The following is a 144,179-nucleotide window of genomic DNA, read 5'->3' on the forward strand; positions in this document are numbered from 1 at the left end:
CCTCGGCATAGTGTATATTTCAGCACAAGATTTTGTTTACCTGCATGTACACCCTAGGCATAGTTTACATTTCAGCACATGGTTGTGTTTACCTGCATGTATACCCTAGGCATAGTGTACATTTCAGTACATGGTTGTGTTTAGCTGCATGTATACCCTAGCATAGTGTACATTTCAGCACAAGATTGTGTTTACCTGCATGTACACCCTAGGCATAGTGTACATTTCAGTACATGGTTGTGTTTAGCTGCATGTATACCCTAGGCATAGTGTACATTTCAGCACATGGTTGTGTTTACCTGCATGTATACCCTAGGCATAGTGTACATTTCAGCACATGGTTGTGTTTAGCTGCATGTATACCCTAGGCATAGTGTACATTTCAGCACAAGATTGTGTTTACCTGCATGCATACCCTGGGCATAGTGTACATTTCAGCACATGGTTGTGTTTACCTGCATGTATACCCTAGGCATAGTTTACATTTCAGCATATAGTTGTGTATACCTGCATGTATACCCTAGGCATAGTGTACATTTCAGCACATGGTTGTGTTTACCTGCATGTATACCATAGGCATAATTTACATTTAAGCACATGTTTGTGTTTACCTGCATGTATACCCTAGGCATAGTGTACATTTCAGCACATTGTTGTATATACCTGCATGTACACCCTCGGCATAGTGTATATTTCAGCACAAGATTTTGTTTACCTGCATGTACACCCTAGGCATAGTGTACATTTCAGTACATGGTTGTGTTTACCTCCATGTATACCCTAGGCATAGTGTACATTTCAACACATGTTTGTGTTTAGCTGCATGTATATCCTAGGCATAGTGTACATTTCAGCACAAGATTGTGTTTACCTGCATGCATACCCTGGGCATAGTGTACATTTCAGCACATGGTTGTGTTTACCTGCATGTATACCCTAGGCATAGTGTACATTTCAGCACATCGTTGAGTTTACCTGCATGTATACCCTAGGCATAGTGAACATTTCAGCACATTGTTGTGTATACCTGCATGTACACCCTCGGCATAGTGTATATTTCAGCACAAGATTTTGTTTACCTGCATGTACACCCTAGGCATAGTTTACATTTCAGCACATTGTTGTATATACCTGCATGTACACCCTCGGCATAGTGTATATTTCAGCACAAGATTTTGTTTACCTGCATGTACACCCTAGGCATAGTGTACATTTCAGTACATGGTTGTGTTTACCTCCATGTATACCCTAGGCATAGTGTACATTTCAACACATGTTTGTGTTTAGCTGCATGTATATCCTAGGCATAGTGTACATTTCAGCACAAGATTGTGTTTACCTGCATGCATACCCTGGGCATAGTGTACATTTCAGCACATGGTTGTGTTTACCTGCATGTATACCCTAGGCATAGTGTACATTTCAGCACATCGTTGAGTTTACCTGCATGTATACCCTAGGCATAGTGAACATTTCAGCACATTGTTGTGTATACCTGCATGTACACCCTCGGCATAGTGTATATTTCAGCACAAGATTTTGTTTACCTGCATGTACACCCTAGGCATAGTTTACATTTCAGCACATGGTTGTGTTTACCTGCATGTATACCCTAGGCATAGTGTACATTTCAGTACATGGTTGTGTTTAGCTGCATGTATACCCTAGCATAGTGTATATTTCAGCACAAGATTGTGTTTACCTGCATGTACACCCTAGGCAAAGTGTACATTTCAGTACATGGTTGTGATTAGCTGCATGTATACCCTAGGCATAGTGTACATTTCAGCACAAGATTTTGTTTAGCTGCATGTATACCCTAGGCATAGTGTACATTTCAGCACATGGTTGTGTTTAGCTGCATGTATACCCTAGGCATAGTGTACATTTCAGTACAAGATTTTGTTTAACTGCATGTATACCCTAGGCATAGTGTACATTTCAGCACAAGATTTTGTTTACCTGCATGTATACCCTAGGCATAGTGTACATTTCAGCACGTGGTTGTGTTTACCTGCATGTATACCCTAGGCATAGTGTACATTTCAGCACATGGTTGTGTTTACCTGCATGCATACCCTAGGCATATTGTACATTTCAGTACATGGTTGTGTTTACCTGCATGTATACCCTAGGCATAGTTTACATTTCAGCACATGGTTGTGTTTACCTGCATGTATACCCTAGGCATAGATTACATTTCAGCACATGGTTGTGTTTACCTGCATGTACACCCTAGGCATAGTGTACATTTCAGCACATGCTTGTGTTTACCTGTATGTATACCCTAGGCATAGTGTACATTTCAGCACATGGTTGTGTTTACCTGCATGTACACCCTCGGCATAGTGTATATTTCAGCACATGGTTGTATTTACCTGCATGTGCACCCTAGGCATAGTTTACATTTCAGCACATGGTTGTGTTTACCTGCATGTATACCCTTGGCATAGTGTACATTTCAGTACATGGTTGTGTTTACCTGAATGTATACCCTAGGCATAGTTTACATTTCAGTACATGGTTGGGTTTACCTGTATGTATACCCTAGGCATAGTATACATTTCAGCACATGGTTGTGTTTACCTGCATGCATACCCTAGGAATAGTGTACATTTCAGTACATGGTTGTGTTTAGTTGCATGTATACCCTAGGCATAGTGTACATTTCAGCACATCGTTGAGTTTACCTTCACGTATACCTTAGGCATAGTGTACATTTCAGCACAAGATTTTGTTTACCTGCATGTATACCCTAGGCATAGTGTACATTTCAGCACATGGTTGTGTTTACCTGCATGTATACCCTAGGTATAGTGTACATTTCAGTACATGGTTGTGTTTACCTGCATGTATACCCTAGGCATAGTGTACATTTCAGCACATGGTTGTGTTTACCTGCATGTATACCCTAGGCATAGTGTACATTTCAGTACATGGTTGTGTTTAGCTGCATGTATACCCTAGGCAGAGTGTACATTTCAGCACAAGATTTTGTTTACCTGCTTGTATACCCTAGGCATAGTGTACATTTCAGCACATGGTTGTGTTTACCTGCATGTATACCATAGGCATAATTTACATTTAAGCACATGTTTGTGTTTACCTGCATGTATACCCTAGGCATAGTGTACATTTCAGCACATTGTTGTGTATACCTGCACGTACACCCTCGGCATAGTGTATATTTCAGCACAAGATTTTGTTTACCTGCATGTACACCCTAGGCATAGTTTACATTTCAGCACATGGTTGTGTTTACCTGCATGTATACCCTAGGCATAGTGTACATTTCAGTACATGGTTGTGTTTAGCTGCATGTATACCCTAGCATAGTGTACATTTCAGCACAAGATTGTGTTTACCTGCATGTACACCCTAGGCATAGTGTACATTTCAGTACATGGTTGTGTTTAGCTGCATGTATACACTAGGCATAGTGTACATTTCAGCACAAGATTGTGTTTAGCTGCATGTATACCCTAGGCATAGTGTACATTTCAGCACATGGTTGTGTTTAGCTGCATGTATACCCTAGGCATAGTGTACATTTCAGTACAAGATTTTGTTTACCTGCATGTATGTATACCCTATGCATAGTGTACATTTCAGCACGTGGTTGTGTTTACCTGCATGTATACCCTAGGCATAGTGTACATTTCAGCACATGGTTGTGTTTACCTGCATGCATACCCTAGGCATATTGTACATTTCAGTACATGGTTGTGTTTACCTGCATGTATACCCTAGGCATAGTTAACGTTTCAGCACATGGTTGTGTTTACCTGCATGTACACCCTAGGCATAGTGTACATTTCAGTACATGGTTGTGTTTACCTGCATGCATACCCTAGGCATATTGTACATTTCAGTACATGGTTGTGTTTACCTGCATGTATACCCTAGGCATAGATTACATTTCAGCACATGGTTGTGTTTACCTGCATGTACACCCTAGGCATAGTGTACATTTCAGCACATGGTTGTGTTTACCTGCATGTACAACCTAGGCATAGTGTACATTTCAGCACATGGTTGTGTTTACCTGCATGTACACCCTAGGCATAGTGTACATTTCAGCACAAAATTGTATTTACCTGCATGTACACCCTAAGCATAGTGTACATTTCAGCACGTGGTTGTGTTTACCTGCATGTATACCCTAGGTATAGTGTACATTTCAGCACATGGTTGTGTTTACCTGCATGCATACCCTAGGCATATTGTACATTTCAGTACATGGTTGTGTTTACCTCCATGCATACCCTAGGCACAGTGTACATTTCAGCACATGGTTGTGTTTACCTTCATGTATACCCTACGCATAGTGTACATTTCAGTACATGGTTGAGTTTACCAACATGTATACCCTAGGCATAGTGTACATTTCAGCACATGGTTGTGTTTACCTGCGTGTATACTCTAGGCATAGTGTACATTTCAGCACATGGTTGTGTTTACCTGCATGTATACCCTAGGCATAGTGTACATTTCAGCACATGGTTGTGTTTAGCTGCATGTATACCCTAGGCATAGTGTACATTTCAGCACAAGATTGTGTTTACCTGCATGCATACCCTGGGCATAGTGTACATTTCAGCACATGGTTGTGTTTACCTGCATGTATACCCTAGGCATAGTTTACATTTCAGCATATAGTTGTGTATACCTGCATGTATACCCTAGGCATAGTGTACATTTCAGCACATGGTTGTGTTTACCTGCATGTATACTATAGGCATAATTTACATTTAAGCACATGTTTGTGTTTACCTGCATGTATACCCTAGGCATAGTGTACATTTCAGCACATTGTTGTATATACCTGCATGTACACCCTCGGCATAGTGTATATTTCAGCACAAGATTTTGTTTACCTGCATGTACACCCTAGGCATAGTGTACATTTCAGTACATGGTTGTGTTTACCTCCATGTATACCCTAGGCATAGTGTACATTTCAACACATGTTTGTGTTTAGCTGCATGTATACCCTAGGCATAGTGTACATTTCAGCACAAGATTGTGTTTACCTGCATGCATACCCTGGGCATAGTGTACATTTCAGCACATGGTTGTGTTTACCTGCATGTATACCCTAGGCATAGTGTACATTTCAGCACATCGTTGAGTTTACCTGCATGTATACCCTAGGCATAGTGAACATTTCAGCACATTGTTGTGTATACCTGCATGTACACCCTCGGCATAGTGTATATTTCAGCACAAGATTTTGTTTACCTGCATGTACACCCTAGGCATAGTTTACATTTCAGCACATGGTTGTGTTTACCTGCATGTATACCCTAGGCATAGTGTACATTTCAGTACATGGTTGTGTTTAGCTGCATGTATACCCTAGCATAGTGTATATTTCAGCACAAGATTGTGTTTACCTGCATGTACACCCTAGGCATAGTGTACATTTCAGTACATGGTTGTGTTTAGCTGCATGTATACCCTAGGCATAGTGTACATTTCAGCACAAGATTTTGTTTAGCTGCATGTATACCCTAGGCATAGTGTACATTTCAGCACATGGTTGTGTTTAGCTGCATGTATACCCTAGGCATAGTGTACATTTCAGTACAAGATTTTGTTTAACTGCATGTATACCCTAGGCATAGTGTACATTTCAGCACAAGATTTTGTTTACCTGCATGTATAACCTTGGCATAGTGTACATTTCAGCACGTGGTTGTGTTTACCTGCATGTATACCCTAGGCATAGTGTACATTTCAGCACATGGTTGTGTTTACCTGCATGCATACCCTAGGCATATTGTACATTTCAGTACATGGTTGTGTTTACCTGTATGTATACCCTAGGCATAGTTTACATTTCAGCACATGGTTGTGTTTACCTGCATGTACACCCTAGGCATAGTGTACATTTCAGTACATGGTTGTGTTTACCTGCATGCATACCCTAGGCATATTGTACATTTCAGTACATGGTTGTGTTTACCTGCATGTATACCCTAGGCATAGATTACATTTCAGCACATGGTTGTGTTTACCTGCATGTACACCCTAGGCATAGTGTACATTTCAGCACATGGTTGTGTTTACCTGCATGTACACCCTAGGCATAGTGTACATTTCAGCACATGGTTGTGTTTACCTGCATGTACACCCTAGGCATAGTGTACATTTCAGCACAAAATTGTATTTACCTGCATGTACACCCTAAGCATAGTGTACATTTCAGCACGTGGTTGTGTTTACCTGCATGTATACCCTAGGCATAGTGTACATTTCAGTACATGGTTGTGTTTACCTGCATGTATACCCTAGGCATAGTGTACATTTCAGTACATGGTTGTGTTTAGCTGCATGTATACCCTATGCATAATGTACATTTCAGCACAAGATTGTGTTTACCTGCATGTACACCCTATGCATTGTGTACATTTCAGCACATGGTTGTGTTTACCTGCATGTACACCCTAGGTATAGTGTACATTTCAGTACATGGTTGTGTTTACCTGCATGTATACCCTAGGCATAGTGTACATTTCAGCATATGGTTGTGTTTAGCTGCATGTATGCCCTAGGCATAGTGTACATTTCAGTACATGGTTGTGTTTAGTTGCATGTATACCCTAGGCAGAGTGTACATTTCAGCACAAGATTTTGTTTACCTGCATGTATACCCTAGGCATAGTGTACATTTCAGCACATGGTTGTGTTTACCTGCATGTATACCATAGGCATAATTTACATTTAAGCACATGTTTGTGTTTACCTGCATGTATACCCTAGGCATAGTGTACATTTCAGCACATTGTTGTGTATACCTGCATGTACACCCTCGGCATAGTGTATATTTCAGCACAAGATTTTATTTACCTGCATGTACACCCTAGGCATAGTTTACATTTCAGCACATGGTTGTGTTTACGTGCATGTATACCCTAGGCATAGTGTACATTTCAGTACATGGTTGTGTTTAGCTGCATGTATACCCTAGCATAGTGTACATTTCAGCACAAGATTGTGTTTACCTGCATGTACACCCTAGGCATAGTGTACATTTCAGTACATGGTTGTGTTTACCTGCATGTATACCCTAGGCATAGATTACATTTCAGCACATGGTTGTGTTTACCTGCATGTACACCCTAGGCATAGTGTACATTTCAGCACATGGTTGTGTTTACCTGCATGTACACCCTAGGCATAGTGTACATTTCAGCACATGGTTGTGTTTACCTGCATGTACACCCTAGGTATAGTGTACATTTCAGTACATGGTTGTGTTTACCTGCATGTATACCATAGGCATAGTGTACATTTCAGCACATGGTTGTGTTTAGCTGCATGTATACCCTAGGCATAGTGTACATTTCAGTACATGGTTGTGTTTAGCTGCATGTATACCCTAGGCAGATTGTACATTTCAGCACAAGATTTTGTTTACCTGCATGTATACCCTAAGCATAGTGTACATTTCAGCACATGGTTGTGTTTACCTGCATGTATACCATAGGCATAATTTACATTTAAGCACATGTTTGTGTTTACCTGCATGTATACCCTAGGCATAGTGTACATTTCAGCACATTGTTGTGTATACCTGCATGTACACCCTCGGCATAGTGTATATTTCAGCACAAGATTTTGTTTACCTGCATGTACACCCTAGGCATAGTTTACATTTCAGCACATGGTTGTGTTTACCTGCATGTATACCCTAGGCATAGTGTACATTTCAGTACATGGTTGTGCTTAGCTGCATGTATACCCTAGCATAGTGTACATTTCAGCACAAAATTGTGTTTACCTGCATGTACACCCTAGGCATAGTGTACATTTCAGTACATGGTTGTGTTTAGCTGCATGTATACCCTAGGCATAGTGTACATTTCAGCACAAGATTTTGTTTAGCTGCATGTATACCCTAGGCATAGTGTACATTTCAGCACATGGTTGTGTTTAGCTGCATGTACACCCTAGGCATAGTGTACATTTCAGTACAAGATTTTGTTTAACTGCATGTACACCCTAGGCATAGTGTACATTTCAGCACAAGATTTTGTTTACCTGCATGTATACCCTAGGCATAGTGTACATTTCAGCACGTGGTTGTGTTTACCTGCATGTATACCCTAGGCATAGTGTACATTTCAGCACATGGTTGTGTTTACCTGCATGCATACCCTAGGCATATTGTACATTTGAGTACATGGTTGTGTTTACCTGCATGTATACCCTAGGCATAGTTTACATTTCAGCACATGGTTGTGTTTACCTGCATGTACACCCTAGGCATAGTGTACATTTCAGTACATGGTTGTGTTTACCTGCATGCATACCCTAGGCATATTGTACATTTCAGTACATGGTTGTGTTTACCTGCATGTATACCCTAGGCATAGATTACATTTCAGCACATGGTTGTGTTTACCTGCATGTACACCCTAGGCATAGTGTACATTTCAGCACATGGTTGTGTTTACCTGCATGTACACCCTAGGCATAGTGTACATTTCAGCACATGGTTGTGTTTACCTGCATGTACACCCTAGGCATAGTGTACATTTCAGCACAAAATTGTATTTACCTGCATGTACACCCTAAGCATAGTGTACATTTCAGCACGTGGTTGTGTTTACCTGCATGTATACCCTAGGCATAGTGTACATTTCAGCACATGGTTGTGTTTACCTGCATGCATACCCTAGGCATATTGTACATTTCAGTACATGGTTGTGTTTACCTCCATGCATACCCTAGGCACAGTGTACATTTCAGCACATGGTTGTGTTTACCTTCATGTATACCCTAGGCATAGTGTACATTTCAGTACATGGTTGTGTTTACCTCCATGTATACCCTAGGCATAGTGTACATTTCAGCACATGATTGTGTTTACCTGCGTGTATACTCTAGGCATAGTGTACATTTCAGCACATGGTTGTGTTTACCTGCATGTATACCCTAGGCATAGTGTACATTTCAGCACAAGATTTTGTTTACCTGCATGTATACCCTAGGCATAGTGTACATTTCAGCACATGGTTGTGTTTACCTGCATGTATACCCTAGGCATAGTGTACATATCAGTACATGGTTGTGTTTAGCTGCATGTATACCCTATGCATAATGTACATTTCAGCACAAGATTGTGTTTACCTGCATGTACACCCTATGCATTGTGTACCATTCAGCACATGGTTGTGTTTACCTGCATGTACACCCTAGGTATAGTGTACATTTCAGTACATGGTTGTGTTTACCTGCATGTATACCCTAGGCATAGTGTACATTTCAGCACATGGTTGTGTTTAGCTGCATGTATACCCTAGGCATAGTGTACATTTCAGTACATGGTTGTGTTTAGTTGCATGTATACCCTAGGCAGAGTGTACATTTCAGCACAAGATTTTCTTTACCTGCATGTATACCCTAGGCATAGTGTACATTTCAGCACATGGTTGTGTTTACCTGCATGTATACCATAGGCGTAATTTACATTTAAGCACATGTTTGTGTTTACCTGCATGTATACCCTAGGCATAGGGTACATTTCAGCACATTGTTGTGTATACCTGCATGTACACCCTCGGCATAGTGTATATTTCAGCACAAGATTTTGTTTACCTGCATGTACACCCTCGGCATAGTTTACATTTCAGCACATGGTTGTGTTTACCTGCATGTATACCCTAGGCATAGTGTACATTTCAGTACATGGTTGTGTTTAGCTGCATGTATACCCTAGCATAGTGTACATTTCAGCACAAGATTGTGTTTACCTGCATGTACACCCTAGGCATAGTGTACATTTCAGTACATGGTTGTGTTTAGCTGCATGTATACCCTAGGCATAGTGTACATTTCAGCACAAGATTTTGTTTAGCTGCATGTATACCCTAGGCATAGTGTACATTTCAGCACATGGTTGTGTTTAGCTGCATGTATACCCTAGGCATAGTGTACATTTCAGTACAAGATTTTGTTTAACTGCATGTATACCCTAGGCATAGTGTACATTTCAGCACAAGATTTTGTTTACCTGCATGTATACCCTAGGCATAGTGTACATTTCAGCACGTGGTTGTGTTTACCTGCATGTATACCCTAGGCATAGTGTACATTTCAGCACATGGTTGTGTTTACCTGCATGCATACCCTAGGCATATTGTACATTTCAGTACATGGTTGTGTTTACCTGCATGTATACCCTAGGCATAGTTTACATTTCAGCACATGGTTGTGTTTACCTGCATGTACACCCTAGGCATAGTGTACATTTCAGTACATGGTTGTGTTTACCTGCATGCATACCCTAGGCATATTGTACATTTCAGTACATGGTTGTGTTTACCTGCATGTATACCCTAGGCATAGATTACATTTCAGCACATGGTTGTGTTTACCTGCATGTACACCCTAGGCATAGTGTACATTTCAGCACATGGTTGTGTTTACCTGCATGTACACCCTAGGCATAGTGTACATTTCAGCACATGGTTGTGTTTACCTGCATGTACACCCTAGGCATAGTGTACATTTCAGCACAAAATTGTATTTACCTGCATGTACACCCTAAGCATAGTGTACATTTCAGCACGTGGTTGTGTTTACCTGCATGTATACCCTAGGCATAGATTACATTTCAGCACATGGTTGTGTTTACCTGCATGTACACCCTAGGCATAGTGTACATTTCAGCACATGGTTGTGTTTACCTGCATGTACACCCTAGGCATAGTGTACATTTCAGCACATGGTTGTGTTTACCTGCATGTGCACCCTAGGCATAGTGTACATTTCAGCACAAAATTGTATTTACCTGCATGTACACCCTAAGCATAGTGTACATTTCAGCACGTGGTTGTGTTTACCTGCATGTATACCCTAGGCATAGTGTACATTTCAGCACATGGTTGTGTTTACCTGCATGCATACCCTAGGCATATTGTACATTTCAGTACATGGTTGTGTTTACCTCCATGCATACCCTAGGCACAGTGTACATTTCAGCACATGGTTGTGTTTACCTTCATGTATAATCCTAGGCATAGTGTACATTACAGTACATGGTTGTGTTTACCTCCATGTATACCATAGGCATAGTGTACATTTCAGCACATGGTTGTGTTTACCTGCGTGTATACTCTAGGCATAGTGTACATTTCAGCACATGGTTGTGTTTACCTGCATGTATACCCTAGGCATAGTGTACATTTCAGCACAAGATTTTGTTTACCTGCATGTATACCCTAGGCATAGTGTACATTTCAGCACATGGTTGTGTTTACCTGCATGTGTACCCTAGGCATAGTGTACATTTCAGTACATGGTTGTGTTTAGCTGCATGTATACCCTATGCATAATGTACATTTCAGCACAAGATTGTGTTTACCTGCATGTACACCCTATGCATTGTGTACATTTCAGCACATGGTTGTGTTTACCTGCATGTACACCCTAGGTATAGTGTACATTTCAGTACATGGTTGTGCTTACCAGCATGTATACCCTAGGCATAGTGTACATTTCAGCACATGGTTGTGTTTAGCTGCATGTATACCCTAGGCATAGTGTACATTTCAGTACATGGTTGTGTTTAGTTGCATGTATACCCTAGGCAGAGTGTGCATTTCAGCACAAGATTTTGTTTACCTGCATGTATACCCTAGGCATAGTGTACATTTCAGCACATGGTTGTGTTTACCTGCATGTATACCATAGGCGTAATTTACATTTAAGCACATGTTTGTGTTTACCTGCATGTATACCCTAGGCATAGTGTACATCTCAGCACATTGTTGTGTATACCTGCATGTACACCCTCGGCATAGTGTATATTTCAGCACAAGATTTTGTTTACCTGCATGTACACCCTAGGCATAGTTTACATTTCAGCACATGGTTGTGTTTACCTGCATGTATACCCTAGGCATAGTGTACATTTCAGTACATGGTTGTGTTTAGCTGCATGTATACCCTAGCATAGTGTACATTTCAGCACAAGATTGTGTTTACCTGCATGTACACCCTAGGCATAGTGAACATTTCAGTACATGGTTGTGTTTAGCTGCATGTATACCCTAGGCATAGTGTACATTTCAGCACAATATTTTGTTTAGCTGCATGTATACCCTAGGCATAGTGTACATTTCAGCACATGGTTGTGTTTAGCTGCATGTATACCCTAGGCATAGTGTACATTTCAGTACAAGATTTTGTTTAACTGCATGTATACCCTAGGCATAGTGTACATTTCAGCACAAGATTTTGTTTACCTGCATGTATACCCTAGGCATAGTGTACATTTCAGCACGTGGTTGTGTTTACCTGCATGTATACCCTAGGCATAGTGTACATTTCAGCACATGGTTGTGTTTACCTGCATGCATACCCTAGGCATATTGTACATTTCAGTACATGGTTGTGTTTACCTGCATGTATACCCTAGGCATAGTTTACATTTCAGCACATGGTTGTGTTTACCTGCATGTACACCCTAGGCATAGTGTACATTTCAGTACATGGTTGTGTTTACCTGCATGCATACCCTAGGCATATTGTACATTTCAGTACATGGTTGTGTTTACCTGCATGTATACCCTAGGCATAGATTACATTTCAGCACATGGTTGTGTTTACCTGCATGTACACCCTAGGCATAGTGTACATTTCAGCACATGGTTGTGTTTACCTGCATGTACACCCTAGGCATAGTGTACATTTCAGCACATGGTTGTGTTTACCTGCATGTACACCCTAGGCATAGTGTACATTTCAGCACAAAATTGTATTTACCTGCATGTACACCCTAAGCATAGTGTACATTTCAGCACGTGGTTGTGTTTACCTGCATGTATACCATAGGCATAATTTACATTTAAGCACATGTTTGTGTTTACCTGCATGTATACCCTAGGCATAGTGTACATTTCAGCACATTGTTGTGTATACCTGCATGTACACCCTCGGCATAGTGTATATTTCAGCACACGATTTTGTTTACCTGCATGTACACCCTAGGCATAGTTTACATTTCAGCACATGGTTGTGTTTACCTGCATGTATACCCTAGGCATAGTGTACATTTCAGTACATGGTTGTGTTTAGCTGCATGTATACCCTAGCATAGTGTACATTTCAGCACAAGATTGTGTTTACCTGCATGTACACCCTAGGCATAGTGTACATTTCAGTACATGGTTGTGTTTAGCTGCATGTATACCCTAGGCATAGTGTACATTTCAGCAAAAGATTTTGTTTAGCTGCATGTATACCCTAGGCATAGTGTACATTTCAGCACATGGTTGTGTTTAGCTGCATGTATACCCTAGGCATAGTGTACATTTCAGTACAAGATTTTGTTTAACTGCATGTATACCCTAGGCATAGTGTACATTTCAGCACAAGATTTTGTTTACCTGCATGTATACCCTAGGCATAGTGTACATTTCAGCACGTGGTTGTGTTTACCTGCATGTATACCCTAAGCATAGTGTACATTTCAGCACATGGTTGTGTTTACCTGCATGCATACCCTAGGCATATTGTACATTTCAGTACATGGTTGTGTTTACCTGCATGTATACCCTAGGCATAGTTTACATTTCAGCACATGGTTGTGTTTACCTGCATGTATACCCTAGGCATAGTGTACATTTCAGTACATGGTTGTTTTTAGCTGCATGTATACCCTAGCATAGTGTATATTTCAGCACAAGATTGTGTTTACCTGCATGTACACCCTAGGCATAGTGTACATTTCAGTACATGGTTGTGTTTAGCTGCATGTATACCCTAGGCATAGTTTACATTTCAGCACATGGTTGTGTTTACCTGCATGTATACCCTAGGCATAGTGTACATTTCAGCACATGGTTGTGTTTACCTGCATGCATACCCTAGGCATATTGTACATTTCAGTACATGGTTGTGTTTACCTGCATGTATACCCTAGGCATAGTTTACATTTCAGCACATGGTTGTGTTTACCTGCATGTACACCCTAGGCATAGTGTACATTTCAGTACATGGTTGTGTTTACCTGCATGCATACCCTAGGCATATTGTACATTTCAGTACATGGTTGTGTTTACCTGCATGTATACCCTAGGCATAGATTACATTTCAGCACATGGTTGTGTTTACCTGCATGTACACCCTAGGCATAGTGTACATTTCAGCACATGGTTGTGTTTACCTGCATGTACACCCTAGGCATAGTGTACATTTCAGCACATGGTTGTGTTTACCTGCATGTACACCCTAGGCATAGTGTACATTTCAGCACAAAATTGTATTTACCTGCATGTACACCCTAAGCATAGTGTACATTTCAGCACGTGGTTGTGTTTACCTGCATGTATACCCTAGGCATAGTGTACATTTCAGCACATGGTTGTGTTTACCTGCATGTATACCATAGGCATAATTTACATTTAAGCACATGTTTGTGTTTACCTGCATGTATACCCTAGGCATAGTGTACATTTCAGCACATTGTTGTGTATACCTGCATGTACACCCTCGGCATAGTGTATATTTCAGCACAAGATTTTGTTTACCTGCATGTACACCCTAGGCATAGTTTACATTTCAGCACATGGTTGTGTTTACCTGCATGTATACCCTAGGCATAGTGTACATTTCAGTACATGGTTGTGTTTAGCTGCATGTATACCCTAGCATAGTGTACATTTCAGCACAAGATTGTGTTTACCTGCATGTACACCCTAGGCATAGTGTACATTTCAGTACATGGTTGTGTTTAGCTGCATGTATACCCTAGGCATAGTGTACATTTCAGCAAAAGATTTTGTTTAGCTGCATGTATACCCTAGGCATAGTGTACATTTCAGCACATGGTTGTGTTTAGCTGCATGTATACCCTAGGCATAGTGTACATTTCAGTACAAGATTTTGTTTAACTGCATGTATACCCTAGGCATAGTGTACATTTCAGCACAAGATTTTGTTTACCTGCATGTATACCCTAGGCATAGTGTACATTTCAGCACGTGGTTGTGTTTACCTGCATGTATACCCTAAGCATAGTGTACATTTCAGCACATGGTTGTGTTTACCTGCATGCATACCCTAGGCATATTGTACATTTCAGTACATGGTTGTGTTTACCTGCATGTATACCCTAGGCATAGTTTACATTTCAGCACATGGTTGTGTTTACCTGCATGTATACCCTAGGCATAGTGTACATTTCAGTACATGGTTGTTTTTAGCTGCATGTATACCCTAGCATAGTGTATATTTCAGCACAAGATTGTGTTTACCTGCATGTACACCCTAGGCATAGTGTACATTTCAGTACATGGTTGTGTTTAGCTGCATGTATACCCTAGGCATAGTGTACATTTCAGCACAAGATTTTGTTTAGCTGCATGTATACCCTAGGCATAGTGTACATTTCAGCACATGGTTGTGTTTAGCTGCATGTATACCCTAGGCATAGTGTACATTTCAGTACAAGATTTTGTTTAACTGCATGTATACCCTAGGCATAGTGTACATTTCAGCACAAGATTTTGTTTACCTGCATGTATACCCTAGGCATAGTGTACATTTCAGCACTTGGTTGTGTTTACCTGCATGTATACCCTAGGCATAGTGTACATTTCAGCACATGGATGTGTTTACCTGCATGCATACCCTAGGCATATTGTACATTTCAGTACATGGTTGTGTTTACCTGCATGTATACCCTAGGCATAGTTTACATTTCAGCACATGGTTGTGTTTACCTGCATGTACACCCTAGGCATAGTGTACATTTCAGTACATGGTTGTGTTTACCTGCATGCATACCCTAGGCATATTGTACATTTCAGTACATGGTTGTGTTTACCTGCATGTATACCCTAGGCATAGATTACATTTCAGCACATGGTTGTGTTTACCTGCATGTACACCCTAGGCATAGTGTACATTTCAGCACATGGTTGTGTTTACCTGCATGTACACCCTAGGCATAGTGTACATTTCAGCACATGGTTGTGTTTACCTGCATGTACACCCTAGGCATAGTGTACATTTCAGCACAAAATTGTATTTACCTGCATGTACACCCTAAGCATAGTGTACATTTCAGCACGTGGTTGTGTTTACCTGCATGTATACCCTAGGCATAGTGTACATTTCAGCACATGGTTGTGTTTACCTGCATGCATACCCTAGGCATATTGTACATTTCAGTACATGGTTGTGTTTACCTCCATGCATACCCTAGGCACAGTGTACATTTCAGCACATGGTTGTGTTTACCTTCATGTATACCCTAGGCATAGTGTACATTTCAGTACATGGTTGTGTTTACCTCCATGTATACCCTAGGCATAGTGTACATTTCAGCACATGGTTGTGTTTACCTGCGTGTATACTCTAGGCATAGTGTACATTTCAGCACATGGTTGTGTTTACCTGCATGTATACCCTAGGCATATTGTACATTTCAGTACATGGTTGTGTTTACCTGCATGTATACCCTAGGCATAGATTACATTTCAGCACATGGTTGTGTTTACCTGCATGTACACCCTAGGCATAGTTTACATTTCAGCACATGGTTGTGTTTACCTGCATGTATACCCTAGGCATAGTGTACATTTCAGTACATGGTTGTTTTTAGCTGCATGTATACCCTAGCATAGTGTATATTTCAGCACAAGATTGTGTTTACCTGCATGTACACCCTAGGCATAGTGTACATTTCAGTACATGGTTGTGTTTAGCTGCATGTATACCCTAGGCATAGTGTACATTTCAGCACAAGATTTTGTTTAGCTGCATGTATACCCTAGGCATAGTGTACATTTCAGCACATGGTTGTGTTTAGCTGCATGTATACCCTAGGCATAGTGTACATTTCAGTACAAGATTTTGTTTAACTGCATGTATACCCTAGGCATAGTGTACATTTCAGCACAAGATTTTGTTTACCTGCATGTATACCCTAGGCATAGTGTACATTTCAGCACTTGGTTGTGTTTACCTGCATGCATACCCTAGGCATAGTGTACATTTCAGCACATGGATGTGTTTACCTGCATGCATACCCTAGGCATATTGTACATTTCAGTACATGGTTGTGTTTACCTGCATGTATACCCTAGGCATAGTTTACATTTCAGCACATGGTTGTGTTTACCTGCATGTACACCCTAGGCATAGTGTACATTTCAGTACATGGTTGTGTTTACCTGCATGCATACCCTAGGCATATTGTACATTTCAGTACATGGTTGTGTTTACCTGCATGTATACCCTAGGCATAGATTACATTTCAGCACATGGTTGTGTTTACCTGCATGTACACCCTAGGCATAGTGTACATTTCAGCACATGGTTGTGTTTACCTGCATGTACACCCTAGGCATAGTGTACATTTCAGCACATGGTTGTGTTTACCTGCATGTACACCCTAGGCATAGTGTACATTTCAGCACAAAATTGTATTTACCTGCATGTACACCCTAAGCATAGTGTACATTTCAGCACGTGGTTGTGTTTACCTGCATGTATACCCTAGGCATAGTGTACATTTCAGCACATGGTTGTGTTTACCTGCATGCATACCCTAGGCATATTGTACATTTCAGTACATGGTTGTGTTTACCTCCATGCATACCCTAGGCACAGTGTACATTTCAGCACATGGTTGTGTTTACCTTCATGTATACCCTAGGCATAGTGTACATTTCAGCACATGGTTGTGTTTACCTGCATGTACACCCTAGGCATAGTGTACATTTCAGCACATGGTTGTGTTTACCTGCATGTACACCCTAGGCATAGTGTACCTTTCAGCACAAAATTGTATTTACCTGCATGTACACCCTAGGCATAGTGTACATTTCAGCACATGGTTGTGTTTACCTGCATGTACACCCTAGGCATAGTGTACATTTCAGCACATGGTTGTGTTTACCTGCATGTACACCCTAGGCATAGTGTACATTTCAGCACAAAATTGTATTTACCTGCATGTACACCCTAAGCATAGTGTACATTTCAGCACGTGGTTGTGTTTACCTGCATGTATACCCTAGGCATAGTGTACATTTCAGCACATGGTTGTGTTTACCTGCATGCATACCCTAGGCATATTGTACATTTCAGTACATGGTTGTGTTTACCTCCATGCATACCCTAGGCACAGTGTACATTTCAGCACATGGTTGTGTTTACCTTCATGTATACCCTAGGCATAGTGTACATTTCAGTACATGGTTGTGTTTACCTCCATGTATACCCTAGGCATAGTGTACATTTCAGCACATGGTTGTGTTTACCTGCGTGTATACTCTAGGCATAGTGTACATTTCAGCACATGGTTGTGTTTACCTGCATGTATACCCTAGGCATATTGTACATTTCAGTACATGGTTGTGTTTACCTGCATGTATACCCTAGGCATAGATTACATTTCAGCACATGGTTGTGTTTACCTGCATGTACACCCTAGGCATAGTTTACATTTCAGCACATGGTTGTGTTTACCTGCATGTATACCCTAGGCATAGTGTACATTTCAGTACATGGTTGTTTTTAGCTGCATGTATACCCTAGCATAGTGTATATTTCAGCACAAGATTGTGTTTACCTGCATGTACACCCTAGGCATAGTGTACATTTCAGTACATGGTTGTGTTTAGCTGCATGTATACCCTAGGCATAGTGTACATTTCAGCACAAGATTTTGTTTAGCTGCATGTATACCCTAGGCATAGTGTACATTTCAGCACATGGTTGTGTTTAGCTGCATGTATACCCTAGGCATAGTGTACATTTCAGTACAAGATTTTGTTTAACTGCATGTATACCCTAGGCATAGTGTACATTTCAGCACAAGATTTTGTTTACCTGCATGTATACCCTAGGCATAGTGTACATTTCAGCACTTGGTTGTGTTTACCTGCATGCATACCCTAGGCATAGTGTACATTTCAGCACATGGATGTGTTTACCTGCATGCATACCCTAGGCATATTGTACATTTCAGTACATGGTTGTGTTTACCTGCATGTATACCCTAGGCATAGTTTACATTTCAGCACATGGTTGTGTTTACCTGCATGTACACCCTAGGCATAGTGTACATTTCAGTACATGGTTGTGTTTACCTGCATGCATACCCTAGGCATATTGTACATTTCAGTACATGGTTGTGTTTACCTGCATGTATACCCTAGGCATAGATTACATTTCAGCACATGGTTGTGTTTACCTGCATGTACACCCTAGGCATAGTGTACATTTCAGCACATGGTTGTGTTTACCTGCATGTACACCCTAGGCATAGTGTACATTTCAGCACATGGTTGTGTTTACCTGCATGTACACCCTAGGCATAGTGTACATTTCAGCACAAAATTGTATTTACCTGCATGTACACCCTAAGCATAGTGTACATTTCAGCACGTGGTTGTGTTTACCTGCATGTATACCCTAGGCATAGTGTACATTTCAGCACATGGTTGTGTTTACCTGCATGCATACCCTAGGCATATTGTACATTTCAGTACATGGTTGTGTTTACCTCCATGCATACCCTAGGCACAGTGTACATTTCAGCACATGGTTGTGTTTACCTTCATGTATACCCTAGGCATAGTGTACATTTCAGCACATGGTTGTGTTTACCTGCATGTACACCCTAGGCATAGTGTACATTTCAGCACATGGTTGTGTTTACCTGCATGTACACCCTAGGCATAGTGTACCTTTCAGCACAAAATTGTATTTACCTGCATGTACACCCTAAGCATAGTGTACATTTCAGCACGTGGTTGTGTTTACCTGCATGTATACCCTAGGCATAGTGTACATTTCAGCACATGGTTGTGTTTACCTGCATGCATACCCTAGGCATATTGTACATTTCAGTACATGGTTGTGTTTACCTCCATGCATACCCTAGGCACAGTGTACATTTCAGCACATGGTTGTGTTTACCTTCATGTATACCCTAGGCATAGTGTACATTTCAGTACATGGTTGTGTTTACCTCCATGTATACCCTAGGCATAGTGTACATTTCAGCACATGGTTGTGTTTACCTGCATGTATACCCTAGGCATAGTGTACATTTCAGCACAAGATTTTGTTTACCTGCATGTATACCCTAGGCATAGTGTACATTTCAGCACATGGTTGTGTTTACCTGCATGTATACCCTAGGCATAGTGTACATTTCAGTACATGGTTGTGTTTAGCTGCATGTATACCCTATGCATAATGTACATTTCAGCACAAGATTGTGTTTACCTGCATGTACACCCTATGCATTGTGTACATTTCAGCACATGGTTGTGTTTACCTGCATGTACACCCTAGGTATAGTGTACATTTCAGTACATGGTTGTGTTTACCTGCATGTATACCCTAGGCATAGTGTACATTTCAGCATATGGTTGTGTTTAGCTGCATGTATGCCCTAGGCTTAGTGTACATTTCAGTACATGGTTGTGTTTAGTTGCATGTATACCCTAGGCAGAGTGTACATTTCAGCACAAGATTTTGTTTACCTGCATGTATACCCTAGGCATAGTGTACATTTCAGCACATGGTTGTGTTTACCTGCATGTATACCATAGGCATAATTTACATTTAAGCACATGTTTGTGTTTACCTGCATGCATACCCTAGGCATAGTGTACATTTCAGCACATTGTTTTGTATACCTGCATGTACACCCTCGGCATAGTGTATATTTCAGCACAAGATTTTGTTTACCTGCATGTACACCCTAGGCATAGTTTACATTTCAGCACATGGTTGTGTTTACCTGCATGTATACCCTAGGCATAGTGTACATTTCAGTACATGGTTGTGTTTAGCTGCATGTATACCCTAGCATAGTGTACATTTCAGCACAAGATTGTGTTTACCTGCATGTACACCCTAGGCATAGTGTACATTTCAGTACATGGTTGTGTTTACCTGCATGTATACCCTAGGCATAGATTACATTTCAGCACATGGTTGTGTTTACCTGCATGTACACCCTAGGCATAGTGTACATTTCAGCACATGGTTGTGTTTACCTGCATGTACACCCTAGGCATAGTGTACATTTCAGCACATGGTTGTGTTTACCTGCATGTACACCCTAGGTATAGCGTACATTTCAGTACATGGTTGTGTTTACCTGCATGTATACCCTAGGCATAGTGTACATTTCAGCACATGGTTGTGTTTAGCTGCATGTATACCCTAGGCATAGTGTACATTTCAGTACATGGTTGTGTTTAGCTGCATGTATACCCTAGGCAGAGTGTACATTTCAGCACAAGATTTTGTTTACCTGCATGTATACCCTAAGCATAGTGTACATTTCAGCACATGGTTGTGTTTACCTGCATGTATACCATAGGCATAATTTACATTTAAGCACATGTTTGTGTTTACCTGCATGTATACCCTAGGCATAGTGTACATTTCAGCACATTGTTGTGTATACCTGCATGTACACCCTCGGCATAGTGTATATTTCAGCACAAGATTTTGTTTACCTGCATGTACACCCTAGGCATAGTTTACATTTCAGCACATGGTTGTGTTTACCTGCATGTATACCCTAGGCATAGTGTACATTTCAGTACATGGTTGTGTTTAGCTGCATGTATACCCTAGCATAGTGTACATTTCAGCACAAAATTGTGTTTACCTGCATGTACACCCTAGGCATAGTGTACATTTCAGTACATGGTTGTGTTTAGCTGCATGTATACCCTAGGCATAGTGTACATTTCAGCACAAGATTTTGTTTAGCTGCATGTATACCCTAGGCATAGTGTACATTTCAGCACATGGTTGTGTTTAGCTGCATGTACACCCTAGGCATAGTGTACATTTCAGTACAAGATTTTGTTTAACTGCATGTATACCCTAGGCATAGTGTACATTTCAGCACAAGATTTTGTTTACCTGCATGTATACCCTAGGCATAGTGTACATTTCAGCACGTGGTTGTGTTTACCTGCATGTATACCCTAGGCATAGTGTACATTTCAGCACATGGTTGTGTTTACCTGCATGTACACCCTAGGCATAGTGTACATTTCAGCACATGGTTGTGTTTACCTGCATGTACACTCTAGGCATAGTGTACATTTCAGCACATGGTTGTGTTTACCTGCATGTACACCCTAGGCATAGTGTACATTTCAGCACAAAATTGTATTTACCTGCATGTACACCCTAAGCATAGTGTACATTTCAGCACGTGGTTGTGTTTACCTGCATGTATACCGTAGGCATAGTGTACATTTCAGCACATGGTTGTGTTTACCTGCATGCATACCCTAGGCATATTGTACATTTCAGTACATGGTTGTGTTTACCTCCATGCATACCCTAGGCACAGTGTACATTTCAGCACATGGTTGTGTTTACCTTCATGTATACCCTAGGCATAGTGTACATTTCAGTACATGGTTGTGTTTACCTCCATGTATACCCTAGGCATAGTGTACATTTCAGCACATGGTTGTGTTTACCTGCGTGTATACTCTAGGCATAGTGTACATTTCAGCACATGGTTGTGTTTACCTGCATGTATACCCTAGGCATAGTGTACATTTCAGCACAAGATTTTGTTTACCTGCATGTATACCCTAGGCATAGTGTACATTTCAGCACATGGTTGTGTTTACCTGCATGTATACCCTAGGCATAGTGTACATTTCAGTACATGGTTGTGTTTAGCTGCATGTATACCCTATGCATAATGTACATTTCAGCACAAGATTGTGTTTACCTGCATGTACACCCTATGCATTGTGTACATTTCAGCACATGGTTGTGTTTACCTGCATGTACACCCTAGGTATAGTGTACATTTCAGCACATGGTTGTGTTTAGCTGCATGTATACCCTAGGCATAGTGTACATTTCAGCACATGGTTGTGTTTAGCTGCATGTATACCCTAGGCATAGTGTACATTTCAGTACATGGTTGTGTTTAGTTGCATGTATACCCTAGGCAGAGTGTACATTTCAGCACAAGATTTTGTTTACCTGCATGTAGACCCTAGGCATAGTGTACATTTCAGCACATGGTTGTGTTTACCTGCATGTATACCATAGGCATAATTTACATTTAAGCACATGTTTGTGTTTACCTGCATGTATACCCTAGGCATAGTGTACATTTCAGCACATTGTTGTGTATACCTGCATGTACACCCTCGGCATAGTGTATATTTCAGCACAAGATTTTGTTTACCTGCATGTACACCCTAGGCATAGTTTACATTTCAGCACATGGTTGTGTTTACCTGCATGTATACCCTAGGCATAGTGTACATTTCAGTACATGGTTGTGTTTAGCTGCATGTATACCCTAGCATAGTGTACATTTCAGCACAAGTTTGTGTTTACCTGCATGTACACCCTAGGCATAGTGTACATTTCAGTACATGGTTGTGTTTAGCTGCATGTATACCCTAGGCATAGTGTACATTTCAGCACAAGATTTTGTTTACCTGCATGTATACCCTAGGCATAGTGTACATTTCAGCACTTGGTTGTGTTTACCTGCATGTATACCCTAGGCATAGTGTACATTTCAGCACATGGATGTGTTTACCTGCATGCATACCCTAGGCATATTGTACATTTCAGTACATGGTTGTGTTTACCTGCATGTATACCCTAGGCATAGTTTACATTTCAGCACATGGTTGTGTTTACCTGCATGTACACCCTAGGCATAGTGTACATTTCAGTACATGGTTGTGTTTACCTGCATGCATACCCTAGGCATATTGTACATTTCAGTACATGGTTGTGTTTACCTGCATGTATACCCTAGGCATAGATTACATTTCAGCACATGGTTGTGTTTACCTGCATGTACACCCTAGGCATAGTGTACATTTCAGCACATGGTTGTGTTTACCTGCATGTACACCCTAGGCATAGTGTACATTTCAGCACATGGTTGTGTTTACCTGCATGTACACCCTAGGCATAGTGTACATTTCAGCACAAAATTGTATTTACCTGCATGTACACCCTAAGCATAGTGTACATTTCAGCACGTGGTTGTGTTTACCTGCATGTATACCCTAGGCATAGTGTACATTTCAGCACATGGTTGTGTTTACCTGCATGCATACCCTAGGCATATTGTACATTTCAGTACATGGTTGTGTTTACCTCCATGCATACCCTAGGCACAGTGTACATTTCAGCACATGGTTGTGTTTACCTTCATGTATACCCTAGGCATAGTGTACATTTCAGTACATGGTTGTGTTTACCTCCATGTATACCCTAGGCATAGTGTACATTTCAGCACATGGTTGTGTTTACCTGCATGTATACCCTAGGCATATTGTACATTTCAGTACATGGTTGTGTTTACCTGCATGTATACCCTAGGCATAGATTACATTTCAGCACATGGTTGTGTTTACCTGCATGTACACCCTAGGCATAGTTTACATTTCAGCACATGGTTGTGTTTACCTGCATGTATACCCTAGGCATAGTGTACATTTCAGTACATGGTTGTTTTTAGCTGCATGTATACCCTAGCATAGTGTATATTTCAGCACAAGATTGTGTTTACCTGCATGTACACCCTAGGCATAGTGTACATTTCAGTACATGGTTGTGTTTAGCTGCATGTATACCCTAGGCATAGTGTACATTTCAGCACAAGATTTTGTTTAGCTGCATGTATACCCTAGGCATAGTGTACATTTCAGCACATGGTTGTGTTTAGCTGCATGTATACCCTAGGCATAGTGTACATTTCAGTACAAGATTTTGTTTAACTGCATGTATACCCTAGGCATAGTGTACATTTCAGCACAAGATTTTGTTTACCTGCATGTATACCCTAGGCATAGTGTACATTTCAGCACTTGGTTGTGTTTACCTGCATGTATACCCTAGGCATAGTGTACATTTCAGCACATGGATGTGTTTACCTGCATGCATACCCTAGGCATATTGTACATTTCAGTACATGGTTGTGTTTACCTGCATGTATACCCTAGGCATAGTTTACATTTCAGCACATGGTTGTGTTTACCTGCATGTACACCCTAGGCATAGTGTACATTTCAGTACATGGTTGTGTTTACCTGCATGCATACCCTAGGCATATTGTACATTTCAGTACATGGTTGTGTTTACCTGCATGTACACCCTAGGCATAGTGTACATTTCAGCACATGGTTGTGTTTACCTGCATGTACACCCTAGGCATAGTGTACATTTCAGCACATGGTTGTGTTTACCTGCATGTACACCCTAGGCATAGTGTACATTTCAGCACAAAATTGTATTTACCTGCATGTACACCCTAAGCATAGTGTACATTTCAGCACGTGGTTGTGTTTACCTGCATGTATACCATAGGCATAATTTACATTTAAGCACATGTTTGTGTTTACCTGCATGTATACCCTAGGCATAGTGTACATTTCAGCACATTGTTGTGTATACCTGCATGTACACCCTCGGCATAGTGTATATTTCAGCACAAGATTTTGTTTACCTGCATGTACACCCTAGGCATAGTTTACATTTCAGCACATGGTTGTGTTTACCTGCATGTATACCCTAGGCATAGTGTACATTTCAGTACATGGTTGTGTTTAGCTGCATGTATACCCTAGCATAGTGTACATTTCAGCACAAGATTGTGTTTACCTGCATGTACACCCTAGGCATAGTGTACATTTCAGTACATGGTTGTGTTTAGCTGCATGTATACCCTAGGCATAGTGTACATTTCAGCACAAGATTTTGTTTACCTGCATGTATACCCTAGGCATAGTGTACATTTCAGCACTTGGTTGTGTTTACCTGCATGTATACCCTAGGCATAGTGTACATTTCAGCACATGGATGTGTTTACCTGCATGCATACCCTAGGCATATTGTACATTTCAGTACATGGTTGTGTTTACCTGCATGTATACCCTAGGCATAGTTTACATTTCAGCACATGGTTGTGTTTACCTGCATGTACACCCTAGGCATAGTGTACATTTCAGTACATGGTTGTGTTTACCTGCATGCATACCCTAGGCATATTGTACATTTCAGTACATGGTTGTGTTTACCTGCATGTATACCCTAGGCATAGATTACATTTCAGCACATGGTTGTGTTTACCTGCATGTACACCCTAGGCATAGTGTACATTTCAGCACATGGTTGTGTTTACCTGCATGTACACCCTAGGCATAGTGTACATTTCAGCACATGGTTGTGTTTACCTGCATGTACACCCTAGGCATAGTGTACATTTCAGCACAAAATTGTATTTACCTGCATGTACACCCTAAGCATAGTGTACATTTCAGCACGTGGTTGTGTTTACCTGCATGTATACCCTAGGCATAGTGTACATTTCAGCACATGGTTGTGTTTACCTGCATGCATACCCTAGGCATATTGTACATTTCAGTACATGGTTGTGTTTACCTCCATGCATACCCTAGGCACAGTGTACATTTCAGCACATGGTTGTGTTTACCTTCATGTATACCCTAGGCATAGTGTACATTTCAGTACATGGTTGTGTTTACCTCCATGTATACCCTAGGCATAGTGTACATTTCAGCACATGGTTGTGTTTACCTGCATGTATACCCTAGGCATATTGTACATTTCAGTACATGGTTGTGTTTACCTGCATGTATACCCTAGGCATAGATTACATTTCAGCACATGGTTGTGTTTACCTGCATGTACACCCTAGGCATAGTTTACATTTCAGCACATGGTTGTGTTTACCTGCATGTATACCCTAGGCATAGTGTACATTTCAGTACATGGTTGTTTTTAGCTGCATGTATACCCTAGCATAGTGTATATTTCAGCAAAAGATTGTGTTTACCTGCATGTACACCCTAGGCATAGTATACATTTCAGTACATGGTTGTGTTTAGCTGCATGTATACCCTAGGCATAGTGTACATTTCAGCACAAGATTTTGTTTAGCTGCATGTATACCCTAGGCATAGTGTACATTTCAGCACATGGTTGTGTTTAGCTGCATGTATACCCTAGGCATAGTGTACATTTCAGTACAAGATTTTGTTTAACTGCATGTATACCCTAGGCATAGTGTACATTTCAGCACAAGATTTTGTTTACCTGCATGTATACCCTAGGCATAGTGTACATTTCAGCACTTGGTTGTGTTTACCTGCATGTATACCCTAGGCATAGTGTACATTTCAGCACATGGATGTGTTTACCTGCATGCATACCCTAGGCATATTGTACATTTCAGTACATGGTTGTGTTTACCTGCATGTATACCCTAGGCATAGTTTACATTTCAGCACATGGTTGTGTTTACCTGCATGTACACCCTAGGCATAGTGTACATTTCAGTACATGGTTGTGTTTACCTGCATGCATACCCTAGGCATATTGTACATTTCAGTACATGGTTGTGTTTACCTGCATGTACACCCTAGGCATAGTGTACATTTCAGCACATGGTTGTGTTTACCTGCATGTACACCCTAGGCATAGTGTACATTTCAGCACATGGTTGTGTTTACCTGCATGTACACCCTAGGCATAGTGTACATTTCAGCACAAAATTGTATTTACCTGCATGTACACCCTAAGCATAGTGTACATTTCAGCACGTGGTTGTGTTTACCTGCATGTATACCCTAGGCATAGTGTACATTTCAGCACATGGTTGTGTTTACCTGCATGCATACCCTAGGCATATTGTACATTTCAGTACATGGTTGTGTTTACCTCCATGCATACCCTAGGCACAGTGTACATTTCAGCACATGGTTGTGTTTACCTTCATGTATACCCTAGGCATAGTGTACATTTCAGTACATGGTTGTGTTTACCTCCATGTATACCCTAGGCATAGTGTACATTTCAGCACATGGTTGTGTTTACCTGCGTGTATACTCTAGGCATAGTGTACATTTCAGCACATGGTTGTGTTTACCTGCATGTATACCCTAGGCATAGTGTACATTTCAGCACAAGATTTTGTTTACCTGCATGTATACCCTAGGCATAGTGTACATTTCAGCACATGGTTGTGTTTACCTGCATGTATACCCTAGGCATAGTGTACATTTCAGTACATGGTTGTGTTTAGCTGCATGTATACCCTATGCATAATGTACATTTCAGCACAAGATTGTGTTTACCTGCATGTACACCCTATGCATTGTGTACATTTCAGCACATGGTTGTGTTTACCTGCATGTACACCCTAGGTATAGTGTACATTTCAGTACATGGTTGTGTTTACCTGCATGTATACCCTAGGCATAGTGTACATTTCAGCATATGGTTGTGTTTAGCTGCATGTATGCCCTAGGCATAGTGTACATTTCAGTACATGGTTGTGTTTAGTTGCATGTATACCCTAGGCAGAGTGTACATTTCAGCACAAGATTTTGTTTACCTGCATGTATACCCTAGGCATAGTGTACATTTCAGCACATGGTTGTGTTTACCTGCATGTATACCATAGGCATAATTTACATTTAAGCACATGTTTGTGTTTACCTGCATGCATACCCTAGGCATAGTGTACATTTCAGCACATTGTTTTGTATACCTGCATGTACACCCTCGGCATAGTGTATATTTCAGCACAAGATTTTGTTTACCTGCATGTACACCCTAGGCATAGTTTACATTTCAGCACATGGTTGTGTTTACCTGCATGTATACCCTAGGCATAGTGTACATTTCAGTACATGGTTGTGTTTAGCTGCATGTATACCCTAGCATAGTGTACATTTCAGCACAAGATTGTGTTTACCTGCATGTACACCCTAGGCATAGTGTACATTTCAGTACATGGTTGTGTTTACCTGCATGTATACCCTAGGCATAGATTACATTTCAGCACATGGTTGTGTTTACCTGCATGTACACCCTAGGCATAGTGTACATTTCAGCACATGGTTGTGTTTACCTGCATGTACACCCTAGGCATAGTGTACATTTCAGCACATGGTTGTGTTTACCTGCATGTACACCCTAGGTATAGTGTACATTTCAGTACATGGTTGTGTTTACCTGCATGTATACCCTAGGCATAGTGTACATTTCAGCACATGGTTGTGTTTAGCTGCATGTATACCCTAGGCATAGTGTACATTTCAGTACATGGTTGTGTTTAGCTGCATGTATACCCTAGGCAGAGTGTACATTTCAGCACAAGATTTTGTTTACCTGCATGTATACCCTAAGCATAGTGTACATTTCAGCACATGGTTGTGTTTACCTGCATGTATACCATAGGCATAATTTACATTTAAGCACATGTTTGTGTTTACCTGCATGTATACCCTAGGCATAGTGTACATTTCAGCACATTGTTGTGTATACCTGCATGTACACCCTCGGCATAGTGTATATTTCAGCACAAGATTTTGTTTACCTGCATGTACACCCTAGGCATAGTTTACATTTCAGCACATGGTTGTGTTTACCTGCATGTATACCCTAGGCATAGTGTACATTTCAGTACATGGTTGTGCTTAGCTGCATGTATACCCTAGCATAGTGTACATTTCAGCACAAAATTGTGTTTACCTGCATGTACACCCAAGGCATAGTGTACATTTCAGGACATGGTTGTGTTTAGCTGCATGTATACCCTAGGCATAGTGTACATTTCAGCACAAGATTTTGTTTAGCTGCATGTATACCCTAGGCATAGTGTACATTTCAGCACATGGTTGTGTTTAGCTGCATGTACACCCTAGGCATAGTGTACATTTCAGTACAAGATTTTGTTTAACTGCATGTATACCCTAGGCATAGTGTACATTTCAGCACAAGATTTTGTTTACCGGCATGTATACCCTAGGCATAGTGTACATTTCAGCACGTGGTTGTGTTTACCTGCATGTATACCCTAGGCATAGTGTACATTTCAGCACATGGTTGTGTTTACCTGCATGTACACCCTAGGCATAGTGTACATTTCAGCACATGGTTGTGTTTACCTGCATGTACACTCTAGGCATAGTGTACATTTCAGCACATGGTTGTGTTTACCTGCATGTACACCCTAGGCATAGTGTACATTTCAGCACAAAATTGTATTTACCTGCATGTACACCCTAAGCATAGTGTACATTTCAGCACGTGGTTGTGTTTACCTGCATGTATACCCTAGGCATAGTGTACATTTCAGCACATGGTTGTGTTTACCTGCATGCATACCCTAGGCATATTGTACATTTCAGTACATGGTTGTGTTTACCTCCATGCATACCCTAGGCACAGTGTACATTTCAGCACATGGTTGTGTTTACCTTCATGTATACCCTAGGCATAGTGTACATTTCAGTACATGGTTGTGTTTACCTCCATGTATACCCTAGGCATAGTGTACATTTCAGCACATGGTTGTGTTTACCTGCGTGTATACTCTAGGCATAGTGTACATTTCAGCACATGGTTGTGTTTACCTGCATGTATACCCTAGGCATAGTGTACATTTCAGCACAAGATTTTGTTTACCTGCATGTATACCCTAGGCATAGTGTACATTTCAGCACATGGTTGTGTTTACCTGCATGTATACCCTAGGCATAGTGTACATTTCAGTACATGGTTGTGTTTAGCTGCATGTATACCCTATGCATAATGTACATTTCAGCACAAGATTGTGTTTACCTGCATGTACACCCTATGCATTGTGTACATTTCAGCACATGGTTGTGTTTACCTGCATGTACACCCTAGGTATAGTGTACATTTCAGTACATGGTTGTGTTTACCTGCATGTATACCCTAGGCATAGTGTACATTTCAGCACATGGTTGTGTTTAGCTGCATGTATACCCTAGGCATAGTGTACATTTCAGTACATGGTTGTGTTTAGTTGCATGTATACCCTAGGCAGAGTGTACATTTCAGCACAAGATTTTGTTTACCTGCATGTATACCCTAGGCATAGTGTACATTTCAGCACATGGTTGTGTTTACCTGCATGTATACCATAGGCATAATTTACATTTAAGCACATGTTTGTGTTTACCTGCATGTATACCCTAGGCATAGTGTACATTTCAGCACATTGTTGTGTATACCTGCATGTACACCCTCGGCATAGTGTATATTTCAGCACAAGATTTTGTTTACCTGCATGTACACCCTAGGCATAGTGTACATTTCAGCACATGGTTGTGTTTACCTGCATGTATACCCTAGCATAGTGTACATTTCAGCACAAAATTGTGTTTACCTGCATGTACACCCAAGGCATAGTGTACATTTCAGGACATGGTTGTGTTTAGCTGCATGTATACCCTAGGCATAGTGTACATTTCAGCACAAGATTTTGTTTAGCTGCATGTATACCCTAGGCATAGTGTACATTTCAGCACATGGTTGTGTTTAGCTGCATGTACACCCTAGGCATAGTGTACATTTCAGTACAAGATTTTGTTTAACTGCATGTATACCCTAGGCATAGTGTACATTTCAGCACAAGATTTTGTTTACCTGCATGTATACCCTAGGCATAGTGTACATTTCAGCACGTGGTTGTGTTTACCTGCATGTATACCCTAGGCATAGTGTACATTTCAGCACATGGTTGTGTTTACCTGCATGTACACCCTAGGCATAGTGTACATTTCAGCACATGGTTGTGTTTACCTGCATGTACACTCTAGGCATAGTGTACATTTCAGCACATGGTTGTGTTTACCTGCATGTACACCCTAGGCATAGTGTACATTTCAGCACAAAATTGTATTTACCTGCATGTACACCCTAAGCATAGTGTACATTTCAGCACGTGGTTGTGTTTACCTGCATGTATACCCTAGGCATAGTGTACATTTCAGCACATGGTTGTGTTTACCTGCATGCATACCCTAGGCATATTGTACATTTCAGTACATGGTTGTGTTTACCTCCATGCATACCCTAGGCACAGTGTACATTTCAGCACATGGTTGTGTTTACCTTCATGTATACCCTAGGCATAGTGTACATTTCAGTACATGGTTGTGTTTACCTCCATGTATACCCTAGGCATAGTGTACATTTCAGCACATGGTTGTGTTTACCTGCGTGTATACTCTAGGCATAGTGTACATTTCAGCACATGGTTGTGTTTACCTGCATGTATACCCTAGGCATAGTGTACATTTCAGCACAAGATTTTGTTTACCTGCATGTATACCCTAGGCATAGTGTACATTTCAGCACATGGTTGTGTTTACCTGCATGTATACCCTAGGCATAGTGTACATTTCAGCACATGGTTGTGTTTAGCTGCATGTATACCCTAGGCATAGTGTACATTTCAGTACATGGTTGTGTTTAGTTGCATGTATACCCTAGGCAGAGTGTACATTTCAGCACAAGATTTTGTTTACCTGCATGTATACCCTAGGCATAGTGTACATTTCAGCACATGGTTGTGTTTACCTGCATGTATACCATAGGCATAATTTACATTTAAGCACATGTTTGTGTTTACCTGCATGTATACCCTAGGCATAGTGTACATTTCAGCACATTGTTGTGTATACCTGCATGTACACCCTCGGCATAGTGTATATTTCAGCACAAGATTTTGTTTACCTGCATGTACACCCTAGGCATAGTTTACATTTCAGCACATGGTTGTGTTTACCTGCATGTATACCCTAGGCATAGTGTACATGTCAGTACATGGTTGTGTTTAGCTGCATGTATACCCTAGCATAGTGTACATTTCAGCACAAGATTGTGTTTACCTGCATGTACACCCTAGGCATAGTGTACATTTCAGTACATGGTTGTGTTTAGCTGCATGTATACCCTAGGCATAGTGTACATTTCAGCACATGGTTGTGTTTACCTGCATGCATACCCTAGGCATATTGTACATTTCAGTACATGGTTGTGTTTACCTCCATGCATACACTAGGCACAGTGTACATTTCAGCACTTGGTTGTGTTTACCTTCATGTATACCCTAGGCATAGTGTACATTTCAGTACATGGTTGTGTTTACCTCCATGTATACCCTAGGCATAGTGTACATTTCAGCACATGGTTGTGTTTACCTGCGTGTATACTCTAGGCATAGTGTACATTTCAGCACATGGTTGTGTTTACCTGCATGTATACCCTAGGCATAGTGTACATTTCAGCACAAGATTTTGTTTACCTGCATGTATACCCTAGGCATAGTGTACATTTCAGCACATGGTTGTGTTTACCTGCATGTATACCCTAGGCACAGTGTACATTTCAGTACATGGTTGTGTTTAGCTGCATGTATACCCTATGCATAATGTACATTTCAGCACAAGATTGTGTTTACCTGCATGTACTCCCTATGCATTGTGTACATTTCAGCACATGGTTGTGTTTACCTGCATGTACACCCTAGGTATAGTGTACATTTCAGTACATGGTTGTGTTTACCTGCATGTATACCCTAGGCATAGTGTACATTTCAGCATATGGTTGTGTTTAGCTGCATGTATGCCCTAGGCATAGTGTACATTTCAGTACATGGTTGTGTTTAGTTGCATGTATACCCTAGGCAGAGTGTACATTTCAGCACAAGATTTTGTTTACCTGCATGTATACCCTAGGCATAGTGTACATTTCAGCACATGGTTGTGTTTACCTGCATGTATACCATAGGCATAATTTACATTTAAGCACATGTTTGTGTTTACCTGCATGTATACCCTAGGCATAGTGTACATTTCAGCACATTGTTGTGTATACCTGCATGTACACCCTCGGCATAGTGTATATTTCAGCACAAGATTTTGTTTACCTGCATGTACACCCTAGGCATAGTTTACATTTCAGCACATGGTTGTGTTTACCTGCATGTATACCCTAGGCATAGTGTACATTTCAGTACATGGTTGTGTTTAGCTGCATGTATACCCTAGCATAGTGTACATTTCAGCACAAGATTGTGTTTACCTGCATGTACACCCTAGGCATAGTGTACATTTCAGTACATGGTTGTGTTTACCTGCATGTATACCCTAGGCATAGATTACATTTCAGCACATGGTTGTGTTTACCTGCATGTACACCCTAGGCATAGTGTACATTTCAGCACATGGTTGTGTTTACCTGCATGTACACCCTAGGCATAGTGTACATTTCAGCACATGGTTGTGTTTACCTGCATGTACACCCTAGGTATAGTGTACATTTCAGTACATGGTTGTGTTTACCTGCATGTATACCCTAGGCATAGTGTACATTTCAGCACATGGTTGTGTTTAGCTGCATGTATACCCTAGGCATAGTGTACATTTCAGTACATGGTTGTGTTTAGCTGCATGTATACCCTAGGCAGAGTGTACATTTCAGCACAAGATTTTGTTTACCTGCATGTATACCCTAAGCATAGTGTACATTTCAGCACATGGTTGTGTTTACCTGCATGTATACCATAGGCATAATTTACATTTAAGCACATGTTTGTGTTTACCTGCATGTATACCCTAGGCATAGTGTACATTTCAGCACATTGTTGTGTATACCTGCATGTACACCCTCGGCATAGTGTATATTTCAGCACAAGATTTTGTTTACCTGCATGTACACCCTAGGCATAGTTTACATTTCAGCACATGGTTGTGTTTACCTGCATGTATACCCTAGGCATAGTGTACATTTCAGTACATGGTTGTGTTTAGCTGCATGTATACCCTAGCATAGTGTACATTTCAGCACAAAATTGTGTTTACCTGCATGTACACCCTAGGCATAGTGTACATTTCAGTACATGGTTGTGTTTAGCTGCATGTATACCCTAGGCATAGTGTACATTTCAGCACAAGATTTTGTTTAGCTGCATGTATACCCTTGGCATAGTGTACATTTCAGCACATGGTTGTGTTTAGCTGCATGTACACCCTAGGCATAGTGTACATTTCAGTACAAGATTTTGTTTAACTGCATGTATACCCTAGGCATAGTGTACATTTCAGCACAAGATTTTGTTTACCTGCATGTATACCCTAGGCATAGTGTACATTTCAGCACGTGGTTGTGTTTACCTGCATGTATACCCTAGGCATAGTGTACATTTCAGCACATGGTTGTGTTTACCTGCATGCATACCCTAGGCATATTGTACATTTGAGTACATGGTTGTGTTTACCTGCATGTATACCCTAGGCATAGTTTACATTTCAGCACATGGTTGTGTTTACCTGCATGTACACCCTAGGCATAGTGTACATTTCAGTACATGGTTGTGTTTACCTGCATGCATACCCTAGGCATATTGTACATTTCAGTACATGGTTGTGTTTACCTGCATGTATACCCTAGGCATAGATTACATTTCAGCACATGGTTGTGTTTACCTGCATGTACACCCTAGGCATAGTGTACATTTCAGCACATGGTTGTGTTTACCTGCATGTACACCCTAGGCATAGTGTACATTTCAGCACATGGTTGTGTTTACCTGCATGTATACCATAGGCATATTGTACATTTCAGTACATGGTTGTGTTTACCTCCATGCATACCCTAGGCACAGTGTACATTTCAGCACATGGTTGTGTTTACCTTCATGTATACCCTAGGCATAGTGTACATTTCAGTACATGGTTGTGTTTACCTCCATGTATACCCTAGGCATAGTGTACATTTCAGTACATGGTTGTGTTTACCTCCATGTATACCCTAGGCATAGTGTACATTTCAGCACATGGTTGTGTTTACCTGCGTGTATACTCTAGGCATAGTGTACATTTCAGCACATGGTTGTGTTTACCTGCATGTATACCCTAGGCATAGTGTACATTTCAGCACAAGATTTTGTTTACCTGCATGTATACCCTAGGCATAGTGTACATTTCAGCACATGGTTGTGTTTACCTGCATGTATACCCTAGGCATAGTGTACATTTCAGTACAAGGTTGTGTTTAGCTGCATGTATACCCTATGCATAATGTACATTTCAGCACAAGATTGTGTTTACCTGCATGTACACCCTATGCATTGTGTACATTTCAGCACATGGTTGTGTTTACCTGCATGTACACCCTAGGTATAGTGTACATTTCAGTACATGGTTGTGTTTACCTGCATGTATACCCTAGGCATAGTGTACATTTCAGCACATGGTTGTGTTTAGCTGCATGTATACCCTAGGCATAGTGTACATTTCAGTACATGGTTGTGTTTAGTTGCATGTATACCCTAGGCAGAGTGTACATTTCAGCACAAGATGTTGTTTACCTGCATGTATACCCTAGGCATAGTGTACATTTCAGCACATGGTTGTGTTTACCTGCAAGTATACCATAGGCATAATTTACATTTAAGCACATGTTTGTGTTTACCTGCATGTATACCCTAGGCATAGTGTACATTTCAGCACATTGTTGTGTATACCTGCATGTACACCCTCGGCATAGTGTATATTTCAGCACAAGATTTTGTTTACCTGCATGTACACTCTAGGCATAGTTTACATTTCAGCACATGGTTGTGTTTACCTGCATGTATACCCTAGGCATAGTGTACATTTCAGTACATGGTTGTGTTTAGCTGCATGTATACCCTAGCATAGTGTACATTTCAGCACAAGATTGTGTTTACCTGCATGTACACCCTAGGCATAGTGTACATTTCAGTACATGGTTGTGTTTAGCTGCATGTATACCCTAGGCATAGTGTACATTTCAGCACAAGATTTTGTTTAGCTGCATGTATACCCTAGGCATAGTGTACATTTCAGCACATGGTTGTGTTTAGCTGCATGTATACCCTAGGCATAGTGTACATTTCAGTACAAGATTTTGTTTAACTGCATGTATACCCTAGGAATAGTGTACATTTCAGCACAAGATTTTGTTTACCTGCATGTATACCCTAGGCATAGTGTACATTTCAGCACGTGGTTGTGTTTACCTGCATGTATACCCTAGGCATAGTGTACATTTCAGCACATGGTTGTGTTTACCTGCATGCATACCCTAGGCATATTGTACATTTCAGTACATGGTTGTGTTTACCTGCATGTATACCCTAGGCATAGTTTATATTTCAGCACATGGTTGTGTTTACCTGCATGTACACCCTAGGCATAGTGTACATTTCAGTACATGGTTGTGTTTACCTGCATGCATACCCTAGGCATATTGTACATTTCAGTACATGGTTGTGTTTACCTGCATGTATACCCTAGGCATAGATTACATTTCAGCACATGGTTGTGTTTACCTGCATGTACACCCTAGGCATAGTGTACATTTCAGCACATGGTTGTGTTTACCTGCATGTACACCCTAGGCATAGTGTACATTTCAGCACATGGTTGTGTTTACCTGCATGTACACCCTAGGCATAGTGTACATTTCAGCACAAAATTGTATTTACCTGCATGTACACCCTAAGCATAGTGTACATTTCAGCACGTGGTTGTGTTTACCTGCATGTATACCCTAGGCATAGTGTACATTTCAGCACATGGTTGTGTTTACCTGCATGTATACCATAGGCATAATTTACATTTCAGCACATGTTTGTGTTTACCTGCATGTATACCCTAGGCATAGTGTACATTTCAGCACATTGTTGTGTATACCTGCATGTACACCCTCGGCATAGTGTATATTTCAGCACAAGATTTTGTTTACCTGCATGTACACCCTAGGCATAGTTTACATTTCAGCACATGGTTGTGTTTACCTGCATGTATACCCTAGGCATAGTGTACATTTCAGTACATGGTTGTGTTTAGCTGCATGTATACCCTAGCATAGTGTACATTTCAGCACAAGATTGTGTTTACCTGCATGTACACCCTAGGCATAGTGTACATTTCAGTTCATGGTTGTGTTTAGCTGCATGTATACCCTAGGCATAGTGTACATTTCAGCAAAAGATTTTGTTTAGCTGCATGTATACCCTAGGCATAGTGTACATTTCAGCACATGGTTGTGTTTAGCTGCATGTATACCCTAGGCATAGTGTACATTTCAGTACAAGATTTTGTTTAGCTGCATGTATACCCTATGCATAATGTACATTTCAGCACAAGATTGTGTTTACCTGCATGTACACCCTATGCATTGTGTACATTTCAGCACATGGTTGTGTTTACCTGCATGTACACCCTAGGTATAGTGTACATTTCAGTACATGGTTGTGTTTACCTGCATGTATACCCTAGGCATAGTGTACATTTCAGCACATGGTTGTGTTTAGCTGCATGTATACCCTAGGCATAGTGTACATTTCAGTACATGGTTGTGTTTAGTTGCATGTATACCCTAGGCAGAGTGTACATTTCAGCACAAGATTTTGTTTACCTGCATGTATACCCTAGGCATAGTGTACATTTCAGCACATGGTTGTGTTTACCTGCATGTATACCATAGGCATAATTTACATTTAAGCACATGTTTGTGTTTACCTGCATGTATACCCTAGGCATAGTGTACATTTCAGCACATTGTTGTGTATACCTGCATGTACACCCTCGGCATAGTGTATATTTCAGCACAAGATTTTGTTTACCTGCATGTACACCCTAGGCATAGTTTACATTTCAGCACATGGTTGTGTTTACCTGCATGTATACCCTAGGCATAGTGTACATGTCAGTACATGGTTGTGTTTAGCTGCATGTATACCCTAGCATAGTGTACATTTCAGCACAAGATTGTGTTTACCTGCATGTACACCCTAGGCATAGTGTACATTTCAGTACATGGTTGTGTTTAGCTGCATGTATACCCTAGGCATAGTGTACATTTCAGCACATGGTTGTGTTTACCTGCATGCATACCCTAGGCATATTGTACATTTCAGTACATGGTTGTGTTTACCTCCATGCATACACTAGGCACAGTGTACATTTCAGCACATGGTTGTGTTTACCTTCATGTATACCCTAGGCATAGTGTACATTTCAGTACATGGTTGTGTTTACCTCCATGTATACCCTAGGCATAGTGTACATTTCAGCACATGGTTGTGTTTACCTGCGTGTATACTCTAGGCATAGTGTACATTTCAGCACATGGTTGTGTTTACCTGCATGTATACCCTAGGCATAGTGTACATTTCAGCACAAGATTTTGTTTACCTGCATGTATACCCTAGGCATAGTGTACATTTCAGCACATGGTTGTGTTTACCTGCATGTATACCCTAGGCACAGTGTACATTTCAGTACATGGTTGTGTTTAGCTGCATGTATACCCTATGCATAATGTACATTTCAGCACAAGATTGTGTTTACCTGCATGTACTCCCTATGCATTGTGTACATTTCAGCACATGGTTGTGTTTACCTGCATGTACACCCTAGGTATAGTGTACATTTCAGTACATGGTTGTGTTTACCTGCATGTATACCCTAGGCATAGTGTACATTTCAGCATATGGTTGTGTTTAGCTGCATGTATGCCCTAGGCATAGTGTACATTTCAGTACATGGTTGTGTTTAGTTGCATGTATACCCTAGGCAGAGTGTACATTTCAGCACAAGATTTTGTTTACCTGCATGTATACCCTAGGCATAGTGTACATTTCAGCACATGGTTGTGTTTACCTGCATGTATACCATAGGCATAATTTACATTTAAGCACATGTTTGTGTTTACCTGCATGCATACCCTAGGCATATTGTACATTTCAGTACATGGTTGTGTTTACCTGCATGTATACCCTAGGCATAGATTACATTTCAGCACATGGTTGTGTTTACCTGCATGTACACCCTAGGCATAGTGTACATTTCAGCACATGGTTGTGTTTACCTGCATGTACACCCTAGGCATAGTGTACATTTCAGCACATGGTTGTGTTTACCTGCATGTATACCATAGGCATATTGTACATTTCAGTACATGGTTGTGTTTACCTCCATGCATACCCTAGGCACAGTGTACATTTCAGCACATGGTTGTGTTTACCTTCATGTATACCCTAGGCATAGTGTACATTTCAGTACATGGTTGTGTTTACCTCCATGTATACCCTAGGCATAGTGTACATTTCAGTACATGGTTGTGTTTACCTCCATGTATACCCTAGGCATAGTGTACATTTCAGCACATGGTTGTGTTTACCTGCGTGTATACTCTAGGCATAGTGTACATTTCAGCACATGGTTGTGTTTACCTGCATGTATACCCTAGGCATAGTGTACATTTCAGCACAAGATTTTGTTTACCTGCATGTATACCCTAGGCATAGTGTACATTTCAGCACATGGTTGTGTTTACCTGCATGTATACCCTAGGCATAGTGTACATTTCAGTACAAGGTTGTGTTTAGCTGCATGTATACCCTATGCATAATGTACATTTCAGCACAAGATTGTGTTTACCTGCATGTACACCCTATGCATTGTGTACATTTCAGCACATGGTTGTGTTTACCTGCATGTACACCCTAGGTATAGTGTACATTTCAGTACATGGTTGTGTTTACCTGCATGTATACCCTAGGCATAGTGTACATTTCAGCACATGGTTGTGTTTAGCTGCATGTATACCCTAGGCATAGTGTACATTTCAGTACATGGTTGTGTTTAGTTGCATGTATACCCTAGGCAGAGTGTACATTTCAGCACAAGATGTTGTTTACCTGCATGTATACCCTAGGCATAGTGTACATTTCAGCACATGGTTGTGTTTACCTGCAAGTATACCATAGGCATAATTTACATTTAAGCACATGTTTGTGTTTACCTGCATGTATACCCTAGGCATAGTGTACATTTCAGCACATTGTTGTGTATACCTGCATGTACACCCTCGGCATAGTGTATATTTCAGCACAAGATTTTGTTTACCTGCATGTACACTCTAGGCATAGTTTACATTTCAGCACATGGTTGTGTTTACCTGCATGTATACCCTAGGCATAGTGTACATTTCAGTACATGGTTGTGTTTAGCTGCATGTATACCCTAGCATAGTGTACATTTCAGCACAAGATTGTGTTTACCTGCATGTACACCCTAGGCATAGTGTACATTTCAGTACATGGTTGTGTTTAGCTGCATGTATACCCTAGGCATAGTGTACATTTCAGCACAAGATTTTGTTTAGCTGCATGTATACCCTAGGCATAGTGTACATTTCAGCACATGGTTGTGTTTAGCTGCATGTATACCCTAGGCATAGTGTACATTTCAGTACAAGATTTTGTTTAACTGCATGTATACCCTAGGAATAGTGTACATTTCAGCACAAGATTTTGTTTACCTGCATGTATACCCTAGGCATAGTGTACATTTCAGCACGTGGTTGTGTTTACCTGCATGTATACCCTAGGCATAGTGTACATTTCAGCACATGGTTGTGTTTACCTGCATGCATACCCTAGGCATATTGTACATTTCAGTACATGGTTGTGTTTACCTGCATGTATACCCTAGGCATAGTTTATATTTCAGCACATGGTTGTGTTTACCTGCATGTACACCCTAGGCATAGTGTACATTTCAGTACATGGTTGTGTTTACCTGCATGCATACCCTAGGCATATTGTACATTTCAGTACATGGTTGTGTTTACCTGCATGTATACCCTAGGCATAGATTACATTTCAGCACATGGTTGTGTTTACCTGCATGTACACCCTAGGCATAGTGTACATTTCAGCACATGGTTGTGTTTACCTGCATGTACACCCTAGGCATAGTGTACATTTCAGCACATGGTTGTGTTTACCTGCATGTACACCCTAGGCATAGTGTACATTTCAGCACAAAATTGTATTTACCTGCATGTACACCCTAAGCATAGTGTACATTTCAGCACGTGGTTGTGTTTACCTGCATGTATACCCTAGGCATAGTGTACATTTCAGCACATGGTTGTGTTTACCTGCATGTATACCATAGGCATAATTTACATTTCAGCACATGTTTGTGTTTACCTGCATGTATACCCTAGGCATAGTGTACATTTCAGCACATTGTTGTGTATACCTGCATGTACACCCTCGGCATAGTGTATATTTCAGCACAAGATTTTGTTTACCTGCATGTACACCCTAGGCATAGTTTACATTTCAGCACATGGTTGTGTTTACCTGCATGTATACCCTAGGCATAGTGTACATTTCAGTACATGGTTGTGTTTAGCTGCATGTATACCCTAGCATAGTGTACATTTCAGCACAAGATTGTGTTTACCTGCATGTACACCCTAGGCATAGTGTACATTTCAGTTCATGGTTGTGTTTAGCTGCATGTATACCCTAGGCATAGTGTACATTTCAGCAAAAGATTTTGTTTAGCTGCATGTATACCCTAGGCATAGTGTACATTTCAGCATATGGTTGTGTATAGCTGCATGTATGCCCTAGGCATAGTGTACATTTCAGTACATGGTTGTGTTTAGTTGCATGTATACCCTAGGCAGAGTGTACATTTCAGCACAAGATTTTGTTTACCTGCATGTATACCCTAGGCATAGTGTACATTTCAGCACATGGTTGTGTTTACCTGCATGTATACCATAGGCATAATTTACATTTAAGCACATGTTTGTGTTTACCTGCATGTATACCCTAGGCATAGTGTACATTTCAGCACATTGTTGTGTATACCTGCATGTACACCCTCGGCATAGTGTATATTTCAGCACAAGATTTTGTTTACCTGCATGTACACCCTAGGCATAGTTTACATTTCAGCACATGGTTGTGTTTACCTGCATGTATACCCTAGGCATAGTGTACATTTCAGTACATGGTTGTGTTTAGCTGCATGTATACCCTAGGCATAGTGTACATTTCAGCAAAAGATTTTGTTTAGCTGCATGTATACCCTAGGCATAGTGTACATTTCAGCACATGGTTGTGTTTAGCTGCATGTATACCCTAGGCATAGTGTACATTTCAGTACAAGATTTTGTTTAGCTGCATGTATACCCTATGCATAATGTACATTTCAGCACAAGATTGTGTTTACCTGCATGTACACCCTATGCATTGTGTACATTTCAGCACATGGTTGTGTTTACCTGCATGTACACCCTAGGTATAGTGTACATTTCAGTACATGGTTGTGTTTACCTGCATGTATACCCTAGGCATAGTGTACATTTCAGCACATGGTTGTGTTTAGCTGCATGTATACCCTAGGCATAGTGTACATTTCAGTACATGGTTGTGTTTAGTTGCATGTATACCCTAGGCAGAGTGTACATTTCAGCACAAGATTTTGTTTACCTGCATGTATACCCTAGGCATAGTGTACATTTCAGCACATGGTTGTGTTTACCTGCATGTATACCATAGGCATAATTTACATTTAAGCACATGTTTGTGTTTACCTGCATGTATACCCTAGGCATAGTGTACATTTCAGCACATTGTTGTGTATACCTGCATGTACACCCTCGGCATAGTGTATATTTCAGCACAAGATTTTGTTTACCTGCATGTACACCCTAGGCATAGTTTACATTTCAGCACATGGTTGTGTTTACCTGCATGTATACCCTAGGCATAGTGTACATGTCAGTACATGGTTGTGTTTAGCTGCATGTATACCCTAGCATAGTGTACATTTCAGCACAAGATTGTGTTTACCTGCATGTACACCCTAGGCATAGTGTACATTTCAGTACATGGTTGTGTTTAGCTGCATGTATACCCTAGGCATAGTGTACATTTCAGCACATGGTTGTGTTTACCTGCATGCATACCCTAGGCATATTGTACATTTCAGTACATGGTTGTGTTTACCTCCATGCATACACTAGGCACAGTGTACATTTCAGCACATGGTTGTGTTTACCTTCATGTATACCCTAGGCATAGTGTACATTTCAGTACATGGTTGTGTTTACCTCCATGTATACCCTAGGCATAGTGTACATTTCAGCACATGGTTGTGTTTACCTGCGTGTATACTCTAGGCATAGTGTACATTTCAGCACATGGTTGTGTTTACCTGCATGTATACCCTAGGCATAGTGTACATTTCAGCACAAGATTTTGTTTACCTGCATGTATACCCTAGGCATAGTGTACATTTCAGCACATGGTTGTGTTTACCTGCATGTATACCCTAGGCACAGTGTACATTTCAGTACATGGTTGTGTTTAGCTGCATGTATACCCTATGCATAATGTACATTTCAGCACAAGATTGTGTTTACCTGCATGTACTCCCTATGCATTGTGTACATTTCAGCACATGGTTGTGTTTACCTGCATGTACACCCTAGGTATAGTGTACATTTCAGTACATGGTTGTGTTTACCTGCATGTATACCCTAGGCATAGTGTACATTTCAGCATATGGTTGTGTTTAGCTGCATGTATGCCCTAGGCATAGTGTACATTTCAGTACATGGTTGTGTTTAGTTGCATGTATACCCTAGGCAGAGTGTACATTTCAGCACAAGATTTTGTTTACCTGCATGTATACCCTAGGCATAGTGTACATTTCAGCACATGGTTGTGTTTACCTGCATGTATACCATAGGCATAATTTACATTTAAGCACATGTTTGTGTTTACCTGCATGTATACCCTAGGCATAGTGTACATTTCAGCACATTGTTGTGTATACCTGCATGTACACCCTCGGCATAGTGTATATTTCAGCACAAGATTTTGTTTACCTGCATGTACACCCTAGGCATAGTTTACATTTCAGCACATGGTTGTGTTTACCTGCATGTATACCCTAGGCATAGTGTACATTTCAGTACATGGTTGTGTTTAGCTGCATGTATACCCTAGCATAGTGTACATTTCAGCACAAGATTGTGTTTACCTGCATGTACACCCTAGGCATAGTGTACATTTCAGTACATGGTTGTGTTTACCTGCATGTATACCCTAGGCATAGATTACATTTCAGCACATGGTTGTGTTTACCTGCATGTACACCCTAGGCATAGTGTACATTTCAGCACATGGTTGTGTTTACCTGCATGTACACCCTAGGCATAGTGTATATTTCAGCACATGGTTGTGTTTACCTGCATGTACACCCTAGGTATAGTGTACATTTCAGTACATGGTTGTGTTTACCTGCATGTATACCCTAGGCATAGTGTACATTTCAGCACATGGTTGTGTTTAGCTGCATGTATACCCTAGGCATAGTGTACATTTCAGTACATGGTTGTGTTTAGCTGCATGTATACCCTAGGCAGAGTGTACATTTCAGCACAAGATTTTGTTTACCTGCATGTATACCCTAAGCATAGTGTACATTTCAGCACATGGTTGTGTTTACCTGCATGTATACCATAGGCATAATTTACATTTAAGCACATGTTTGTGTTTACCTGCATGTATACCCTAGGCATAGTGTACATTTCAGCACATTGTTGTGTATACCTGCATGTACACCCTCGGCATAGTGTATATTTCAGCACAAGATTTTGTTTACCTGCATGTACACCCTAGGCATAGTTTACATTTCAGCACATGGTTGTGTTTACCTGCATGTATACCCTAGGCATAGTGTACATTTCAGTACATGGTTGTGTTTAGCTGCATGTATACCCTAGCATAGTGTACATTTCAGCACAAAATTGTGTTTACCTGCATGTACACCCTAGGCATAGTGTACATTTCAGTACATGGTTGTGTTTAGCTGCATGTATACCCTAGGCATAGTGTACATTTCAGCACAAGATTTTGTTTAGCTGCATGTATACCCTTGGCATAGTGTACATTTCAGCACATGGTTGTGTTTAGCTGCATGTACACCCTAGGCATAGTGTACATTTCAGTACAAGATTTTGTTTAACTGCATGTATACCCTAGGCATAGTGTACATTTCAGCACAAGATTTTGTTTACCTGCATGTATACCCTAGGCATAGTGTACATTTCAGCACGTGGTTGTGTTTACCTGCATGTATACCCTAGGCATAGTGTACATTTCAGCACATGGTTGTGTTTACCTGCATGCATACCCTAGGCATATTGTACATTTGAGTACATGGTTGTGTTTACCTGCATGTATACCCTAGGCATAGTTTACATTTCAGCACATGGTTGTGTTTACCTGCATGTACACCCTAGGCATAGTGTACATTTCAGTACATGGTTGTGTTTACCTGCATGCATACCCTAGGCATATTGTACATTTCAGTACATGGTTGTGTTTACCTGCATGTATACCCTAGGCATAGATTACATTTCAGCACATGGTTGTGTTTACCTGCATGTACACCCTAGGCATAGTGTACATTTCAGCACATGGTTGTGTTTACCTGCATGTACACCCTAGGCATAGTGTACATTTCAGCACATGGTTGTGTTTACCTGCATGTATACCATAGGCATATTGTACATTTCAGTACATGGTTGTGTTTACCTCCATGCATACCCTAGGCACAGTGTACATTTCAGCACATGGTTGTGTTTACCTTCATGTATACCCTAGGCATAGTGTACATTTCAGTACATGGTTGTGTTTACCTCCATGTATACCCTAGGCATAGTGTACATTTCAGTACATGGTTGTGTTTACCTCCATGTATACCCTAGGCATAGTGTACATTTCAGCACATGGTTGTGTTTACCTGCGTGTATACTCTAGGCATAGTGTACATTTCAGCACATGGTTGTGTTTACCTGCATGTATACCCTAGGCATAGTGTATATTTCAGCACAAGATTTTGTTTACCTGCATGTATACCCTAGGCATAGTGTACATTTCAGCACATGGTTGTGTTTACCTGCATGTATACCCTAGGCATAGTGTACATTTCAGTACAAGGTTGTGTTTAGCTGCATGTATACCCTATGCATAATGTACATTTCAGCACAAGATTGTGTTTACCTGCATGTACACCCTATGCATTGTGTACATTTCAGCACATGGTTGTGTTTACCTGCATGTACACCCTAGGTATAGTGTACATTTCAGTACATGGTTGTGTTTACCTGCATGTATACCCTAGGCATAGTGTACATTTCAGCACATGGTTGTGTTTAGCTGCATGTATACCCTAGGCATAGTGTACATTTCAGTACATGGTTGTGTTTAGTTGCATGTATACCCTAGGCAGAGTGTACATTTCAGCACAAGATGTTGTTTACCTGCATGTATACCCTAGGCATAGTGTACATTTCAGCACATGGTTGTGTTTACCTGCAAGTATACCATAGGCATAATTTACATTTAAGCACATGTTTGTGTTTACCTGCATGTATACCCTAGGCATAGTGTACATTTCAGCACATTGTTGTGTATACCTGCATGTACACCCTCGGCATAGTGTATATTTCAGCACAAGATTTTGTTTACCTGCATGTACACTCTAGGCATAGTTTACATTTCAGCACATGGTTGTGTTTACCTGCATGTATACCCTAGGCATAGTGTACATTTCAGTACATGGTTGTGTTTAGCTGCATGTATACCCTAGCATAGTGTACATTTCAGCACAAGATTGTGTTTACCTGCATGTACACCCTAGGCATAGTGTACATTTCAGTACATGGTTGTGTTTAGCTGCATGTATACCCTAGGCATAGTGTACATTTCAGCACAAGATTTTGTTTAGCTGCATGTATACCCTAGGCATAGTGTACATTTCAGCACATGGTTGTGTTTAGCTGCATGTATACCCTAGGCATAGTGTACATTTCAGTACAAGATTTTGTTTAACTGCATGTATACCCTAGGAATAGTGTACATTTCAGCACAAGATTTTGTTTACCTGCATGTATACCCTAGGCATAGTGTACATTTCAGCACGTGGTTGTGTTTACCTGCATGTATACCCTAGGCATAGTGTACATTTCAGCACATGGTTGTGTTTACCTGCATGCATACCCTAGGCATATTGTACATTTCAGTACATGGTTGTGTTTACCTGCATGTATACCCTAGGCATAGTTTACATTTCAGCACATGGTTGTGTTTACCTGCATGTACACCCTAGGCATAGTGTACATTTCAGTACATGGTTGTGTTTACCTGCATGCATACCCTAGGCATATTGTACATTTCAGTACATGGTTGTGTTTACCTGCATGTATACCCTAGGCATAGATTACATTTCAGCACATGGTTGTGTTTACCTGCATGTACACCCTAGGCATAGTGTACATTTCAGCACATGGTTGTGTTTACCTGCATGTACACCCTAGGCATAGTGTACATTTCAGCACATGGTTGTGTTTACCTGCATGTACACCCTAGGCATAGTGTACATTTCAGCACAAAATTGTATTTACCTGCATGTACACCCTAAGCATAGTGTACATTTCAGCACGTGGTTGTGTTTACCTGCATGTATACCCTAGGCATAGTGTACATTTCAGCACATGGTTGTGTTTACCTGCATGTATACCATAGGCATAATTTACATTTCAGCACATGTTTGTGTTTACCTGCATGTATACCCTAGGCATAGTGTACATTTCAGCACATTGTTGTGTATACCTGCATGTACACCCTCGGCATAGTGTATATTTCAGCACAAGATTTTGTTTACCTGCATGTACACCCTAGGCATAGTTTACATTTCAGCACATGGTTGTGTTTACCTGCATGTATACCCTAGGCATAGTGTACATTTCAGTACATGGTTGTGTTTAGCTGCATGTATACCCTAGCATAGTGTACATTTCAGCACAAGATTGTGTTTACCTGCATGTACACCCTAGGCATAGTGTACATTTCAGTTCATGGTTGTGTTTAGCTGCATGTATACCCTAGGCATAGTGTACATTTCAGCAAAAGATTTTGTTTAGCTGCATGTATACCCTAGGCATAGTGTACATTTCAGCACATGGTTGTGTTTAGCTGCATGTATACCCTAGGCATAGTGTACATTTCAGTACAAGATTTTGTTTAACTGCATGTATACCCTAGGCATAGTGTACATTTCAGCACAAGATTTTGTTTACCTGCATGTATACCCTAGGCATAGTGTACATTTCAGCACGTGGTTGTGTTTACCTGCATGTATACCCTAGGCATAGTGTACATTTCAGCACATGGTTGTGTTTACCTGCATGCATACCCTAGGCATATTGTACATTTCAGTACATGGTTGTGTTTACCTGCATGTATACCCTAGGCATAGTTTACATTTCAGCACATGGTTGTGTTTACCTGCATGTATACCCTAGGCATAGTGTACATTTCAGTACATGGTTGTGTTTACCTGCATGCATACCCTAGGCATATTGTACATTTCAGTACATGGTTGTGTTTACCTGCATGTATACCCTAGGCATAGATTACATTTCAGCACATGGTTGTGTTTACCTGCATGTACACCCTAGGCATAGTGTACATTTCAGCACATGGTTGTGTTTACCTGCATGTACACCCTAGGCATAGTGTACATTTCAGCACATGGTTGTGTTTACCTGCATGTACACCCTAGGCATAGTGTACATTTCAGCACAAAATTGTATTTACCTGCATGTACACCCTAATCATAGTGTACATTTCAGCACGTGGTTGTGTTTACCTGCATGTATACCCTAGGCATAGTGTACATTTCAGCACATGGTTGTGTTTACCTGCATGCATACCCTAGGCATATTGTACATTTCAGTACATGGTTGTGTTTACCTCCATGCATACCCTAGGCACAGTGTACATTTCAGCACATGGTTGTGTTTACCTTCATGTATACCCTAGGCATAGTGTACATTTCAGCACAAGATTTTGTTTACCTGCATGTACACCCTAGGCATAGTTTACATTTCAGCACATGGTTGTGTTTACCTGCATGTATACCCTAGGCATAGTGTACATTTCAGTACATGGTTGTGTTTAGCTGCATGTATACCCTAGCATAGTGTACATTTCAGCACAAGATTGTGTTTACCTGCATGTACACCCTAGGCATAGTGTACATTTCAGTACATGGTTGTGTTTAGCTGCATGTATACCCTAGGCATAGTGTACATTTCAGCAAAAGATTTTGTTTAGCTGCATGTATACCCTAGGCATAGTGTACATTTCAGCACATGGTTGTGTTTAGCTGCATGTATACCCTAGGCATGATGTACATTTCAGTACAAGATTTTGTTTAACTGCATGTATACCCTAGGCATAGTGTACATTTCAGCACAAGATTTTGTTTAAATGCATGTATACCCTAGGCATAGTGTACATTTCAGCACGTGGTTGTGTTTACCTGCATGTATACCCTAGGCATAGTGTACATTTCAGCACATGGTTGTGTTTACCTGCATGCATACCCTAGGCATATTGTACATTTCAGTACATGGTTGTGTTTACCTGCATGTATACCCTAGGCATTGTTTACATTTCAGCACATGGTTGTGTTTACCTGCATGTACACCCTAGGCATAGTGTACATTTCAGTACATGGTTGTGTTTACCTGCATGCATACCCTAGGCATATTGTACATTTCAGTACATGGTTGTGTTTACCTGCATGTATACCCTAGGCATAGATTACATTTCAGCACATGGTTGTGTTTACCTGCATGTACACCCTAGGCATAGTGTACATTTCAGCACATGGTTGTGTTTACCTGCATGTACACCCTAGGCATAGTGTACATTTCAGCTCATGGTTGTGTTTACCTGCATGTACCCCCTAGGCATAGTGTACATTTCAGCACAAAATTGTATTTACCTGCATGTACACCCTAAGCACAGTGTACATTTCAGCACGTGGTTGTGTTTACCTGCATGTATACCCTAGGCATAGTGTACATTTCAGCACATGGTTGTGTTTACCTGCATGCATACCCTAGGCATATTGTACATTTCAGTACATGGTTGTGTTTACCTCCATGCATACCCTAGGCACAGTGTACATTTCAGCACATGGTTGTGTTTACCTTCATGTATACCCTAGGCATAGTGTACATTTCAGCACATGGTTGTGTTTACCTGCGTGTATACTCTAGGCATAGTGTACATTTCAGCACATGGTTGTGTTTACCTGCATGTATACCCTAGGCATAGTGTACATTTCAGCACATGGTTGTGTTTTGCTGCATGTATACCCTAGGCATAGTGTACATTTCAGCACAAGATTGTGTTTACCTGCATGCATACCCTGGGCATAGTGTACATTTCAGCACATGGTTGTGTTTACCTGCATGTATACCCTAGGCATAGTTTACATTTCAGCATATAGTTGTGTTTACCTACATGTGTACCCTAGGCATAGTGTACATTTCAGCACATGGTTGTGTTTACCTGCATGTATACCATAGGCATAATTTACATTTAAGCACATGTTTGTGTTTACCTGCATGTATACCCTAGGCATAGTGTACATTTCAGCACATTGTTGTATATACCTGCATGTACACCCTCGGCATAGTGTATATTTCAGCACAAGATTTTGTTTACCTGCATGTACACCCTAGGCATAGTGTACATTTCAGTACATGGTTGTGTTTACCTCCATGTATACCCTAGGCATAGTGTACAGTTCAACACATGGTTGTGTTTAGCTGCATGTATACCCTAGGCATAGTGTACATTTCAGCACAAGATTGTGTTTACCTGCATGCATACCCTGGGCATAGTGTACATTACAGCACATGGTTGTGTTTACCTGCATGTATTCCCTAGGCATAGTTTACATTTCAGCACATAGTTGTGTTTACCTGCATGTATACCCTAGGCATAGTGTACATTTCAGCACATGGTTGTGTTTACCTGCATGTATACCATAGGCATAGTTTACATTTCAGCACATGTTTGTGTTTACCTGCATGTATACCCTAGACATAGTGTACATTTCAGCACATTGTTTTGTATACCTGCATGTACACCCTCGGCATAGTGTATATTTCAGCACAAGATTTTGTTTACCTGCATGTACACCCTAGGCATAGTGTACATTTCAGTACATCGTTGTGTTTACCTGCATGTATAACCTAGCTATAGTGTACATTTCAGCACGTGGTTGTGTTTACCTCCATGTATACTTTAGGCATAGTGTTCATTTCAGCACATGGTTGTGTTTACCTCCATGCATACCCTAGGCACAGTGTACATTTCAGCACATGGTTGTGTTTACCTGCATGTGTACGCGTAGTTTCTTGCCACTACAAATTTAGAGTTGATATTTATAATGCAATTAGACTAGAAATGACTGTTGGTCAAATATACAAGGAAATTCATACGTTAATCTATTTATATACATAGCCAGGAGATACATTGAAAGAATTTTGAATACCACGAAGCACTAGCATATTCATCCCATTTTTTGCGAGTAATCTGTATAATTTTTCACAACAAAGATATAAGTGTAGTTATACATCATATCGACCGGTTGACTATGTTTGAATGTAGTTCATACATTCATAAATTGACGAATATGTCTTCCAGTGGCCGCGTTTTGAGACATACTATAAACTATAGGGGTTAATATTGTATCAAAATATGTCTTACATGATGTATTCTTAATGATTTGCGGGTGTTTTGTAGAGGTTGCCAATCTTCATGTAATGAATATCCAAAATACGCAATACGCATAATAACATTTTAAACAAAAATATAAAAGTTTGTTCTATGCATAATATTAGGCCTAAAGTCTGTACTGACCTGACATTATAATAACGCCAGTGAGGTAATTACAAGTCTACAGTTCGGGTATTTATTTTTTGCCAGGTATATATTTAGGGGGTTTATAATCCAAAAATACCACTGCTACGAAAACATAATCATGAATATAAATTGAATATAATGTATCACTTTACCCAAGAATGTATAAATATAAGTTTCGATATATACTGTATATAAATACGTTTAAGCACTTTAAAATGAACGCATTTTGATACGGTTAAGAGAACGAACTTATATACGTTTTAGCACGCGCGCAGTGACTCTTTGGCACAAACAACATTCGCTTTCGAAGGTAAAATAATGATGTTATTCGCTGTTTCTGTTACTATAAATAGGTACAATGGCAAATATAGCAGTGTGAAATTACACTTTAATTTTAATTAAATTAAAAGAGTGGGATGTCTAGTTTTACAAATTAAATAGTAAACAGTATTATTTTTAATTTCATTATTATTATTATTATTATTATTATTATTATTATTATTATTATTATTATTATTATTATTATTATTATGAAAGTCCCTGAAATGAGAAAGTTGAGTATGCCTGAATATGTTACTCAATCATTCGAAACTAAGGCTTGATTAAATTTGCTACTACAATCGATATATCAGTTTGAAATACAAGCATGTCGTTACTGGCTAGCGTTCAGTTTCACTTTCGAAACATATTCCTTTGTGACCTCACAAATTGATACATACTCGAATTGCAGTATGAAACCTTCAACATTTCTATCGCTACATACTTGTATATTTGAACAAATTAAATTACCGTAAAATGACAGAACATGAAAGGTAAAAGGAACTGTAGACTGTCGTGCTATTGTTGTCGTGTTTTATTAACAGACATAAGGGTTGTTCGTATCATTGGACGATGCTATTGTCATGATGTTTATATAATAGGAATTAATGCCCTATAACAAGTATGTAAATCACGTTTACGAATGAATTTGTATTTTACACACACACACACCTCTAAAATATTGCAGTCATATGATATAGGCACAATAATTAATAGAATTTCAGTTTAATCATTATCGCCAGACAATCGTGTTAGTAAAACACACGCGTTTTGTGGGACGTGACAGCTGATTGATGAGTGTGTGTTTTATGTTATGCAGATCAAACATTAAACACCCGATGTTTCGCAAATACATACTGCCAGACAGTGACGACATATAATGAATTCGTGTTTGACATACAAAGTGTTTATTTGTTGTAATGAATGGTGCCTCATGAATAGTATGAGGTATTTACACGCACCAAGGGTGATTTATAAAATGGAAGATTCTTACATAAAATAGAAAGGAATTTTCAATTTGCATTGTATATACATAATAATAACGTAATAAAAATTGTAGAAGAAGTGTTTTAATTGCAATAATTACCAATAGTTTTGTAATTATATGAAATATAAATGTATATGTTTATAGCTTTAAGGACGTTGGTCGTCGGGCTATACGCTTTACAATTACAATATATTGGCCAGGCATGCTCACCTCAGTGTAGAAAGTTACCTATGATCGTGAACTATTAATTATTATTCAGTAATTTGTTCGTTACGAGATATTAAATATGTTTTACTTATCACTATGAATCATGTGCATATTTATATAATACACTAGAGTGTTCAAGTATACATGACTTAAATAAACATTGTTAGACAAGACTAACAAGACTTTACAGGTGTGATAGTGTTGATTATTTTGACATAACCTAGACAATATCTATGTTAACAAGAGTTGGCGGCAATGGTTGACATACTAGTATATGCCACAAGCAAATGTTGGTTTAAAGCAAGAATGACTATTTGTGCAACTGTCCGCAATTAATAACAGTAGTCTCGGCATATATATTTCAGAAATGTGACCTCCCGAGGTCGCCGTTTTAAGATATAAAACAACCACAGAGGTAGCATCTACTAATAATAATAATCTTAACAGATGTGTATATGATTGGTTTATTGTTCAAATTTGATAAGTTGTCACCGTGTGATTGGCTAGTGCAATTGATTGGAGGGCGAGGTTTATGTCAAAACCTTCTAGAATGTAAAACATTATATGCTGTGAAATAATGAGAAAGTTGGCAATGGGCGTTACTGGAAGCTTTGGCTCTTAGCTCCGTTTAGAGCAAGCATGTAATCGAACCTATTAAGTTGTGTAGAGATATTGGGATGAACGAGATTTATTTCCGACAAAAATATTCCAAGAATGGACAGATGGAGAACCAACACAATCCTAATCAACAGTCAGTCTCATTTATATTAATGATATTATGTTGTTATGGTTTTATGAAGAACTGATGTAACCAAAAACAACTCCCAATATATCACGGTGCAACTTATCCACTCGTGGCTTACTAACAACGGTCTATATACTCTCTCCATCAACATATCATTCTAGAATTGCTAAGCCATGGCCACACCTGTTTTACAACCACACTATTTAGTTTGCGATGGATAGTCATTAACGAAAGAAAACACCAGCTTCAACTCAAGGGGTTTCCAAGTTTGTTCCCAAAGCAATGGGTGCCTAATGCAGCGGAATGCACACACTTACTTACACAGTATAACCATTGATATTATTAATACGTTATCATTTCATTGAATGCATTTACTCCAAACATACTGACTAGGTATTCAAAAAGATGTATTATAAGGGGAAAGCAAAGGCCACTTAAGTGAAAAGTCAAATGAGTTATGTGTAAAAATCAATATTTAATCTATTGCACATTTGAACCATAGAACAAAAAAAGAATCATTATTTGCATAGATTTGATATTAGAATATATTAATGGAAGATATCAGTTAACCAGTGTGATATATTGACCATTATATAGGCCTATTGTGCTCACATAATAATCGTATACGGGCAACATGAAAGTGTTGTGACCACTATAATCCACTATAATGACTTGCAGGTTAATACCATATAGGCGAAAACTGAATATAGAACAGGAGGATTTCTCAAATAATTCATAGGACAGGGGGATTCCCCCAAATAATTTTTAGGACAGGGGGATTCCCAAATAATTCACAGGACAGGGGAATTCCCCACATAATTCCAGTAGTAATAACAGATACCTTTCCAAAACGGACATCTGACAATAGCAAACATATCTCCAAAACGGACATCTTTAGTACACACTATTAGATCTGTGTTTGATTAACGTCACTCACTTTCTACGCGAGGATCGATTGTATTATACCAGCAAAAATGTTCAATAGTTCACCTACATTGTTTCCAGTGAACTGTTTTTGAAACAACGGTACGTACTGTCGGATTAACAACAATTCACTGCACATTAGAGTTTTCAGCAACAAACCTTCTTAGTTGTATGACTATCAAAAAAGCACAATTTGCGTCAAACCCATGCTAGATTCACATCATCCTCTGATCGTCTAGTCTCTGATCGTCTGTTTATACTACCCATACATCTTTGTTCATTGAAAACAAACTCGTATGTTTTTCGTAAAGCATCCTGGCCCAGGTTAATACAAGCGGAAGTCAGAATTAGGCCACATATGACAAACATTGCAAGCAAAGCTTGTTGTCTGAATGCATTATCAGTGTCATAGGCTGGTGCTAGATCGCCAAACCCGACTGTGGTGTAAGTGATCGTGCAGAAATAAACTGCGTCAATATACGTCCAATTTTCCTCATGTGAGAATAATATAGCACTCAATAAAATATATATTATGACAATTAGAAGAAGAATTGGTACAGGAATAGTAATTTCTTCACCTCCTGTGTTATCCGTTGTCACATCATCGTCGGTGACCCTTTGAATGGCACATGCTTCGCCATTATGACCATTATGATCAACAGTTCCATAATTAATCATCATTTCGTCAGCTATGCAAGGGTTGCCGTTATCTTTATCTCTCGGTAATTTAGCAGCACTTTCCGCGTCCAAGGATTGTATTTCCAATACATCGTCTTGCTCTGTTTGTTCTGATTCGACTATATCCTGCTTACCAGTTTGTCGCAAGTAAAAACATCTCATACTTTTAAACGAGTTTTTGCTTTTTAACAACTTGCGGTGTAAGTTTCGCAAAGGATTTGCAACAATGTCACCACTTTTTGCCAGGAACACAAGAAATATTGGAATTCCGAAAAGAGCGTAGATGGAACATGCGATTTTTCCAAGTTGAGTAACTGGTACAATATTACCATACCCTGTGATGAAAAAAAAATACATATAATATTTGTGATCAAAATAGAACATCAACAAATCCTAAATATGATAATAACCATACTTTTATAGGAACAATTCTATATCTATATTCCAAAAGATCATACATAAAACAATTGTCAAAATTAACAACCTGTATTGTTATCATCACTAAATGTGCATAACTCCATTTTTTTAAATAATTAGTTAGTCATACAACTAAATTTAATGTGATTATAGAACATCTTTAGATTTCAATGTAGTCCAAACTGTATATTGCAATACACTTACAAGATTTTAAAACATGAGTCAGTATAACCGTGGTCTTTCGGTGTACGTATACATATTAAATAGACACAAATGCCTGAAATCAATTCCTGAAATATTATAATTATTGTGCATCCTGTCAGGCACGACGCGGAACCATTTTGACCATACAACAAAAAACAGACTATTGGATCAAAATACATGTACATACGCCCGATATAATGTGTGTGTGAAGTTTGATATGGCTAGATACGGACAAATATATACGAACGCGCCGTTCTCAATTCATTAGTCCCGAACAGGAAGAAAAAAACTCAATGCAGCATCTCTATTTAAATGTAAGTTGTGTATATTTTTGTACTAGTTCTGACGCCAAAATGACTCATCTGCCTTTTTAGAAATATTAGATGTGGTATATATGAACAAAATCTTGTTAGCAATTGTTGTCATGCCTTCTCTTATGTGTTTTAAATATCTGTATGCAAAAACAAACAAAATATTCTGGGAGAAATGCAAAAATATACATTAATAAAAAAGTTAAGCGTAATCGCTCTGACTATTTTGTTTGTCATGTTTTATTATACATTCTTTTATAAAAATAATAAATGTGGATTGTACTTTCTGAAAACCTCTACGTACACGCACGTCGTAAGGGTACGATTGTATGATGGAGTGTGAATTTCTATTGACAAGTGGAACTCATTTCAAATACGGACTATAGTAAATGAACGCCCGGTTACCATTGTATTGACCAGACACGTGGTTTATCAAAAAATAAAAAAAAATATTTCCGACCAAGAACGTAAAGTACCGACTGAACGTATCGATGTAGTAATTTGGTTAGATAGCTTAGCCTTGTTCGGGTGTTAATGCAGTGATTACAATACTAGTGAGATGTGAGACTATTTCCCCGCTTTACAAATGAGACGAGCTGGTGCATTATCAACTCGCTGTAGTCGTTTGATTACATGTTTAGTACAGTCGAATAATACACTTTACAAATCAATGTTGGTGTTAAATAGTGACAGATAGAACTTATTTGTTTTAGTTGATATTGTAGTTTATCCAGATTTAACCGATAACGTAAAATTGATAACTTAATCGCCAACAAGCATTGATAATGCATTCAATCAATACGACCCAAACGAAGAAGAAGTAGACACTGTAATACCAAATGCTTATTCTAGTCGTTGTAACAGGTTCCCATGATTCAAGTATGAAATGCAGCTGACGCATCAAGTGGATTTAGTATGCGTATTTGCTAATTGTTCATAGCGTTTGAAAGGTCAGTGAGAATTTTCAATAACACGGTTTATGTGATTTGGTCTGTGAGGTTGTTTAACACTAACAAATGTTTGACAAGAAGTTCGATAATAGACGATGATTTGCCAAAATATCTGGATTAAGAGAGAGTATCAGTTAACCAATCAAATCAAATATATATCTTATGCAACAAATAAACCGTGTTATTCCTGTGGTAAACTCACGCATACCGACATGAGGTGCGGCATGAACCTCTCGAATATAAAAGTGTAGAGTTGAACTATTCGTGAACTTATCTTGAATAAACTGACGAAATAAACTCGGCTATGGTATATGAGGATGTACTCAGACTTTTTTGAATATAACAAAATACGGAAGTGCGCGTTCCGGGGCATAAAGTAATTTTCTTGAGTTTTTGACCGGGTTCGATGCCCGGTTTTTGTATTTTTGAAGAATGTTTGTACACAGCAAATACTTCCACGTGAGGGTGTGACTCATATTATTCATACTCAGGAAGTTGAATAATGTAGCTAGGTGCAGCGATGCCTTGACAGAAAGTTGTATAACAAATCATTTAGTAAAGTTACCAATACACGGCAAACAGTTTCGTTGTAGTCAATACACGTTGACAGCTGATACAAAAATACTATCAGGGGGAAAACTTTCCTTCTCTCGGGGGTGGATCTCTATTCTCGGGGTTCTCCACACTTGTCAGGGGGGAACTCGTCTCGTCTCTATATCTCGTCCCCTTGAGGTACGGGATCGGGAAAGTCACTTTAACTTTACAGTCAAATAAGGCACACACAACGAAATACGTTTCAACTCTCGTCTTAGTCGATCTTTTGGAGCACTCTATAAGACACAGCGCCCTGGGGAAAAGTCCCCAAGACTCTCGCAAGGCTGAACCAAGACTCGCCCAAGACTGGACTGCGTCAAGGCTCGCCCCTGGACTCTCTCGGACTGCGTCTCTCTCCTCTCTACTGCGTCTGTCGTGGAGTATTCGCCAAGACCAACTCAAACTCTCTTTATTCATTTTCAAAACTCTGACCAATTACAATGCAGTAAAAAGACTCTAGGGCGTAACCTTCAATCATAAAGCCAATCACACTAAGTACTGAATACGTCATATCTTTTGATTAATCGTTCACTACATTAATAACTACGGATACCAACTGTCAGAATGAGTAGTCTAAAAAGCGGCGGCTATCTGGTAATTAGTTCCAAATCACTGAGCCAAGTTCCGTCCAAAACTTCAAATAGGCCTACACGGTGACAGACATAACACAGCAATTCGCTAATAATCAGTTAATTAAGTCGGTCAACAGATACGCGAAAACAAATTCATGACAATACCACAATTCAGACAGTTCTTTTGAAGCAGTCGCAGAAGCAAAACGGTGCCCTCAATAAAAAAAAAAAAAAGTTGTTTCGCTTTTTTGTAAATATATCACGAATTGTTACACACATACACACCACAATGAATTGTATATGATAACTTCCATTGAAAGAGGTCAATAGTTTGGGTAACGGTTATATAACATGTCGTTATCTTGATTATTATATAAATATTATCGTGTTTCTATGATATAGCTGCATCTATAAGCACACATAAATGTTATCTCAATAAATTACTCTGTCAATTTATCACAAGAAGATAACACCCGTACACGCATCTCATCCCAAGCGTGTATGTTGAATATGCAATATACATTGACGATTATATGCCGTACTCTGTATATTATTAAAGGCTGTGAACTAATTTGTAGCTCGGCACCGCGTATACACAGATATTTATGCCGTTATAGACATATGGTTAGACCGTGTATTTAATGGATTAATAACATTGAGTATTATATTTAAAATAATGAACTGACCATTATGTTTAATCACATAGTTCGCAAGTATTTTACGCACATCACCACCCTTGCACTGTTATTAAAAAACAAATAAACCAACCACAGCACCATATTGGATGAAAAGAATGGTCCATAGAAAGATATTTGGTCTATGGCAAGATATAGGAAGGTTCAATTGGTTGAATTGGTTCAACAGCGTCATATAAAAAAAGAAAATGCATCAATTTGCATTCTGCATACTGCGTAGAAATACATTTTACGAGTGATAATCTGAATCTGATAGAACCTTTCAGAGTAAAAGTATTACTTTCACTATATACATCAAGGCCATAGGAAGCAAAATTTAGTTGGTCCGGCCATACATCGAGGGCCGTAGGCCCAAGGCATATGATGACGTGGGCCGACACTCTCCCTTGCAGAGTCTTCTTGACCTAGGGAGCCACAGAGAGCTGCAACGAGTGGGACGTTCCCTGTAGACTACCTAGCTTAGTGATAAAAGACCAATATTATCGACGACGGAGAATGGTGGGCCGAAGGACCACGTCTGCTAGGGGGCGTGCAGAAGTGGCTCGGCCATACGTACGGTTCAACGAACAAAATGCATTTTCATGGTAAGTAACGAAATGTTAACACCGTGGAGCTACATTACATGCATACATGTCATGTGCAGTACCATATAAACACAATTCAAATCACACTGACTGCCAAGTGATACCATATAAACACAATTCAAATCACACTGACTGCCAAGTGATACCATATAAACACAATTCAAATCACACTGACTGCCAAGTGATACCATATAAACACAATTCAAATCACACTGACTGCCAAGTGATACCATATAAACACAATTCAAATCACACTGACTGCCAAGTGATACCATATAAACACAATTCAAATCACACTGACTGCCAAGTGATACCATATAAACACAATTCAAATCACACTGACTGCCAAGTGATACCATATAAACACAGTTCAAACCACACTGACTGCCATGTGATACATATAAACACAGTTCAAACCACACTGACTGCCATGTGATACCATATAAACACAGTTCAGACCACACTGACTGCCATGTGATACCATATAAACTGTTGCTACCGTCGTACGGTAAATCTAGGAATTCCTCTACAGCGCCCTCTATTACAATTGTTTGTTTGTTATGCACTGGAGTAGAAATGCCGTCAACGTAAATATGGCTGCCATTTAAAAACCGGGCTCCACCAGTTTGCCCCGAAATCTAGGTGAATACTTAATTTAAATGTATTTTCTAGTAGCGATAGAAATGATTAATATCTATTGGTGCCGACATTACAATTGTGTTTGATTCTTTGTATTTTATGGATTTGTATTTGATGATTCAAAATGTGCATGTTCATTACGACGTTGCTCAAGTTTTATATGTACTTTTGTACTGTAGTTTACCTGGATGGTATAGACAGCAAAAATAAAGTTCGTGAAGACTACGAAATTACAGCTATTATCATTCTGAGTAAAGAATTAAGGGTAGCGCCCGCAACATAAACACAGTTCAAACCACACTGACTGCCATGTGATACCATATAAACATAATTCAAACCACACTGACTGTCATGTGATATCATATAAATACAATTCAAACCACACTGACTGCCATGTGCTACCATATAAACATAATTCAAACGCACTGATTGTCATGTGATATCATATAAATACAATTCAAACCACACTGACTGCCATGTGATACCATATAAACATAATTCAAACCACACTGACTGTCATGTGATATCATATAAATACAATTCAAACCACACTGACTGCCATGTGCTACCATATAAACATAATTCAAACGCACTGACTGTCATGTGATACCATATAACTACAATTCAAACCACACTGACCGCCATGTGATACCATATAAACATATTTCACACCACACTGACTGTCATGTGATACCATATAAATACATTTCAGACCACACTGACCGCCATGTGATACCATATAAATACATTTCAGACCACACTGTGGACATATTATAAATATCCTATTGGGTATAATATTATTCGGTGTCATACTCTTCATATATATTTTTTCAATAACAACACAATTATAAACACTCTTGCGTCAACATGGGTCAAAGAAACCAAATTAAGCAAAATAGTATTGCCTAACGGGAATTGGCGACCATTAATAAAACACAATTGAATATTACTTAACGGTATGTGGAAATTTATTTGAAGTTAATGAATGATATCCAATTTACCAATTCCCACGATAGGCGATTCAATCATACACAGCAGTTGTGACCTATTAAAAATACCACTCTAATAGTCTAATAAGAATTTGCTATACCCACGAAATGAAATACAAAATTAGCGTAGTCATTATCTGTTCTGAAGGCTTTCACATAAATTTATGTTACATCTTTGTATATAGTGGCTTAAATGATCACATCGTCGAGTACACTGCCTCACAGAAGTATGCGTATTATCAGAGGATTTGCTTGATTATATAATGTTATGATACTAGTATGTTTAATATGTTTATTCATAAATACTACCAATATGGTCATCATTTTGATATAATATTTTTCACATGTTTGTATTTAACTATTTCACCAGCAGAAATTAACATTATAATCGTTAATTGTGTATACGCGCCTTAGTGTATTCAATTTATTTGTATACCATCTTGATCATATTTCAAACAGCTTTCACAAACGTAATTTATCTAGACATTAAACGAACGATGTTTTTACATTTTAGAAAGTTAGTGATGCATACAAAAATTCAAATTGCATGCTACAACCAATCCGATTTGCCACCCAGAGAATGTAATATTAAACACATAGTGACTGGTCTTGAGTGCAACAGCATACGTATATTTCCCCTGAGAGATTTAGTCCAATCAATCAAACTAATTTTATGGATTGTTTTTAGGAGTTCTAATATGGAAATATACTATATGGCTTTTATCTCATTGCTATTAGATATACACATAAAATTAGACTAGTAGAAATACTGTTAGATCATCACATATTGCAATGAGATAGACAACATACACGAATATTGATGAATAAATGATTTTAATCTCTTCAATACATAAAACCTGATTAATGATATGTTGGACTGACACTCTTTATTCAACAATTCTTATTTCAGAGTTGAAGTTAGGAAATGATATATATGAATGGTGTTTATGACTACGAACATTGTAATGAAGAATATATCCTTTGCGTGCTGTTCGATATGGAACTCATAGCGACGTAAATAACCAGTGTGAAATACATTGTTTACATGAAATTCAAACACGCTCTGCGTGCCGACCACCGCCCGTTAACCTAGTTTTAGTGACGTATTTTTTATATGCAAAAAACGACCATTTGGTCACCATTATTTAAAGTGTAAGGATATACATATCTTGAAATGAAATATTTGAACAGTTTTTATATTAGCATGATGTCTCTGCCATCTATCAAGGGATATTGAACATGCCATGCATTTAGTAATATTACGTGTTATTAATTAGTAATCAGCAGCATATTCATTTATATGCAAATACGGTAGATATTTGAATCAAACAATCAAATCAGGCTAAAATGTGCATGAGATTCGTCAAGAGACGAGAGAAATATGCATGACATGAACCGTTGTATATCCATGTATCGAAATGTGGTTTTCAAAAAATATATTTTTTTCTTAATAGTGCGAGTTTGTACTCACCTATTGTTGTCAACAACGTGAGACAAAAAAACATAGACGACCAAACATCCCAGTTGTAACCGAGCTCCAATCGCATGCCGCGTTTAAATATATCCTCAAGTTGGTGTTTCATTTCGTCAAATTGAACACTACCGAAGTCGCTCCAGTTTCCTTGAGTTAGTTCACATCCAGTCCTGAGTTCTCTGATAAAAGATTCTTTCAAAGTCTCGAGTTCAATCATATTTCTGTCCCATTCTGGCCTTTCGATTGTGTAGAACACACAAATTCCTATCGCTACATAAATAACAAGAATGACATGAAATACAACGCAGGGACGGAAAGTTCGTTCATAAAACCTGCGACAGCGGTAAGCTCGCATAGGACGCTGATGACTACAACCATCTACGCTAGACATCGTTTACTAATATACTGAACTTGTTTCTGAAAATAAACAATTATTATATATTTTACACTCAACTAAGGGACCTTGTTGAGTATCCTCGTTGTCCATGCTTAATTGAGTAGTAACAAAATAATGCAAGTTTATGTGTATTACACGTTTGAGTCTTACATCTAATGAGCGCCCGCTATTGGTTTGTCGTAGATTTACAGCCATGTAAATAGCACCTCCTATAGTCCGGGCAGAACCCAGAAAATGACTCGCAAAATGAATTTGATCAACCAAAGAGAGTAAAAGCGACCGCTGTACAATTTACAATGCAAGTCAAATTAGGTAAACTTTTGAGATTTTTCGTTCGATCGCAAAGGATCATCAATGGTAATTAACATTTTAATGGAAATACATGTATATGAAAATTCAACACTGTTAGTGACAATTTCTATATAACGACCACCTGCCTTTAGTCAGTTCTGAGGCAGCCTGTGAATAAAGGCCATATGTATTATGTGACATACTTTCCCTACTAGTTGCTGATAAATACATTAAAACAAGTCGATGACATCGAATACTACGTCAAATCAAAGTAAACTTATTTCGAGGGTCTCCAATTATAGTTGAAGTAGTTTAAACTATTTTAACTCCTATTTTCGAGCTGATCATATTGACCTAAATGTTAATATTTTCGACTCATTTTGTAATATTAAAATTTTTATTTTAATTTGCAATTAATGTCGCAACGTTATTTTTGACCCAGTTTTAACTGGTTGTGGGGCATTTCCAACCAAGATCAGGTGAGTACAAGCCCCGGACACTTGTACTGAGACTAGAAACAAACAAAATAATGGTAAAATATTATGAAAAATAAAAAGTGCTGACATGAAATGTAAAGCAAGTAACTAGCATCGAAACGGGGGGGGGGCAATAAAGTCAACTTTTATAACCATTCAATAATATATAATGTGTTTAATTATTTGTAAAGTATTCCTAAAGTTCTGATAACAGATCAATCACAGATCCAGACCTACCCCGACGAAATTAACTAATATAAATATGCAAAATATTTAAATTAGCATGCCAAAACGTCGTTGAAAAAGAATTAACTTGCATTCAATAGTTATGGTCTTCAATTCCCTGTAGTGAATAAGTGCATATACATTTAAAACCAACTTGTCTACATTTAATATAGATAGACAACACTGACACTTTTGTCAACAGTCAAACAAATTTATCTGCGTACAATATTTAAAAACCACAATACCTTTTTAGGGTTTCGATGAAGATCTGTTGTTCAATTAACAGAACCATTGTAGAAAAATGCTTCACCCTGATTTTGCATGCCTACCCTGTAACCATAGCGACCACTTGAGGGCGACTATTCACTGCTTATCTTCGAGATGCATGCTGATGAATTCTTAACATGACAGGAGTGACAGAGTATCTCCATACATATCAAAACAACTGCATTGAATATATATTGAAGATAATATTTGGTAATCGTAGTCCTAAATAACTATTAAAAATAGCTAGACGTTTCGAGCAATGGCTCTTTATCGATAGCATAGAAGCAAGTGCTCACTTGCTCACTTGCTTCACTTGCTTCTCACTTGCTTCTATGCTATCGATAAAGAGCCATTGCTCGAAACGTCTAGCTATTTTTAATAGTTATTTAGGACTACGATTACCAAATATTATCTTCAATATATCATACTTATCAGTCCGAGCAGCGTTTATTTATTTATAAACTACTATTTGCATTGAATATAGTCTGGATACCTTACTATTATTTCACGGATTGTAAAACGCCTTCCATAATAGTCTGGAATTTTTGCACATACGGTGAGTTGGTGACCGCGATGTTGATTGGTTGATAAGTACACCATACCGATAACGTGATGATAATAATACCCAGAAAATAGATGACAGTTATATGCTCTCTAAACACGCGAAGTAGTAACGAGTAACGAGACGGGTAACTCTTACTACTTACTACTCTTACTACTATGCCCGATTTCTCACAACCTTCCACTCCAGAGTTCCCAAAGGCAACTACGAGAAGAGTCAAAGCGTAATTTGAGATTTAGCCAGCTTCAAGCGCTCTTGGCCTGCTTTCCAAACCACCATATTTTTTATTTTACAGAGTATTAATTAAAATACTTCTTCTTTTAAAATGTGTATGCCAAGATATAGTAAACTGGAAGTAAGGTTCGTTTGAAGTATATTCTGGTATATTATAAATATTGTACTAGTTAAATATTTCAGCCAATAACTACATGAAATAAATATTCAAATAGGAACCGTTAAAAGATTCACACAACAAAAGCGTTTACACAAATATTTCATCTCTAGTGATTACTTGATTTTATGACTAAGGGTCGATAATCTGAAAACCTATGGATGGCACAAACATTTCATTGAAAAAAACAAAACAAACAAACAAAGCAATTTATACGAACACAATCAAAATACAACACTACGTAGTCACATCGGTAAAAGAAAAATATATGGACTCCATGGTATTCATAAAGTAATGACACGAGTTGATTATGCTCCACATTAATCAACTGGCCAGACAAAAGATATTGAAATATTTTTTTAAATCATCTTTGCAACAGTTTTATTGTTTTAACTTCGAGCTCATTATATCTGTTGAAATCATTTCGAAAGTTAAGACCAGCTGTTCTCTACGAAGCCCGTAGTTCTGATGAGATATATAGGCCCGAGCATACCGCCATATCAAGATTTGTGACTAGTAATGAACGAAAAAAGTGCAAATGTCATCGACATGATAATGACCTTCTTGATGCATTGCATTGTATTTGTTCATCCAAGCTAATTTGCTTACACTTCGACGATAATGAATCCCTTGTGGCAAACATAAAAGTACAAAATCTACTTCCATCTTCCACTGATGACTCGGGAGAGCCATCACATCTTCCCTTTGTAATAACGTTGATGGCGTTATTGTTTGTCCACCTACACGTTTGTAACAAAACATTATCTACTTCCCACTTGGAAAAATCACCCTTCCCCGCGGATTGAATTTATATTTGCCTACCCACTGAAAAAAATCAAGAACACCGGTCTGTGAAAACATCTCTGTTGGCTTCATCTGATAATGAGATATACTTATGTTAATATGATTTATATTGGAATCCATGTTAGCTTCCGTCTTAAATTTGTAACACAAATCACATCGGGACAGGTTGACCTGCAAAACATAATAGCAGACACCACGATTATCGTCATATCATATCTGTAAGCCAAGATATAAGCCAATTAGACTACAACAACAATCATGGCCGCCATCCTGAATACTTAAATAAAGGATGACATGGTAGCATCATGCAAATTTACATTCAGTAGGTATGTGAAATGAAAAAAATTATCAAGATGATTCGAGGTTTTCATAAAAACTAAATTCATTAAAAGACTAATCTGCATAGCCAATATCTGACACATACCAGATTAAGTGCAGTTGCTGATAAAATAACTGATTATTCAAGTGGAAAAATCCAACACGTACATTTGTGGAAAGACATCTATTTGACTACGCTATACACGTATCTGATTTCAATCTTTTGTGAGATCACGTTTTATCTTGTAAGGTGTGGTATTTAAATTGTGCACTGTCTATAATGTATTGTACAGTTTAGCGTCTGTTCGTTCTACTGTACGTCTCTTTAACAACCAATAGTAACGATTTTACAGTAAATACGCCCCTAGAATGTTCCCCGTCAACATTACCTGTTTCTATTGATAGTTGACGTATACACCGTCTATTGCAATGTCGTAAATATATTGTATTTGAGTTGAATGACTTCGACTATTTAGTACACAATCATATTAGTAGACCATTTTGTATACAGACAGCATTATGTTTGTATGTGCTGTGTGTCTTGCTCAAAGAGTTACAACTAAAGTAGGCCTCTAGGATTTCTATAATCACAGTATGTCATAATGCTAGACATGTATTCCGCAGACATGATAAATAATGGCATCACTGAACTATTTACCTTGAGACAAATTAGCGAATTACGAGACCAGAATTATAATGAATTTGACGATTTCATTGATGTGATTTTTGTTATTACGTGATTCATTCTCTTATGTTGATTTTTATCTGCATGGTTGAGACATGTAATATTATATTGTGTTAAGGGTTTATAAAATAATTAGCAGGATACTCACGTACGAGCCAATAATCAGGATCTTGTTCACATCGAAATCTTGAGTCTGCGTTCAGCAGATTATCATGTATCACTGCACACTGTTTCTCGTGCGATATAACCCAATTACTTTATAACGTTATGTGTTTCTCGCATCCATGTAATTTATTTTCGGGTTTATATAATGTATGCAAGCGGGAATATAACGTTTTACATCGAATGTGTACTTTTACTAATGACCTAATTAATGTGTACTCTTACTAATGAACTAATTACCTGCTACATCGTAGGTGGCCTTGTTTAACATTTGAAGATCAATGATCATTTTACAAATTAGTCGTCAATTTGGGTGTCGGTGATGTCACACGCAACGTAATATTACCGTAATTGGTATAGTATAGGTGTGATGGTTCAAATACCAAAATGGCAACAGTAACAGAAAGACTTCTCTGGCGGCGATGATAAAATACGAACACGGAGCCAACAGATGAGGTTTCAACTGGTACTGGTATTATTATACTCTGCAAACATCAAGTACAATAACGCGGTAAAACTCCAAACCTCCAATAACTAGATACTTAAACTTCAACACAATTCAACGAGATCTCCGATCTCATCTCAGTGCTGAACAACTCCCCTATATATAAATAAATAAACGCTGCTCGGACTGATAATTATGATATATTGAAGATAATATTTGGTAATCGTAGTCCTAAATAACCATTAAAAATAGCTAGACGTTTCGAGCAATGGCTCTTTATCGATAAAGAGCCATTGCTCGAAACGTCTAGCTATTTTTAATAGTTATTTGGGACTACGATTACCAAATATTATCTTCAATATATCCCCTATATATACCCACACTGTCTATAAATATACCATTACATCAGCATACATAATGAGTTTGGAACTTACTACAAATTTCTAGAATGTTCCATTACCTTCTATTGCCTCCTACAGTGTTCTATTACCTATTCAACCAGTTTCTAAAAATTCCACCCAGACACAGTACGGTTCTAGAACATTCTCAGTCACACGGAAGTGGTAAAAAAGTCGTATGCGACAGGTGATTTAGAGAGAATAGTGTTACATACTGCTAATATATTCAATATTCTCTAACATTTCCTTCCTTTCTACCTTCTTTTCTTTACTTCTGAAATGGGAAAGTAAATCTTTAATATGTTTTATTGAGCACAGGCTTATGTGGAAAGGCGCGCAACATTCTCTATAGTCATCGGAAATTAGTTAGCAATGGAGAGCAATCTGCATCACAAAGGAACGGGCTGGATAAAGAAATTTCACCAAGTCATTATATCTCGACTCCAATATATTAACGATATTAAATATTCATATGTCGGTCATTTATTAAATATTAACACCTACGATATATTTCTATAACCCAATGAATGAGTTTATGAACTATACTGCATAGGACACAGAGCAAGTTGTCATCTCGTATCTAACAACGCAGTGTTTAGTTAAGTATGACATATGTCTTGTGTTGTGGTTTATATCTTGCTATGTGACCCACGGTGAATATACTATCTATAATATTGAGAGATGAAACTAGTAATATCATATTTACAAATATACAATATGTTATGAAACACAATTTATCACGGAAGTCACATTCGAATCAGTCAGAGTGATTGTGATCATACAAGATGGATACGGGTGATAGTTCTCATAACAGTGATAGTTAGCATAGTTATCCTATCAATGTCAATTTGTTAGAACGTAAACCAAAAACTGTTTTTCTTATGAAGATATATTCTAAGTCATTACATTTAAAGTTGTATTATATGTTAAACCTGAGGTCTTTAACACATGCAGCAGTAGCATAAACAATTAACGAGAATCGTGTCAGAATGTGTCACACATTATCAGTAGAGAACCTAGAATACTGCCATGCAACACTTTTACATTTCACCAATAATTTGATAATAATTAACAGCAGAGACAAAATGCAATGAATAGTCTACAGATATGTATGAAAACTGTCTCACGTTAACTACATGCAGAATTAAAGCAAACCTATGGACATTTCAAGATATCGATTTTGCATGTGTTATGTTAACAATGTTATAGTGTCGTAAAATTCCATGTGGTCATTAGTAATAATAATGAGGCTCAGTAACAACACTTAGATACGTATGCATCTAAGAATGGTATGGAGTATACACGACGTGGCATATACGTCATTTAAATGATAGTGACATTTATTCAAAATAATCAAATAACTGTAGCTTATTTATAAATTCTAAATTTCTAAACCTTAATTACAACAGCAACATGATTGCCTATTGTAAATTGATCTGAAAATAAATCTGTTGATAGAGCGTTTTTCTTGACGAGTACATCCTGCCTGGTTTTACTTGGTTCCGATGACGGACTATTATTGCTACATTAACGACACTAGTTTTGTAAAACAAAAATTAAAAAGGTTTGCAGTTATATAAATCGGCTATGACACCTTTAACCGTATATCACTTCTCCTAACCGTATGTCACTATTCCTAACCGTATATCACTACCTATCACCGCATATCACTACCTCTAACCGTATATCCCTACTCCTAACCGCATATAACTACTCTTAACCGCATATCACTACCCCAATCGTTACCACTACTCCTAACCGTATATCACTACCTCTAACCTCATATCACTACTCCGAATCGGTATCACTACTCCTAATCGTATGTCACTACCTCTAACCGTATATCACTACCTCCAATCGGTATCACTACTCCTAACCGTATGTCAATACCTCTAACCGCATATCACTACCCAAATTGGTATCACTACTTCTAACCGTATATCACTACCTCGAACCTCATATCACTACCTCGAACCGTATATCACTACCTCTAACCTCATATAACTACCTGTAACCGTATATTTATTTTCGACACCAAATTATAAAAGCAATTACATATCACTCGCACAATTATCTTGATTAAAATCCTTGGATAACAGGCTAATCGTAATTACAAATTCCAATTATCCACTAATGAAATCACACAATTAAGACTTTGATGTGTGCGATATTTGTTGCCGGGAAAGCGACGATACCAGTTGCACTCAGACGACTAATCATATCGTCTATCATGGAGAATTGAATATATTGATATATGTGTAAGACCCCAAGTGTATTTGAAAAAAAGTACGTCTCACGGGGCAACCATTCGTTAACAACCAATAGCAACGACATTAAGCTCCTCGATTGTTCCTCGTCAACAACCTGTTTCTATTGATTGTTGACGTATAACACTGTCTACTGCAATGAAATATTTAGTATTTGAGTTGAATGACATCGACTATTTAGTACATAGTGAAATATTCTTATCTGCGGATTCTTGCAGCAATGTAATTATTGTTATCTCAATTACAGAACTATTATAGATCTATGTCAGAAAGTTGGGGCACCGCGAAGGTATATTTATTATTGTTTCCAACTGAATATTAATACAGGCAAACATCATACCAAATCATCAAAATAAATAAAATTGTTGCACCAAACCATTTTTTTTTAGCCAATGTGCTGCGATCCTAATATAGATATAAGCTAATGGTGATCAGTTATTTGACCGTGTACAGCTTCCACATAAATTAAAGGAACAAACGTTGAGTTATGAAACGATAAATTGACAACATGATATGCTTGTCACGACCGGCTTTTTGGAGTTAAATTACAAATATGTTGAAAAAAAGATAAATGAATCCGTTATTACGTAATGACAAGTGAGTCAACCATAACTCATGTACATGAAGTACATGTCTCGAGCGTGCTTTAATGTTGAATGGGTCTGCTTAATAACACCAAGGAGAGTTTGACTTTCGTAGTCGGCTGAACATTCAGCAATAAACAAGGAATACATACTACCCATTTCACAGATGGGAGCATGGCAGTGGGATCAGGGCTTAAAACTCTTGGTGAGTATGTCCTTCCACATGTCCTTCTTCTACAGGGAGTTGTTATTGAAACAATATCTCTAGTCAAGAATGTAATTGGAAACATTTGGAGGTTATAAACGGCAAGCGAGAGTATTTGGTAGCGGATATAAGACCTCCTTCACTGGGGATAATTGGAATATTTGACGGAAGATAATAACCGAGCGTAAGCGTTCCAATGGTAATGTACTGATGTACTGGGGGGGGGGGGGGGTCAGTCTGTACCGACCACGTAGTTACAGGGCGATTCACCATACCAATACTGAGTCTATTCAGAATGGAATTCCAGGCCAGATTCAGTATAACCATATAACAATTCATAATAAACTGCTGTTGTCTTAACTCCGCATGTCCAGGAGTAGCACCCGAACCGGCAGTTTTACGGTCCTTTCGACTCGACGTCATTTCTGCATCCATGAAGTACCTGTATTTATTACATATGTACTGCAGTTTATTTTGATTCGTCCCTGAAATCAAAATCGGTATTTCCACAACCCATATGCAAATGAGGTCTGAGAGCAAACAAAGTAGTCCCTTCAGGAGTACAGTTTTTCGGAATAAACAATATTTAGAAGTACGATATTTTCCTCTTGGGGTACATGAATATACTTGCCGAGTGAAATGAAATTTGAACAACAGTAATGGTACTTTTAGGCAGTCACTTATTTTGGCCCAAACTAATTTGCATATCACCCATGCAATAATGTTTTTGGTATTTTCACGGTCGATATGCAAATGAACATGGTATTTTCATTGGCTACCGAACTATTTTTATTTTGTAAACACATTTTCGTCTGCTATTTTTATCCAGTTCAAATCGTTAAACAACATTTTTGGCATGTCAGGTGTACATCACATGGAATACTATGATTGGGAGAACTTAATGTATGTTGACCACCTGGAAACTGAGTTTTATAAACCTTGAAGGGCTCTCAGAAGATCCACCAGCAGTGAAATCAGCGATTGCTATGCAGCCGCAACCATCAGCATCGAGATACCAGGTTTCTGCTGGCGACGTTGCGGCGTTACTCAGTTCCAAATAAAAATTATCAACGCCAAAAGAGCAATATTTTAACCGGTAATCAAGACTCAGTCAATCCACGACCAGCAAGCAACATCACACACGAAGTTGTAGCGTGCAGCTAAGCGACAACCGCTGTCGACGAAAGTCATCACGTCTGTGGAGTACCGCAGTTGCACGGCATGTTTGCCAATGCACAACTCTGTGGCGGAACTTTTAACTTCAACATAAACTGTGTATCATAGTCGTCCAGTTCAAGTTCTGGTTCTGCCGTGGTCCCAACTAAACGTCAACGAGTTATTTATTCGGACAGTGACTCGGATTAGTCGTCTGATTATTTTAATTTCAAACAAACAGTGACACGCGTTCTCGGGCGCGTTCTACACTGACACGCGCTGCTAGGGCGTAACACTTATATTGGAACATATTAATGGGCAATGGGGTTCTCCGACCTAAATTCCATCCCGGTTTGCACGTTCTTTCTTTAATACGAAATAATCAAACATGGAACATATGTAATAATAACAGAACCCCACACCCTCCCCGTGGCTTTCGTTGCGTATGGAAGTTATTTTCACTCGAGATGCGGTGTATTCTGCTGTACTTTCACTCGCTTCGCTCGTGAAAGTACGGCCGCAGGTTACACCGCATCACTCGTGAAAATAACTTCCATACGCAACGAAAGCCACGGGGAAGGTGTGGGGTTCTGTTATAGTACTATGTTAATGACACTCATGTTGGTATTAGACACACGTGTTAGTATTAGACACATATGTTAGCTAATATTAGACACATGTGTTAGTATTAGACACATATGTTAGTATTAGACACACATGTTAGTATTAGACACACATGTTAGTATTAGACACATGTTAGTATTAGACACATGTTAGTATTAGTATTAGACACACGTGTTAGTATTAGACACATGTTAGTATTAGACACATGTGTTAGTATTAGACACATATTAGTATTAGTATTAGACACACGTGTTAGTATTAGACACATGTTAGTATTAGACACATGTGTTAGTATTAGACACATGTGTTAGTATTAGACACATGTGTTAGTATTAGACACATATTAGTATTAGTATTAGACACACGTGTTAGTATTAGACACATGTTAGTATTAGACACATGTGTTAGTATTAGACACATATTAGTATTAGTATTAGACACACGTGTTAGTATTAGACACATGTTAGTATTAGACACATGTGTTAGTATTAGACACATGTGTTAGTATTAGACACATATGTTAGTATTAGACACATGTGTTAGTATTAGACACATATGTTAGTATTAGACACATGTGTTAGTATTAGACACATATTAGTATTAGTATTAGACACACGTGTTAGTATTAGACACATGTTAGTATTAGACACATGTGTTAGTATTAGACACATGTGTTAGTATTAGACACACGTGTTAGTATTAGACACATGTTAGTATTAGACACATGTGTTAGTATTAGACACATGTGTTAGTATTAGACACATATTAGTATTAGTATTAGACACACGTGTTAGTATTAGACACATGTTAGTATTAGACACATGTGTTAGTATTAGACACATGTGTTAGTATTAGACACATGTTAGTATTAGACACATGTGTTAGTATTAGACACATATTAGTATTAGTATTAGACACACGTGTTAGTATTAGACACATGTTAGTATTAGACACACGTGTTAGTATTAGACACATGTGTTAGTATTAGACACATGTGTTAGTATTAGACACCTGTGTTAGTATTAGACACACGTGTTAGTATTAGACACATATGTTAGTATTAGACACATGTGTTAGTATTAGACACATATGTTAGTATTAGACACATATTAGTATTAGTATTAAACACATGTGTTAGTATTAGACACATGTGTTAGTATTAGACACACGTGTTAGTATTAGACACACGTGTTAGTATTAGACACATGTGTTAGTATTAGACACATATGTTAGTATTAGACACATGTGTTAGTATTAGACACATATGTTAGTATTAGACACATATGTTAGTATTAGACACATATTAGTATTAGTATTAGACACATGTGTTAGTATTAGACACATATGTTAGTATTAGACACACATATGTTAGTATTAGACACATGTGTTAGTATTAGACACATATGTTAGTATTAGACACATGTGTTAGTATTAGACACATATGTTAGTATTAGACACACATGTTAGTATTAGACACACATGTTAGTATTAGACACATGTTAGTATTAGACACATGTGTTAGCATTAGACACATGTGTTAGTATTAGACACATATTAGTATTAGACACACGTGTTAGTATTAGACACATGTTAGTATTAGACACACGTGTTAGTATTAGACACATGTGTTAGTATTAGACACATATGTTAGTATTAGACACATATGTTAGTATTAGACACATATTAGTATTAGTATTAGACACATGTGTTAGTATTAGACACCTGTGTTAGTATTAGACACACGTGTTAGTATTAGACACATATGTTAGTATTAGACACATGTGTTAGTATTAGACACATATGTTAGTATTAGACACATATTAGTATTAGTATTAAACACATGTGTTAGTATTAGACACATGTGTTAGTATTAGACACACGTGTTAGTATTATACACATGTTAGTATTAGACACACATGTTAATATTAGACACATGTGTTAGTATTAGACACATGTTAGTATTAGACACATGTGTTAGCATTAGACACATCTTAGTATTAGACACATGTGTTAGTATTAGACACATGTATTAGTATTAGACACACATGTTAGTATTAGACACATGTGTTAGTATCAGACACATGTTAGTATTAGACACATGTGTTAGTATTAGACACATGTTAGTATTAGACACATGTGTTCGTATTAGACACATATGTTAGTATTAGACACATGTGTTAGTATTAGACACATATGTTAGTATTAGACACATATTAGTATTAGTATTAGACACATGTTAGTATTAGACACATGTGTTAGTATTAGACACATGTGTTAGTATTAGGCACATGTTTTAGTATTAGACACACGTGTTAGTATTAGACACATGTTAGTATTAGACACACATGTTAGTATTAGACACATGTGTTAGTATTAGACACATGTGTTAGCATTAGACACATGTTAGTATTAGACACATGTGTTAGTATTAGACACATGTATTAGTATTAGACACACATGTTAGTATTAGACACATGTTAGTATTAGACACATGTGTTAGTATTAGACACATGTGTTAGCATTAGACACATGTTAGTATTAGACACATGTGTTAGTATTAGACACATGTATTAGTATTAGACACATATGTTAGTATTAGACACATGTGTTAGTATTAGACACATATTAGTATTAGTATTAGACACATGTGTTAGTATTAGACACCTGTGTTAGTATTAGACACACGTGTAAGTATTAGACACATATGTTAGTATTAGACACATGTGTTAGTATTAGACACATGTTAGTATTAGACACATGTGTTCGCATTAGACACATATGTTAGTATTAGACACATGTGTTAGTATTAGACACATGTGTTAGTATTAGGCACATGTTTTAGTATTAGACACACGTGTTAGTATTAGACACATGTTAGTATTAGACACACATGTTAGTATTAGACACATGTGTTAGTATTAGACACATGTTAGTATTAGACACATGTGTTAGTATTAGACACATGTATTAGTATTAGACACACATGTTAGTATTAGACACATGTGTTAGTATTAGACACACATGTTAGTATTAGACACATGTGTTAGTATTAGACACACATGTTAGTATCAGACACATGTTAGTATTAGACACATGTGTTAGTATTAGACAAATGTATTAGTATTAGACACACATGTTAGTATTAAACACACGTGTTAGTATTAGACACACGTGTTAGTATTAGACACTTGTGTTAGTATTATACACATATATTAGTATTAGACACACGTGTTAGTATTAGACACATGTGTAAGTATTAGACACATATGTTAGTATTAGACACATATGTTAGTATTATACACATGTTAGTATTAGACAAATGTGTTAGTATGAGACACATGTTAGTATTAGACACATGTGTTAGTATTAGACACATGTATTAGTATTAGACACACATGTTAGTATTAGACACATGTGTTAGTATCAGACACATGTTAGTATTAGACACATGTGTTAGTATTAAACACATGTTAGTATTAGACACATATGTTAGTATTAGACACATGTGTTAGTATTAGACACATATGTTAGTATTAGACACATATTAGTATTAATATTAGACAATGTTAATATTAGACACATGTGTTAGTATTAGACACACGTGTTAGTATTAGACATATGTTAGTATTAGACACACATGTTAGTATTAGACACATGTGTTAGTATTAGACACATGTTAGTATTAGACATATGTGTTAGTATTAGACACATGTATTAGTATTAGACACACATGTTAGTATTAGACACATGTGTTAGTATTAGACACACATGTTAGTATTAGACACATGTGTTAGTATTAGGCACACATGTAAGTATCAGACACATGTTAGTATTAGACACATGTGTTAGTATTAGACAAATGTATTAGTATTAGACACACATGTTAGTATTAGACACACGTGTTAGTGTTAGACACACGTGTTTGTATTAGACACTTGTGTTAGTATTATACACATATATTAGTATTAGACACACGTGTTAGTATTAGACACATGTGTAAATATTAGACACATATGTTAGTATTAAACACATATGTTAGTATTATACACATGTTAGTATTAGACAAATGTGTTAGTATTAGACACATGTTAGTATTAGACACATGTGTTAGTATTAGACACATGTATTAGTATTAGACACACATGTTAGTATTAGACACATGTGTTAGTATTAGACACACATGTTAGTATTAGACACATGTGTTAGTATTAGACACATGTGTTAGTATTAGGCACATGTTTTAGTATTAGACACACGTGTTAGTATTAGACACATGTTAGTATTAGACACACATGTTAGTATTAGACACATGTGTTAGTATTAGACACATGTTAGTATTAGACACATGTGTTAGTATTAGACACATGTATTAGTATTAGACACACATGTTAGTATTAGACACATGTGTTAGTATTAGACACACATGTTAGTATTAGACACATGTGTTAGTATTAGACACACATGTTAGTATCAGACACATGTTAGTATTAGACACATGTGTTAGTATTAGACAAATGTATTAGTATTAGACACACATGTTAGTATTAAACACACGTGTTAGTATTAGACACATGTGTTAGTATTAGACACATGTATTAGTATTAGACACACATGTTAGTATTAGACACATGTGTTAGTATCAGACACATGTTAGTATTAGACACATGTGTTAGTATTAGACACATGTGTTAGTATTAGGCACATGTTTTAGTATTAGACACACGTGTTAATATTAGACACATGTTAGTATTAGACACACATGTTAGTATTAGACACATGTGTTAGTATTAGACACATGTGTTAGTATCAGACACATGTTAGTATTAGACACATGTGTTAGTATTAAACACATGTTAGTATTAGACACATATGTTAGTATTAGACACATGTGTTAGTATTAGACACATATGTTAGTATTAGACACATATTAGTATTAATATTAGACAATGTTAATATTAGACACATGTGTTAGTATTAGACACACGTGTTAGTATTAGACACATATGTTAGTATTAGACACACATGTTAGTATTAGACACACATGTTAGTATTAGACACATGTTAGTATTAGACACATGTGTTAGCATTAGACACATGTGTTAGTATTAGACACATATTAGTATTAGACACACGTGTTAGTATTAGACACATGTTAGTATTAGACACACGTGTTAGTATTAGACACATGTGTTAGTATTAGACACATATGTTAGTATTAGACACATATGTTAGTATTAGACACATATTAGTATTAGTATTAGACACATGTGTTAGTATTAGACACCTGTGTTAGTATTAGACACACGTGTTAGTATTAGACACATATGTTAGTATTAGACACATGTGTTAGTATTAGACACATATGTTAGTATTAGACACATATTAGTATTAGTATTAAACACATGTGTTAGTATTAGACACATGTGTTAGTATTAGACACACGTGTTAGTATTAGACACATGTTAGTATTAGACACACATGTTAATATTAGACACATGTGTTAGTATTAGACACATGTTAGTATTAGACACATGTGTTAGCATTAGACACATCTTAGTATTAGACACATGTGTTAGTATTAGACACATGTATTAGTATTAGACACACATGTTAGTATTAGACACATGTGTTAGTATCAGACACATGTTAGTATTAGACACATGTGTTAGTATTAGACACATGTTAGTATTAGACACATGTGTTCGTATTAGACACATATGTTAGTATTAGACACATGTGTTAGTATTAGACACATGTTAGTATTAGACACATGTGTTAGTATTAGACACATGTGTTAGTATTAGGCACATGTTTTAGTATTAGACACACGTGTTAGTATTAGACACATGTTAGTATTAGACACACATGTTAGTATTAGACACATGTGTTAGTATTAGACACATGTGTTAGCATTAGACACATGTTAGTATTAGACACATGTGTTAGTATTAGACACATGTATTAGTATTAGACACATGTTAGTATTAGACACATGTGTTCGTATTAGACACATATGTTAGTATTAGACACATGTGTTAGTATTAGACACATGTTAGTATTAGACACATGTGTTAGTATTAGACACATGTGTTAGTATTAGGCACATGTTTTAGTATTAGACACACGTGTTAGTATTAGACACATGTTAGTATTAGACACACATGTTAGTATTAGACACATGTGTTAGTATTAGACACATGTGTTAGCATTAGACACATGTTAGTATTAGACACATGTGTTAGTATTAGACACATGTATTAGTATTAGACACACATGTTAGTATTAGACACATGTTAGTATTAGACACATGTGTTAGTATTAGACACATGTGTTAGCATTAGACACATGTTAGTATTAGACACATGTGTTAGTATTAGACACATGTATTAGTATTAGACACATATGTTAGTATTAGACACATGTGTTAGTATCAGACACATGTTAGTATTAGACACATGTGTTAGTATTAGACACATGTTAGTATTAGACACATGTGTTCGTATTAGACACATATGTTAGTATTAGACACATGTGTTAGTATTAGACACATATGTTAGTATTAGACATATATTAGTATTAGACACATGTTAGTATTAGACACATGTGTTAGTATTAGACACATGTGTTAGTATTAGGCACATGTTTTAGTATTAGACACACGTGTTAGTATTAGACACATGTTAGTATTAGACACACATGTTAGTATTAGACACATGTGTTAGTATTAGACACATGTTAGTATTAGACACATGTGTTAGTATTAGACACATGTATTAGTATTAGACACACATGTTAGTATTAGACACATGTGTTAGTATTAGACACACATGTTAGTATTAGACACATGTGTTAGTATTAGACACATGTTAGTATTAGACACATGTGTTAGTATTAGACAAATGTATTAGTATTAGACACACATGTTAGTATTAAACACACGTGTTAGTATTAGACACACGTGTTAGTATTAGACACTTGTGTTAGTATTATACACATATATTAGTATTAGACACACGTGTTAGTATTAGACACATGTGTAAGTATTAGACACATATGTTAGTATTAGACACATATGTTAGTATTATACACATGTTAGTATTAGACAAATGTGTTAGTATGAGACACATGTTAGTATTAGACACATGTGTTAGTATTAGACACATGTATTAGTATTAGACACACATGTTAGTATTAGACACATGTGTTAGTATCAGACACATGTTAGTATTAGACACATGTGTTAGTATTAAACACATGTTAGTATTAGACACATATGTTAGTATTAGACACATGTGTTAGTATTAGACACATATGTTAGTATTAGACACATATTAGTATTAATATTAGACAATGTTAATATTAGACACATGTGTTAGTATTAGACACACGTGTTAGTATTAGACATATGTTAGTATTAGACACACATGTTAGTATTAGACACATGTGTTAGTATTAGACACATGTTAGTATTAGACACATGTGTTAGTATTAGACACATGTATTAGTATTAGACACACATGTTAGTATTAGACACATGTGTTAGTATTAGACACACATGTTAGTATTAGACACATGTGTTAGTATTAGGCACACATGTAAGTATCAGACACATGTTAGTATTAGACACATGTATTAGTATTAGACACACATGTTAGTATTAGACACACGTGTTAGTGTTAGACACACGTGTTTGTATTAGACACTTGTGTTAGTATTATACACATATATTAGTATTAGACACACGTGTTAGTATTAGACACATGTGTAAATATTAGACAAATATGTTAGTATTAGACACACATGTTAGTATTAGACACACATGTTAGTATTAGACACACGTGTTAGTATTAGACACACGTGTTAGTATTAGACACATGTTAGTATTAGACACACATGTTAGTATTAGACACATGTGTTAGTATTAGACACATGTTAGTATTAGACACATGTGTTAGTATTAGACGCATGTTAGTATTAGACACATGTGTTAGTATTAGACACACGTGTTAGTATTAGACACATGTTTGTATTAGACACACATGTTAGTATTAGACACATGTGTTAGTATTAGACACATGTTAGTATTAGACACATGTGTTAGTATTAGACACACATGTTAGTATTAGACACATGTGTTCGTATTAGACACATATGTTAGTATTAGACACATGTGTTAGTATTAGACACATGTGTTAGTATTAGGCACATGTTTTAGTATTAGACACACGTGTTAGTATTAGACACATGTTAGTATTAGACACACATATTAGTATTAGACACATGTGTTAGTATTAGACACATGTTAGTATTAGACACATGTGTTAGTATTAGACACATGTATTAGTATTAGACACACATGTTAGTATTAGACACATGTGTTAGTATTAGACACACATGTTAGTATTAGACACATGTGTTAGTATTAGACACACATGTTAGTATCAGACACATGTTAGTATTAGACACATGTGTTAGTATTAGACAAATGTATTAGTATTAGACACACATGTTAGTATTAAACACACGTGTTAGTATTAGACACACGTGTTAGTAATAGACACTTGTGTTAGTATTATACACATATATTAGTATTAGACACACGTGTTAGTATTAGACACATGTGTAAGTATTATACACATATGTTAGTATTAGACACATATGTTAGTATTATACACATGTTAGTATTAGACAAATGTGTTAGTATGAGACACATGTTAGTATTAGACACATGTGTTAGTATTAGACACATGTATTAGTATTAGACACACATGTTAGTATTAGACACATGTGTTAGTATCAGACACATGTTAGTATTAGACACATGTGTTAGTATTAAACACATGTTAGTATTAGACACATATGTTAGTATTAGACACATGTGTTAGTATTAGACACATATGTTAGTATTAGACACATATTAGTATTAATATTAGACAATGTTAATATTAGACACATGTGTTAGTATTAGACACACGTGTTAGTATTAGACATATGTTAGTATTAGACACACATGTTAGTATTAGACACATGTGTTAGTATTAGACACATGTTAGTATTAGACACATGTGTTAGTATTAGACACATGTATTAGTATTAGACACACATGTTAGTATTAGACACATGTGTTAGTATTAGACACACATGTTAGTATTAGACACATGTGTTAGTATTAGGCACACATGTAAGTATCAGACACATGTTAGTATTAGACACATGTGTTAGTATTAGACAAATGTATTAGTATTAGACACACATGTTAGTATTAGACACACGTGTTAGTGTTAGACACACGTGTTTGTATTAGACACTTGTGTTAGTATTATACACATATATTAGTATTAGACACACGTGTTAGTATTAGACACATGTGTAAATATTAGACACATATGTTAGTATTAAACACATATGTTAGTATTATACACATGTTAGTATTAGACAAATGTGTTAGTATTAGACACATGTTAGTATTAGACACATGTGTTAGTATTAGACACATGTGTTAGCATTAAACACATGTTAGTATTAGACACATGTGTTAGTATTATACACACATGTTAGTATTAGACACACATGTTAGTATTAGACACACATGTTAGTATTAGACACATGTATTAGTATTAGACACACGTGTTAGTATTAGACACATGTGTTAGTATCAGACACATGTTAGTATTAGACACATGTGTTAGTATTAAACACATGTTAGTATTAGACACATATGTTAGTATTAGACACATGTGTTAGTATTAGACACATATGTTAGTATTAGACACATATTAGTATTAATATTAGACAATGTTAATATTAGACACATGTGTTAGTATTAGACACACGTGTTAGTATTAGACATATGTTAGTATTAGACACACATGTTAGTATTAGACACATGTGTTAGTATTAGACACATGTTAGTATTAGACACATGTGTTAGTATTAGACACATGTATTAGTATTAGACACACATGTTAGTATTAGACACACGTGTTAGTATTAGACATATGTTAGTATTAGACACACATGTTAGTATTAGACACATGTGTTAGTATTAGACACATGTTAGTATTAGACACATGTGTTAGTATTAGACACATGTATTAGTATTAGACACACATGTTAGTATTAGACACATGTGTTAGTATTAGACACACATGTTAGTATTAGACACATGTGTTAGTATTAGGCACACATGTAAGTATCAGACACATGTTAGTATTAGACACATGTATTAGTATTAGACACACATGTTAGTATTAGACACACGTGTTAGTGTTAGACACACGTGTTTGTATTAGACACTTGTGTTAGTATTATACACATATATTAGTATTAGACACACGTGTTAGTATTAGACACATGTGTAAATATTAGACACATATGTTAGTATTAAACACATATGTTAGTATTATACACATGTTAGTATTAGACAAATGTGTTAGTATTAGACACATGTTTGTATTAGACACACATGTTAGTATTAGACACATGTGTTAGTATTAGACACATGTTAGTATTAGACACATGTGTTAGTATTAGACACACATGTTAGTATTAGACACATGTGTTCGTATTAGACACATATGTTAGTATTAGACACATGTGTTAGTATTAGACACATGTGTTAGTATTAGGCACATGTTTTAGTATTAGACACACATGTTAGTATTAGACACATGTGTTAGTATTAGACACACATGTTAGTATTAGACACATGTGTTAGTATTAGACACACATGTTAGTATCAGACACATGTTAGTATTAGACACATGTGTTAGTATTAGACAAATGTATTAGTATTAGACACACATGTTAGTATTAAACACACGTGTTAGTATTAGACACACGTGTTAGTATTAGACACTTGTGTTAGTATTATACACATATATTAGTATTAGACACACGTGTTAGTATTAGACACATGTGTAAGTATTAGACACATATGTTAGTATTAGACACATATGTTAGTATTATACACATGTTAGTATTAGACAAATGTGTTAGTATGAGACACATGTTAGTATTAGACACATGTGTTAGTATTAGACACATGTATTAGTATTAGACACACATGTTAGTATAAGACACATGTGTTAGTATCAGACACATGTTAGTATTAGACACATGTGTTAGTATTAAACACATGTTAGTATTAGACACATATGTTAGTATTAGACACATGTGTTAGTATTAGACACATATGTTAGTATTAGACACATATTAGTATTAATATTAGACAATGTTAATATTAGACACATGTGTTAGTATTAGACACACGTGTTAGTATTAGACATATGTTAGTATTAGACACACATGTTAGTATTAGACACATGTGTTAGTATTAGACACATGTTAGTATTAGACACATGTGTTAGTATTAGACACATGTATTAGTATTAGACACACATGTTAGTATTAGACACATGTGTTAGTATTAGACACACATGTTAGTATTAGACACATGTGTTAGTATTAGGCACACATGTAAGTATCAGACACATGTTAGTATTAGACACATGTATTAGTATTAGACACACATGTTAGTATTAGACACACGTGTTAGTGTTAGACACACGTGTTTGTATTAGACACTTGTGTTAGTATTATACACATATATTAGTATTAGACACACGTGTTAGTATTAGACACATGTGTAAATATTAGACACATATGTTAGTATTAAACACATATGTTAGTATTATACACATGTTAGTATTAGACAAATGTGTTAGTATTAGACACATGTTAGTATTAGACACATGTGTTAGTATTAGACACATGTGTTAGCATTAAACACATGTTAGTATTAGACACATGTGTTAGTATTATACACACATGTTAGTATTAGACACACATGTTAGTATTAGACACACATGTTAGTATTAGACACACGTGTTAGTATTAGACACACGTGTTAGTATTAGACACATGTTAGTATTAGACACACATGTTAGTATTAGACACATGTGTTAGTATTAGACACATGTTAGTATTAGACACATGTGTTAGTATTAGACGCATGTTAGTATTAGACACATGTGTTAGTATTAGACACACGTGTTAGTATTAGACACATATGTTAGTATTAGACACATATTAGTATTAGTATTAGACACACGTGTTAGTATTAGACACATGTTAGTATTAGACACACGTGTTAGTATTAGACACATGTGTTAGTATTAGACACATGTGTTAGTATTAGACACATATTAGTATTAGTATTAGACACATGTGTTAGTATTAGACACCTGTGTTAGTATTAGACACACGTGTTAGTATTAGACACATATGTTAGTATTAGACACATGTGTTAGTATTAGACACATATGTTAGTATTAGACACATATTAGTATTAGTATTAAACACATGTGTTAGTATTAGACACATGTGTTAGTATTAGACACACGTGTTAGTATTAGACACATATGTTAGTATTAGACACATGTGTTAGTATTAGACACATATGTTAGTATTAGACACATGTGTTAGTATTAGACACATATGTTAGTATTAGACACATATGTTAGTATTAGACACATATTAGTATTAGTATTAGACACATATTAGTATTAGTATTAGACACATATGTTAGTATTAGACACACATATGTTAGTATTAGACACATGTGTTAGTATTAGACACATATGTTAGTATTAGACACATGTGTTAGTATTAGACACATATGTTAGTATTAGACACACATGTTAGTATTAGACACACATGTTAGTATTAGACACATGTTAGTATTAGACACATGTGTTAGCATTAGACACATGTGTTAGTATTAGACACATATTAGTATTAGACACACGTGTTAGTATTAGACACATGTTAGTATTAGACACACGTGTTAGTATTAGACACATGTGTTAGTATTAGACACATATGTTAGTATTAGACACATATGTTAGTATTAGACACATATTAGTATTAGTATTAGACACATGTGTTAGTATTAGACACCTGTGTTAGTATTAGACACACGTGTAAGTATTAGACACATATGTTAGTATTAGACACATGTGTTAGTATTAGACACATATGTTAGTATTAGACACATATTAGTATTAGTATTAAACACATGTGTTAGTATTAGACACATGTGTTAGTATTAGACACACGTGTTAGTATTAGACACATGTTAGTATTAGACACACATGTTAATATTAGACACATGTGTTAGTATTAGACACATGTTAGTATTAGACACATGTGTTAGCATTAGACACATCTTAGTATTAGACACATGTGTTAGTATTAGACACATGTATTAGTATTAGACACACATGTTAGTATTAGACACATGTGTTAGTATCAGACACATGTTAGTATTAGACACATGTGTTAGTATTAGACACATGTTAGTATTAGACACATGTGTTCGTATTAGACACATATGTTAGTATTAGACACATGTGTTAGTATTAGACACATATGTTAGTATTAGACACATATTAGTATTAGTATTAGACACATGTTAGTATTAGACACATATGTTAGTATTAGACACATGTGTTAGTATTAGACACATGTGTTAGTATTAGGCACATGTTTTAGTATTAGACACACGTGTTAGTATTAGACACATGTTAGTATTAGACACACATGTTAGTATTAGACACATGTGTTAGTATTAGACACATGTGTTAGCATTAGACACATGTTAGTATTAGACACATGTGTTAGTATTAGACACATGTATTAGTATTAGACACACATGTTAGTATTAGACACATGTTAGTATTAGACACATGTGTTAGTATTAGACACATGTGTTAGCATTAGACACATGTTAGTATTAGACACATGTGTTAGTATTAGACACATGTATTATTATTAGACACATATGTTAGTATTAGACACATGTGTTAGTATCAGACACATGTTAGTATTAGACACATGTGTTAGTATTAGACACATGTTAGTATTAGACACATGTGTTCGTATTAGACACATATGTTAGTATTAGACACATGTGTTAGTATTAGACACATATGTTAGTATTAGACACATATTAGTATTAGACACATGTTAGTATTAGACACATGTGTTAGTATTAGACACATGTGTTAGTATTAGGCACATGTTTTAGTATTAGACACACGTGTTAGTATTAGACACATGTTAGTATTAGACACACATGTTAGTATTAGACACATGTGTTAGTATTAGACACATGTTAGTATTAGACACATGTGTTAGTATTAGACACATATATTAGTATTAGACACACATGTTAGTATTAGACACATGTGTTAGTATTAGACACACATGTTAGTATTAGACACATGTGTTAGTATTAGACACACATGTTAGTATCAGACACATGTTAGTATTAGACACATGTGTTAGTATTAGACAAATGTATTAGTATTAGACACACATGTTAGTATTAAACACACGTGTTAGTATTAGACAGACGTGTTAGTATTAGACACTTGTGTTAGTATTATACACATATATTAGTATTAGACACACGTGTTAGTATTAGACACATGTGTAAGTATTAGACACATATGTTAGTATTAGACACATATGTTAGTATTATACACATGTTAGTATTAGACAAATGTGTTAGTATGAGACACATGTTAGTATTAGACACATGTGTTAGTATTAGACACATGTATTAGTATTAGACACACATGTTAGTATTAGACACATGTGTTAGTATCAGACACATGTTAGTATTAGACACATGTGTTAGTATTAAACACATGTTAGTATTATACACATATGTTAGTATTAGACACATGTGTTAGTATTAGACACATATGTTAGTATTAGACACATATTAGTATTAATATTAGACAATGTTAGTATTAGACACATGTGTTAGTATTAGACATATGTTAGTATTAGACACACATGTTAGTATTAGACACACGTGTTAGTATTAGACATATGTTAGTATTAGACACACATGTTAGTATTAGACACATGTGTTAGTATTAGACACATGTTAGTATTAGACACATGTGTTAGTATTAGACACATGTATTAGTATTAGACACACATGTTAGTATTAGACACATGTGTTAGTATTAGACACACATGTTAGTATTAGACACATGTGTTAGTATTAGGCACACATGTAAGTATCAGACACATGTTAGTATTAGACACATGTGTTAGTATTAGACAAATGTATTAGTATTAGACACACATGTTAGTATTAGACACACGTGTTAGTGTTAGACACACGTGTTTGTATTAGACACTTGTGTTAGTATTATACACATATATTAGTATTAGACACACGTGTTAGTATTAGACACATGTGTAAATATTAGACACATATGTTAGTATTAAACACATATGTTAGTATTATACACATGTTAGTATTAGACAAATGTGTTAGTATTAGACACATGTTAGTATTAGACACATGTGTTAGTATTAGACACATGTGTTAGCATTAAACACATGTTAGTATTAGACACATGTGTTAGTATTATACACACATGTTAGTATTAGACACACATGTTAGTATTAGACACACATGTTAGTATTAGACACACGTGTTAGTATTAGACACACGTGTTAGTATTAGACACATGTTAGTATTAGACACACATGTTAGTATTAGACACATGTGTTAGTATTAGACACATGTTAGTATTAGACACATGTGTTAGTATTAGACGCATGTTAGTATTAGACACATGTGTTAGTATTAGACACACGTGTTAGTATTAGACACATGTTTGTATTAGACACACATGTTAGTATTAGACACATGTGTTAGTATTAGACACATGTTAGTATTAGACACATGTGTTAGTATTAGACACACATGTTAGTATTAGACACATGTGTTAGTATTAGACACACATGTTAGTATTAAACACATGTGTTAGTATTAGACACACATGTTAGTATCAGACACATGTTAGTATTAGACACATGTGTTAGTATTAGACACATGTGTTAGTATTAGACACACGTGTTAGTATTAGACACACATGTTAGTATTAGACACATGTTAGTATTAGACACACGTGTTAGTATTAGACACACATGTTAGTATTAGACACACGTGTTAGTATTAGACACACGTGTTAGTATTAGACACATGTGTTAGTATTAGACACACATGTGTTAGTATTAGACACACGTGTTAGTATTAGACACATGTGTTAGTATTAGACACACATGTGTTAGTATTAGACACACGTGTTAGTATTAGACACACATATTAGTATTAGACACATGTTAGTATTAGACACGTGTTAGTATTAGACACATGTGTTAGTATTAGACACACGTGTTAGTATTAGACACACGTGTTAGTATTATACACACATGTTAGTATTAGACACATGTTAGTATTAGACACATGTGTTAGTATTAGACACATGTATTAGTATTAGACACACATGTTAGTATTAGACACACGTGTTAGTATTAGACACACGTGTTAGTATTAGACACATGTTTGTATTAGACACACATGTTAGTATTAGACACATGTGTTAGTATTAGACACATGTTAGTATTAGACACATGTGTTAGTATTAGACACATGTATTAGTATTAGACATACATGTTAGTATTAGACACATGTGTTAGTATTAGACACACATGTTAGTATTAGACACATGTGTTAGTATTATACACACATGTTAGTATTAGACACATGTTAGTATTAGACACATGTGTCAGTATTAGACACATGTATTAGTATTAGACACACATGTTAGTATTAGACACACGTGTTAGTATTAGACACACGTGTTAGTATTAGACACATGTTAGTATTAGACACACATGTTAGTATTAGACACATGTGTTAGTATTAGACACATGTATTGGTATTAGACACACATGTTAGTATTAGACACACGTATTAGTATTAGACACACATGTTAGTATTAGACACATGTGTTAGTATTAGACGCACATGTTAGTATTAGACACATGTGTTAGTATTAGACACACATGTTAGTATCAGACACACATGTTAGTATTAGACACACATGTTAGTATTAGACACATGTGTTAGTATTAGACACACATGTTAACTTTGAGTGTAGCCGGTAATTATGTTATTCGTCGGGCGATGCTGTCGAAGTACACCCTATATTTTCCGTGCATGAGGTTTACAAATCTGGAAAAAATACTTACATTTTGATAAACATATCATGTCAAACCAAAGAAATATAGCTTTGCAGATTTTTGCAGCATCGTTCGAACGAATCTAAAATAGTATCGAATGAAACATACATCAGACGATAAAGAATATGCAGCACTACAAGGGAAACCGCTTAAGTACGCCCCCACAAGAGTTCAATGTGATGCGACACGTGTCAGAGGACAATATATATGATTACTGACTTATTTTGGTTGTGTTGTCATTGTGATGACAATATCAAGGGCACCGTGTATATGTACATGTATCAATCATGCAGATTACAATCGTTATGCAGTAGGAATCACGTCTAAAAAATCACATAAATAAAAACATTAAATTCATTATTATTCAAGTGCTGCAATACGCTGCGTTCAGTGACACTGTTATCGATCATATCATATCAGAATTTATGCCTTACAATCGTATTCTTATCACTTTCTAGGATAGACAAGATCCGTCTTAACGTTGTCATTGTTTTCCTGGAAAATAGTTCCACAGCACATAATTAATTCCAAATCAGATACGTGTATGAATTCAAGTGGGTAAAGACACTGGTTCTTAACCATTAGTCTAAGACTTGCACTTCATGCGAACTTGGTATTAAATGGATATTATGGTATTTGTTATTATCGCACAATTTTCTCGACTTTTAGCATATGGTTTTATTTTATACTGTTGCTCATGAAATACTGCCAACAAAAATATTGTCAACAAATTACTTTTCACACAAAAAATATATCACATTTTCGCATACAAAATGATGATATTACTGTGTATTATCATTGGTTCCAATGGTAAAATGGTTTCGTTGTATCTCGAAATTTCTTTTCAGGGCATATGGTAAGAAAATCATATGTAGTTAGGCGAGGGGTTCTTAGGGTGGTTCTGAGTTGTAGGGAGATTCTGACAAATACAATTTATTTGTTATGAATAACTGCCTTTATGATTTTCATGGAAATAGTTAAAGAATGTTCATTTTTGCATATTGTCAGACACTTTTCCGCCAATTAAATACTTCCTGGTAGCCAATAAGGACCAGCAGTTGACGACTAAGAACAAAAATTAACACATTTAGTCGAATGCCTGCGAACGAAACATTTAACGTCTACCGTGGCAATTGAGCAAAATTCGTTAAGAAAGTTCACATTCACTATATTTAATTCACTGCCAAATTAACATCATTCACACCAAGCATTCGTACTGCAATTCAGTGATGAACTGAATGTTGAATAAAATTATTACAATCTAGAAAAAGTTTGTAACAGTATAATACAATCAGATTAAAATATTATTGGCTTTTCTTCTTTCTTTCTTCTTTATTATTTGTAGTCTTCATTTCATTCGTGGAACTTCAAATACCTAGAATAGTCAACTAAATTGGTAAGGTCTATAAAGTGACTATACTTTTCGTGCGCAATCCCAAACATGATTGTAATCTATATAAAACATTCTCTAACCTGTTATTGAAGTATGCGAGAGTTGAACGAGATCTCAGATATTTGGGCTCTAGCGATTAAACAATGGCAAACAATTATGGTATTATAACATTATGATAATTAAAAAAACAATCCAAAAAACAAAAAAATCCAATTAGGTCAAAGTACGAAATTGCATACGCCATTCAAATAAATGTACGGCGCTATCTTCTCATTAAAATTAACTTCGAAGACTGTAATGACCTGTATATTACCACACTGGATGACGACTGATTTATTCCTTACGCTCACACAAACATTGAGTTTATGTTATGTTTAAAGGTGTTTTTTTTTGTAATGAGGTTTGCTTCACTTCTTTATATATTATTTGAATGGGGAGTGAACATAAGTATTTTAGCTTTGAATCATCCATTCTCATCAGCTTCCGTTCGACACAGCAGTGCCAACTTGCTGTTTGTTTTATTACTGCCACATCATTTACATGATTTACATTCTCGATTCATTCTCAATATATTTTTTGTTTATTATATACACGTCAAAGATATTCGCAATAAAACCAACATTATATAAAAAACACAGAATAAAGAAATCGAATCTGCTAAAAAACATATTGCTGAAAAACTCCACTTGTCAGATAATTTTATTATATGGTATCATAAAGGTGACATGCTGTATGTAGCAATGTGTCTGAGTACGGTCGCGTCTATGTTTTTTGATCGATGCTACTGTGGTATTTGATATGTGAAATTAAAAAACGGTATTCCCAAATTAGCAATTGTTTACTTCGTAGTTTAAACATTAAAATCATCAAATGCTATGCAAAGAACTGTAAAACTCAATAACCAACATTTCTAATTTTAATCAGATGTGTAAAAAATGCATTGATTAAAATCGATTAATCGACGTATACATATTTTCTTATACAAAATGTATTCCCTACAGGAATTGAGAATTAACTCATGCTAACCAACTTAGTGGGAAGCATTACATTGGTTATGTAAGTGTATTAAATGTTGTGTTGATATATATATATATATAATTTAATATAATACAATAGATTTTTGTCCAAAAAGAGCACATCATACAAGCGGTAATCTGAAAATGAAGAAATAGAATAGAATAGAATAGAATAGAATAGAATAGAATAGAATAGAATAGAATAGAATAGAATAGAATAGAATAGAATAAAATAAAATAAAATAAAATAAAATAGTTCTACTATATTTCTGAGCTTGTTTATATTTTTCAGTTTTCCAGCACTGCGTTAATATTTGTCAATGCAATATCTACACACATTGCATCTGTAGTCTGTTCGTGTCGTGAACGCTGTCTTCACAACATTAATCAGTCTGTGAAGTAGAATACAGCAGCTGTTGTCAAACAAAACAAAAACGCATCTCTCAACAGATTTTTCTATCTAAATCACATGAGTTCTAATGCTTATTTATTTGAAAATTGCATTAATATTTCATATTATTGAAAATACTCTGCCCCTGACCTCTTTTTTTAAATTCACATAACTGTAATCTGTCTAATGCCATTAGTCAAGATTAATATCATGATCCATCACAATTGACATTTTGATGAATATTTAATTAGTTCCGCAATGCACGGACTGTATGAATTTGAATCGCAATGAAGAGAAATGTTCCCTTATATATTTTCCACGTCAGTGAAAACAATAACAATGTAACTATATATATTCACATTGTCAATTTGTGTAATATAAAAATGTATTTCATGATCACTAACTATAGTTTTCATCATGTATAAATTTAGTGGTTTGTTGGTGTGTATATTGTAGAGGAAGGTGACTTGGGCTACCAATGAATATATTAGAATATTAAAGTCAATTAGGCAAGCAGTAGCGGCAGTCCATAACCATCTAGAATTGTCTAATTGCTGCTGTTTTACTACATGGAAACGCGTGGACGTGATCAATTAAACATTTTCCTGATATTGTCTTGGGTGTATTTCTCAAATAGAATACATGGTGAACTGGTGATATACGTTTTTATATCGTCACGTAACTATATTCTGGTTGTGGGGACTATTTGCTGGTTGATATAATGAGTAAAAGATCCTCTCGTGAATTACACAGGTAATATCATACCCGGGACTCCCTAAGTTGGTGAATATAAGTCGGCAGTACACTTGTTTACGATGGAGTGGCTGCTCATACAAACTACAGATTAGCGCTGTGAGACAATTCGACGCAATGCCGCACACGGCAGTGCTGTATCTTACCCGTGAAGAACGAGAGCGAAGTAAGAAGAAACCATGTTGTCCAAAATCATGTCGCCCTTATATGGTTCTCCACATAGTTCTGTTGGCGTACGTAGTTATTGGGGCGCTGATATTTCATAGCCTAGAGCGTGATCAGGGCAGTGGCATGGCGGCTAACTTGACTGCCATACGCCAACAAGTGACAGCTGATCTTCGCAAAAATAGGCATATGAATACACTCAATTGGAACGTACTGGTCGAGAACAATTTACAAAAATACGAAAAGCAAATGAGATTGTTCTACGAAAATGGCGCTAAGACGTCGCCGGGACATACTTGGAATTATCAGTCAGCGATGTATTTTTGCTTAACCGTGCTGAGCACTATCGGTAGGTATATATAATTTTACCATATCACTCATGCGTTATACCTTTAAAACAATCAATGTTAGTCGATAAGCTTCTATTATATGTTCGTCTATACATCCATACTTAGTATGCAAAGATGTGCACTAGGACTGACCACAACACAGTCACGTGTTACATGTACCTGATACAGTAGACTCAGTACTTGCTATTAATACGTGTATAGGTGAATAAATGCATTGATACACACATGTAAAGCATTTTAGATGCTAGTTGATATAATACAATAACTCAACACGGTACAGTTAAATAATAAACATTGAACACATATCACACACTAATATACAGCGCAATGCACTTCAACAAATGAATAGCAATAACGTTTGTATTTTTGAAATATCTAAATTAAACTAGAATAAACACCGACTCAAAGTCACATTAGGCATTCCACGAATAAAATTAAATAATCATATTAATATCACAATTACTCTATTCAGCTGCATAAGTTAGGTTATTTATAAAATGATTCAAGTTCATTTCTAGCAGTCACTGATAGTATATATTTCACACACGTTCTATGTTTGCCATGACGTGACAAGCATGCACAGTTCAATTAATGCTTTATGTACATGTCATCCACCTGCAGTCTTAATTTCTGAATCAATTGTTTATATACCCACGACATTTACAACAATTCTTGAAAACACACATTGCGACAATATATGTATATTATATTCTAAGCACGCGTACGTTCACACTATTCAGACGAATCTAATTACGTTAACAGAACATACTTTTCGGTCAATCTGGAATTGTTATTGAAATACGAAATGATGTTGTGTTTAGCGTAAAGTGACATGCTCCAAATAATAAGACCAGTACGGCGTCAACTTCTTACACTTGATAATACACAATTATACATATTTTGAATACTAGTGGAAAAAGCGTTCGACAAATCTCACACTAAGGTTATCATGACGTAATCCATTTGATTGTCCATATATGGTATGAAATGTAACATATATAATCAAATAAATAATATAATATATATAGAAACATAATATGAAAGAAAATAAGCATTCGATATATAATGTAGACTATGCAAAAATGGTTATGCACACTTCAGACTGAAAATAACAATCAAGTAGAATGAAACTAATAGAAGTAGTGTTCATTTCATTAAAGATGGAGACATCATCATTATATTGCAATAAATTTACGTCTGAATTAGAATCACACCAATTTAATATCCCAATTATTTATGATTTACGCTCTCACTGGATTAAAATAATAGCAACGCAGTCAAAAATAATGTTAAACATAACAGCATAACTATCATCGCTGTAATAAGGCATGGTGACGTCACTTTTTGTATCAGGTTATATTTTATTTTCACCACTTAGGGGTTGAGCAATGGTATTTTTATGTTATTTTAATGGAATCGAAAGTGTGTAATTGACCTAGTTTATAAAACGTATATTAGTCAAGTAGCTGTGGTCTCTGTATTGATAAGGAATACTCTGGAATATAACATGGAGAGTACACGTATGAAAGGTGCGTTAATGTATAGTCTTTATTATCCAGCCTACCGCTGTAAGCAGGTGTTCATCTTAGTTATAACACAGTTATCCATCAATAAAAGTAGGCTCCAAACAACGTCTAATGAAGGCGAATGAAAAAAAGATTGGAAAACATGCTGAAGCCGAATCACCGACGCTACAGACAACTAGTATATAAATAAAGCCATGTATTTCTGGTCATTATGATAAACGTACGATGAACAAGTGGTATAAATTTCCGTAATGCACACTTAGCACGTACAACCTGTAATATATATATGCCCTACGTGATTGTGTGTATTTGCTTTCTAAATTCAATCGATTGTAACCTTGCTAACATTTCCATTGTTCCACATTATTTCACTATACAATATGAATGACTAATATGCGTTTTAATTTTTTAGGTCTTAAATCGTTAACTTAAACTATTACAGGATACATTTGCTAGGTGTTTTAATTATTCATCAAACCTGAGTTTTCCATTTATTAATATAAATAATTTGTTTCCGTGCAATTGTATCGGCTTGCACAAAAACGGTTATACACAGTACCATACTGACACCTGACGCGTTATAAATACCATGGAACAATACGTTAATTAAACGTGATTAAACGTAAACTCATTGTACGTTTTACCGCACACAAGTCAGATTGTTTTAGACGTAATTTAAAGTCATATCAAGTTACCATCCATTATTTTACATAATTGATGGATATCTATCCGATATGTCACCTGGCATTACGAACATACATAATTCAACCAGGTTAAAAGCAGATGCGCCAGTCACATGGAGCGATGTATAATTACTTTTATTCTTACCATTTTTGCTGATTTTAAGATGTCACGTGTTTAATATTTTAAGAGTACATACATAAAGAATTCTACTTTGTTGTATGCATCCACGCAAATCACGTATACATTTAATTTCCGCCAGAGAATCGATAAATTCTAATACATTCCTAATTGGTGAGTCACGTGCAAATAGTGATGACTAAGAAAGGTGATTATAATTGTGGAAACAAACTGTATATTATATTAATTCAGTTATCGTTAAAAGGACTCAGTAGGGACTAATATTAGTATTGAAGATGTTATCCTTATAATTAAGGTCAACTGGAATCCCCGGACGTTGTCGATTCAATCATTCTATTAAATAGATTAAGGAATTAATTGACTTGGTACTACGATTGCATTATCATTATTGTTTTTAATAAATGTGTATAAGATAGACGAGAATTTCCCCTATTTTGAATAATAATAAAACAATTCTTGTCTTTAAACTCAAAATAAATGTAAGATGTAAACATGTTCTAAGTTTGGAATCAATTACATACTAATACATGCATGTGAGTCCCCATAGTGACATTAGGATGTATTTTTCTCGAATATTTACTGAGAATTCGTCAATAAAGTCTCAAGCGTGTCCTTTAAACATTAATATGTCTTGTTAATGTATCATATGAATGATGAACCTACACATAATGAGTGTTCCTTGGTGACAGTAAACAACACAATCACATGAACCTTTATTCACCCTGAGATGCACGTCCTTTTACAGTGTCGAGGTGCTATGCCGTGGTCAAGTTCGAAATCCTGTCTTGTGGGTATATATTCGTTAAATTACATACGTAAAAACCTACACAATTGAACCATTACAATTTGAACACAGTCAAAAGCTGCTGTTTTTCAGTGTACGAATTATACGTTGCAAAACACTCACTAAGAATAACAATTACACACTTAGCACAAAAACAAGTACATTGGGTTTAATTCTCACTTAATGTAATATTTAAAAAAATTGTAATACACAAAAACGTACGTTTCTTACCTTTGCTTCATTTTTTGTTTACATTAGGGTCCAGAAACCAACATTGGCTTTGTAAAGAAACACATGTGATAGTGAAAAGTGATGAATTTTGTATAGCGTTATGTGTTTTCCTAATGGTGGAACACCAAATTTAATGGCTTTGTAATAATAATAATCTTTATTGAAACCGTATCCCGGAGTGGGATCTTAGTTGAAAATACAATAAAGTAATACAAAAAAGATAGCAAACAAAAAAATTTTGTATTACTCAATTTTAGCGATTTTCAGCTTCCCCTTAAAATAAAGACTATAGTGGACGTGGAGAATTTGTTAATCTACGTTTCTCTGAATAGAGGCTTGGGGTGAAATATTTATAGATATATATGAAGCGTTTATGTATGTTCGAATCATTTTGACGCACAATTAAGATTAAAATTGTGACTTGAGCAAAGTGATTCGCGCAGCTAAAAGAGGTAGTATCGACACATACTTGCACTGTAAACGCAATGAGGTCATTGCTCTCGTAGTTAGGAGGCATCTCCCGCCATAACTAACTTCACCATATATTTGTAATTTCTCCTTGAAGTAGAGAACCTGAATAAATAAGTTGTGTCAGAAATACGTGGTAATCATGGTGTTTCGCGTTGTATATTTATGTTATGACAAGTTAATTACATTTTAAAAACAACAATCTACAATATTCAGTACAGAGTTAAAATTTGGGTGATTGATTACTATATTTATCCTATTTATATAAGTTATATGAATTCGTAACACTCGCGTGCAAGTCAAGTTGAATAAACACCATACTCCTACCTGCATCATACTGTAACACTTTAGACGTTCAAATTATAAAACCGTTCTATCACAAAATTTCATAGAGGTAAATATTCGTGATCATTCAGTAGCAACCACAAGACAATACGGTGCAATGCGGTCCACATGTAAATATGTTTGAAGGCCCTAGCTATTTATTTTTTGGAGTGTTATTGTGAACATAACTGAGCACATACTGTGAAATTGTCTTATGATTGTTGTCCATGAAATATAGCTCTCGCGAGTCACAGGGGGGGGGGGTATGTTTATAAACTTTGGAGAGACTGAATATTTGTGCCTTTGGGTAATTATGTGAACACTCATACAGACACACAGCACGAAGCAATATTTGCTGGGTGCATTTCACTAACACATGTAATTAGATTGTCCATATAAAATATGCAAATGATGTATAAGTGATCGCCTATGAAGTAATGAGTGTAAGGGTCGGCAAGGGGTATTTTCGTAAGCTGTAATCAATTGTTTTTATTTTCGTAATGTTGTAATTTAAATAAATAAAAAAATGTAAAAGTGTAGACAGGAGCATGGTGTGAAATAAAATTAGTTATTTTATTCGTCCGTAAGTTGTATAAAGATCATATTTTTTCTAAGCGTATATATATTTCCAATTTTGTTTTATAAACACAAATTACCAAATATATTATAATAATGTAAAACGAATTGGACTTTTGCGTTATCTGTAATGTGTAAAAACCTATTTTTTACTGTAAATAGAACTTTCATTTTATTTCCTGTAAAAACGTAGAATGCCTTTATTATTTCCTGTAACCTGTACCAGCTACCCACTTCCCCCGTTCCATAATGATGTGAGAGTTAAAAAGTCCGACATTTTACGAGGTTGGAGCATGTGTAGACAAAAAAGATGAAACTTTAACAACTTTTTACAGGGGACAAATTGAGATATATTCTTGTAAGCTGTATATAGATATGATATAAGGATATGATAAATTGTGTTTTCCACAGGTATTCCCCTCGCCCCCTCCTCCCTCCACAGTTATCACTGACCACCCGACACTGTCTCAAAATACGCACCCATACATGTAGATATGTTCAACTGATTAACATATGCGCGCGATTATGGCAAGGAAATGCTATATTATGAACTAGATTTTACCTTTGTGGCACGTGATAACCAAGCTGAATAAATCCATTTTCTGTATTCTCAATGTCCTCCTCAATTATTAATGAATACATTTATGTCGCATATTTTTATCATCAATCTGCAGAAATTGTACACATTCATTGCACGTTGTTCTAGCTTATGACATTTACCCGACATAGTATAAATATTGAATCTATGTACGGATCAGATTACCGAAGTTCTGTAAGCAACATTAGCTAATTTAGAAAATATGGCTTATAGGGATATAGATGATTGATTTATTTGTTTGATGTACTATTTATGTACCGTGGTATATAAATATACTGACAGATTTATGTAAATATCTAATATATAAACATGTTCAATGGAATGCGATAAAACTGGTTATTTCCAATAATATTAGTGAATAAATGTTAGAATGAATTCCTAACGTTGTATGGTATGGTACTGTAAGGTACGTTTGTTTGAAAATTTTCTTTTATGTTATTTTACCCTGTGGAAGTTGTGTAAACACTAATGCGATGTATATTATATTCACATTATATTATAAGTAGCTGAATGAAACGAAGCTCGATTGGCTGCAAAGTAATACGATTTCATAGTAAAAATAAATGAACAAAGTACCATGTGTGTTATTTCAACTGGCGACACGACACCGACTCTGCACAATCCAGCTTGCCATGCAATCGACCATCACACATCATCGAAAAGGATGCTTATTCCACGCTTAGAACATGCAACCCTATTTATTTTACTTTGATTACTGCGATAGCGTTGAAGAAAAATGATTTATATATAAGTACAATACATACAAGTGCAATAACGAAATATTTTTTTATTTCAGGATACGGAAACATCGTCCCAGCAACTGAAGGTGGCAAATTATTTTGTGTTCCATATGCATTGATTGGAATTCCTTTATTTTTTCTTTATCTGGCAAAACTTGGCGAACTACTAGCATCTCCTTTGAAGAAGATATACAAAAAAATCGTTATCGGGGATAAAAGAAGAGTATGCAGCTCCAAACATACATCATCGGTGCACCGTACCGGGTCAGCCTCTTCATCGGCCCCGAAGGGAAGAGAACAGCGAGTGTGTAATAAAGACAACGATACACCTACACGAAATGACGGACCATGTTCCGTAGGTTGCAGTGCAGAACCTAGAAGCTCTTCACTGAAGCAGGGACAACACACAAAAGAATCTGGCAGTGAAACAGAAATTCAAGTTCCGATATATTTACTTGCGATATTGTTGATTGCGTACATTTTACTCAGCGCCCTGGTGTTCGCAAGTACTCAAGACGGCTGGAGTTATTTAGATGCCATGTACTTTTGTACCATCACTTACACAACCGTGGGTTTTGGAGACATGTTACCAAAGGTTGAGGATGGACCTACGGAGATATATCTCGAGGTTTTCATTCTTTGTGGTCTTATCCTTATGTCTACGTGTGTACATTTGACAATCACACGAATGAAAAACCTTTCTCATTTTCTGTTCGGAAACGGAAATGATCATGCGAGTGTCAGTGAATTCGAAGACGTCGAATCAAATAGTCCACATTGTGAAGAACAGAGTATTTTATATGTGAATAAATCAACAGCTATGACTCGTGACAATGTGTTGGATGCTGCAGCTGTGTGAACAATCTCGCTAGCTAGCTCGTGTATAGTTTGAAACACACACACACATTCTGTCACATTCAGTGATATTGGTTTGGATCGATATATGGCTAAGATGACGTATACCTTATTATATGCTGTGATTAAAACAAAACAGAATAATGTAGGGTTTACTATTAACAATATTTTAACTACAGTTATAATGTATGCAGTCCTAATTTTCATATAAAACTAACAAATGATTTGCAAAGTTTACGTATTATTGAATGCAATACCAACAATGCAGTGTTGTTAGTATTATTTTATGCTCGTTCGATGAATAGTTAAGAAAAATGATTATGTCCGTATTGATTCTGAATTAATATTTCAATAAACGATCATAAAGCAAACATTATTAACAGAGAATGTAAAACCCAGTGACGTAGGTTTAAAAAAAAACAAAGACAATAATCATCAAACCCTTACTTTCTATATTGGTCATTTAAATGAGTACAAACTCATGTGAGCAACATATATTTTTAATTTATTTTCATCGAATATTTCATGCATATTTGTGTGCCTTATTAATTATAATGCAAATGTACTATTGACGTCACAAATTAATATTTTGACCCTAGTTTCAAATTTGACATGTAATTACGAGAATTCTAGAATATACGTCTAAAACATCCATTATAAATCATCATCAAAGCATTGATCACTCATAGAAAAACCTTTCTTAGTATATTTATTTAATTACCTGAATGCAAATATCTCGCCTTTTTGAAAGCTAAATTAAGCAATCATTGTTCTATATTTCAATAATTGTGTACATATTGTCTTTGTATATATAATGGCTAATTAAGTCAAATGATACAATATTTCATCTACATTTGTGGACGTATTTTGGCGCCAGTCCTCCTCCATCAATCAAGATACTGTATGTAATACATTTTCGCCATATGTGTTTACAAACATAGTCACGATTTGAAACATCTGTGCATTTATATGTAACCGTTAATTGTATTGTACATGTTACTAGGTTTTATAAACATATGTAAATAATAATATTTATCATCGCGAACTTTACGTGAGAATCACTGAGAATTGGTGAGTTTTTCATTTTATCCCTTTATGGTATATATACATATCATTCTGTCTGTTTAGCGTGTTGATTAAACATTGAAGTGAATATATTAGGGTGTAATTGAGTCAAACCCATTTTCAATGCACGCCCTCTACAGGCAATTGATAACGAAGATATTGGGGATTTATGCAATTGTAATTTCATAATGAATGTAAAGCGATGACGGAAGCGAGGCTCACTCACTTCGGGTAGACGTGTACATGATTTTATCCTAATTTTTATAAACTTCTCCAAAAACTGACAAGAAAATATGGAAATCTTGATTAGCATCATCATTGAAGAATTGTTTTGTCATCACAACATTCTCCAACAGGTAAAAATTGACGTTGACTTGTAAAATTGATATTTACCATTGTTATTAACCTCGATTCGATTAAACTGATTTATCAAAAACTGTCAACTGTCAACTGTCTCCATGTATTAAGCCTAATATGAGAACATGACTGACCGACCAGGAACCTGTTTTGAGTACAATATCAATAAGCTCGGAAAGTACTCTTCATCGCATATTCTGTGTGTAATTGATTACGTCGTGGTGAGTAACATATTGATTTACATTTTTAATTTTTTTTTATGAAAATACATCGACGTCATGTTTTAACCGAATACAGAGTAAAAATGGTTGAATCCTAATAATGTGTACGGAAAGCTTGCATTAAGTTGTATGCCTTTTGAATCAGCTCTAAATGAATAAAATATTATGTGTACTACCATGTCATCGACAGTTACATGTTATAATATATGTAAATAACATTGTTGTGAAGTAGTTTAAATTAGAGTTGGTATTTACAGGGAAAGTACAAAGCATATTATATATGGCAGTGTTATTTTTGAGATTTAATGCTAGAAGAATAGCCGCGAAGTTTCAATCACCCATATTACATTTTATTTTATAAAATGAAGAGCGAAATATTTACACGCATCACGCAATGGCATCCCGATTTGAAGAGGTACTTATTTTTATTGATTTTGTTTGACCTCCAGTTTGTTTTAACAACTGTTTTACTTGTCTAATAAATACTACTTTAAATATCATGTCTGTTCCAATTATGGCCAAACAGAATATAACAAGTAAACGTTGTGTCCGTCTGTCCATAATAGTCATGTCGTCTTGTTCTATGTTATTTTCAATTGACAATGACAGTAAACTTGTCTTTTTCCTAGGCTGTTCATATTTGACCACGATAGTGACCTTGCCTTGTCCTAGGTTGTTCTTATTTGACCACGATAGTGACCTTGCCTTGTCCTAGGTTGTTCTTATTTGACCACGATAGTGACCTTGCCTTGTCCTAGGTTGTTCTTATTTGACCACGATAGTGACCTTGCCTTGTTCTAGGTTGTTCTTATTTGACCACGATAGTGACCTTGCCTTGTCCTAGGTTGTTCTTATTTGACCACGATAGTGACCTTGCCTTGTCCTAGGTTGTTCTTATTTGACCACGATAGTGACCTTGCCTTGTCCTAGGCTGTTCTTATTTGACCACGATAGTGACCTTGTCTTTTTCCTAGGCTGTTCTTATTTGACCACGATAGTGACCTTGCCTTGTTCTAGGTTGTTCTTATTTGACCACGATAGTGACCTTGCCTTGTCCTAGGCTGTTCTTATTTGACCACGATAGTGACCTTGCCTTGTTCTAGGTTGTTCTTATTTGACCACGATAGTGACCTTGCCTTGTCCTAGGCTGTTCTTATTTGACCACGATAGTGACCTTGTCTTTTTCCTAGGCTGTTCTTATTTGACCACGATAGTGACCTTGCCTTGTTCTAGGTTGTTCTTATTTGACCACGATAGTGACCTTGCCTTGTCCTAGGCTGTTCTTATTTGACCACGATAGTGACCTTGCCTTGTTCTAGTTGTTCTTATTTGACCACGATAGTGACCTTGCCTTGTCCTAGGCTGTTCTGTTCCCCTTGTCATACGTTGTTTTTTATTTGTTCATTGTTATGGATAACACAAACTTAATACGACTCGAACGAGCGTCCTCATGCTCAGTAAAAAAAGTTCAACAGAAGGGTATATCTAGTTTCGATGTAGAACGTAAATTCCATTGTAACATAACCTTTGCCGTAAATTCTTGATAAAGGTTTGATGCTTGATGCATATTATATCTTTAATATATATTGCACAACTAGACCGCAATCACCCCATTGGGCACACCAATATTGTCTCCGGGTATAACCGAGTATAAATATTTAATAATAGCGGTAATGCATTACGTCTAAATTCGTGTTCAGCATTTAAGATACTTGCCAATTTACCCAAGAGAAATTGGAACAAACCCATTCAACAATACACACAGTCACATCTGAGATAAAATCTTACATTATGAAGGTTGAATATAAACCGTAAATTTTATATTACTGAAACTATACGTTTATGAAATTGTGAAATCAGTCATAAGAGTATTACACAATTATATAACATAGTTAAACACTACCAACCAAGCCTACCCTATACTATCCCCTTTTCATTCTCTAGTGTCAAACAGATAACACTTAATCTATATTTACCGTCACAATATAATAAATTATTCTATTATTGTTTAAGAATTCGATTTGTATATGCACTAGTCAATTAAACATTATAAAACATTGCCGATGTTACACTAAGTGCATACTATTAGTAAACCATATGTTTTACACATATTATATTATTATTGTTATTACATTTATATTTCGGTTATCAAAGAGAAATACTACTTATATAAAAAAGAACAACAAAATCATCATACATATATCCTTGCAAGCCACGATTATCTAAGCGTAGATTTGAAAATGCTGTATGAAACAACTGTATCATAATCTAGTTATATTCTATAATAACAGTCTGAAACACTTGATCATACTCGTTAACGAATATCATCCAAAGAAGAAAACAAGTTTGAATACGAGAGTAAGTTTTCGTTAGAGCCTGGTTGAAGGGTGTTTTGTCGTGTTTGCGTTGACGACCGCTGTGTTCAAGCGGTCAAACGAATGCAATACAGTTGAAAATTTGCATATTTATTGACAAGCGATTCTAATTTGCATAGTAATTAGATATATACTGTAAAAGATTGTATTGTGCTCGCAGCGTCACTAGTTCAATGACATCTCTCTGCTGAGAGACAAAGTGCAATAACCTGCAGTCCGATCTCGGTCATTTGTTCTCGAAGTATACCTTTTTAAAAGCATGAAATTTGGTACAATTATATACGTTATGCATCGTAATATGTAAATTCACAAAAAAATTAATAACGCCAGAATTTGTACTGTAATGCCGCACAGCATAAAACACTTCCTAGTATGCCATCCTGTCTTTGACAGACAAGTTGTTATTATAATGCCAAAAGTATGTATTTATAAATGATTTTGAATGACATGTATATGGCCATGTTACAATGTTTAGTCATTCATTACTGTGAATTAAAATTAACTGACAATTTCAGTTTGCTAGAGAGTAAGGCTATGAATTTAAATAAGATATGCAAATTGTGATAGCAATTACAAACCATGAACTACGAACCTATGATGTCATCATTGATTACAACGTAGCATACTACGAATTGACATTTTAAACCACAGTAACAAAATAAGTATCATGATTTATATTTCAGTCAGTTTGACAGTGGTTGCCATGACATATACTGATAAAGGTTAATGACAAGACCAGATGGCGAGCTGGTCGAAATCAACCAAAAACATCTTATGACTCTGCAGTTTTTAAGATACAATACAGTAGCTGTAATCCTAAACCAATTTTGTTTGCGATTTTAACTAAGGTGGTATCTTTGTGGAATGTTAGTGCGAGACTATTACCACATCAATATTAGTTAGTGTTGACAATATATAGTAGTGTTTTTTTCTAGACAGCTTGACGAGTAATTAATTGATTATGATGTGTAAAACTTTCATGTGATTGGTTGTTTGTTTGAAGGCAAGGCCTTGGAGTCTCTTATACTGATTGTAATTGGTTAAGGAGTGACAAGAAATAAAGAGTGATTTAATGCTGTCTCGGGTGAAAACCAGGGACTTGGCAGAGAATCGTTTGGGAACATGAATGGAGCTCGTGTGCGTTTTTGTCAGCCTAGCGTGGAAACGACCGAATCCCGGTTACCTAAGTGAAAGGTTTTTAACCATCAAAAATACCTATCACATAAGTGTCACTGAGTAAGTCACATAAATTCGTAATAACGTACTAGGTCTTGCAGAATAAATCAAGTGAAATACTCGCCTACTCATCTTTGAATAAGTCTCGCGACAAATGTCAGCCCAGTCAACTCTCGATAACGTATATTAATAGTAAAAACACCACATCACATTATGTATACCATGGATTGTATATAAAATGGAAACTCAACTGACGCAGCAATGGGTCAGGATATGATTCGTTGTTCCCTTGTACATTGCCTTAATTTATTCACTCATTTATTTATTTTGTTGTTATCCCCTTACTTTTTGTATAGAAATTTGTCTGAAATATACTTATTAAATAGTATTCTTCTCTTACTGATTCAACTATGTAGTGTCGTGTACAGTTGTTGTTTTTGTTTTCCCCAAGTTGTCGCCAATCACTGTGTGTTCTTGCACTTCTGTTTAGGGAAACATGGTTGGTATGTTATTTTCATTCCTCAATTTATTGCCAATCCTTACTGAATAATGATATAGCCCAATTTGCCGACGTGTTGCGATTTGGGAGTGCGGGCAGAGGGGGCAGTCACCCACCCGAAAACATGTTGGATAGGGGGCGTCGCCAATTCAACTAATTCGTATTCAGGCATACATTACAAACCCAAATTAATTACATCATTGCATCTATTGATGAACACTGCATTCAAAGTTATGTGTGTCAGGCCAGTTATTGATAGGTGATCAATTATGTTTATTGAATAATCTATAACTATATTAATACATTCTAACCCAGTTGAGCAACTTGTAGCTGTTGAGATTTTTTTCTAAAAAATAAATTTCCTTGCAATATCACAACAGAAAATAAAAATAGATAATTGTAAATACGGGCAATTAAACCAGCACGCACTGCCATCTATTTGAGTTTATCAAGAAGTATTTCAAATTTTGTTATCTGATTTCCATTTTTTGTTACAGTTTCCAGTAAATATCATTGCAACATTCACACCGCATTGGAGAGACGTACGTCAAGTCCTATTTTATACTAGTTTATGCATTACACATTTGAATACTGTTTACAATATATAAGTCATTTATGTAACACCATTATAGAATTACTTATAGTGTGACGTGAATTTGGATTTTGATACAAAGAATGTTATACTAACGCGATAATTTTCATCTCAATGTATTCCCAAACCCTGGACAAGGAGTGAGGGAATACCAGAGCAAAAACATACAATCCGCAAATAATTTAGTAAGATCTCCCAGGGATCTGAAACTTCCTATTTACCACGACTTGTGTATGTCGAATAAATTCTACTGCTACAAAAGATCATGTTATTGCGATTTGAAAGCATCTTCGACGAAAATGTCGTATTCCTGCAAGTATCTTTCAACAATCAGATCCGAGACACGTGAATCATTCGAACACAGACTTCTTAGTTCCAATGTCAAATTGTTCTTCACGTCTGAGGTATTGAGCATCTTGGAATTACATACAGGTTTTACAACAACGCTGCTAAACGCTGCTCGAACTGATACATATTTGATTTAGTAGATAGTATTTGGTGATCGTTGTCCCGAGTAACTATTCGAAATAACAACAATATGGTGATGTAATGTATGGTGACCTAACGTATTATTTAGTCTTACTAACGAGTCAGGTCAGGTAGATGACTCCTTCATAGCAGATATGTCACACGGTTTTGTGAACTCAACGGTTCTGCATTGTGAGAACTTTTTAATGAATATCCATTGAGTGACTGTGCAATATCTTGTTTAACGAGTATAGTGATTTTGATTCGTTCCGAGCCTTTGGCATAGAATATAACTACATGGGTTCAATAAATACCATATTACACAGTGACGATTTTTGATATCCTATTTACCACATATGTAATTAGTACATAAATACAACATTAAAGCTTCGACAATATGATAACAGCAATGACAAAACTGAATATAAAATTGGCACATGTCTTCGAGTCGCTTAAGCATTGATAAAAATACCGTGCATGTTTAATTTTATTCGTTACGTGAATTTATAAAGCGTTTTATTATTGAAAATAAATTGGTGACGAGTGTAGATAATGTCGACAATGGGCAATGTGGCTATTATAGTTGCTCACTGTAGACTGCATACACAATTTAGACGGCTGTAACAGTCCGAAATGTGAATATTGCCGGACATAGTGCATAATATGAAGATTCCGTCATTATTTTTTTCACCATGCCTCATTTTTTATTCATGTACAGCCTTGCTAAATCTTGCTAAGCATTTGAAAGAGAGAATATTTGTACTTATATTTCAAAATAGTTTTTTGAGCATGTACCACTATTTACAAAGCTGCGAAATATTAACAGCTATAACCAATACTGTCCAGGTAATACAAACCTGCATCTATACCTTAAGTGATTTTTGGTTATCTTTTTAAATAAATTAGCTAATTAGTTACATATTAATTTTTATTTCAGTTCAATGTAACTTGGATGCAACACAGACAATACTAAGACGCTCCCGAGAGTAAAACTATTCTTGTAATCCACGTGATCAAATTCACTGATATCGTGATTACAAGTCATCTTTCGTTTCGACACTAAAATGTTTGCTGTCAATATTTAAAGGTTACAGTAGCATTAAAATATTCCTATGGCTTTAACGGAAATGTGTCCTGCAAATGATATGCGTTTTCCCATACAATTCACAATTCAGTTCACGTCCACAAGTCACTAGCGACGGGCGAGAATTCCCAGTTATTCTTAACATACGTGTTGCAAGAACTGAGCAATGGATGAGATATGAATGATAATATTTAACGTCGCCCTCACTATCGATGTTACGATACCACGATTACTTTCATCGCATAATCAAATTGGATTAAATACGCATTTCAGGATTTTAATACAAAATCTGTGCTACCGTTGCCGACGAAATACGAACCGTGCAATAGAAAGAAATCGATGTTGGTGCCTAGAAAGACTGGCTCTGCTCCGGCAATATTATTGTACTTCTTTTAAAAAAAATCTGGCACTGAACCATATACTGTACAAAGTCATTGTTATTATATTATTTTGAAAAACAATAAAATTGCCAAGATTATTCACATGATGTAATACGATTGCTATTCAGGGGTATTCAATACTATTACAAAATTGCAAAATTCTACTATATGCTTGTTGTAAATGGCCCAGCTACGTTAGAAATATTAATATAAATGACGACAGGTTACGTTACGTAACGTGAACGTAACGTGAACGTAACGTGAACGTGAACGTAACGTTAACGTATAGCTATGGTGAAGATAAATTAGTATTCGTAAATGTAATCGTCAAGCATTCGTGCTTGTGTCAGCTAGTGTATACATTATAAGTATGCAGTACATGCAAACATCGATGTTATGTCAGCCAGCCAGTAATTCTATGACTCACTAAGGTAAAACGTGTTCCATATAATATAGTCACAAACATATATGCGCATGCGTAATCCATACAAAACAGTGAATCACGTCTGGCGTGTTCTTCTCAACATGTTATTATAGAGCAGGGGCAGTAAATGTCATTTATATGTAATTCTGACTGTGGGTAAAATGTTTCATTCTAAGAAAGATACGCAAGTGTGTTCAGGAGAGACAGCTACCATGCGACAACGCAGTAAATCATGTCACGAAACAACACGTTTCACCAGTACGTTGCCTGTTTATTTAGCATCTTCTGTTTGTCTTGGTTTATACTCTGTGATAGGTGCATATGTATTCAGCATTGTTGAGAAACCTCTCTATGATTCCAAGGTGCTCAATATCTCAGACGTGAAGAACAATTTGACATTGGAACTAAGAAGCCTGTGTTCGAATGATTCACGTGTCTGGGATCTGATTGTTGAAAGATACTTGCAGGAATACGACATAGTCCTCGAAGATGCTTTCCAACATGGCGTCAGGCTTCAACTTGGTTACAACTGGGACTTGTCTTCTTCATTATTTTTCTGTCTAACGGTACTTAGCACAGTAGGTTAGTATTCATTCTACTTTCCGTAAACGCTACTAGGATTCTCTCAGTAATGCAATCGTCCTCTCTGGTTCTCCAAAATTTGAAACCTTTGTCCTTCACCTTATTATTTGTATTATTACATCTTAGTATGCATCTGTCACTGCATCCTATCTTAATAGGAAATAGAAATTTTAAATATGATGGGAAAGTTTTATAAGGGTCATATAACATGTACTGATATTATTAGGTTTTGCAACAAGGTGCTCAAAGTGGCTTTGTGTATACAATGCATTTGAAGCTAAATTATAAAATGATAAGTTCACGATGTGTTGGTTGTATCATTAAAAACAAACCCCCTTTATATTGTATGATTACGCAACAGTGTTTGGCGTTTTACACCAAACAGTGAATCGGGAAGTATATAATAATAATAATAATAATAATAATAATAATAATAATAATAATAAACTACACTAGCGTCGTCATGTAAACATATGCGGTATTAACCCCTTATTGCTAAAACAATAAAAAGCAAGAGTGAAATACTCGTAGACACGATGATGCGTATTTGTTTAGGAATATTTATTAAGTATGCAAAAGTGACATCTTGTCAAGAACCACAGAGTGTTTAAACAAAACTTGTCAAATGTCGCTATTGTGAGTTTTTGAGTCAAATTCTTTTAAATGAAGAACATTAACTTAATACCTTAAATGTTTCTTCTAATTCGAGCAAAATTTGGTGACTACGTCCCTACAAGAGATTGCAGTACAGTGGCGGATACAGGATTTTCGTATGGGTGTGTGTGTCAAACTTTAAAATCGCCAGACTAAGTTAATGATTTTTGTATATTATACAAAAACAAATTTAATATATTTTTCAACGGGGGAGGGGGTCCCGGACTCCAAGAACCCCCGAGTTCCGCCACTGCAGTATGCCTTTCGAAATGTCATTTGACATTGTTGTCTCGTACCGTGCATTGTGTATGATCTATTTGGAGAAATTCCAGATCTGTCAGCTATCCTACTCATAAATTAGCACACCATGTCATGTGATTAGCACACCATGTCATGTGATTAGCACACCATGTCATGTGATTAGCACACCATGTCATGTATCAGGATTTAAGCACAATGTAAGGCAGGCAGTTCAAATGTTAAGATCCAATCATAGTGTATCGTGGTATTTGTTGATGAAAGTGTACTATGGATATAGGTGATTATTTGTAGTGTGCGACCCGTAGTATGCAAATTAGACTGTAATAAAGAAAGTCTTCTTCGTACAATATCTAAGGCCGGTAGCTGTCTATACATCATGATTGTTTATTTATTTGTTAACACTGGATTATGTAAAACTTTAATTTGCATTTGAAAGGTGTATCCTTCGACTGGAAGCTATATAAGAGTGCATTGAAGTTTTGTGAAATGTTTTATTAGTAATCACATTTCTTACATCTAAATCCAAATATTTTTATTCAACTTTAATGTGGCAGCCTAGAAATACGAGATGCATTTGTCATTTTTATCCTCAAACATTTAAAAAATAATATTTATAATGTTTAGCTTTATGCTCATGCATACTTACTTCAAAACAAAATAAGTGAATTACTAATTTAAAGAATACATCATATTCATATTCATATTATGTTTTTTGTGCTTTTTGTGTTGTAGGATATGGAATGATGTCACCAGTTACAAAAATGGGTAAAATAATATGCATGTTTTACGCCATCATAGGAATCCCTTTCTTCTTCCTCTCACTCATGTTGTATGGACAGCTGTTGACACATCCAGTGAGGTCATTGTACAAGAAATACTATCGTCTACAAAAGCGATCAACAACTGTCGCAGCAAGGCTTGGCAGACAACTTTCTATGAAATTTTCAAATTCAACAAAATTTAACGATGACTGCGGTAACGCACATGAAAATGCAGAGGGTGATGATCAAGATGACGAAGAAGGAGGCGACTTTGGTCTGAGTTTGACAGATGACGGGTTTTCTGAGCCAGAGGCAGTTGTTCTTGGTAACATGTGTGACAACACAATTCGAGCAGGTACTTCGCGTAATGACAATACCATGCCAGAAGACAATACATTCATAAATCTGACAATCGAAAACGACAACAGTTTACATATTGACCGGCAGGTATCTTTCAATGAAATGGACCATGACGTAATCTGGGTTTTAAGTGACGATGAATGCAATGATTGGACACTTGATAACCCTAACGGAAGTGGAAACAGTTCATTAAACAGAAAAACCATTTATTCGGAATCGACCCCGCACAGAGAAGATTCGTGTACTAGCAGTATTGTAGAAGTCGACCTCAAAGACGAACACTTAGAAGTTTCCATAGTTTGGATAACCATTATGATGTTAGGGTACATTCTCATTGGTCCGTTAATTTTTCAACAATCTGATAACTGGACTTACTTAGACAGCGTTTATTTTCTCGTTATGACATTCACAACCATAGGATTCGGAGACATTGTCCCAAAATATAATGCAGATTTGGCAATTGTGCAAATGTTGAAAACTGAGACATATCTTTTTACCGGAATGTTGATTATGTCCACCTGCATTCATTTATGCCAAGAGCGAATTAAAGGTTTAGCTTCACTGATGTTTTATAAAGACAATAGCGTGGAGTGTAATAACAATTGGGACATACAACAGGTACATTTGCAAGTCTCTCATGAAGAAGGGCAATTTGACGATGTTGTTGTAGAATAGGAACTGTTTTCACTCGGGTTTTGATAAAGAGTAATTCGTTTTTTGTTATGAACCCTTGATTACCCCTGGAAATTAAAAATATATAGAAGAAATGCATGCCTTCATTTGACGGACAATATGGTGTAAATATGATGTGAGTTTACGGATGCATTATGGGATTAATATTGATAATGGATTTCTGTTTATGCTGGTCATGTGACTTTATTCAATATAAATCGATATATTACAGATAAGCATATATAACTAACAGCATAATGTCTACATGTGGATAAACTATTTGCTGATCATGTGACCTAATTATTTATGCAGATCTAGTTCCCATAGATATAATGTAGATACACATTCACTACTATCTGAATATTTTCTACATGTATAAAGAAACTTACATGATCTATTAGCTGTGACAAATTAATGACGCACATGAGATATAATTACATATGCATTTAATACTAAGGTGTGCAAATGGAGAAAGATATCTGTTTAGGTCATGTGACCTCATTAATTCTCAGAGTTCTATTATTAACCCACATTCGCCATACAACTGAATATTTTTCATGTGAACATTTTCAATAATTATTCACATATGTTGCCTATACCTGTGGATATTTTGAGTTTTATATGATGGATATATATTATATTTTTTGTAATTCTTATCATTGTGGAGCACCTCTGGTCAGAATTCCTTGAATTACGACGTTATATAGGTTGCAAATAATCGTATTTTTATCAGCTACAATGATATTATTTATATTTACATATATAGTTCAACATAGAGTATTATTTGCGTTGAAAAATACGTTTTTCAAATGTATTACTTGATTGAATGCAACATGAACTTTTAAAAACTGGAATCTAAATAACATAGAATGTCGTGTAAGTTGATTCAAATGAAGTTTTTATAAAGGAAAACAAGGCTCACTATTAAATCGTGCATATACTCTTAATATACTGGGTCAATATAATGCAAATGTTTATTCACAACTACTGTTGATATTAATATATATATATAGAGTGGGTGCAAACAATTCGAATAACTAACATTATTTCATTAATACTCATAGAAATATTGAGAGAAAGCAGGGCAGAGTAGAACAATGTTAAGATGCGTCTAGACGCTGATAAATTAAGACTGAACAACGATCGTATTACAGCCATCCCGACGAATAGTTTATGGAAACAATCGGTCACAACATTATGCATCGAAAAAGAAAATAGCAATATATTTTGGTTATTTGTTTCTCGCAGTGAACAAAAAGTTTACTATGTTCGTCTTCTTATTGTTATATCGTTTCTCTAAAAACAAATGGTAAAATCTCTAAGCGGAAAGCTGGGTGATGTTAGAGTCCCGTATAAATGCGCATGATACCTTTATAATTTGGCTGATTTTCAGGTATAGTATCAAATATGTCATTTGGTTTGCCGAATTATTTATCTGCGATTTGGTTTTGCTGATTTCCTCCTTTGTGATGAACGATTACGACCAGTTTTTGGCTCTATTTAACACAATATAAAAATGACAGTGGCGGATCGGGGGGGGGGGGGGGTTCTTGTGGTCCGGACCCCTCTGTTGAAAAATTAATTCAATTTGTTTTTGTATAATATAAAAAATAAATCATTAAAGTTTGGACCCCCCATAAGAAAATCCTGTATCCGCCCCTGAAATGTACGTGTCTTTTCATGTTCGGATTTTCTTGATGTGCTCCTTTATTAAGCGAGATTCATCAAATATCTATCATTTTGTGTCCAGACTCCCTGACTACACTATGATATAGGTGTGCATTTGATTAACAATGCGAATTTAAATGATAATTTGAACAATAAAAATATAAGTAACACAACCCAAATATCACAGAGAAAAAATTGTATATAACGAACTTACATTTGCATCATTTGATTCTGATATACAAATTTCTGATGTGGGGAATCTTTTTTTAGATTATGCCATGATAGCTTAATTTTGTTGTCAGTAATATAAGTAAGGTTAACTTTAATGAATTCATTCTCGATGTATATTATTAATATGGCTCTTTTCGTCTTAATAGACGGTCAAAGCAGCATGTATGTGACCACTGCTTTAGGGGCTCTTCCTCCGATTTTTTGTATACGGTTTACTCCCTTAGCCTTTCATACTCCCGTATGTTCCTACAAGGCAGCAGTGATTTTTCTTTCAGGGTTTACTTTCGTAGCATTTCATACTCCCGTATGTTCCTACAAGGCAGCAGTGATTTTTCTTACAGGGTTTACTCCCTTAGCCTTTCATACTCCCGTATGTTCCTACAAGGCAGCAGTGATTTTTTATTCAGGGTTTACTCCCTTAGCCATTCATACTCCCATATGTTCCTACAAGGCAGCAATGATTTTTCTTACAGGGTTTACTCCCTTAGCCTTTCATACTTCCACATGTTCCTACAAGGCAGCAGTAATTTTTCTTTCAGGGTTTACTCCCTTAGCCTTTCATACTCCCGTATGTTCCTACAAGGCAGCAGTAATTTTTCTTTTAGGGTTTACTCCCTTAGCCTTTCATACTCCCGTATGTTTCTACAAGGCAGCAGTAATTTTTCTTTCAGAGTTTACTCCCTCAGCCTTTCATACTCCCGTATATTCCTACAAGGCAGCAGTGATTTTTCTTTCAGGGTTTACTCCCTTAGCCTTTCATACTCCCGTATGTTACTACAAGGCAGCAGTGATTTTTCTTTCAGGGTTTACTTTCTTAGCATTTCATACTCCTGTATGTTCATACAAGGCAGCAGTGATTTTTTCTTACAGGGTTTACTCCCTTAGCATTTCATACTCCCGTATGTTCCTACAAGGCAGCAGTGATTTTTCTTACAGGGTTTACTCCCTTAGCCTTTCATACTCTAGTATGTACCTACAAGGCAGCAGTAATTTTTTTATTCAGGGTGTACTCCCTTAGCTTTTCATACTCCCGTATGTTCCTACAAGGCAGCAGTAATTTGTCTTTCAGGGTTTACTCCCTTAGCCATTCATACTCCTATCAGGGGTAAATTCTTCTCCACGGGGTCTCCACACTTGCCAGGGGGAAATTCTCTTCTCGTCTCCATATCTCGTCACCTTGAGGTGCGGGATCGGGAAAGTCACTTTAACTTTACAGTCAAATAAGACACACACTCAACGAAATACGTTTCAGCTCTCGTCTTAGTCGGTCAATCGAGCACTCTATAAGACACAGCGCCCTGGGGAAAAATCCCCTAGACTATCACAAGGCTGACCCAAGATTCGCCCAAGACTGCGTCAAGGCTCGCCCCAAGTCTCTCCAGGACTGGCCTCAGACTCTCCAGGACTGCGTCTTTCGAGGAGTACTTGCCAAGACCAACTCAAACTCTCTTTATTCATTTTCAAAACTCTAACCAATTACAATGCAGAAAAAAGACTCTAGGGCATAACCTTCAATCATAAACCCAATCACACTAAGTACTGAATACGTCATATCTTTTGATTAATCGTTCACTACATTAATAACTACGGATACCAACTGTCAGAATCGATAGAATAGCGACGGTTATCTGGTAATTAGTTCCAAATCACTGAGCCAAGTTCCGTCCAAAACTTCAAATAGGTCTAAACGATGACAGACATAACACAGCAATTCAGCTAATAATCAGCTAATTAAGTCGGTCAACAGATACGCAAAAACAAATTCATGACACTCCCGTATGTACCTACAAGGCAGCAGTATTTTTTTTTATACAGGGTTTACTCCCTTAGCCTTTCATATTCCCGTATGTTCCTACGAAGCAGCAGTGATTTTTCTTTCATGGTTTACTTTCTTAGCCTTTCATACTCCCGTATGTTTCTACAAGGAAGCATTGATTTTTCTTTCATGGTTTACACCCTTAGCCTTTCATACTCCAGTATGTACCTACAAGGCAGCAGTAATTTTTTTATTCAGGGTGTACTCCCTTAGCCTTTCATACTCCCGTATGTTCCTACAAGGCAGCAGTAATTTGTCTTTCAGGGTTTACTCCTTTAGCCTTTCATACTCCCGTATGTTCCTACAAGGCAGCAGTGATTTTTCTTTCATGGTTTACTTTCTCAGCCTTTCATACTCCCGTATGTTCCTACAAGGCAGCAGTGATTTTTCATTCAGGGTTTACTCCCTTAGCCTTTCATACTCCCGCATGTTCCTACATGGCAGCAGCAATTTTTCTTTCAGGGTTTACTCCCTTAGCCTTTCATACTCCCGCATGTTCCTACAAGGCAGCAGTGATTTTTCTTTCAGGCTTTAGTCCCTTAGCCTTTCATACTCCCGTATGTTCCTACAAGGCAGTAGGAACAGAAGCAGGTAGTACCATCTATTGTCATAATGGTAGCATTATGTAGTTAATAAATAGTATTAAGAAGGACAAAATAATTTAAACACAGTATACGATATTTTGGTCGGACAAATAATGAGTATACTTTATTATCGTTTAAATCGTTTTTACACATTTATTTTATCGGTCTGTGATATCTAGCGATTAATATCCTGTTTCCATAAAACATAAAGAAGCACTAGCTCTCTGTAGCAGCTAAAAGAAAATTGTTCCTCTATCCATATATCATGTATCTGACGATGGGTTTATCTCTCTACACTTGCTTTTATATTCGATTTGTAATTACTGTACATATATTGTACATGTATAGTATTGTCATTAACTACAATATATAATCAATAAAGTTTAACCATAATTTATCGCTATGCAATTATGTACAATGCCCTGTTATATTATGGGTTATAGTATTATAACGGTTTCTGTCACAGTAACGGGGAAGATTATACGTTTGTTATATGCCACCATTGGTATGTCTAAATACTTTTTATCATATATGGCCAATATGTGATATATCATTTTAAGGTATTGTATAGCCAAGTCGTTGTAGCACAAGGCTGGTTCAGATCAGTAACATTGTTTCGCCGTAAAAGTTTGGCAGTGATTCTCTGTAATCTAAATAACTCAGTTGAAAATGGATGTAGTAAAGATAGTGATTTTGATTGCGCTTCAGGTAGTGGCGTCTGTGGTGAGGAGATATCAGAGACAGCAGAGTGTCAACTCAAAATAGTGGTAATGGTAAAATTCAAGACACGGACTTGATTGAATATGCAGATTCGGATATAGACAACGTGATTATTTTATAGAACCTTTCAAAACAGTGGAATGCCAGAACCATATTTTAAGGTAGAGATGCAGTTTATTTGGCTTGCTTTTTAATTGAGTAATTAGACAATGAAGATGGTATTATATATCCAACATGTTATATATTTTCTGAAAGCTTATTATACAAACTTTGTAAAACTTGTCTTTATTTTAAATATCCAGAATGCGTTTTTGATTTTGGGTCAAAAATATGCTTTTTTGGACAAAAGTGGTTTAAAAAAAATTAGCTTAAAAACTTCAAGTCCGTTTGTGGGTAAAATTACATCACTGGATACCTTGGTATACTACTAATTCAAATGCGTCCACTCATCTCTCTAACGGCTTTCAAAGTCGCACAGCATGACCTCAAAGTTCACTCTTTTCTATTTTTGCATAATTTATATATCCATGTTAATTGCGGACTTGTTATTTTTGTTCCACTCGCCGTAATAAACTGTCCGGACGCATTTTGAAGGGGGAACACCTTGTCAATAATGTGTGAAAATTTTGAGGCAAATGGTCAAAGCGTCTATCAGCTATTTTAATTTAAAACCCAAGAATTCACCCAAAATAGAAGACGAGAAAAAGGCTAATTTGCATATTTGCGCGTTAAACCGGGAATTACTGCTTTGTTATACTTTGTCATACTTTCTAGACTATTGAAATTGAAAGTTAACGTATAGACATAGACATTTTATGTAAAATCGTTGGACCAGAACAACTGCTCTTGAATATATAAATCAGAAACACGTCATTCATACCAGTGTTTTGATGGGGTCGGTAAAAACACGTGGCAATGCCCAGTAAATATGACGTCACCTCATGAATTATTAAACAGGGGGCGGTCCTAGGAAGGTGACCTTTTATCACGATCAAAACATCATGGTTTCTCTTCGGTGTATTTTCAATAACAAATCTACGAGTATTTCAGAGCCTATGGTTTACCGTGAAGAGTACAAAGTGGGATATTAAATTATTTATCCTTGATGATTTTTATGTAGTATTGAGAACCAACTCCAGGAAGCGAACGCACAATAATGAATAATCGCGTAATCCTAGAATCGAAACGCGAGGCACAGAAGTTTTGTTCATCGTTTCCAATCCCATTTTTCCCACTGCAACATATTTGTTAAAAGAAATATTTGAATTCTGTTCGTTTTTTAAGGAGGCATTTTTTTTTATTTTTTCCGATTTTGGCAACGCCTTATTCAGGGATTTTCTAAGACAGTCGCAGACAATCAGCGCACGGATGTACGTACAAAACATGTTGTTGTACTACCGGCGACGGTCGCCTGCAAGAAGAGAGCTCCAGCTCCTAACGTAAAAGTTTTAAAATTTCGACCGGTTTTAAATAATTAGTGTTGGAAATCTGACATGTTTTAAGAGTGCAAAATTAAGGTGCATTTTCGAGCGGTCGATTTTTTCTGAATAGAAATCGGCAAATGAAAAAAATAGGAGTGCTAAACAGTGTGTTCGTTAGTTTAAAAAAAATGGAATGTCCGTCAAATTGATGTAAACTTCCCCATTTTTCACGGAAAAAGCAAAGGTCGTGGCCGAGTTGTACGCTAAACAACTCAAAAATCAAAACAAAATCATCAATCAGTAAGTATTATGACAAGGAAAACAAAACATCAGACGTGGAGAGGCGGTCAGCGCGTCAAAAGAGTTGTTACCGTAATGTATGAAGTTACCTCTCTCTGTGATTTATTTTTCATTGAAATTATTTGGTTGTTTTCAATTAATTTTAGCGTACCTCTGCAATTTATTTTAGCATTGTCAGTTGTTTGCTTCATTGAATTAAACGGAGTTCGTCCAGTTGCAAACAAAGCTGACTCGCACCACCTAGCAAAACTTGCGAATGATCGAAGTACAGGTACCCATTGGACAACAGATACACAAAAGTTTGTATCTCCCCGACCCAGTGCAATATATCCGGTTAGAATCAAAGCTCACGTGTCCCTTATTTGAGGGACCAGATTCTGCCTTAAAATGGGACTTTTAAGGTGTATTTTGGCGTCATTTTCGGACATTTCAATCATTCCTGATGCCTAAAATAGAGTCTAAGTTTTACTGTAGTCATTGACGCCTATATGAAGAGTATGATGTTTATTGTGACTAGCGTGAATGGGTAAGCTTCGTTTCGACAATGAGCTGTTATCACTGTAAACAATGTTAAATTATTCTTCACATGCTCAGTTTATTTTTTGAGAACAATTATTTAAAAATAAAATCTCTCAGTCAATCAGAAACTCGGATTCATGCCTTCAGGGAAAGTCATTTTTGGACGCTCACATCGATTTTGTTTTTCGTTCGGTGGGCTGATGCCTTCAGTGTAGCTTTTGCCTCTTCCGACATAGAAATCATCTGAATCTTCTTTCTACCTCTCTTTCTTTTCACACTACGCATAATGTAATGATAAAAATTAGGAAAAAACGCTGAGGAAATATAATGTTTGTTTTGCTAGCGAGCGAGAACTGATTTGAGAATAATTGCACATGCGCGTGAATTGAATGAACTATGACCCGTACAATCTCGATTTGCATATTGTCAATCAAAGGTCCGGTTATTTGGTTACTCATGCAAATTAGGCAATTGGACATAAACATTGCCACGTGTAAGTGTTTTTTTATTTTTAACCAGAAAATAAACAGCAATTTTAACGGCGTTCCAATAAGAATTCATTGGTCAAATTTTCACAGAATGTTCTTTAGATAAAAATCTATATAAAAAACGAAAAAAACTATTTTTGATTGAAATTCACAAATAAACTGCATCTCTACCTTAACTGATTCAGGTATGGATAAAGAAGAGCATAACACTACAGAAAAGACATAGGAAGATGAAAATGTGTTCCGTTTCGTTTATAATCACGTCATTACTCGTGTACACTTTGTGTGGTGCATTAATTATTTCAACAAACTGACGGTTGAGCTACTTAGAAAGTGTATATTTCTTGGTCACCTTCACAATCATCGGCGTCGGTGACTTCATTCCGATATATGGCGCCCAATCGCATTTCTTCCCGATGATCAAAATTAATACATATCTCTGTACTGGTCTGTTATTGATGTGTATGTGTATTATATAAGCAAACCCCGTTTCAACAATTTCGTGTTTGGATAACAGACCACACAAAACTATACGTTCAGACGTCAGAAATAACACGTGCCAATCCGACCGCGCAAGCCATCGCTGTTGTGGATGTAGATGTCCCTGCACGAGACACAATGAATCATCATGAGTAAGACGCTATCAAATCTAATTTCCAATTACGGGATTTCCTACAATTTAGTAATACTAATATCATTTGGTCTTGTATCACTATTTTTCTGTACACCGTACAGTGCATATCTACATATTCGCATATTTAAGGTAATAACATAATTTCACACTTGTGACGTAACAATCTTTGTCAATGTTCTATACAAATTATTGACAGACAATGTTTATTCAAACAAATTAACAAGGCGACAAAATAAGGTGCCGTTCATGTGATACGTTTATTGTTATTCTTTTCATCACATTATTAAGTCATCTGATAAAAAGCACTTTTTATTTAATTGTGCCACCACAGTTAGAACATTGGCTGAACATTTCTCTCTAGTATAAGAAACATATAAATTATATTGTGGGTCATAAGTATAATTTTTTGCTTGAAGACGTTTTCAGTTATTTTTTGTAAAGAATAGGCGTACTTTTGAGATATCAGAAATGGGCTTATGGTACATAAATAATCATTATGCATGTTTTGCAACATTAAACTAATCATTTCTGTAGATGACCCCCAATTCAAGTAATTATTATGCATAGATTTAGGTTTCTGTATTGTTTACGCATAGTCTAGAAAATTGTCATTTGTGGTGTTCACAGATTAAAGGTGATATTTTCTCACGGGACGGGGGGGATCAAGGGGTGACATAATAATTATTAGAAATATAGAATACGGGGTGAATAGTGTTATTAGGGATTCTGAGGGCCGTTTACTAATTATTCAGATAATCATTGAAGATAACAATTTTCTTATTATAAATACATATGGTCCGAATTACGAACTTGATCATTGTAATTTTTTAAACATCGTTAATAAAAATCTACACAAAATGAATATTACCCCTGATACTCAAATAATTTGGGGCGGTGACCATAATTATGCATTGAATATTGTTTTGGATCGTAAAGGGGGGAATCCAAGAGTATGGCGGCGATCATTAGATTGGTATAATAAACTAATGGTGAAATTTAGCCTCATTGATATCTGGCGTATACAAAACCAAAACTCTCTTGCTTTACATGGAGTCGTTACAGACCTGAACTCATACAGAGTAGAATCGATTATTTTTTGATTAGTGAATCGTTGCAATCTTCTGAGTTATCCTCGTCAATGAAACCAGGATTGGAGTCAGATCATTTGGCAATAACTTTCTCCATTTCAATAAAAACATCAAAACAAGGGCCCTCATATTGGACATTTAACTATAGTTTAGTGATAGCGAGTATATCGAACAAATCACATACAATTTCTCATTATGGGTACAAAAACACAACAATCTGAGAAATCCCCTTCTAATTTGGGATTTAATGAAATTTCGTATAAGAGGTCTTACAATTACCTATTCAAAGAAAAGAGCTGCAGAAAAAAAGATTCAGAAACTAAATGCTGAAATACTAGTCTTGGAATTGGAATATAATTCGGATCCATCGGAACAGCTGTTGGATAGGCTTGAAGGCAAAAGAAAATCACTAGAAGCAGATTATGACTATATAACGAAAGGGTGTATAATTAGGTCGAGAGCAGATTGCTACGATTTGGGGGGAAAAATTCAAAATATTTGTTTCTGTATTGTTTCACAAATGTACTAAATTTCATAATGTAATGATTAATCCTAAAAAAAATGGTAAAAATGGTAGATAATTATTATTGATTTATATAAACTCAACAATAAGTATACCGTCACATTGTCTCAGAGTATATATTGTCAGGATTCATTGAAATAAGATATATACGTGAGATACTGATAGAAAAGCTAACTATTATACAAATCGGGCAATTAATGTGATTTTAAACTAGAAAGGTCTGGGCAATGTCACATACCACCTATGTATCAAGTTTTATTGAAATGTGATTAGAACCAAAAAAAGTATTAATTCATAGGCAAATTAGGTAATTAATATGAACGGTTTAACCGAAAACCGAGCAGGTCTGTGCATTGTTTTAGAGCATATATGTGTCAGATTTCATTGAAATTGAATGATTAGTATTTCATATATTAGTGTGAATGCCAAGAACTGGCTAATTGTGCAAAACACCTAATTAATTGACTAATCATTATGCAAATCTGGTGGTTAATATGAGTTTTTCCAAAACTAATGAAATGTGTGCATTAGTCCAAAGCATCTCTGTACCAATCGAAAATTCAATGAGTGTTTTTATATCAGTGGAAGAGACGTGGGATAGCTAAAATTACCATACAAATTAGGCAATTAGTATGCAAGGTTTCAACTGAATCCTAATCAAATCTAATCATCATAAACGAGTTATTCTTAATGTATCTTAGCATAGTATGTAACATATACCGTTATTGCTGTGAATTGCTTATATTTGAAATTCTTTGTCTTCCTTTACATAGAGTAGCATACCCTGTTTCACGTTATAATAACTCTTTCGACGCCATTGGCCAAATTGGTGTTCAGTGCCATATAGAGGAATTGCGCTATAATCTATTGTTGAAAATTATCACTGATAAGAAAAGACGAATTTGCTTATGAAATTTTGCATGATGAATATAACACATAAGCCCACAAAACAGATTCAAACGTAACTTGGCATATAAATGTGACGTTGTGCATCGCTGTTTTCATCACAGTAGAGTCACAGTACTAAGTATAGTAGGAAAATTCCTAATATATTCGTTGTGGCCATGTATAAATGAAATTATATTAAAGTCAATTAAAAAAGAATTCATAATGTAGGGCGAATGATTTCCCAGGTTCAACATACAAACGGTTTTGTGACATATTGCTTTCCTGACCTAATTTTATTTTTAATTTAATTGATTAAATATGTATGGGGTCCCACTAGCAGTTTTGTTCACGCTCCATTGGCCAAGCAAATATTAATTTTACAGCTATGGATTGTCTACTAAGTGTGATCTCACCAACAACATGTTATCAATAACATGTATTATAAACCTGTCACCGTAACGCCATAAGTTACAGCGTGCCGTAATTTTGTGGTATTGCACTGGGTATTGAAACTCTAATTCCAAATATGGAACGATTACGCGCGTAAGCGTCCTCTAATATTAGAAACAAACATGGCTGCCTCCAGGGTTTGACCGGGCCCCACACAAAGAAGATTTCATCGTATTTTTGTTTTCATTATTATTTGGAATACCTTAAAATAGGCCAACCAAAACAATAAATTCATCTAATACGTAGCTTTCGGTTAATGGAAAATTGTGAATATTAATTCTTACACTATTCTATCTTTAAAACTTATTGTCATTTTCTGACTCCAGTGTGCAAAGCACACAATGGGAGTATTTGCGTTTAGTGCATCTGTATGCGTGTGTTTGTTCCACTTATATCTCAAAAACCAATTATAAAATTCTAATGCTCTGATGTTATCTATTTTTTTGTTTGAAATCCATGCCTATTAATGATCTTCTCTTATTAATTAACCAAATTTAAGCATTTCACTTGTCTCATGTACTATTAAACAAGTTTCAACGACACTTTATATATATATATATATGTTCTGGGATAATGCATATTAGACCTGATTGAAATCCGTGCATATCAGTTACATAATTTGCATATTAATTAGCCAATTTCAAGCATTTTCATTTTTTTTCTCAAGTACCATTCAACAGATTTTAATAAAACACGATACATTGATGCTTTTTGATAATTTGCAAACCTGATTACTTTTTGATTGAAATCCGTATATATAAATAATTTGCATATACATTTTAGTAAAACTAGGTAGATAGGTACAGTTAGATAGTCCACAGACCTGATTCATGCATGTTAATTACCTGTTATTAGTTTCATGTGTGCATAGTGTAATGTACTAAGTACTGTTGCAGATAGGGATATGCAACTGGTTCTATAATTGTGTGGTCTGACAAGATATATGATCCAAATATTTAGTCATTATTTATGGTCATTATTTTATTAAATATTTATAATTGTTTAACCATGGCTACTTGAAACCACCCTAATTATTTACTCTATGAGAGGCACATATGCTTACTGGAAAGGACTAAGGCGAGTTTATAGTCTAAGACATATCAATTCAATTTTAATTTCATACTGCTTCTAATATAGTAATAAATACAGTGTTTATTTGCTTCTAATATAGTAATAAATACAGTGTTTATTTGCTTCTAATATAGTAATAAATACAGTGTTTATTTGTTTTTCATGTCTCAAATACCTTCAACACCCGGGAGTTCTTTCGAAGCTTTCTTTGATTCATATTTGTTAACATCATCAAAGAGTTCTTTTGATTTGCACATGTATTAACTTCATATTATGATTGGTAATATGTTATTATTAAACTGGATTTAAGTTAGCAAGAAGTTTGTAGATGTTTACACATCATTTTATTCTACTCTAACGTAGTACAGTGTCTGAAGCTACTGTTACTATATTCTCTCTTTCTCGTCTTTATAGTAATATAATGGTGGGCATAGGCAGCAAATACAAGTGTTCCAGTTATTGGGGTATTGCACTTATTTGTGTGGCAAATCAAAATACTCCATAGGAAACAGACGTGTTATTTGCTCTTCTAACGTATCTAGTCAATTTGTGTACAATATTTCATTAGAGAAGGACAGAATGGCAGCCACCTGTAAATCATCCAGTATGGAAATGACATATTACATTACATAAATGTAAGTGCATAGCACACATCACTCGGACATCTGACCGTAAGTCATTGAAAAACATGTTTCAGGTCAAATTGTTTTTCAACAATGAAGTGGTGAAGCGATCTTCATTTCCTACAAGTTTTGCAGATTTAATGATTTTCTCAACTGAGGGCGCTTTGCAGCGAGATAACATAAATTAAGAGCGTCGCGCACTCTGAACTGGTTTCAGCCGGTTACCCGAACATTTGCATTGTCAGAGATGACATTGTAGTCTGCATTGATCTTGAAAGTAGAGAATTTTGCCTTTATGTTGTGTGACTTGCCTTTATAAAGTACCGACCACAAACTGTCGAACACTGGAAATATTTAGGGCTGAAATATAATCACATTCAAAAGATTACGCGTTTTGGTCGGGGTTCGAGCGAGGAGGGTGGGGGGGGGGCCCATTTCGCGCGTCTTGTTGATATTGTGATATCAGGTACAGGAATATTAACCCGCACTGTGAATGTTTAAATAATTAGTAGAAATAAAATTAATAACAGAAAAATCACCACCAGTAACTTGAAACAAATATGGTATATGATAAAACGCTCGGGGCTTCCTCCGTAATATCCAGGCCATGAAAATTGTTTGCACACACAAAGCGGTTGTTGCTAATATAATACATGTTTACCAAAAAAACAAATGATCTGGCTGGCCACACTGCTCGTCTCCGTATCAATGTAGTTTTCATCTGACAAGGTCATTGACCTCGTGCATCATACCTAAATACTAACATGCAAATACATTTACAATATATTACCAAAGCACAATTAAACAACATATTTTGCCAACGTGACTACACTTTATATTCCAACACATCGCGGTTAGTTACGATTAGTTCCAAATTTAGTGCGATTAATTAAACAAGACAAATTCAAGATGCTAGTTGACGCCCCGGGTTGACTCACAGTCACTATGACATGCGCAAAAATGTTAAGTTAGTAGTATAGCGCCCCCAATCTGTTATACGTGCAGCAATCATAGTAACTGCTCAACATTAATTCGATTACTCATGACGAAATGTTTGCTCTCAGAAACCTTTATTTAAGAAAAAAGCAAACATTTAAGAAAAAAGCAGCCTTTCGGCTGAGATAGCCCCGGTGTTAGCAATGTATGTTCCAATTAAATAACTGAAGATATCATTAGAAAATGAACAAACCTGAGAGAGGATTACCTGTAGTGCTTGCGGTTTTTAAAAAGAAGTGGATAATATCACTTTTTACCAAAAAAATACAAAAATATTCAATAAAATTAGAGATTAAATATATCATCTTGAAATGAACAAACCTAAGAGAGGTCTGCCCAGGGTACATATACATCGTGCGGGGGAGTCGAATAGTATTGCGATTGTACCCTCGTCATTTTCAAACGGCTGTGAATGTGATTCGCTCAAGGAAGGCACTTTTATATATTACTGCCCGAATATAGGCGTTTGTGCGCAGGTGATCATTTGCCCGAAGTTAGAAGGGCAAATGATCTCCTTGCGCGAGGGCACTAACACCCATATTCGGGCTGTAACAATTTTATTACATGCCTTTAATAACATACAGGGTTTATATCTTAATGTTTTAAGGTAATTCTTATTGGTAAAAAGGTACATGCATGCAATCGCGTTAATCATTAAATGTGGCAGTGCGTATGGATATGTTTACGCATCCTGTTAACCGGCCTTCTTGACAACCGGCAGACGATAATGGCTGCAGCAGACGAAATGGATATTATGCAGTGATTGCGGTCGATAGGACAGAGGCAACTACTAGTAGATGAATTTCTTGGACCAGCACCAGAAAATGAAGTACCAGACGAAGTGGACGGTTTTATAAAAGCACACCAGAAGCAAAGTACCGTTAAAACCATCGAACGTGATTTCTGTCGCTGTACCGAATGGCTAACTCAGAATACCGGAGCATTGCGGCGCCTCGAAGACATACCATCGGTCGAGTTGAATGAGCTTCTGGACAAATTTTTCATCAGCATAAAGAAGAAAGACGGAGACGAGTGTGAGCCAGCTTCCCTCGCCAACATAAAGTGTAGTTTGGAGTGCTATCTTCGCGATAAGAAGTACTCCACAAGTCTAAATGATTGAGTTTTCCACAAGTTAAATCAAGCTATACGAGCAAAACAAGTCGATCTCGAAGGTAAAGGAAAGGGCACAGTAAACGTTCATCAGTGTTGCATCTTTGATATCACATGACTTGTACATGAATAATTCATGAGAGACGTATAAAGGCGTATACAATTCTTGAGACGCTAATGATATAAAAGTCCTAGGACAATTTATGTGAAAAACGATTTCACTTGAGAACACGTGCCAAACTCGAAAATAAGGTATTTATTCTTTATAAAGTCCAACAAAGGAGCATTCTGAATGTTCGAGAAATACAAGATTGTTTTAAACGATGTCTCTGTCGCTTTGGTCTTTACTTTCATCTTTATCTGAGCTAAGAAGTCTAGTTTTACCTCAGAAGGGGGGGGGGGTTAAAGTATCGGCGCTCAATTAAGCATCTATTGCAATACCATGTACTTGTATGCAGCGGATGTGATGTTACTGGATCCTAACAAGTTCGATCTGCGTCAGTGCATTTTTTTGGACGAGTTGCACATGAATATTTCATTTCGTCCGCAGAAATGGCCGCCAATTTTAATCCTTTTCGTGGTAACATTGCGCCTTGTATACAGAGAATACCAAGCCTAGTTACATTTCTCATGTAGCATGATTTCGGTAGTTCTTACAGCTTTTTCCTCATATGTCTGTGTGCTATCTTCTTTCTCGGGGGTCCAATCCTTGATAAGTCGACAGATAATTTTAATTTCATCTTGAAAATCTTGAACTTTATTGAAAAAAGTGTGTAGTAAAATTGCATTTAAATGAAGAGATAATCAACATTAAAGTTTTGATTTTTACCAGTCCGACTTGCACAAATGGTCTGACAGTGATCATTGACGGATATAAAGGGAACGTTACGGGGCTCAGGCCAATATTATGGAAACAAATAATTATTTGAATACTACAACAGCAGTTGAATGTTAAATGTGGTAATTCGCTGAATGAAGAAAGAACAGACATGTGAATAATCGGCTGCAAGACTATACTTTTCCATAAAAATATGGAATTAAAGAGCATATTTTGTAGATTGGGATACTATAATAATGTATGTATGACCGTAGTATTGTATATCAATGGCAAACAATTAACTATTTCAATTATTGAATATTGTGTGTGAGTATATATGCCCACATAAACATGTCAATCATTTAATAGTGCTATATGTATAGTCCGATAAGAGAGAGAATTTATTGACAAAAATACACATACAATATTTTTCTTCCTTTTGGCGATTCATTTATAAGTTCTATTGATTATGTCACAGTCGGCATTTTGAGAGAATGGAAATAAAGTCGGACATCATTATTAGCCTTCGCAGACGAAGTCTGCCGAAGGCTTATAGATTGGCTGGCTGGCTGGCTGGCTGGCTGGCTGGCTTCCGTCCGTCCGTCCGTTCATCTGTCTTTTACCTCTCTTAACTTTGATATGCTCTGTCCAATGTTTTTCCAAGTTGGTGCATATGTAATGCCATACATATGCACGCCAAGTATTTTTTGATTCGCCATAGTTTCACTGTGTTTTTCTGTGATTTTCAACATTTCACTAGTAAAAATGCCGAAATTTGCCGGAAAAATCCGAGTTTTAACTACATCTCGCAAGAGAACTGGCATACCGTATTGCGCATGCGCCAGTCTAACCGCTGAGGAAATCGTCGTTTTTGTTGTGTTAGCTATTTATAGCCTCGGGGTGCTTCGGGTTAACTCGGGGTACTTCGTGGGATTGACGCAGACGACGTTGTAGCATTTGTTAGTTACCGATAATAAATCTGGATATTCACCATTATCCTGGAAGTGATCTGAGTTATTTGATAACACCACATGGTGTCAGAAGTCAACGTTCCCACGAGACCCCGCCTTGGATGAAATTATTTGCTGTCAAAGAATAATTCATCGTTGGAAAATTACTCGACTGTCCTGGACGAAAGTGACGTCCATCATCTGGCGGTAAAGTTGCTAGTGTTATTATATTTATATATTACGTGACTTGCTACTTTCTGAAGCTAAACGCAGCAACTGGGAAGCGATCTAATCATATATCAAGTATCCTAGTCACAATTATTCAGTGATTATTCATAATACTACTTGCGAGAAGCCAGCGGACAATCTCGATTCGTGAGGTCAATGAACTCTGACCCGTGTACGCTCGACTAGAGAAATCACCCACCGAAGTTAGTTTTGAGGTGATAGTGTGATCGAATATGGCTACCCAGTTTCAAATAACCCCTCCAGAACAGTTTTCATTCAAAGGGGAAAATTGGGAAGCATGGATGAAGAGATTCGAGCGTTTCCGCTCTGCTAGTGGCCTTGGTGATAAACAGCAATCCGTACAAATAGACACACTGATCTACTGTATGGGGAACCGTGCAGAGGAAATTTTCAACAGTTTTGAATTTCCTCCAGCCCCTGAACCACAAGAAGGAGAACAGGCAGTAGCTTGGCCAAAATACTCTTCAGTGAAAGAAAAATTCAATGATCACTTCATATCCAGAAGAAACATAATCTATGAACGGTCCAAATTTAATAAAAGGAAACAAAGAGAAGGCGAGACAGTAGATGAATTTATTACCGGCTTATACCATTTAGCAGAACATTGCAATTATGGTAATCTGAAAGAGGAATTGATCAGAGACCGTATTGTAGTTGGAATTCGTGACAAGAAACTACAAAGAAAGCTGCAACTGGACAGTGATTTAACCCTAGAAAAGGCCAAGACTTCAGCAAGGCTGAGTGAACAAGTTGAGAAAGAACATGAACAAATGACTAAAGAAGATGATGACTCAAAGCAAGACAAAGCGGATATTGATGAAGTCTCCTACAAATATCAGAAAAAGTACAGATCAAAGTACAAACCATCTAAGAACACAAAACAGAGGTGTTTTAGGTGTGGAAATGGACCACATCATTTCAAGTATTGTCCAGCTAAGTCCAGTTCATGTAATAAGTGTGGCATAGTAGGCCATTGGGCAAAATTCTGTATCTCTAAGTCTGAAAGCAAACCAATGAAAGTTAATAAGTCACATGTTCAACATGTTACAAATGGAACTGATCACCTAGGCAGTACATCTAGTGATTCTAATTCAGATTCCTCAGAGACTGAGGCCTCGGCTAATATAAGTTATGCATTCTTAGGTAATGTTACTGCTAATGGGCAATCAGACTCCATTTGGAATATAGCACTGGATGTCAATAAGTGCAAGGTTAATTCTGCTATAGATACAGGTGCTGATGTTACTATTTTACCAGAAAGTGTGTACTCAAGTTTAGACCTTGGAGTTAAACTTAGTAAACCAGATAGATTCTTATTTGGTGCTAATAAGTCAAAGTTAGATTGTGTAGGGAAATTTACGGCTAGATTGAACGCCAATAATACTAAGTCAAATCAAACCGTGTATGTTGTCAAAGAGTGTCAGAAAGCTTTACTAGGCAAGCCTGCTATCCAGGCACTCGATGTAGTGAGAATCATCAATAATGTACAGGTTGAAAACCGACACCCACAGTTGTTTTCTGGGTTAGGGGTGATGAAGGGTAAATATGACATAAAGGTTGACAAGGAATTTATTCCATATGCTGTCAATGCACCCAGAAAGGTATCATCAGTTCCTCTATATAGATTGATAAAACAGAAATTACAAAAGTTAGAACAGGATGATGTAATTTTCAAAGTCAGTGAACCCACTGAATGTTGTGCCCCTATGGTACCAGTACCAAAGAAAGATAAGAATGGAAATATAGTAGATGTTAGAATTTGTGTAGATTACACAAAATTAAATAAGTATGTGAAAACTGAGAAGTATATGATCCCCAGTGTTAATGAAGTACTGAGTAGGCTCCCTGGTGCTAAAGTTTTCAGTAAACTGGATGCTAATTCTTGGTTCCACCAAATACCATTAACCCAGCCATCACAGCTTCTCACCACATTTATCACTCCATTTGGCAGATATGCATATCGTAGAATGCCATTTGGGATTACTTCAGCTCCTGAGCATGCGCAAAAGCGAATGTCTCAAATTTTAGATGACCTTGAGGGAGTGGAGGTCTTTATTGATGATATTTTGATTCACGGGCCAAACCAAGCTGTACATGATTCTAGGCTTGAGGAGGTGCTGGCACGATTAGAGGAAGCGGGCATGACTCTAAACAAAACTAAGTGTGAAATTAGTCGTCGTATGGTTCATTTTGTCGGACATATTGTATCAGAAAATGGCATCGAACCAGACTCTGAAAAATTCAAAGCATTAACTGATATGCCATCTCCAGAAAATATTCACGATGTACGCAGATTCCTGGGCATGGTGAACCAATTTAGCAAATTCTCCCCAAAGTTGTCAGATCTCACCCATCCAATTAGAGAGCTATTACAAAAGGACACCTTATGGTCTTGGGATGCTAACCATGAAAGGGCATTTAATGAAATTAAAGTAGTGTGCGTAAATAGCCCATGCCTTGCTCTGTATGATCCTAAATTGGAAACAAAAGTTGCCAGTGATGCTTCAAAAATTGGTTTAGGGGCTTGTTTGTTTCAAAAGCAAATTAACGGGGAGTGGAAGTTAGTTTTCTGTGCATCAAGATCAGTTTCAAAAACTGAACAAAATTATGCCCCTATAGAAAGGGAGGCACTAGGGGTCACTTGGGCATGCGATACATTCGCAAATTTTCTGATTGGTCTCAAATTCAAAATTGAAACCGACCACAAACCTCTTGTGCCCCTTTTTGGACAAAAAGATTTGAATGAGCTCCCACCTAGAATACAGCGATTTCGAATTAGATTGATGAGATACCATTTTGATATATTTCATGTACCAGGCAAAGATCTCATTGTACCAGATGTCTTATCCAGAGCTCCCTGTGCCATTAAACCAGATAAAGAAAGTAAACAATTGCGTAGAGAAGTTAAATCATATGCTTCTAATGTTGTAAGTCAACTTCCAGTCACATCCTCTTATTTATCAGCCATATCGCAAGAACAGCATAGTGATGCAGTGTGTTGTAAATTGATTGAGTTCTGTAAATATGGGTGGCCAGATAGACAATTGCTATCAGGCACTCTAAAAGCATACTATCCATTTCGAGCAGAAATTAGTTATGTTGATAACATCTTGATGAGAGGGTCTAGGATTATTATTCCTAGCTCAAAAAGATTAGATGTTTTAGATATGTTACATGAAGGTCACCAGGGGATTGTTAAATGTAGAGAGCGGGCCAAGTGTTCTGTATGGTGGCCAGGTCTTAGTGGTCAAATTGCCGATTTAGTATATAAATGCAAAACTTGCATACATCACAGCCCAGACGTGATAGAACCCATGATTCCCTCAGACTTCCCTGAACGGCCATGGCAGAAAGTGGCTGCAGATTTGTATTTCTTAAAGAACACCACATATCTCCTGGTTGTGGATTATTACTCAAGATTTGTAGAAGTTGCTAAATTAGAGGACACATCAAAAAGTAGTGACATAATAGTTCATTTACAATCTATGTTTGCCCGCCACGGGATACCCGAAGAATTGAGATCAGATAATGGACCCCAGTTCTCAAGTTGGGAATATAAAACCTTTGCTGAGAAATATGGGTTCATGATTGTGACCAGTAGTCCAATATATAGCCAGTCAAATGGAGAGATTGAACGGGCTGTCAGGACTGTTAAGCAGCTTATAAAAAAATCAGCGGATCCATACTTGGCATTAATGGCATACCGGGCAACCCCATTAGCCAATGGATATAGTCCAGCTGAGTTGCTATTTGCTCGTCGTATTCGAACGACAGTCCCAATTCTACCATCACAGTTAAAACCCAAACTGCTGGATATAGAAAATCTTAACAAGTTTGAGAGGGATTATCGTGCAAAAGCTAAATTGAACTATGATAGGTCACATCGCGTCAAGGAAATGCCTGAACTTAAACCAGGAGCAAAAGTTCTGGTTAAGGACATGCAGTCCCATGGCGAGGTTGTGCATAAATTGCGTGAACCTAGGTCTTATGAAGTAGCTATGCCCCACAGGGTGATTCGTAGAAATAAGAAGTATTTAGCTCCATGTGGTCATGAGGATGACCTCCCACCACAAATTGAGGTAAATGGAAAATCTGAAACCACAGTTCAGGGAGCACCATTGACCATGGGGACTGAAAAGCAAAATGTGGTACACAGACCCCAGCCTGAATCATCTACTCTGCAAGAATCAAACTTTACTGAATATAGAACCAGATCAGGCAGAGTCATTAAACCTCCCAAGAGATTAGATTTGTAATTCTTTTGACTTGCAATTACTGTATTTCTTCAGATAGTTTCGATTTTTGCCAGCCTTATTGGCATTAATGTGTTGTATTTTTGAAGTTGTTCGCATTGTACTGAAATTGTACTTTATGGTGAGTTTGACTTGTAAGGGGGATGTTGTGTTAGCTATTTATAGCCTCGGGGTGCTTCGGGTTAACTCGGGGTACTTCGTGGGATTGACGCAGACGACGTTGTAGCATTTGTTAGTTACCGATAATAAATCTGGATATTCACCATTATCCTGGAAGTGATCTGAGTTATTTGATAACACTACAGTTTTCGTCTGAGGATATTGTATTCCGGGACTGTATCTTTCTTTGCACAAGGCTTATATAGATTAAATTCTATCTCATAGGTAATAAACTGTGCTTATGGTATTTATTATGAACTTTGATTTATCCTTTTGTGTCCTGACTTGAGAAACTAGCGATCGCACAGTGTCACACTTTGCCAGAAAAACAGTCCTGCTATTATTGTAAGAACGAGTTATGAAAAGTGTAAATCGAAAGTTTATCTCGTCATTTAGGAGGCTTGGGAATAACGTTTGGCATATAAAATACTGGAATAATAAAAACGTAAAAGTTTAGAACACGCTGATCGTGATTCTGTTATGCACGATTGCTATTTCCGATGTGAAACTTGGTTTCGTGACGACATATTAGACTAGAATTATCGAGAAAACACAAGTCAAGTTCGGCCACCCGTGACTGCTTGAAAGCAATGATGAAATTTAGAAGTACTGTAATTCAATATCAATGAATCTATCATCACTTGTAAATTACCTTTGAAGTAAATACCGGGACCTCCATGCCGGGACCTACCGGTGATGATGTTTATCGGTAAATCGAACCTCTGTCAACAGAGACACATTTTCCCAATCAGCTATTTATTTCGGTACTGATTAAGTCAGGGTGGCAATTTCAATGTTTAGCTACCATAATTTATCTCCATTATGAGCAAGAAAATAAATTACGGACCTCGATTGAGATGGATTTAACGGCGGCCATGTTTTCATTGTTGACATTGTGCAGTATGCAAATTACCAGCACACGCGCGAAGCTACACAAAATGTATCAAGGGGTCTGTGAAACAATATTAGGGAGGGGGTCAAATTCACGTAATCCTCAATTTTAACGATGTTGACTTAATAGTCATAATTTTTAAAAACTCCGGATATTATTTTATATAATTGTATACAGTTAACAATATTAACTAATATATTTTTGGCAATATATCCCATTTTAATTATCTAAATTTGTTTCACTGTAAACAGTAAATCTTATTTAAAAAATACAACTACAATATGTTAATTAGTATGCAAATTAATATGCAAATTAGCAGCCAATCTGAGAAAATTTTCTGGAATGAACACTGCAATCCAGTTCAAAGAATATTTGACATACTTAGGTTACATGATCACTACCTCTGCTGATTAGTTTTTTATGCACTTCTATCTGCTTTTATATTAAATGTATTATTTTTTTGTATTTTTCTCAATAGTATTTTTTGACTCCCGTGTGTGAAGCACAAAAAGGGAGTCTTTGCAGTTAGTGTGTCTGTGTGTCTGTTCCACTGATATCTCAAGAACCATACATTGATTTTTGATGAAACTTGGTGCATAGATGCTCTGCGCCAATGCGCAGATTTGATTAGGTTTTAGTAAAATCCATGCATATTAATAACCTAATTTGCATGATAATTAGCTTATTTTTAGCTGTTCCATGACTGTTCCACTGATATCTAAAGAACCACTCATTGGATTTTGATGAAATTTGGCACATAGATGTCATAGGCCACTGCACAAACCTGATAGTTTTTTAGGGTAATATCAGTACATATTAATTACCTAATTTGCATAATTATTTAATTTTCAGCTTTTGATATTTCAAGTAGTAATCATCACATTTCAATGACACTTGGTACATAGATATCATAAGACACTGCACAGACCTGATAGTTTTTAGGGTAATATCAGTACATATTAATTACCTAATTTGCATAATTAATTAATTTTCAGCTTTTGATATTTCAAGTAGTAATCATCACATTTCAATGACACTTGGTACATAGATATCATAAGACACTGCACAGACCTGATAGTTTTTAGGGTAATATCAGTACATATTAATTACCTAATTTGCATAATTAATTAATTTTCAGCTTTTGATATTTCAAGTAGTAATCATCACATTTCAATGACACTTGGTACATAGTTACTTAAGGACTGTGCAGACCCCTGATTAGTTTTTGGGTAAATATTTGTGCATATTAATTACCTTATTAGCATAATTAGTTAATTTTCAGCTTTTTGCCTGATATCTCAAGTACTAATCATATTTCAATGAGACTTGCTACATAGCTCTTCTAGGACTATGCAGAGACCTGATTAGTTTTAATTGGATATTAATTACCTAATTTGCATAATGTTCCACTGATATATAAAGAACCACAAATTGGATTTTAATGAAACTTTTAAAGAGAACTATGCAGAGACCCAATTAGTTTTTGATAAATATGTATGCTTAATAATCACCTCATTAACATAATTAATTAACACTGGTATCTCAATTACTGATCATCACATTTGAATAAAATTTGGTACATAAATGCTCTAGGACAATAGACAGGCCTGATTAATTTTGGGTTAAAATTTGTTCATATTAATTCTCTAATTGGCATAACAATTGATAATTTTGTTGTTCTGTTCTGTTCATATTAGTTACCTGATTTACATAATTAGTTTTCAGCTTTTCCATCAATACCTCATGTACAAGTAATTTTGAATTAATTTTTAATGTGTCTTCAATACTCTCAGCACACAGGAGTTCTTTCTAAGCTTTCTTTGATTTATTTCTTTTGATAGCTTGTCATCCATTTGGTTCAGCTCAAGTGAACTTTTCTGCATATCTCTGGTCAGAATTTCATGACATTGAAAACACAAGTACTCTGGCTTTTTGCACATTCTTAATATTTTATTTTTGCAGAATCCTGTGAATATTAATTTGACAATTTTGTAGAGTGGAACAGACTGGTGAATTAGTTCATCCTAGACTTTGGTAGAACATGTTTAAAATAGCACAGTGTGAACTGCAATTTCTTTCTGGCTGGTATAAATTTATTAAGTAATATTTTTTCGTACTAAAAAGACTCAAATATATTTTTTAATTAAATCTAACAGCCAATGGGAGCACATATGCTACAACCTCTGCTTACTTTGTACAAAATGTTTTTTTGTTTTGTTTTTTCAGGTGCAGAGCCAGAATTTTTTTCTCAGAAAGCTACGCCACTGGAACTGCATGTATAACAAAAACATACTGGTACTATTCGCTGCGTGTCTGACAATTGTATAAAGTTTTGCAGGTCCTCTTTTTTTTTTTACTTTGAGAAGTGCTGTCAACCAAAGCATAAATATGTGTTTCTCTGTACATAAAATTTCACACGATTTGTTAATATTAATGTATGATAATAAAAACTTGATAATATTTTTCTGGATTCTTGCACTTTATTTGTATCATTGTCGTATGAGAAGTAATCTTCTCCTTATTAGAGATATTGAAACTAATCCAGGGCCACAAACTAGTTTATCCAGACACAACACTGACTCCACATATTTGCAGATCTGATTTGTATACTTCCTTGTGCTATCTGTTTAACTTGCTGAGAATAATGCTGACCTGGATGGAGAGTGCTATGAACCTGAAAATGCCATAGAAATCACGTTTGCCAATTTGTGTCCATGCAACTTTAGAATGACAACTAGCGAAGGCTATGTCATTCATGAGCTGTTTATTTTTAATAAATAAAAGTAGACAACTTGTTATATGACTGTCTTATATTAATCCAAAAAGACAGCTAGTTCAACTTGGCTATACAGTTTTCCGACCAATGGATGATGGATAGACTAAAAAAAATCTCTATAACAGGTACGATAGTATTACTTTGGGATTTCTATCGGGCAGTGAGTTCTTATGGGACTATTCTATGTTCACTTATTGGTATCCTAAAACAATATCAACCAATAAATGATGCTACCGATGCAGTATGATGTAATAAATGATGCTAATGACACAGTATGATGTAATAAATGATGCTAACGACACAGTATGATGTAATAAATGATGCTAACGACACAGTATGATGTAATAAATGATGCTAATGACACAGTGTGTTGTAATAAATAATGATAACGACACATTATGTTGTAACAAATGATGCTAACGACACAGTGTGATGTAATAAATGATGCTAATGAAACAGTATGATGTAATAAATGATGCTAACGACACAGTGTGATGTGGTAAATGATGCTAATGACACAGTATGATTTAATAAATGATTGTAACGACACAGTATGATGTAATAAATGATGCTAACGACAGTGTGATGTAATAAATGATGCTAACGACACAGTGTGATGTAATAAATGACTAACGACACAGTGTGATGTAATAAATGATGCTAACGACACAGTATGATGTAAAAAATGGCGCTACCGATGCAATGTGATGTAATAAATGATGCTAACGACACAGTACGATGTAAAAAATGGCGCTGCCGATGCAGTGTGATGTAATAAATATCTGTAACGACACAATGTGATGTAAGAAATGACGCTACCGATGCAGTGTGATGTAATACGTGATTGTAACGACACAATGTGATGTAATAAATGATTGTAACGACACAGTATGATGTAATAAATGATGCTACCGATGCAGTGTGATGTAATAAGTGATTGTAACGACACAACGTGATGCAATAAATGATTGTAACGACACATTATGATGTAATAAATTACGCTACCGATGCAGTGTGATGTAATAAGTGATTGCAATGACACAGTGTGATGTAATAAATGATATAACGATACAGTGTGATGTAATAAATGATGCTAACGATACAGTATGATGTGATAAATGATAACGACACAGTGTGATGTAATGAATGATGCTAATGGCACAGTGTGATGTAATAAATGATGCTAACGATACAGTATGATGTGATAAATGATAACGACACAGTGTGATGTAATGAATGATGCTAATGGCACAGTGTGATGTAATAAATGATGGTAATGACACAGTGTGATGTAATGAATGATGCTAGCGACACAGTGTGATGTAATAAATGATACTAACAATACAGTATGATGTGATAAATGATGCTAACGACACAGTGTGATGAAATAAATGATACTAACGACACAGTGTGATGTAATAAATGATGCTAACGACGCGGTGTGATGTAATAAATGATGATAACGACGCAGTGTGATGTAATAAATGATGATAACGACACATTATGATGTAATAAATGATGCTAATGACACAGTATGATGACATAACGATACAGTGTGTATAGTACATGATGCTAATGACAGTGTGATGTAATAAATGATAACGATACAGTGTGATGTAATAAATGTTACTAACGATACAGTGTGATGTAATAAATGACGCTAATGACACAGTGTGATGCAATAAATGATATAACGATACATTGTGTATAATAAATGATGCTAATGACACAGTGTGATGTAACAAATTATGGTAACGGCAGAGTATGATGTAATAAATGATTCTAATGACACAGTGTGATGTAACAAATGATGGTAACGACACATTATGTTGTAACAAATGATAATAACGACACAGTATGATGTAATAATTTATGCTAATGACACAGTGTGATGTAATAAATGATTTTAAGGACACAGTATGATGTAATAAATTATGCTAACGACACAGTGTGGTGTAATAAATGATGCTAATGACACATTGTGATGTAATAAATGTTACTAACAATACAGTGTGATGTAATAAATGATGATAATGACACAGTATGATGTAATAAATGATGCTAACGACACAGTATGATGTAATAAATGATGCTAACGACACAGTGTTATGTAATAAATGATATAACGATACATTGTGTATAATACATGATGCTAATGACACAGTGTGATGTAACAAATGATGGTAACTGCGCAGTATGATGTAATAAATGATGCTAATGACACAGTATGATGTAATAAATGATTGTAACGACACAATGTGATGTAATAAATGATGCTAACGACACAGTATTATGTAATAAATGATGCTAACGACACAGTATGATGTAATAAATGATGCTAACGACACAGTATGATGTAATAAATGATGCTAACGATACAGTATGATGTAATAAATGATGCTAACGTCACAGTATGATGTAATAAATGATGCTAACGACACACTATGATGTAATAAATGATGCTAACGACACAGTATGATGTAATAAATGATGCTAACGACACAGTATGATGTAATAAATGATGCTAACGACACAGTATGAAGTAATAAATGATGCTAACGATACACTATGTGATAAATGATGCTAACGACACAGTGTGATGTGATAAATGACGCTAACGACACAATATGATGTAATAAATGATGCTAACGATACAGTGTGATGTAATAAATGATGCTAATGACACAGTGTGATGTAATAAATAATGATAACGACACATTATGTTGTAACAAATGATGCTAACGACACAGTGTGATGTAATAAATGATGCTAATGAAACAGTATGATGTAATAAATGATTGTAACGACACAGTATGATGTAATAAATGATGCTAACGACAGTGTGATGTAATAAATGATGCTAACGACGCAGTGTGATGTAATAAATGACTAACGACACAGTGTGATGTAATAAATGATGCTAACGACACAGTATGATGTAAAAAATGGCGCTACCGATGCAATGTGATGTAATAAATGATGCTAACGACACAGTACGATGTAAAAAATGGCGCTGCCGATGCAGTGTGATGTAATAAGTGATTGTAACGACACAATGTGATGTAATAAATGATTGTAACGACACAGTATGATGTAATAAATGACACTACCGATGCAGTGTGATGTAATAAGTGATTGTAACGACACAACGTGATGCAATAAATGATTGTAACGACACAGTATGATGTAATAAATTACGCTACCGATGCAGTGTGATGTAATAAATGATTGTAATGACACAGTATGATGTAATAAATGATGCTAATGACACAGTGTGATGTAATAAATGATACTAACGACACAATGTGATGTAATAAATGATGCTAACGACACAGTATGATGTAATAAATGATGTTAACGACACAGTATGATGTAATAAATGATGCTAACGACACAGTATGATGTAATAAATGATGCTAACGACACAGTATGATGTAATAAATGATGCTAACGACACAGTATGATGTAATAAATGATGCTAACGACACAGTATGATGTAATAAATGATGCTAACGACACACTATGATGTAATAAATGATGCTAACGACACAGTATGATGTAATAAATGATGCTAATGACACAGTATGATGTAATAAATGATGCTAACGACACAGTATGAAGTAATAAATGATGCTAACGATACACTATGATGTGATAAATGATGCTAACGACACAGTGTGATGTGATAAATGACGCTAACGACACAATATGATGTAATAAATGATGCTAACGATACAGTGTGATGTAATAAATGATGCTAATGACACAGTGTGATGTAATAAATAATGATAACGACACATTATGTTGTAACAAATGATGCTAACGACACAGTGTGATGTAATAAATGATGCTAATGAAACAGTATGATGTAATAAATTACGCTACCGATGCAGTGTGATGTAATAAATGATTGTAATGACACAGTATGATGTAATAAATGATGCTAATGACACAGTGTGATGTAATAAATGATGCTAATGACACAGTGTGATGTAATAAATGATATAACGATACAGTGTGATGTAATAAATGATGCTAACGATACAGTATGATGTGATAAATGATAACGACACAGTGTGATGTAATGAATGATGCTAACGACACAGTGTGATGTGGTAAATGATGCTAACGACACAGTGTGATGTAATAAATGATGCTAACGACACAGTGTGATGTAATAAATGATGATAACGACGCAGTGTGATGTAATAAATGATGATAACGACGCAGTGTGATGTAATAAATGATGATAACGGCACAGTATGATGTAATAAATGATGCTAATGACACAGTGTGTTGTAAGAAATGAGGCTAATGACACAGTATGATGTAATAATTGATGATAACGACACATTATGATGTAATAAATGATGCTAATGACACAGTATGATGTAATGAATGACGATAATGACACAGTGTGATGACATAACGATACAGTGTGTATAGTACATGATGCTAATGACAGTGTGATGTAATAAATGATAACGATACAGTGTGATGTAATAAATGTTACTAACGATACAGTGTGATGTAATAAATGATGTTAATAACACAATGTGATGTAATAAATGACGCTAATGACACAGTGTGATGTAATAAATGATATAACGATACATTGTGTATAATAAATGATGCTAATGACACAGTGTGATGTAACAAATTATGGTAACGGCAGAGTATGATGTAATAAATGATTCTAATGACACAGTATGATGTAATAAATTATGCTAATGACAGTGTGATGTAGCAAATGATTTTAACGACACATTATGTTGTAATAAATGATTTTAACGACACAGTATGATGTAATAAATTATGCTAATGACAGTGTGATGTAATAAATGATTTTAACGACACAGTGTGATGTAATAAATGATGCTAATG

At 36.4% G+C, this 144,179-nt stretch overlaps 3 protein-coding genes across 3 annotated transcripts; 2 read left to right on the forward strand and 1 right to left on the reverse strand.

The window, feature by feature from the left end:
- Positions 1–55,866: 55,866 nt before the first annotated feature.
- LOC102806021 (TWiK family of potassium channels protein 7-like) lies at positions 55,867–64,166 on the reverse strand. The gene is made up of 2 exons (XM_006811397.1): positions 63,773–64,166; positions 55,867–56,681 (listed from the first exon to the last, which is right to left on the reverse strand). Exons 1-2 carry the CDS (start codon positions 64,164–64,166, stop codon positions 55,867–55,869), a joined length of 1,209 nt encoding a protein of 402 aa, XP_006811460.1.
- Positions 64,167–94,743: 30,577 nt separating this feature from the next.
- On the forward strand, positions 94,744–103,639 carry LOC102805908 (TWiK family of potassium channels protein 7-like). Its single transcript, XM_006811396.3, has 2 exons — positions 94,744–95,213; positions 101,340–103,639. The coding sequence occupies exons 1-2, from the start codon at positions 94,817–94,819 to the stop codon at positions 102,140–102,142; spliced, it is 1,200 nt and encodes a 399-aa protein (XP_006811459.1). The 5' UTR covers positions 94,744–94,816; the 3' UTR covers positions 102,143–103,639.
- A 7,301-nt stretch (positions 103,640–110,940) lies between these two features.
- Positions 110,941–114,072, forward strand: LOC102805784 (uncharacterized). Its single transcript, XM_006811395.2, has 2 exons — positions 110,941–111,361; positions 113,009–114,072. Exons 1-2 carry the CDS (start codon positions 110,941–110,943, stop codon positions 114,070–114,072), a joined length of 1,485 nt encoding a protein of 494 aa, XP_006811458.2.
- Positions 114,073–144,179: the final 30,107 nt, after the last annotated feature.

The sequence above is a fragment of the Saccoglossus kowalevskii genome, chromosome 11 (assembly GCF_978046115.1).
Source record: "Saccoglossus kowalevskii chromosome 11, keSacKowa6.1, whole genome shotgun sequence".
In the NCBI taxonomy this organism is placed as follows: Eukaryota; Metazoa; Hemichordata; class Enteropneusta; family Harrimaniidae; genus Saccoglossus; species Saccoglossus kowalevskii.

What these genes read in the sequence shown, in the direction of transcription:
- LOC102805784 (XM_006811395.2), top strand. Translation starts at nt 110,941, where the DNA reads ATGTTTCATTCTAAGAAAGATACGCAAGTGTGTTCAGGAGAGACAGCT. An exon ending in AACGGTACTTAGCACAGTAG is followed by an intron (nt 111,362 to 113,008) that starts GTTAGTATTCAT and finishes TTTGTGTTGTAG; the next exon opens with GATATGGAATGATGTCACCA.
- LOC102806021 (XM_006811397.1), bottom strand. Translation starts at nt 64,166, where the DNA reads ATGTCTAGCGTAGATGGTTGTAGTCATCAGCGTCCTATGCGAGCTTAC. An exon ending in CACGTTGTTGACAACAATAG is followed by an intron (nt 56,682 to 63,772) that starts GTGAGTACAAAC and finishes TTTTCATCACAG; the next exon opens with GGTATGGTAATATTGTACCA.
- LOC102805908 (XM_006811396.3), top strand. Translation starts at nt 94,817, where the DNA reads ATGCCGCACACGGCAGTGCTGTATCTTACCCGTGAAGAACGAGAGCGA. An exon ending in AACCGTGCTGAGCACTATCG is followed by an intron (nt 95,214 to 101,339) that starts GTAGGTATATAT and finishes TTTTTATTTCAG; the next exon opens with GATACGGAAACATCGTCCCA.